Genomic DNA, 144,179 nt, shown 5'->3' on the forward strand with positions numbered 1-144,179 from the left:
AGTGTTGACTGTAAAAACAAAAGTTATTATCCTAACAAGTCAGAAGAAGAAAAAGTGCTGATAGTACCACAGAGTGACTTTACCCCAGGAACCACGAAGGACTTTCACAAGATATACCGACCAAAAAGGCGTTCACAGCAAAAAATAAAATGGCAATTTGGCATCCGTCCAGTTAATTGGATCAATGATACAAACTGCATGACGCAGCTCTGAGTGATTTTTTTTTCCATTTTGAATTATTCAACATATTTGTCTCCAGAGATCAATGAATTGAGGGTGAGATTACAATGTCACCTCCTGATTTCCAGTATGAACCATAATATATTTCCAAATGAAGATATTTTATAAAATTAGCACATAAAGGGATATCTTTAGAAAGACTGACAGTTGAAAGTAAATGCCTACTGCTCTGCCTACTTTGGAAAGAAAGGAGGTTGTGTACCTTGCTGAAAGAAAGGAAAAAAGAGTTGAAGTATACATATGTGGTGTATGATGTGTGTGTGTGTGTGTGTGTGTGTGTAGGATTACCCTGGCAACTCATGGAGAATCAAAAGTGAGAGTGTAATGGGGTGAGGGTGCTATCTGGGAGATCCTAATTCCTGCTATCCTGTTATTTCCCAACAAGATCTCAGGAATTTCTACAGTCTTCAAATACATTCTCTACCAAAACACACATCACAAAAGCAATCGTTGTTACCTTCAGTAAGTTTAAAGTCTTTGTTTTCTTTCTCATTATAGATGATTTAAGTGACCATTTTCTGGATATTGTGAAACTATTTGTTGCCATGAAATGTTAAAAGGGACTCTTTCTCTATTTAGTATATATATATATATTTTTTTATTTAGAACCTTTCAATCATTCATTTATATCCCAATAAATCCCAAAATAAATATAGAAAACAGAGACTGTGAATCAGTATAATATCATGAGTGGAAGATGAGGAATCTTGGTGACTCTAGGAGAAGGTCCATGGAAGTCAAAGAAGTGTTGGGAAAGAAATGAGTGGTTATGACAAATGGCTCATGAGCCTCTTGGTACTGGCCTATGTGCCATCTTTGGATTATGAGCTAAACAACATCATTTCTGCCACAAATGGGGCTGTCTAAATGTAATGTGTGCCAAAGGCTTTGACCTTGAATTAAAACTTTCACTTCTTTTAATGTGTAAGTGATTATGCTGAACATTAGCCAAGAAAAATTAAATACACAGAAAGACCTCATATTTAAGAAACATTTGACACTAGGGAAACAAATCATCTTAGAATTAATTGGGATGAGAACATACAATATCTTAATAGGCAGAAAATACAGCCTTTTGGAAAAAAGCAAGTGTTCTAATTAACACTTTGAAAAACAAAACAAAACAAAAAACTAGCTTAGAAAAAAAATTACTATATTTACTAGAACTGCCTTTGTAACTCAGGCTAAAAGTATGCAATGGGCAGGACTTCCATTTCAAATGTCCTTTCTGAGCTCTGCTTCAGAGTGGAATGAGTCAAGTGGAAGCCCTTCCACGAAGGGTTAAGTCAAAGCAGAGGTATTCCACTAATGAGGGCTTTGTAGATGAAGTCAGAGATTCCACAGTGGTTAAAAATACAGCCTCTAATGCTGGACTGCCCAGGTTCCAAACCAAATTGTGTCACTTACTAGCTGTGCTATCCTCAGATATATTTTTAAATTATTTAACATCTAGCCTCTTGAAGAAGGTGAAAGAGAAAAGAGAAAAGCTGGCTTAAAACCCAACAGTCAAAAATCTAAGATGATGGTATCCAGTCCCATTACTTCATGGCAAATAGATGGGGAAAAAGTAGAAATGGTTTCACACTTTATTTTCTCGGGTTCCAAAATCTCTGTGGACAGGGACTGCACCATGAAATTAAAAGATGCTTGCTCCTTGGAAGAAAAGTTATAAGAAACCTAGACAGTGTATTAAAAAGCAGAGACATCACTTTGTTGAGAAAGATCCATATAGTCAAAGCTATGGTTTTTCCAGTAGCCATGTACAGATGTGAGAGTTGGACCACAAATAAGGCTGGGCACCAAAGAACTGGTGCTTTTGAATTGTGGCACTGGAGAAGACTCTTGAGAGTCCCTTGGACTGCAAGTAGATCAAACCTATCAATCCTAAAGAAAATCAATCCTGAATATTCATTGGAAGGATTGATGCTGAAGCTGAAGCTCCAATACTTTGGCCACCTGATGTGAAGAGATGACTCATTAGAAAAGACCCTTATGCTGAGAAAGACTGAAGGCAGGAGGAGAAGGGGGTGACAGAGAATGAGATGGTTGGATGGCAACACTGACTCAATGGACATGAACTTGGGCAAACTCCAGAAGATGGTGAAGGACAGGGAAGCCTGGTGTGCTGCAGTCCATGGGGTCACAAAGAATCAGACACAACTTAGCACCTGAACAACAACAAATTGGAAAATAGAGATAAAAATGAAGTCTTTTTCATGGGGTTCTCAGGAGGATCAAGAATTTAACATATGTAAAGCACTTGGAACTGTGCCTTTCACAAGTCAATGCCGTATAGTGTTAGCTATTGCTAATAGGCAAAGAGAGAACCAAAATGGAAGCTGGAGACATCACCGTTGCATATGAGTCACTCCTATGGCAGAAGATGATGTCATCCTAGATGAAAAATCACAGGGTGTCACATGGCACAAGATAGATGATTAATAAATACATGTTGAATGAATATATTAATAAGTGAGGGTCCCACTTATAGGCCAAGAAGGTCCAAAACAAATCTGTATGTATATGAGAATAGCAAAGAAGATGAAAGCAAGCTAAGATGGCCAAACGGTTTCATTGTCAGCTCTGCAGCTTTGGAGTGAGCCAGATATCTTAAAGGAACAAGGCTGGACTTGTTTCAAAAAAAAAAAGAAAAGGATTACAAATTACCTACCTGTGTCACTCACTGTTTTAAAAAGTTGTGCTTTAAGTAATTTTTTTTCTTCCACTCCATTCTGGGTGATCTGATGCATTTAAGAAGTCTCAATAGTAATATAAAATGATGTTGCAATTCACTGGATAATTTTGGTACAATAACAAATAAGGAAATATGACTAATCTGCCTTCGTCTTATCTTTTTCCTGTAGTAATAAACCAGCTATTTTGGGATGGTTGAATACTGTCTTCCCTTCCCATACCCTCCCTTTCCTAAAACACTTTTTGAGGTTTTGTTTGTCAAAAAAAGTCTATTCCAACTACTTCATTCACAACATGCATTTTACAAGCTTCTGACAAGAATTTCTTCTTGAACTCTGAAATAGTTCAGAACCACAAAGGCTTTACCATGTAATGGTTAACATTTTCAAACTCCCATCCAGTCATTACCATGACCTGGACAAGTCAAATAAAAACTAAAAAGAATGGTAAAACCATCTAGGGACAGTCCAGAACATCCATTTTACTATGTTGGGTCTTATTCCACAGGCCACTGGTGTAGGCGGGGGTTATACTCTTCAGGTAGTCAACATGAAATCAGATAAGTTAAATTTGGGTTGGCCAGGACGTTCATTAGGGTTTTTTCATAATATCTTACAGATGTTAGAATAGAATGATAAAACATTGGGTAGTCAGGTTGTTGGCAGAACCCAGGATTCCAGGACTCAGAAGTAGTACAGAAGATGCAAATACTGTAATTGCAGATTAAGTTAAATGCAGATTTAATTGGGCTGTGGTGTCTTGGATTGTGTATGGGACAGCATAGTGGATTTCAGTCAAATGAGTCAGGAAGCAGAGCCTGGCTTGGAGGAGCTCAACAGCTCCAGGCAAGACCTGTACTGCCGCTCCAGCAGTCTCTGTTGCCTGAGCCATTCCTGTTCAATCTTCCTATTCCTGGCCAGCCTTTTGGGCACAGGGGATCTTCTGTCTATTCTGAATAGGTCTCCTCACCTTGACTATCTTTTGGCAGGTTCATTTTCTGAACAAAAGTATATGGGATTTGCAGGAGAAATTTAAACATTTGGGGAAAAACTCCTGTGTCACAGATGCTCCCTCTCCTGCTGCTACTGCAACCAGTGATATCCTAAGAAAAGTCATTAATAGCAAAATTAATTTTAAAGCTAAAAGATAAATGCATGCTTTATAATAGTTTGAGATTTTGATCAAAGGTAGAAATAATAATGTATGAAATTTTTAAAAAATGGATGTCACTATTTTAAAAATAAAATGAATGTTGGTCAAAATCGGAAGTTTGGGGTCTGATTTGGCTTAAGCCAGTGGTTCACCACCCTGGCTATGTATTAGGATTAACTGAAGGGATTCAAGAAATTTGCTCTTCAGATAAGTTAAACCAGAATCTCTGAGAGAGAAATCTCCAACATTGGTATCATTAAAAGTGCCCCCGAGTAGCTCAACATGCATCAGAAAGGAATCCCACCAGCAGAAATTATCCTGATTGGTTTGTTGCTGTGACCAGTGGTTCCCAAACATGTGTTTAAGTGCTTTTGAAAACAGATTCTTAAATACAGAAGGATTGAATCAGAGTCTTTAAGGATGGGAGTTGGTGAAGGAGGGGTTTGGTGATGTGGTGATAAGGGGCAGAAGTCTGTATTTTAAGGATACTTTATGGGAAATCTCTTCACTGTACCATCCAAACTCTGGAACAATTCTGATACTTCATGTTTTGGTTTGCTAAAATGAATCCTCTACTATGTTGTGCCATTTGGGTCAGACTATTTTCAATCGTATCGAGAATATCACCTTCACTTGCCATTGTTTAGTCACTAAGTCATGTCTGACTCTTTCGGACCCCATGGGCTGCAGCATGCCAGGCTTCCCTGTCCTTTTCTATCTCCAGGACTTTGAGTTTCTATCTCAGATTCATGTCTGTTGAGTTGGTAATGCTATCTAACCATCTCATCCTCTGCTGTCCCCTTCTCCTTTTGCCTCCAATCTATCTTAGCATCAGGGTCTTTTCCAATGAGCTGAGTTTTCAAATCAGGTAGCCAAAGTATTGGACCTTCAGCTTTAGCATCAGTCCTTCCAATAGAATATTCAGGGTTGATTTCCTTCAGAACTGGCTGGTTTGATCTCCTTGCCGTTCAAGAGTCTTCTCCAGCACCACAGTTTGAAAGCATCAGTTCTTCAGTACTTAGTCTTCTTTATTGTCCAACTCTCACATCTGTACATGACTACCAGAAAAACCATAGCTTTGACTAGATGGACTTTTGTCAGCAAAGTAATGTCTCTGCTTTTTAATACGCTGTCTAGGTTTGTCATAGCTTTTCTTCCAAGGAGCAAGTGTCTTTTAATTTCTTGGCTACAGTCACCATCTGCAGTGATTTTGGAGCCCAAGAAAATAAAGTCTGTCCCTGCTTCCACTTTTCCCCAGTCTATTTGCCATGAAGTGATGGGACCAAATGCTATGATCTTAGTTTTGTTTGTTTGTCTGTTTAATAATTTTCCTTTATTCATTTTTTATTTATTTTTGACTATCCTAGGTCTTTTTTGCTATGCAGACTTTTCTCTAGTTGCGGCAAGCGGGGAATACCCTCTAGTTGAGGTGCACAGGTTTCTCGCTGCAGTGGCTTCTTCTGCTGTGGAGCATGGGCTCTAGGCGCATGGGCTTCAGTAACTGCAGCACGTGGGCTCTCTAGTTGAGGCTTCCAGGCCCTACGGCACTGGTTTAATAGCTGTGGTGAATGGGCTTAGTTTCTCCATGGAATGTGGGATCTTCCTAGATTGGGGATCAAACCCATGTCTCTTGCATTGGCAGGTGGATTATTTACCACTGAGCCCTCGGGGAAGGCCAATCTTATATTTTTTTACATGTCGAGTTTTAAGACAACTTTTTCACTCTCCTCTTTCACTCTCATCAAGAGGCTCTTTAGTTCATTCTTTCTGCAGCTATTAGTAATTGCTCTCTTCTCTTCTGCAGTCACCTATTGGACACCTTCCTACCTGGGGGGCTTGTCTTCTGGTGTCATATCTTTTTACTTTTCATTCTGTTCATGGAGTTCTCTCAGCAAGAACACTGGAGTGGTTTCCCATTCCCTCTTCCAGTGGACTACGTTTTGACAGAACTCTCCACTATGACCCATCTGTCTTGGGTGGCCCTGCATGGCATGGCTCATAGCTCCATTGAGTTACGCAAGCCTCTCCACCACAACAAGGCTATGATCCATGAAGGGGTGACTTTGCTTGATACAACACAACTCCAGTTTAACTTTCCAGATGGTTTTTCTCTGTCAACTTTTTACGAGGTAGTAAGCCTGCTTTGATAAAGATTGACCTTATAAATCTGTGTGTTGGCTTCTTGGAATTCCTTGCTAGATATATTCTGTGAACACTCATGCATGTTTTTATGGTGAACCAGGAAGAAAAACAAAGATATCAGGTTTCTAAAAACTGAGTTTCATTATAGATCTCTACTATAATATATCACCTCACTTTTCTAGTCTCTCCCCCAGGACTGACTCTTCAGAAGTTTTCCTATTAGAAGCATTACAGACTTCCCTGCTCTCCCAAAGGACTTCCAGTGCTGGAGTGTCCTTCCCTGACACCATTGCTGGAACAGAAGGCTGGCTTCCTGGTTTCCAAATGTGTCTATTGCCACTGGCCAGCAATAGTTTATTATTTGTGGTATCCTAGGCCTCTCAATTTACTCTTTTATCTATTATGGAAAAAGTAGAAAGACATCCTCTCTGCATTTTTCCCCAGTCTTCTATAACCAAGCACACTTCTTTGCAGTGAGGAGGCTTATCCACTGGCAGAAAAGTCCACTTCCCTCTCACTGCCGACTTCCGCTCCCTGGAGCTGATGGATTTTAAACTCTGGGATTTGGGTACTCACTTATGCTGCCTTGCCCTGTCCTGAGGCTCTCTCAGAATGGAATTATAACTATGAGTCAACCTAGTACTGCTGAAAAGAGAATACCTACAAGTGCTGGGCAGAAAGTAGGTGTTTTATAAACACACTTCAGCAAATACCTTTGATTTGACCTCTGTCTTAATCAAACAGCAAAAACAGACCTTGTGGCAGACGGTCCTGAGGCCATAAATTCAAGAAAGGCTTGCCTCTTAATCCAGTAGAAAAGAAGTTTTGTTTATCCCAGAAAACTTTCCAGGTTTGAATATGCAGACTTTCTGTAGAAGATTGGGCTTAAATTAGTGATGAAGTCTGTGTCCATTGACCAAAAACACTTGAACATAGCTCAACTTTATACTTCAGTCAACCGCTGAATATAACCATAGTCATTCCAGTTTCCTCATATTAAAAAAAAGAAAGAAATGTTAGCAAATGGAACTTTTCAGGGAAAACTGAATCAGAGTGAGAAAGATCAAAGGGAAGAAGATATTGAACATGGATAATCTCCCAGGAATTCAGTTTATACCCAGAGAGCACACACACGAAAACAAGGAAGTGATGCATCTTAAAAACATTCATTTTACCACGCATCTACCACAGGGCAAATCAAAACAAAATAAGAAAACAAAGGAGCTTTAAAAACTGAATTGTTTGTTTCCTTAAAAAGTATTAATATTATAGTCTTTGTAGGAAGGGAAGACAGACACCATGAAAAGCGATATAAAAATGCAGTGTAGTATTTGACTCGATTCTAAGAAATTGGAACAGAGAGCAAATGTGGTAATGGTTCAGAGGTTCTTCTTGGTAGGGTGTTGTCTTGAACTAAGTAGCATAGAGCTGGGCTTTTCAAACATAGGTAAAATTTCAAAAGAAGGAACCAATTAAACAAACAAACAAAAAATTAAATGACTATAATAATCATCATAGTCTTACATTCACTTGAAATAAAAAATAATAAGAATTTGTTTATTTATATGTACCTGTTTTCAATTATTTTCTTTTCATACAGCACACATAAGCTGAGTCTGTCAACTCTCTCAGAGTTCATGGAGATCTGAGTCTTGGATTCCACTAGCATTGCTGTTGATTCAAAGGACCAAGTTTAACTGTAGTTAAAACCTTCTGAGTCTGTAGATCAAGTCACTCGAGAAAACTGGTCTCATCACATGATATTGACCATTATCACTTATTCACAAAGTTGAGTTCCAAACATTGGAAAAAATTAAACCTGCTCTCAAAGGAAAATGAGAAAAGCTAAACCTGCTCTCAAACCTCTGATGAGGTTATGCAAAAAACACATACAGCAGGTTACAACAATAACTGCATAAAAAGAAAGTTCAAAGTGGTTTCAGGCTGTGGCACCACTGCTGAAATGAATCCATCCCATTAATGATGAGTATGGAAATCAAATGCCCTTCTTTGGATCAATGACCTCTGACATCATTTTTTAAAAATCCAGGTCCATTTTTCTTCAGTCATACCTCATGTAAATGATGTGATTTTTAAGGCTTTCTTGGGCCCTTCAAATTTTCCATTTGAATAAAATTAAAAAAATAAATAAATAAATAAAAGTCAAAAAAAAAAATTTTCCATTTGATTTGAGGTTGAGTGAGATTAGACTGAATCACCCCTTATTGCTTATCTTGATGAGCCCGCAGTGCAGAGACTGGGAGCAGTGTGGCAGAAAGGGCCTCAGCCTTAGAGTCAGACTGACTGTTTCAGCCGAAGTTCTGCCACCTATTAACTTCGTGTCCTTGGATAAGTCATGTAATCCATCTGAGCCTCAGATACCCCATCTGAAAATAGGGGCAATATATACTATATAATACATACCTTATAATGGTTGATTCTCAATATACAAATGTAATGATCCTGGCATCTTCATTTGTGTTTACTTGCATTATTATTTCCTATGTGATTCTGGACAAATCATTAACTCTTTCCAGGCTTCAATTGTCCTGGTTGTACACGAGTGGGACCTTATGACAATCTTTTCACTTCCTTTCAGCTCTAAGATTTTATGAAGGAAATCACATCTGCCAGCAACCTAAACCACAAACACAAGCTCATAATTTCTGCTGAGAAGTAGTTCTACTTCTGCATTAATGGAAATTTCACAATTTACTTAAAGGAGACAGAGCAGTGGAGACGTTTGCTAGCAACATATTTCTTCAAAACACTTTTCAAATTCTGGGCAAAAACACAGTCTAGGGAAGGGGAAGAATACCATCTGTTGGAAACAGGAAAACAGCCCTGATGTTTTCCTTAGGACTCATTTATTTATATAGTATTCACATTATTTTTAGTGAACTTCTCATACAAAATTGTACATAAGTCAGGATGCTATGGCCAAGAAAGAGAGACGACCAGGCTTAGAAGCAAGGAGGCCTTGGTTTGATTTTCAGCTCTCCTGTCTGCTAACTGTGTGACCTGAGCATCCCATGTCTTATCACAGAGAATAAGAACTTCCACATGTAGGAGTGCATTGTGTTGGCATCGCAGCAGGCTGTCCCATAGTCAGGATTCAGTCCCCCAAATATTCTCTTCTGCATCCACAGAAGCAGGCATGTCACTGTGGTCTTCATGGTCAAGAGAACTGCCGGTACTAAATGATCAGACAAAAGATGTTCAATAACCATTTGGTGGGTGGAATTGGACACATGTTCTTTCACGAGTCAGTTGACTTCCAGAGAAAACTGCAAAAGTTCATTAATTTTAATGATAATCAAAAGAGTGATCTGCCAACATTTATCCCACATCTAGAATCATGCTGAATTAAAAGTAGCATTTCCAAAGTGTTTGAACAAGAGCTCTTGGAAAGAGGAGTCCAGTTCTCAAATGTTTTTGAAAAAGCTGGTGTTCTGAATATGTAATACTACACTCCCTCCAGCCCTTGCCACACACGCACATTTGGGAATTTACAGTACAAAATAACTGGTCTAGGACTCTATAAAATGCTGCAGCAAAAAATTTGTTCTGCTGTGTTTAAGCCAGTAGTATTTGACCATAGCACCCTTAGAACACAAATTGAGAAATATTGTTTTTGCAAGAAATGAAAGGAAGTAACAAGTATATATAATATCTTTAGATTTTGAAAGTCATTGTAAAATTTGTTTTAGAACTTCAGTCAGTATGATATGGAAGCAGTGTTTAGATATGAATAAGAAATTCTAAATAAGGCTTAAAAATAGAAAACTCAATGGGTACCCATGGTGGTGTTACTCATTTGCGTCCGACTCTTTGCAACTCCATGGATTGTAGCCTACCAGGCTCCTCTGTCCATGGAATTTCCTAGACAAGAATACTGGAGTGGATAGCCATTCCCTTCTCCACGGCATCTTCCCAAACCAGGAGTTGAACTTAAGTCTCCTGCATTGCAGATATTCTTTACCATCTGAGCCACCAGGGAAGCTCCCAATGGGTACTGCTACCCTGGAAATAAAGTTCCCAGATACTTCCACTCTCTTTCCCCAAAGATATTATCATTTAATCTCTGGGGAAATTATAGATAGAAATGACTTAGCTTTGATCAGTGAGTGATAGATAATCATTCTAAAATAAATTAATACAAAATTAAATTAATGAAATAAACAAAAATAAATTAATAAAAATGTGACTGACATAAAACCACAATTTATGAAATGACAAGACTAAGAAAAAATAAATATTTTAAGATTTAGGAAGTGTATATGTGGTAGATACATTTTAATGTGAGTATTTAGATTTACATTTCTAAAATTATTTCAACCAATATATATTCATTGAGTGCATATTATATTTCAGTTAGGGTGCTGGATTCTAGAAACAAAACAGTGGGGGAAAATTCTTGCCAGCATGGAGATTGCAGTCTACACAGGAAACAGATGCAAGCCTAATAATAAAAATAGGCATCAAATTGTGCTTGCAATAAGTCCTGTGAAAGACGACAGACTTGTGCTCTGATTTCTATTTGGACAGCAAGATTAAGAACCACACGTGCCTTGCTTACTGTTGTATTCCAGCCCTTGGCACAGAGCCTGGCACAGAGAAGTTGCTCAATAGATATTTCTTGAATTATTTGAATGAATGAAGAAACAAATGAATGAATGAATGTAGGAGGATATAACATAGTCAGAGTTGTCAAGGAAGAGGACCTTAAATAAAACTAACTTCTGAAGGATGCTCTTTGAGTAAAGAAAGGAGGGAAGATTGTACAGGGAATTCATGTGCAAGGGAGGAAGCATGACACATATGAAGAAAGGCAAGCAGGCTGGGATGGCTGTCATAAAGAGAGAATGAAGTCATCCATGCAAGATGGGATAGGAACCTAAGCAAGGTAGGGAGTTCTAAGACCAACTGAGGGGTTTCACTTTTATCTTAAGGTCAAAGGGAAACCACTGAGTACTTTAAGCCAGTGGGAATAGTAACACAATCAGATTTGTTTTTAAAATAGATATTCTGCCTGTTGAATTGGGATGGGGAGGAAGAAGGAGGAGATGTGGGTGGGCTACCTGGGAAGCTGGTTTGTGGGTAAGTGGAATGATTTAGTTCAGTTGAGTCGTTCAGTCATTTCTGACTCTTTGCAACCCCATGAATTGCAGCACACCAGGCCTCCCTCCATCACCAACTCCCGGAGTTCACTCAGACTCATGTCCATCGAGTCAGTGACGCCATCCAGCCATCTCATCCTCTGTCACCCCCTTCTCCTCCTGCCCACAATCCCTCCCAGCATCAGAGTCTTTTCCAATGAGTCAACTCTTCGCATGAGGTGGCCAACGTACAGGAGTTTCAGCTTTAGCATCATTCCTTCCAAAGAAATCCCAGGGCTGATCTCCTTCACAATGGACTGGTTGGATCTCCTTGCAGTCCAAGGGACTCTCAAGAGTCTTCTCCAACACCACGGTTCAAAAACATCAATTCTTCAGCACTCAGCTTTCTTCACAGTCCAACTCTCACATTCATATATGACCACTGGAAAAACCATAGCCTTGACTAGATAGACCTTTGTTGGCAAAGTAACGTCTCTGCTTTTGAATACGCTATCTAGGTTGGTCATAACTTTTCTTCCAAGGAGTAAGCGTCTTTTAATTTCATGGCTGCAGCCACCATCTGCAGTGATTTTGGAGCCCCAAAAAAGTAAAGTCTGACACTGTTTCCACTGTTTCCCCATCTATTTCCCATGAAGTGATGGGACCAGATGCCATGATCTTAGTTTTCTGAATGTTGAGCTTTAAGCCAACTTTTCCACTCTATTCTTTCACTTCCATCAAGAGGCATTTTAGTTCCTCTTCACTTTCTGCCATAAGGGTGGTGTCATCTGCATATCTGAGGTGATTGATATTTCTCCCAGCAATCTTGATTCCAGCTTGTGCTTCTTCCAGCCCAGCGTTTCTCATGATGTACTCTGCATAGAAGTTAAATAAGCAGGGTGACAATATACAGCCTTGACATACTCCTTTTCCTATTTGGAACCAGTCTGTTGTTCCATGTCCAGTTCTAACTGTTGCTTCCTGACCTGCATACAAATTTCTCAAGAGGCAGATCAAGTGGTCTGGCATTCCCATCTCTTTCAGAATTTTCCACAGTTTATTGTGATCCACACAGTCAAAGGCTTTGGCATAGTCAATAAAGCAGAAATAGATGTTTTTCTGGAACTCTCTTGCTTTTTCCATGATCCAATAGATATTGGCAATTTGATCTCTGGTTCCTCTGCCTTTTCTAAAACCAGCTTGAACATTTGGAAGTTCACGGTTCATGTATTGCTGAAGCCTGGCTTAGAGAATTTTGAGCATTACTTCACTAGCATGTGAGACGAGTGCAACTGTGTGGTAGTTTAAGCATTCTTTGGCATTGCCTTTCTTTGGGATTGGAATGAAAACTGACCTTTTCCAGTCCTGTGGCCACTGCTGAGTTTTCCAAATTTGCTGACATATTGAGTGCAGCACTTTCACAGCATCATCTTTCAGGATTTGAAATAGCTCAACTGGAATTCCATCACCTCCACTAGCTTTGTTCACAGTGATGCTTCCTAAATCCCACTTGACTTTGCATTCCAGCATGTCTGGCTCTAGGTCAGTGATCACACCATCGTGATTATCTGGGTCGTGAAGATCTTTTTTGTACAGTTCTTCCATGTATTCTTGCCACCTCTTAATATCTTCTGCTTCTGTTAGGTCCATACCATTTCTGTCCTTTATCGAGCCCATCTTTGCATGAAATGTTCCCTTGGTATCTCTAATTTTCTTGAAGAGATCTCTAGTCTTTCCCATTCTGTTGTTTTCCTCTATTTCTTTGTACTGATCTCTGAGGAAGGCTTTCTTATCTCTTCTTGCTATTCTTTGGAACTCTGCATTCAGATGCTTATATCTTTCCTTTTCTTCTTTGCTTTTTGCTTCTCTTCTTTTCACAGCTATTTGTAAGGCTTCCTCAGACAGCCATTTTGCCTTCTTGCATTTCTTTTCCATGGGGATGGTTTTGATACCTGTCTCCTGTACAATGTCACAAATCTCCATCCATAGTTCATCAGGCACTCTATCTATCAGATCTAGTCCCTTAAATCTATTTCTCACTTCCACTGTATAATCATAAGGATTTGATTTAGGTCATACCTGAATGGTCTAGTGGTTTTCTCTACTTTCTTCAATTTAAGTCTGAATTTGGAAATTTGACCACAGAACATGGTCCACTGGAGAAGGGAATGGCAAACCACTTCAGTATTCTTGCCTTGAGAACCCCATGAACAGTATGAAAAGGCAAAATGATAGGATACTGAAAGAGGAACTCCGCAGGTCAGTAGGTGCCCAGTATGCTACTGGAGATCAGTGGAGAAATAACTCCAGAAAGAATGAAGGGATGGAGCCAAAGCAAAAACAATACCCAGTTGTGGCTGTGACTGGTGATAGAAGCAAGGTCCGATGCTGTCAAGAGCAATATTACATAGGAACCTGGAATGTCAGGTCCATGAATCAAGGCAAATTGGAAATGGTCAAACAGGTGATGGCAAGAGTGAACATCGACATTCTAGGAATCAGCGAACTAAAATGGACTGGAATGGGTGAATTTAACTCAGATGACCATTATATCTACTACTGCGGGCAGGAATCCCTTAGAAGAAATGGAGTAGCCATCATGGTCAACAAAAGAGTCCGAAATGCAGTACTTGGATGCAGTCTCAAAAATGACAGAATGATCTCTGTTCGTTTCCAAAGCAAAGCATTCAATATCACAGTAATCCAAGTCTATGCCCCAACCAGTAACACTGAAGAAGCTGAAGTTGAACGGTTCTATGAAGACCTATAAGACCTTTTAGAACTAACACTCAAAAAAGATGTCCTTTTCATTATAGGGGACTGGAATGCAAAAGTAGGAAGTCAAGAAACACCTGGAGGAACAGGCAAATTTGGCCTTGGAATATGGAATGAAGCAGGGCAAAGACTAATAGAGTTTTGCCAAGAAAATGCACTGGTCATAGCAAACACCCTCTTCCAACAACACAAGAGAAGACTACACACGGACATCACCAGATGGTCAACACTGAAATCAGATTGATTTATATTCTTTGCAGTCAAAGATGGAGAAGCTCTATACAGTCAGCAAAAACAAGACCACGAGCTGACTGTGGCTCAGATTATGAACTCCTTATTGCCAAATTCAGACTTAAATTGAAGAAAGTAGGAAATGATTTAAGAGAAATCTAAAAGGCAAAATCATAGAAGGACAGAGACACAAAGAAAGGAGAGCTATGAAGGAAAGCCCCTGGATTTCTGGTCTGAAAAACTGAAAAGATGGTGTATCATTCACTGAGTTCAGAAATAATGTGAGGCCTGAGGGGTAGAGTCTCATGGATTCAGTTACAATTATGGAATGAGTGGTTGTGAATGAATAACATAGGGCTCAAGCAAAGGAAACAGAAAATATTTATTTACCTCATCCTTTCTTGTTTCACACATAACTAGTGAGCACTTATTTTCGACTAGGTTGTGGTAGTCATTGCTCCTTAAGGTCACTGGTAAGTGTGTGTCCCTGAATTTTTTAAAAAGCCACAAGAAAAAACAGTGTGTAACTACATGTAGTGATTGATTTAAACTTAAAGGTCCGTCTAGTCAAGGCTATGGTTTTTCCAATAGTCACGTATGGATGTGAGAGTTGGACTGTGAAGAAAGCTGAGCACTGAAGAATTGATGCTTTTGAACTGTGGTGTTGGAGAAGACTCTTGAGAGTCCCTTGGACTGCAAGGAGATCCAACTAGTCCATTCTAAAGATCAGTCCTGGGATTTCTTTGGAAGGAATGATGCTAAAGCTGAAACTCCAGTACTTTGGCCACCTCATGCCAAGAGTTGACTCATTGGAAAAGACTCTGATGCTGGAGGGCTTGTGGGAAGGAGGAGAAGGGGACGGCAGAGGATGAGATGGCTGGATGGCATCACCAACTCAACGGACGTGAGTTTGAGTGAACTCCAGAAGTTGGTGATGGACAGGGAGGCCTGACATGCTGCAATTCATAGGGTTGCAAAGTCGGACATAACGGGGCGACTGAACTGAACTGATTGATTTTTATCTGGTTTTTATTATTCCTTATAAATAATCTTCTAAAGATGTTGGGAAAAGATTGAAGGGAGGAGGAGAAGGGGATGACAGAGGATGAGATAGTTAGATGGCATCACCGACTCAATGGACATGAGTTTGCGTAAACTCCAGGAGTTGGTGATGGACAGGGAGGCCTAGTGTGCTGCAGTTCATGGGGTCACAAAGAGTCAGACATGACTGAGTGACTGAACTGAACTGAACTGAAACTTACTGTGGTGATCATGTCACAATATGTACATACGTCAAATAATTATGTTGTACATCTTAAACTAATACAAAGTTATGTCAATTTTATCTCAATAAAGCTAGAGGTTGAGGGAGCCAGCACAGTGTTGAACATGTGAAAAATAATTTTAAGAGTCCGTATACTTTCCCCATACAATGATAAACAACATCTCTCTCTAAATGTGATTTTAACATCATTCTCCTTTTAGCCTGCCTTTTTAAGAAGCACATAAAGGACTGAAAAATGACCATAGACATGCAAATGAAATAATGTATTGCTGAGGGTTAGAGATCATCTCCTAAAATTTCACTCAAAATACTGAAAACTGAGGAAAGAAAAGATAAAGTCCAAGGAATGACTAATAGAGAGTAGTAATAGTACCCTCTACACAGGGTTGTTGTAAGGATTTTAACAGAAATAATTATAGGTCTATCGTATGTCCTAAATGTTATCTGCTGGTGATATTAGTATTACTAAACATCACATCAGGAAGTGATTTAGGAGACTAAAAGAACAAATTAGTTGAAAAATGTTTTAGGTAACTGCATGGTTGATGGACTCACAAGTATTGCAGTTCTCAAAGTGGATTAGCATGTTTGAGGTTGGGAAATACCATTGTGGCCTATGATCATTGAGTTTAACCCATTGGGTAGAATTATGTTTTATGCTCATTATTTCTCATTAATCCATTCAGGCTGCCTACCCAAATACCAATGCCAATAAAACAGAATTGCACCAATTTCTGAACATAGAGGACACAAACTTTCATGACTTAAGCATTAACTCCATGTGGGAATATTCAGCTATAGAAATGTCATAAAAATATGGTTATTCTCAAATGATTGCAGGCTTCTATAATAATCAGACTGTCCCCCTCTATTTCTTTTCCAGTGAAGTGCTTTTTTGCCCAACATTATAGGTGCATAAATTACCCAGATTAAAAAGCATGTGGAAAGAAGAGGACATACTCAATTGATCTCATTGAACATGCAGTGGATTTAAAGGGAACTCTGACTCTTTTTGATATATAGCATGCCCCATAGGTCCTTCTGGAGCACAGTGGGGAAAGAGTCCTTCAAAAATACTTTACTTATTGACGTCAGTTAGTCTGAAAAAGAACAATTTAGTACTTTCAATTCATTTTATCTCCAACAATTGTGCATTGAGAGTCAGCTATGTATCTGCCATTGTCCCAGGACATGTGCAAGGGCAAGAAGTTTAGCAGTCAGTTCCTAGGTCCAATAAGTAAATGATTGATTTGTCAGACAAGTCAAACATACATGAAACAGAGCAATGTGCAGACTGCCATTTGACTGATTACCAAAGCAGCGCTCACAGGAGATACCAAAGGAGGTCAGAGATGGGAATGATTGGCATTTATAGAGAACATCACTTGAGAAATTTTGACTTGGGCCTTAAAGAGCAATTGGATTTGCATAAATCTGGAAATTGGAAGGTCATTCCTAGCCAAAACAACAAGAGCAAGCTGAAGGGGTGTAGATGACTTGGCATCATTTTGCATCTGCAGAAAATAATGGAAAAATTGTAAAATAGTATCTATTCATTATAGTGGGACAGGACCATGGGAAGAGTTTGACAATCAACTGAGGAGATAAGAATGAGAGAGGTCAGTGTGTTGGAGGAAAATGTATGGCTATATAGTGTATGGTTGTATGTATGTATGGTTATATATGTGTGTGTGGTTATATGTGTGTATGTACATGTGTGTTTATTTAATTAGTTGGGGAAATTGTTGAAACGTCCATTTCAAACTTAACACCAGGTGACAATACTAACATATTGTATATCAGTAGCAGGTAGCATGGAAACCTTGTTAACAATGAAAGAATTCTGCAGTTAGAATGTGTGTTCATTCTACCCTTCCAATCAGGAACTCATATCTAGCAATATAAAGAATGACTCTTTTGACTTGGAGCTTTTGTTAGATAGATGATGAAAAAAATTTACCTAAAATGATAGCATACACAGTCTAAAATAAGAATCTTATGGACTTTAGTTTTTTTATTATAAATGATGATGTATAGAAGGCAGTCAATGTGTTCTACTAAGCAACTAGTCATAAGACTTGTCTACATGGCTAAGGGCTATGGAAACAGATCTGATCTTGTCTGATGCTTTTCTGTGTCTATGCATTTATTTGCACAATGTGATGTCTGGTTTGGGCTGGAACGTCCATTCCTTTCTTCTGCCGGGTCCTTATTTCTTAGTCAAGGTCACTATTTATGCCACAGCGACTCTTTATTGATGAAATTCTTCATAAAGTTCTGCTCGCCCTCAAATGCTGACCATGGCTTTGCTGCACTATATTCTCTGTCTGTATGTGTCTTCTCCCCAGCAGCTGTGTTTCCTTTGGGAGAGCAGTGGTCTTCTGTCTGCTGTCGCAAGCAACAGTCACTTCTTCTTGTAGTGAGAACTGAAACCAGAACCTCCATATGCCGTTTCCTGGACACTTCCTATTAAAGTCCCCGTCCCCTCCCCCACAGAAGCTATAGTTTAGAGGTTAGGAACATGGGTTCTAGGATTTGAACATCAGCACTGCAGCTTATCGACCACATGTTCCTGGACATTTAACATTTCTGTACGTCAGCTTTCTTTTTTTAGGATAGGCTAATAATAGTGCCAAGCCACAGAGTCATTGTGAAAATTAACCAAGTTAAAATATGTAAAAGGGCTTAGAAGATTGTTTGACACATAACAAGAACTCAGTAGAGGTTAACTTTTCTTCTTCTGCTTCTTCTTCATGTTGTTATTATTGTTATTATTATATCTTCTTATGCCCCAATATCATGTGAACATCACTCAATCACTCACTTTCTCCACTCGAAGTTGATTCTAACACTACAGTCCATCAGCTAGCTGACACATCCTTGAACCTGCATCTGGGGCAAACTGAACCAATGTCAAGCACACTAATTCTTTTGATGATCTTGTTATAGAGATGAGGTTTTTGTGTATGAAAAACTTAAAAAGCCATTCAAAATTGAGAGTATTATGGGAGGTCAGGAAGGAGTGAGACCACATAGGCTTAAATTATAGTGTGAGGGATATAGAATAAATATCAGGAAACATTTATGCACAGTAAATGTTATTAAAATGGGGTCATTTACAATCTCCTTCCCCAAGAGCCCTTGCTAACAAATGAGGATTTAGATATAATCCTGTTTTAGCTCAATAATTCAATGCATACTTTAGAAGCAAAGAGAGTGGATTTGATTATCTTGGTAAGGGTCCTTTGGTCCTCTGATGCTGTAATTCTGAGAAAAATGGCTTGGTATCCCTAAATCTCACATTTCTCAAGAAAAATGGGAGAGCGGTAACTTTGTGTCTGCAGTCGCTCTGCAATCTTTGAGCTGAAGGTGTTATAAGCAGCATGGATGTACGTATTTATTATTAACTGAAGAAATAGACTTATATGCAGAGTACACCAGGAGAAATGCCAGGCTGGATGAAGCACAAGCTGGAATCAAGATTGCTGGGAGAAATATCAATAACCACAGATATGCAGATAACACCACCCTTATGGCAGAAAGTGAAGAAGAACTAAAGAGCTTCTTGATGAACGTGATAGAGGAGAGTGAAAAAGTTGACTTAAAACTCAACATTCAGAAAACTAAGTTCATACCATCTGGTCCTATCACTTCATGGCAAATAGATGGGGAAACTACGGAAACAATGAGAGACTTTATTTTGGGGGGCTCCAAAATCAGTGCAGATGGTGACCGCAGGCATGAAATCAAAAGACGCTTTTCCTTTGAAGAAAAGCTATGACAAACCTAGACAGCATATTCAAAAGCAGAGACATTACTTTGCCAACAAAGGTCCATCTAGTCAAAGCTATGGCTTTTGCAGTAGTAATCTATGGATGTGAGAGTTGAACTATAAAGAAAGCTGAGTGCTGAAGATTGATGATTTTGAACTGTGGTGTTGGAGAAGACTCTTGAGAGGCCTTTGGACTGCAAGGAGACCCAACAAGTCTATCCTAAAGGAAATCAGTCCTGAATATTCATTGGAAGGACTTATGCTGAAGCTGGAACTCCAATATTTTGGCCACCTCATGCGAAGAACTGACTCATTGAAAAAGATCCTGATGCTGGGAAAGATTGGAGGTAGGAGGAGAAGGGGACGACAGAGAATGAGATGGCTGGATGGCATCACCGACTTAATGGACATGAGTTTGAGCAGACTCCGGGAGTTAGTGATGCACAGGAAAGCCTGATGTGCTGCAGTCCATGCGGTCACAAAGAGTCAGACATGACTGAGTGATTGAACTGACTGGAGGAATTGATAATTTGAAGAAAAAGGAGGAACTCAGAAATTTTTATATTTTTAAGTCTTACAGTTTCTTGATTTTAGAAATATTTACCTGTAACCAAAAACATTCTCAAGCTGGTTTTAGAAAAGGCAGAGGAACCAGAGATCAAATTGCCAACATCTGCTGGATCATGGAAAAAGCAAGAGAGTTTCAGAAAAACATCTATTTCTGCTTTATTGACTATGCCAAAGCCTTTGACTGTGTGGATCACAATAAACTGTGGAAAATTCTGAAAGAGATGGGAATACCAGACCACCTGACCTGCCTCTTAAGAAACCTGTATGCAGGTCAGGAACCAACAGTTAGAACTGGACTTTGGAACAACAGACTGGTTCCAAATAGGAAAAGGAGTACGTCAAGGCTGTATATTGTCACCCTGTTTATTTAACTTCTATGCAGGGAATATCATGAGAAACACTGGGCTGGAAGAAACACAAGCTGGAATCAAGATTGCCGGGAGGAATGTCAATAACCTCAGATATGCAGATGACACCACCCTTATAACAGAAAGTGAGGAGGAACTAAAAAGCCTCTTGATGAAAGTGAAAGAGGAGAGTGAAAAAGTTGGCTTAAAGCTCAACATTCAGAAAACAAAGATCATGGCATCTGGTCCCGTCACTTCATGGGAAATAGATGGGGAAACAGTGGAAACAGTGTCAAACTTTACTTTTTTGGAGCTCCAAAATCACTGCAGATGGTTATTGCAGCCATAAAATGAAAAGACGCTTACTCCTTGGAAGGAAAGTTATGACCAACCTAGATAGCGTATTCAAAAGCAGAGACATTACTTTGCCAACAAAGGTCCATCTAGTCAAGGCTATGGTTTTTCCAGTGATCATGTATGGATGTGAGAGTTGGACTGTGAAGAAAGCTGAATGCCAAAGAATTGATGCTTTTGAACTGTGGTGTTGGAGAAGACTCTTGAGAGTCCCTTGGACTGCAAGGAGGTCCAACCAGTCCATTCTGAAGGAGATCAGTCCTGAGTGATATCAGGACTAAAGCTTAAACTCCCGTACTTTGGCCACCTCATGCGAAGAGTTGACTCATTGGAAAAGACTCTGATGCTGGGAGGGATTGGGGGCAGGAGGAGAAGAGGATGACAGAGGATGAGATGGCTGGATGGCGTCACCAACTCGATGGACATGAGTTTGGGTGAGCTCCGGGAGTTGGTGATGGACAGGGAGGCCTGGTGTGCTGTGATTCATGGGGTCGCAAAGAGTTGGACACGACTGAGCAACTGAACTGAACTGCACTGAACTGAAAAACATTCTACAGTATCTTAAAAGCATATTATTATACCATATAGTTTTCCTTAAAGAAGAAAGCTGATAAAAACAAAACTCTAAGAATGAATCAACAAGTATTTATTTTTTAAAGCATTATAATTATGTCCCCCGAAATGTATAGCACCATCCTTCACTATTAAGATAGAAAATCTATAAGGAATGTGTATCTACTACTGATTTAATGAAAAACCCAGCTTTGATATCTAGTTACACTGTGCACAAATTTGGAAAGTTATTAGAGGACTTCCTTATGTAACTTTCCTTTTGCAAACTTATAGAGAAAAATTCCTCCTCCCTGTATTTATTTTTGAGCACATAAAATATGCCAGATGCTGGGTTGGATGTGAACTAAAGAAAGATAAATGACAGAAAATGAACAAATAAGAAACTTTTGAGAATGAGTATATGCTCTGATGAAAAAAGAATGATGGGTTAGGATGTGTCTGGGGAAGGGTGACTACTTTAAGATGGGTGATATAACCATCTCTCATCTGATTCCATTCAGATTAATTTCTCCCCTCTGGTCTACTTTGCTCAGTACCCGGGTAGAACTGACCTTGCAGGTTACATTCTATAGGCCCCTATGTCAGCTGACATATGGCTAGGTTTAATCAATAGAATCACTTGTTCTCCCTGCCTCAGGTTATGTCTTCATCGGAGACTACATCTCCTCCCTGGCTCTTGTCAGTCATGTGGCTCCAGCCTCTCCTGTGCTCCTGGACTTCAGTAAAATGACCTCCTCTTTTTGTCCCTCCAACCCAGGGTCAGTAGTAGCTTTCTGTTGTTGCCAAGCTCTGGGTTGTTCTTCCATCTTTTATTTGTTTTCTCAGCTCTTCCACCACATATGTAAACAATACTATGTGTAAATGTCCTGTTTTAAAATATTTAAGAGCAGTTTCATTTTCCTGGGTAGACTCTGACTGTGACAGAGGATCAGGTAAGACTAAACTGAAGAAACAAGATTTAAGATAAGAACTGGAAAGCTAAAAGGATCCAGACATATGATGCTCTAGAAAGAGGACAGTCCAGGCTGATAAACATGCAAGTCTATAAAGAATGAATAACCTTGGACTTTGTGAGAAGCATAACACAATCCAGTGTAGCATCAGGTGAGCATGGACAATGATCAGTTAAAGCCAGAGAGACAAATGGATGCAGGATCACATAGGCTTTTATCCTAAGTGTGAGAGAGATAAAACAGATATAATTTGATTTGATTTGAACAAATATGATTCAAAGATTACCCTGGCTACAGTTACTCTGGATTCAGTACTGGAAGGGAAGATTGTCCAGAAAACAGCTAAGGAGATGAACAAAAGTGGGAAGAGTCACAAAGAATGTTTAGATAGAGTAAACTCAATGCATTAGTAGTGTCAATATTAAGAATGAGAGAAAAAAAAAAAAAGAACCAAAAATGACTGTAAATTTTTGAGCAACCAAGTGGATCCTGGCATTATCAATTGAGAAAAATGAGGAAGAAGCAAGTTGAAGAAGGAGAAACAGATAGAATTAAGAATTCTGCTTTGGTCCTGTTAGTTTGTGATGCCTCTTAGACCTCCCAGTAGAGATGTATAAGAGGAAGCAGGTATTTGAGTCTGGAGTTCAGGAGAGAGATTAGAGATGGAGAAATAACTTTGAGAGCTGTTGGTATATAATTGGTTTTTTAAACCACAGGTTTGGATAATGTTGCCTAAGAAGAGAGTGAAGTTGGAAATGATTTATTGCAAGCCATCAGTGATTGTTCTAAACACAGGATTTTGAAGAGAAAAAAAGTCAGTAGACATGACCATGTTTTAAAAAATAGACTTTTTAAAGAACAAAGAGAAACATTTTGTGTGTGTGTGTTTAAAAATAGTCTAAGAATCTAAAGGCTAGCCCTATATAATTAATTTGATTAATGTCGACAGCTTTTCAAATAGTTTAGGACACATGACAGATTGCCTGAATGGTCTTTGCCATGTATATGGTCTAAGTGAAACAGACCCTAATTAGAAACTCTTTTCTCTCAGATACATAAATTTCCCAGAAAACCAGTCATGTTTGATGCACTGTCTGAAATGAGTGTACAAATATCAACTGACCCTGAAAATTACAAAGCTTTAACAATTCATCCTCCATTTCCTGTACCCTACCAAAGCAAGTCATGGATTATCTTTCAAGTAATGAGAAATGTTCAGCTTCTTACTGTTTTGGGCATTCCATTTTCAGTTAGTTAACCAAACACAACATGGGCTTTCTGTAGCTCATACCTCTTCTTTAGTCCAGATGCTACACTTCTAACCCTGTGGTTCTCACCGTATCTCATCAGGATCACCTTCCTCCTTTGGGGAAACCCCTTCTCAACACCATTCCCTTCACAAGTGCTCTCACTGCCATTCCCAGAGCCACATCTCATCCTGTTATCTGAAAATCCTAGAAGGGCTTGCTAATTCATTCCCGATTACATCTTCTGGGTCTCTAGTCCTCCAGAGCAGCCACACTGCTTTACCTGAAATCTCAACCTCTCGGACATAACCAGAACATCACAAGCTGCTTATATCCATGGGATATCAGGTGATTCAGTGTAAAATGTTTGCTATACTTTGTTTAGTATGTGTTTTAAAACATTCAGAGAATAAAAGATGTAGTCTCAAAGTAAAGATCAATGTTTATTTTAAAGATATAGAATTATAAAAGACGCTGCAATGCAAATCAAGTATTGATACTGTGGGGAGAGGAAAAGTAAAAGGGATGAGTCAGGCTTGTGTTTATTGGCTGTGTGTGTGTGCTCAGTCGTGTCCCACTCTTTCTGACCCCATGGACTGTAGCCTGCCAGGCTCCTCTGTCCAGGGGATTCTCCAGGCAAGAGTACTGGGGTGGATTGCCATGCCCTCCTCCAGGGGCTCTTCCTGACCCAGGGATCAAACTCCCATCTCTTGGGTCTCCTGCATTAGCAGGCAGATTCTTTAGCACTTCACTACCTGGGAAACCCTGTTGTTTATTGGCTGCTTTCTCCTAATTGAAAAGCACCTAAGGTTTGGAGGTTGGATTTAGCAATGTAGAGAGTAAGACTTTTCCCCCATACTTTTCTGATCACGCTAAGAAAAAAGAAAAAAACTCAAGGTACTCTAAGATAAATACAAGGCTTCCCAAAGATCATAAGACAACTCTATTTCTGACAGAGAAATATAAATTTTGAGAACTGAGAAACAGTAGGAGGTGTCAAAGGACCTTCAAGAGGTCTCAAAACCAAGCATTAGATGAAAGCAAGGAAATATTAACACAACAAATAGTACAGCTGGATATACAAAAGGTGAGAAGAAATAAGAAATTCGTGGTTGTAAAGAGGAAAGTTAAGGGTAACATGATGAAAAAAAATTAAAATTATTATTTATTTTTCTTATTAAAATTATATGTACAATTGTAATTTTATTTTTTAAAGTTTTTTTAATATGAACCATTTTTTAAGTTTTTACTGAATCATTTGAAACCATCACACCATTGTTTGTTAATCAGCTATATTCCAATACAAATAAAAAGTTTTTAAGAAAAGTCTTTATTGAATTTTGTTACAATATTTTTCCTGTTTTATGTTTTTGTTTTTTGGCCCCAAGGCATGTGGGATCTTAACTCCCCAACCCAGGATCAAACCTACACCTCCATGCATTGGAGGTGAAGTCTTAACCAGTAGACCACCAGGGAACTCCTACAAATGTAATTTTAACAGTAGGTCACTTAAAGAGATCAACTAGCCTTGTCTAAGAAAATATCTTGAAAGTTTGCTTTGGGTAGAGAAAATAAGACCTCTTCCAAAACATGGTATATGAAACGAGAGTACTTTTAAAGAGTTAGATAAATTGTTCTTCATAAACAGCTAACCATTATTTAGTGATTGGAATAAGGACAAAGAGAAAAGAGGGATGAAAATTAAGAGAAGGAAAAAGGGACTCAGAAATACAACAGGCAGCAGATCCTGTAGAAGCAGGGCTCCATGAGAAAGCCCAGGGGTGGGGGACTGGAGGTCATTTGTGAACAGCAGCATTAATGCTCCATTTAAAACCGTCTGTAGTGCCGCGATGGAAATCCCCCACATTGCGCTAAACCATCAAAAAAATCTGCTCCACACGTGTGCACCAAGGCTTTAGAAAATTACCAAGTAACAGGCTTGATTCAAGCTTAGAATGGCCTGGAACAGAGAGAAAAGAGGAGCTTCACTGAATGAGACAGGAAGGGAAACCTAAGCTTTCCTCCACCACACCACCACTTCCTGGATGTATTTAGAGGAACAGTAAGAATATGGACTGAAGAGAAGAATCAGTTTGCATTTAAATCTTAAGTACAAAGAGAGATGACCCCCTTGACCTTGGGTTATGTAAACACTAATGATGGTAAAATTCATTGAGGGAAATTATTTATTTCCAATGTAGCTATTGGAAATTAAATAATTTCTCCTACTGTCTCATGTCTCATATTATGTCATGCCGGCATGTTTTTAGCTTGTAGAAACAGTAATTTACAATCATCCTTGTTGAAATCTTAATTTTTTTATGAAAAAGTTGCAATCTCTATAGAAAAAAAAAAGAACATTGACTGACTTGTGGACTAAACCTTGAGAGACAGTGGTCTGCGTCTTAGAAAGGATAACCTCTTGCTGCTGTATTTCTCGCCAAGCAGAGAATTTTAGTCAAAGTATCTAGGAGGAAATCATTATGGATGCCTAACTGTTTCCAGTTCCACTGACCTTTCAGCATCTTTTTTAAACTGTGGATCTTCCATCCAGATGAAAAACACTCACATGAATGCAAAAGTTTGCATAACATTTCAAGATTTTATTTACTGCCCTATATTTAAGAAACCCATCTGTATTGTGTTCACTTTAAAAAAAAACTGGGGAAATGTGGCTCCCTGGTCTGCCCAACCCCAAACCATGCTACTAATCCTGTCATTCTCATCAGTTGACTCCTGAAATCCTACCTCATCCACCCAACCTCACAAACTTATAAGAAAAAAAAAAAAAGCGGTGGGGGCGGGAGGGTGGGGAGGCCGTTGCTTTTCTTTATCTTTTTGCTATAGGTTCTAGATTTCTTTTTTTTCCCCCTGCTATCTCTGTTTGGATTCAGTCACTATTGGTTGGATTGGTTGGATTCAGACCTATGGTTCAGAAAAAATTGGACTTTCTCTTTCTTGAGTGCACTCAGAGTACTACCTCCACTGATAGAACCTGGAGAACATCATTTAGGCTCTCTGGGTTCTATCTTATTCGTGCAAAAAGGAAGTTTATTATTTCTTCTGGCTTTAACCTTTTATTTCTCATAATATAAAATTGTATCAGAATAGATAAACATTCTTCCTTCTGATCAGAAATTTCTGAAGTCAAAGTTGTGCCTAGTGCCTCAATAGTCCCTATTTTTAAAGTATATATGCAGAAGGACTTCCCTAGAGGTCCAGTATTAAGAGTCTGCCTGCCAGTGCTGGGGACATGGGTTTAATCCCTGGTCTGGGAAGATCCTACATGCCTCAGAGCAACTAAGCCCATGGGCCATAACAACTGAACCCACACACCTAGAACCTGTGCTCTGCAACAAGGGAAACCATTGAGATGAGAAGCCCATGCACCGCATCTGGAGAGTAGCCCCTGCTTGCCTCAACTAGATAAAGCCTATGCACTGCAATGAAGACCCAACACAGCCAAAAATAATAAATAAATAAATATTTTTAAAATATTAAAAAATAAAAACACAAATCCTAGGGGAAAGGAACAAAATTAAAAAAAAAAAAAAAAACTTGAAGTATATACTAAGAAAAAGAGACTTTCCCGTTTATAGGCCCAGAACATTGCCCATTGGGGGTAAAAGATATTCAGGTCTACTGCTTCCCAAATACTATGTATTCTTTCATCACAAACACCACATTGCAGAAAAGTAAATCAGATGAATATACTGGTAGTGGTGCCATAATTATCAGGATCACTCTTTCCATCCAAATACATTCCATACTTCTCTGTACTATGATATCAGCAGTTCAGACTGTTTTCCTGCAAGCCAAGAATCTTGAAGTCAAGAGGGTTTGGTGCTGAGCTTGCCAGAAATTAAAGCATTAAAGCCAAATAATACATCATCTTTAGTCCTGAAATGTGCAGCAGAATTCTAAGTGCCTTTTAATAGGTGGTAGAACCTATCCTGGAGAAGGCAATGGCAACCCACTCCAGTACTCTTGCCTGGAAAATTCCATGGACAGAGGAGCCTGGTAGGCTGCAGTCCATGGGGTCTCGAAGAGTCGGACACGACTGAGCGACTTCACTTTCACTTTTCACTTTCCTGCATTGGAGAAGAAAATGGCAACCCACTCCAGTGTTCTTGCCTGGAGAATCCCAGGGACTGGGGGGCCTGGTGGGCTGCCGTCTCTGGGGTCGCACAGAGTCGGACACGACTGAAGTGACTTAGCAGCAACAGAACCTATCCTCCATCAGTGGCCCTTTGGATTGATGCCAATCCTTTTCAGATAAACAATACTGCCATTGACATGTTTAGATGTGTGTTTTTGTGGATACATTTGAATATGTATATATGACACATATATGACCTTCATTTGGTGACCATATTCTCAAGATGTATGAGGTTTTTCAGTCAAATCATAAGTAATTAAACAAAGGTAGCTGAGATTCAGATGGATTGAAACCAACACTCAGCCTTCTTGTCAGCAGATTGTCCTTTGAGGTTGAGAAGGAAAGCTGTGAGATAATATACAGGTTCAGTTGATATTACTTTAATATATAAAAGAGTTATGCTTGGAAGTATATATAAAGAATGCAGGCTCCCACCAAGTTTTATAACCTATAGAGTTATAAAACAACTCTAATAGAGTTAGGTAGGAAAAATCAGTTCAGTTCAGTTGTTCAGTCACGTCTGACTCTTTGTGACCCCATGGACTGCAGCACGCCAGGCATCCCTGTCCATCACCAACTCCTGGAGCTTACTCAAACTTATGTCCATCGAGTCCGTGATGTCATCCAACTATCTCATCCTCTGATGTCCCCTTCTCCTCCTGCCTTCAATCTTTCCCAGCATCAGGGTCTTTTCCAGGGAGCCAGTTCTTCACATCAGGTGGCCAAATATTGGAGCTTCAGCTTCAGCATCAGTCCTTCCAATGAATATTCAGGACTGATTTCCTTTAGAATGGACTGGTTGGATCTCCTTGCAGTCCAAGGGACTCTCAAGAGTCTTCTCCAACACCACAGTTCAAAAGCATCAATTCTTCGGCACTCAGCATTCTTTATAGTCCAATTCTCACATCCATACATGACTAGTGGAAAAACCATAGCTTTGACAAGATGGACCTTTGTTGGCAAAGTAATGTCTCTGCTTTTTAATATGCTGTCTAGGTTTGTCATAGCTTTTTTTCCAAGGAGCAATCTTCTTTTAATTTCATGGCTGCAGTCAGCATCTGTGGTGATTTTGGAGCCCCAAACATAAAGTCTTTTACTATTTCCATTAGTTTCTATCTTAAAATCCAAAAAAATGGCTAAATTTCTCAAGTAATCAAGTGGATGAGAGATAAGGAATCCTTTCAACAGACCATAAATCTCTGCTACACAAGGTAGGATTAAAATATCAGCCTTCAAATTATGAAGTCCCTGTTATGAACTCTTAAACAGGACTCAGTATGTTCTGTCAGAATTCAGTGAATGTCCTGACCTAAATTTCTGGTTGTTAAGCAACCTCAGTCAAGCTGAGAAATCAGCTCCAAACGTGATATTAGATGACATAATTCCTTTAGTAGCTAAGCATCTTTCAACTCTCGAAAAACTTTGGATTAAGTATAGAAGTATTTAAAAGGATCAAAACAATCTTACTAATGTTTTTGATTGATATATCCATGTTTGGAAGGAATGTGGCATATTAAAATGAGAAATGAGGTGGGTAGTTGCAATTTAAAATGGGTAATGAAATAATTGATCTAGACTTGCAATTTTAACTCATATACTATATATAAAAACTTTGGAGTATGAAAAAAATTAAATTTCACTATGTTTATGTTCTTGGATTCTTTAAAACATTTTTTTTAAATATTAAGTATTTGGGAAGTTTTTTCAGATAGACAATTGAGATACTTGAAAAGGAAGTCAAGCAGATGAACTTTACAATATTAACTTTAAAATATATGAAGGAATTTGGTTAACTAAGTGCATAAATGTGATTACACACATTTAAAATTACCCTAAAAATCGTTCCTAAAATTATCCAGATTTACAGATAGAATAATAAATCTGTAAACTGAATTTAAAAGTTTAAGTAAGGGGTGGTGGCTCAGTGGTAAAGAATCTGCCTGCCAATGTAGAAGACACAGGTTCAACCCCTGGCTCAGTAAGATCCCATATGCCATGGAGCAACTAAGCCTGTGCTGTGCTGGGTTTAGTTGCTCAATTGTGTCTGACTCTTTGCCATCCCATGGACTGTAGCCCACCAGGCTTTTCTGTCCATAGAATTCTCTAGGCAAGAATACTGGAGTGGGTTGCCATGCCCTCCTCCAGGAGATCTTCCCAATCCAGGAATTGATCCCAGGTTTCCCACATTGCAGGAGGATTCTTTACCAGCTGAGCTACCAGGGAAGCCCAACTAAGTCTGTGTGCCATAATAATTGAGCCTGTGCTCTAGAGCCCCAGAGCCCCAACTACTGAGCCCATATGCTTACAGCCCATGTTCTGCAACAAGAGAAGCCATTGCAATGAGAAGCCGGACTAGAGAGTAGCCCCTGATCACTTGAAATAGAGAAAAGCCCAAATAGGAACAAAGAGGATCCAGCACAGCCAAAAATAAATAAACAAATAAAATTATATAAAAAGAAAACCCTATTTGAAAAATAAAAGGTTAAGTATGGTTTCAGATTTTTAACTTTAATAGATTAAATGCTACATTTTTAAGCAAAAGTGAATCTCTGAATAGGGCTTCCCTGATACCTCAGCTGGTAAAGAATCCACCTGCAATGCAGCAGATCCTGGTCCAATTCCTGGGTCAGGAAGATCCACTGGCAAAGGCATAGGCTACCCACTTCCATACTCTTGGGTTTCCCTGGTGACTCAAATGGTAAAAAATCCTCCTGCAATGCGGGAGACCTGAGTTTGATCCCTGGGTTGGGAAGATCCCTTGGAGAAGGGAATGGCAACCCACTCCAGTATTCTGGCCTGGAGAATTCCATGGACAGAGGGGCCAGGCAGACTACAGTCCATGGGTTCACAAAGTGTTAGACACGACTGACCGACTTTCACTTCACTTCACATACAAAAACTATTTTCAAGGCAAAAATATTCACACTTAAATAGTTGCCACCTGCATTATATCCCTTATACCAATGTAAGAGGGCTAAGAAATAAATTTTTTGAAGGGACTCCTAATCCAACCACTAGTCTTATAAATAAGAATAGCCCATTAGAAAAAAAAATAGCCAATTTTAAAGGAAAAAACTGCAAACAGCCAAAACATACGAAAACGTTCTTAATCTCACTCATCATTAAAGACAGGGAAAAAAATCAAAAGTGTGGATTCAATGAGACACAGTCACTGTCATATGTAGCTAAAATGTTAACTAATAATGTTAGCTGTTACTTTTTTGGAAGACAATTTGCCAAAAACTGTCATGTTTTAAAATACCGACTTGACATTTCCACTTCCAGGATTTTATCATATACACGTATTTGAATGAGTTCACAAAGGCATTTATCCAAGAATGTCCACTGCAGCATTGTTTGTAATTAAAGAGTTGGAATGACCATCAGTAAAGGACAAGTCAAATATATTATTAGATCCATGCAGTGGCTTAGTACACAGCCACTCAAGAGACCAGAGTAACATTGCACGTATTGATTTTGAAAAATCTTCGATTATGTTAATTTAAAACTAAGGCCAAGTATAGAGCTGTTATGATATGCTTCCAACGTATACTGGAAAGAAAAAAATGATATTTATGTGTGCTTATGCATAGGAATTTTCTGGAAGAACATAAATACATGCCTTTTATAGGTGGTTGACTATAAGGAAAATGTATTAGCTTCCTAGGGCTGCTATAACAAAGTACCATAATAAAATTTGCTTTAACAAACTAGGAGGCTTAAAAAATGACAGAAATCTATTCTCTCTGTTCTGGAGTCCAGAAGTCAGAAGTCAAGGTGCTGGCCAAGTTCATTCCTTCTGAGGATTCCTTCTGTAAAGGAGGATCTGCTCCATTCCCTGCTCCTAGCTTCTGCTGAAGGCTGACAATCCTTGGTGTTCCTTGGTCTCTAAATGTGTCAATCCAATTTCTACCTCTGTCATCACATGACTTTCTCCCCATGCCTTCATGTCTTCACGTGGTCTTCTTTTATAAGAATAATAATTGTATTAGAGTTATCCATGTTATCCAGAATGGCTTCATTTTACTTAATATCTTCAGCAATCCTATTTCCAAATAAGATCACATTCTGAGGTATTGGAGGTTAGGACTTCTTCATATCTTTCTGCTGCTGCTGCTGCTAAGTGGCTTCAGTCATGTCCGACTCTGTGTGATCCCATAGACGGCAGCCCAGCAGGCTCTGCTGTCCCTGGGATTCTCCAAGCAAGAACACTGGAGTGGGTTGCCATTTCCTTCTCCAATGCATGGAAGTGAAAAGTGAAAGGGAAGTCGCTCAGTCATGTCCGACTCTATGAGACCCCATAGACTGCAGCCCACCAGGCTCCTCTGTCCATGGGACTTTCCAGGCAAGAGTACTGGAGTGGGGTGCCATTGCCTTCTCCTATCTTTCTGGGGAGACATAATTCAACCCATAACTGAAGGATATAGCCATCCGTGCTTGGAGTGAAACCTAAAGATTTGTTAATAAGGAAAGACTACTAGTTCAGTGATGCAAGGATGATGAAGTGTAATTTGTGGTCCTTGTCCCTTCTGAGATAAACATTTGGACGACAAATACCATGCTATATAAACTGATTGTCCAAACCTCAACATTCGGCTTTCAATTAATTCTAACAATGCTTCTCTCCTCTATTTGGAAGGCTTTGTTTTGGTTGAAAAGAACAGGAAGTTAAAACTCAATTTCCATCAAAAAATATTTTTATTTCATGGAATTTCAGAAATGAAAGGGACTTTAGAAATCCTTTTGTGTATGCCTGCAGGGCTTGACAGTATCTTCAGCAAAAGGGCCAGTCTCTATGTGAACACCTCTAGGAATGAAAACGCTACTGCTCTCTTAAGCTGCCGTTTCTGTGCCATGGCAGTCCTGATGGTTAGAAAGCAGGAACTGAGTCAGATTTTGCCTTCCTAAAATGTTCACCAATCTGTCTGTGATCAGACATCTAAGCTTTGCATAAATGCATGCAGATTTAATATTTTAAAGTACATGTGTGTACATATATGTGTATATGTATGTGTGTGAATATATATTTTATACAATGTATTAAAATATATTAAAAATACATTTATATTACAACTATCAATATATCAAGGGACTCTTTGGGCTCCATCCCATGTCTTATTTGAGTGGCAGTTGCAACCACTTCTTAGAGTTAAATATTAAAATAACAAAAGCAGTAACCATATAAAGGAAAAATGCCAAAATGAAAGCATTTGATTACACAAGCAATCAGCTACCTAAAAAACAGTAGGTGATCACATTCTTATTGCCATTGATCCTTTCAAACACATTTGTGCATAGAAAAGACTCATCATGTAATTTGATTAACATGATTAAGAAAACATCCAATTTAAAAGTTCTACAGCTTTTCCTTGAAGACTCAAGTCTTATTTCCAAGATATTCCTAAAGACACATATTCTCCTGGGGAGAATGTTAAAAACAGGAAAGTTATCTCATGTATATAAGGAAGAGCTGAAAGCCTTGAAAATCAAAGGGGAAGTTTTGTGGGAATTTTGCCCAAGAAATCTTTTAGAAAACTTAAATACTTTAGGCAGCTTGAACAAAGGCATGAATTCTGTGTGTGAAAGGATTCCATAAAATCATGACAAATTGTCCCATTCGGTTACTCTGCCAGATTTTGTCACAGAGTATGAGAGACATTAATAAATATATGTCAGCTTGTCATCCCTTCACAGGATATCCCTTCACTCAAATAAATGGACTCGTTTGAGGCTACAATAGCCATCTTTGTCTAAGAAACACTGACAATTTGTAGATACATGTTGTTGGCTTGCAGCACCAATTCACACAAATCTCTTTATACCTGGGCAGAAACAACAATGATGCTTCTTTGGAAATATAAAATATCTCCAGAACGCTCAGAAATCATATAGGAAAGTGCAATCATGAGTCACTTGGACTTTTCAGAAACTGTCAGAAAATCAAACTTAATGCACTGCAAGAATGAAGTTCTGTATCAAAGGACTTTTGCCACCCAGTTGTATAGTGAGGTAGCTCAGAAAATTGAGGGTTTAAATTTACTCTTTTTCTTTAATCAGCTGTAAAGGATACCATTTCTTCATTATCTCTGTGATTTCAAGAAAATATTCCCTGATAATTAAGGTCTGGAATCATAACTTCACAGTAGGGGGGAAGAAAAAAAAGCATCAAGTAAAAGATAAACATTCTACCTTTATGATATCTATGACTGACTTGTGATAAAAGCTAATGGTTGTACGATCTGTGAGCATGTTAATGATATATCCCACTGGATAAGGAACACTCAATCATGGGCCTCTCCTGCTATACTTTAACAGAATTTTGTTACCAGTGAACAGTTGATTCAGTTCCTAGGGGTGAGCTGTTTATTGCCAAAGATCAGCGTACTCAACATTAAAAAGAGATATTATTTAGCCCTTTTAGAATTCACAATTTTTTAAAACACTCATTAACACTGAATTATTTTATTTATTTCTTTTTTACTGCCCTGGATCTTTGCTGCATTGCACAGGCTCTCTCTAGTTACGGCGAGTGGAAGCTACTCTTGGTTGCTGTGCGGAGGCTTCTTATTGGATGGCCTCTCTTGTTGGTGGAGCACTGGCTTTAGGGCGAATGGGCTTCAATAGTTGCAACACACAGGCTCAGTAATTGGGGAGCTGGGGCTCTAGAGTGCAGGCTTAGTAGTTGTGACACACGGGCTTAGCTGCTCTGTGGCATGTGGTATCTTTCTGGATCAGGAATTGAACTGTATCCCCTACATTGGCAACCAGATTGGTATCCACTGTGCTACCAGGGAAGTCTTAGAATTCATGGATTACAAAGTGTTTGTTAGTTACTTCTTTGTTTTCCACTTAACAATGATTTATTTTTTTAGAACTATTCATAGGTGTACCTCAAGAACCAAACAAAATCTAGACAAAATGTAAAAGATCAGAAACCTTAATAAAGTGATGGTGAAAGCAGTCAGAATAGCAATTAAATTCTGTCCCAAGTTAAGTAGTGTAGATTACTGTATGTCCTACATCGTTCACTGACAAAGGTTGTTGATGGAAGTGCTGCTTATCTGGAAATACATACTATTAATTTGCTCACAAATTGCCAAAATATATATTTTTTAGCTTAATCAAGTATCTAATATTATCGCAACCTGCCGTAACTAAATTTCAGTAGTGGCTCAATGGTAGGGTATTTTCCTCATGGACTGAACATTTTGCTATTCTTCTAAAAAATACTTTCTAAATATTGTCTGTCACTTGATTGTACTCAGCCAGAATTGGTTTGGGACTAGGTTTTGCAAAATCAGGGGTTTTGCCCAACAGTGGCTAATTTGGGTTTTGGTTTGGCACTGTGGCCTATAAGAACATGGAGGGTTTCCACTTTCCAAGTTTTCTTAACTGACTGATGACGCATCCTGAAACAAGAATCCTATTTTTCTTTTCAATAACTTGTTCTCCTTTCTGGGAGGGTGGCCTGTGAAATGTAGTTAAAACTTGTTATTTTAACACTACTAAACAATAAGTCAACCTAAGCTTTACAACTTACTCTATCATAGATCTAGGTGACTGTATTGAGGTAAGGAGCTTTATCAACCTGTAACATATCTTTTTTATTTAGGAAACCCGCACAACTTCTCTACACTGCTCCCATTCTTCATCTGTGACTCTATTTCCTCTTTTTTCTCTGAGCCAGGAAATGTTGATAGCTCTAAGTTCTTACAGTCCTCATTCCTCACACTCCATAAGTCCACCCCAGGACTCCTATTCTGTTCCTTCGCAGACTTCATTTACATGCCACGTGTGCGTGCTCGATCTCTTAGTCGTGTCCGACTCTTTGCAACCCCATGGACTGTAGCTCACCTAGCTTCTCTGTCCATTGAATTTCCCAGGCAAGAATACTGGAGTGGGTTGCCATTTCCTTCTCTAGGGGATCTTCCCAACCCAGGGATAGACCTCTTATCTCCTGCTTTGACAGGCAGATTCTTTACTGTCTGAGCCACCAGGGAAGCCCCATAACATGTCATACATACATATACTTAACTTATATGTGCCATGATTCATGAACTCTATGACTCCTTGATTGGAATATGCACCATTTTATCTACCACTAAAAAGATCAATAATGCTACCAATTTAAAAATCTATCCAAGCTATCAAATGTATGACATATTCCAACTTCAGAAATATTAAAACATGAAAAAAATTGTCTTGGGATCAATGAACTATATATAGTAATTTAAGGCAAGATAAAAAGGAAATAACTTTAAATGACCTTATAAAGGCAGAACTACTGTCTTTCATTTTGATTTACTGATTGTCTTCAGCCCTACCTATCTCTTTGTTCATTTTATTTTTACATTACTCAAACAAACAAACAAAAAAGTGCCTACCATATATTGCATGTCCTCAGTACCTACATACTGAGGATATGCAATAAATAAGAGATAGTCTTTGTGCTTAAGATGTTTTGGTTTGGGGAATGGATACAGAAAGCAGCTAGAAAATTATAATCGAGTGACTATCACTATACTAGCCAAAAGCATAGAACTCTATGGGAACACAGTGACAGGTGACCTTATTCAGCCTTTCAGAAGTTATGGAGAGCAATGGAGCAAGGCAGCTTCTGGGCCACACTCTCAAAGATGAATGAGAAGAGTTAGCCATTTAAACGGACAAGGCAGCAAGAGAAATTTAACATTGTGTTCTGGCAAATGCAAAGGTGTCTGTAAAACTACAGAACAGGAAGAACTGAGGTGATCTAGGACCAGCTGGTGAATGGCCTCGCCTATTGTGCAGAGGAGATGAAAATTGGTTCAGAGGACATTGGCTAGCCAATGAAGGTCTTAAGCATAAAGTGACAGATCAATTTAACCTTCTATTTTACTTTGTCTTTCACTTTGTGTTTGATAAGAATCAAATTAATCGTGAATAAGTGGGTAATCTTTCTATCCTTGGCTTCTGAAGTTTCACTGAGATTGTTTTGAATACTCAGTTTTTGTTTTTTCCTTCTGGAGATGCCTATCTATCCATTTTGATAAATTTCCTTTCTTTCTTTATCATTTTCTTCCTCTAATATTTCTTTCTGTAATTTCTACAACTTAGATTGTTGATTCCCTAAATTGATTTTCTGTGATTCTTATTTTATTCAAATTTTTCTTCTCTTCATCTTATGGTTCTACTTCAGGAAACATTTCCTAGAATTTATCCTCCAGTCCTAACACTCATTGTTTATGGAAGGGATAGAATGATCCTAGTTTTAATTTCTAAGAACGCTTTTGGTTTTCCTTTTACAGCAATCTGTTATTATTTATAAATTTAATAGCTTTTCACATTTCCCGAAGAATACAATTAAAGAGTTTTAGCATATGTATTACCCTACATTATCTCCATTTCCTTCTCTTTCTCTGTTTTCACCTTGTTTACTTTGGTTTCTCTCTCTATCCTTAAACATAATAGCAGTTCTTTATGTTCTGATGATCCAAGGTTGTTCATTCATATTTAAGAGTGGAGCTTCAAGACCTGAGTGGAAGTTCAGTGCACATGGCCAGAGTTAGCTGATTTCCCTCCAGGTGGATCTTATAGGCAGCTGACCATTCCATTAGAGCTTCCTAAGCACTAGCCTGTAGGGGGGTTTTCAGTTTTTCTAGAGACCATCTAATCTCTTGTCTTGGGGAAAGCTTCCTGATTGTGATGTTGCGTGCATAGACAGGAAAAGGGGACTCGTGGGATAAAACTATTCTATTGGTTTCCTATGAGAGTCGATTTTATTAGTTTCCTTGTGCTGAACTATGACTTTTTCCCCTTCATTCATCCTCCACTGTTCCTGGTGTCTTATGATAATGATGGACAAAATCGGGGATGTGGTAGTTATGAATTTTCTGTCCATGGTGGGCATTAGAGAGTTGGAAGGACCTGATTGTTAGTGTTCTATTCCCTGGAGAAAGGATCGACTTATATTATCTTGTCTATTTCCCTGATCCAGTCCCATGCCTCAGCCCTCCAGATATCTTACCAGCAACTGCCATGAGGTAAGTCTCTCCAGGGTTCTGCAGTGTCAACTGCAGCTTTGTGATTACCGTGCTACCTGCAATACATGAGGTCTAGATTCTTCTTCCTTAAGAAATCAATATCTACACCTTCATCCCACTATGTATCAATCAGTGGTTTGTTCAAATACCTTGCCTGCTGAAGCCTTCTCCTGTTCTTTTTGTCCTTTTGGGTTTACACCTTTTGGTGGTGGTGCTGCTGTTTAGTCCCTAAGTCGTGTCCCATCCTTTTGCGACCCCATGGACTGTAGCCCGCCAGGCTCCTCTGTCCATGGGATTTCCCAGGCAAGAATACTGCAGTAGGTTGTCATTTCCTTCTCCAGGGGATCTTCCTGACCCAGGGATTGAACTTGCATCTCCGACATTGGCAGGCAGATTCTTTAATGTATAGCCTTTTACTCATTTAATAATAGTTTAGTGGGGGTTTGGGAGGGTAACATGTGAGTTCAATTTGTCTTCCTTAACTGAATGCTATATTTGTGATTTAGATTTGCAATATTTAACTCAATTTCTTAAGCTTACATATGGAATAAACATATTTTCTGAACCATAAATTAATAAGCATGATAAGAACATTATGAGAGACAGAATGGTAGAACATTTGAAATCAGAGCTACTCTGAAAAATTAGAGGTGTACAATCATAGTTCCTAATTAACATTTTCAATTAAAAATGCTTCATTTTCATACCTTTTATGGCCTTAATTAAATTTTCTAAAGTCATAAGCCAAAATAGAACAGTAATTCATCAGAAAAATTTGAACCCAGGAAACTCTCACTCCCAATCTCAACTTTCTCACTCTCTTCCTCCAGAGTAGTTTTATCAATACTCCAAGGAATTAATACATCCAATTTCAGACTTAGATGTATTTTTAATCTAGATAAGGGCCAACTTTTCTACTCTTAGCTCAGAAGGATATGTCTTTTTACTTTTTCATATATGGCACAGCACAACTGAACCAACATCTAAGGCTTAAAAATCTGCATTTTGTAGTACGTTTAGCAAATTTATCCAGAACTCACTATTTGCTTGCTCAGTTGTTTGAGTTTTCCATCTTCCTTGTAACTTTCTCAATAAATGCACTCTAAACGGAGCAAAACCTGGAAAGAGCCTCAGACACCAAAAAAATTCAAATAAATATATGTATTCTCTGAAGTTAGGGGATAGTTTAAAATATCTTGATAAACCTTTGGGATGGATGAAAAGAACCTAAGGGCATGGAGAGGTTTGAAGTAAAAGAGAAAGCTATATCAGCATGTCACTAACAAGAATTTAGAAGTTTGCATAATACCTTCCACATCTTTCCATGTTTTGCAGATAGCAAAATTTTATTTTTTATTATGGCTAAGTGATATTCCATTCTCTTTATCCATTCATCTGTTGAGACACACTTAGGTTGCTTCTAAATCTTGGCTATTGTAAATAATGCTGCTATGACCATTAGGTTGTATGTATATTTTGGAATTAGTGTTTTCATTTTCTTCAGATATATACCCAAGAACAGAATTGCTGGATCATATGGTAGTTCTGTTTTCGTTTTGTAAGAAATCTCCACACTGTTTTCCACAGGGCTGTACCGATTTACATCCCCTCCCATAGTGTACAAGTGTTCCCTTTTCTCCGCATCCTCACCAGCATTTGTTATGTGCGGTCTTTTTGGTGATAGCCATTCTGACAGGTATGAGGTGATCCCTCATTGTGGTATTGATTCACCTTTTTCTGATGATTAAATATGTTGAGCATCTTTTCCTGTACATTTTGGCCATCTGTATGTCTTCTTTGGAAAAAATTCTATTCAGGTCTTCTGCCCATTTTTTAATTGGATTGTTTGGGTTTTTTTTTTTAATATTTTGTGTATAAGCTATTTATATACTTTGGATATTACCTCCTTATTGGTCATATCACCTGTAAATACCTTCTCTTTTTGTTTTGTGTATGGTTTCCTTTGCTGTGCAAAAGATTTTCAGTTTGATTTGATTCCAATGGTTAATTTTTGCTTTTGTTTCCTTTGCCTTAGAAGAGATCCAAAAAATACTGCCACAATTTATGTCAAAGATTGTTCTGCCTCTGCTGTCTTCTAGTTTTATGGTTGCAGAGACTCTAGGGAGAAAACGGAAAAGATTTCTGAATACTCTGCATGTGAAAAGAATAGGAATTTGGGCTTAGGAAAAAGAGTATGACTCTACAAAGGAGCAAAGAATAAGACTTTCAACAATAAGGATTCTAATATTCAAATATACATTGTATTGTATATATGTCAAAATATATATATACATTTTAATATCTATTAAGGTATATAATGGGGCTTCCCACGTGGCACTAGTGGTAAAGAACCCCACAGCTAATGCATGAGATGTGAGAGACCCAGGTTCAATTCCCGGGTGGGAAAGATCTGGAGAAGGAAGCGGCAACCCACTCCAAGATTCTTGCCTCGAGTATCCCATGGACAGAGGAGTTTGGCAGGCTACAGTCCATAGGATTGGAAGAGCTGGACATGATTGAAGGGACTTAGCACGCATGCAAGGTATATAATACATATTTAATTACTATTTGTGTGTCAGATAAAATATATATTTCAACATAAGTCAAACAGAGAAAGTTAAATTTTGTATGATTTCACTTATATGTAGACTCTAAAAAAATAAAACAACTGAACAAACATAATAAAACAGAAACAGAGTTATAGATACCTAGAATAAACAAGTGGTTGCTAGAGGGGAGAGGGGTGGGAGGAAGGAAATAAGTGAGGGAGATTAAGAGGTACAAATTTCCAGCTGCAAAGTAAATGAATCACAGACATGAAATGTACAGTGTGAAGAATATAGTCAGTAAGTATGCAATGTTTTTGTATGGTGACATATCATAATTAGACTTATTGTGGTGATCATTTTGAAATGTACAGAAATATCAAATCACTCTGTTGTATGACAAGAACTAAAATAGTGTTGTAGATAAACTATACTTTGAAAACAAACAAAAGAACTCATAGAAAAGAGATCAAATTTGTGGTTCCCAGAGGCAGGGAGGAGGGGGAGGGAGAATTGGATGAAGGTGGTCAAAAGGAAGGCATTTCCAATTATGAGTTACATTAGGGATGTAATGTACAACATGATGGCCCCCCCACTCCAGTACTCTTGCCTGGAGAATCCCATGGACGGAGGAGCCTGGTGGGCTGCAGTCCATGGGGTCACTAAGGGTCGGACATGACTGAGCGACTTCCCTTTCACTTTTCACTTTCATGCATTGGAGAAGGAAATGACAACCCACTCCAGCGTTCTTGCCTGGAGAATCCCAGGGACGGGGGAGCCTGGTGGGCTGCCAGTCTATGGGGTCGCACAGAGTTGGACATGACTGAAGCAACTTAGCAGCAGCAGCAGCAGCAGTACAACATGATAAATATAATTAACACTGCTATCTGTTATGTATGAAAGTCGTATGTATGTTATGTATGAAAGTTGTTCAGAGTAAATCTTAAGAGTTCTCATCACAAGGAAAAAAATTTTTTTAATTATTTAATTTTGTATCTGTATGAAACAATGCATGTTCACCAAATGTATGTGATGATTATTTTATGGTGCAAGTAAAATCATTCTGCTGTACAATTTAAACTTATACAGTCCTGTATGTCAATTAGATCTCAATACAACTAGGAGAACAAAAAGTAAAGAAAACCTTAAAGAAAAATAAATCCCATTTTATTTCCATACACCTTCAGAAAAGACCACTGTACTCACAAAGATCTTTATTTAAATGTATTTCATATGCTATAGTGTGAGTTGATCAAGGAAGGATGTCGAGTTTGATGTGGTACAAAACAGAGATGTCAGACAAGGAACAGCAGGGTGAACCATGAACTGAAAAAAAAAAAAAAAGTAGCAGAAAAACAAGCTCCAAGTCAGCCAAGAAAACTGTAAATAAAATCCCCTCCAGAATCCACAGAGAGATAGGAAAGAAGGTTCCCATTCTAAGTTCATAATACATCAGCTGACATCTGAGTTAGTTTTATGCAATGTCTCTGAGTCTTTAAAAAAAACAAACAAACTTGCAAAAGGAGACTGAATCTTTTATTGTATCTGCTTTTGATGAGGATCAAGCAGAAAAGGTATTTAAGCTAAGTATGAATGGTGGTGTTGGAGAAGACTCTTGAGAGTCCCTGGGACTGCAAGGAGATCCAACCAGTCCATCCTAAAGGAAATCAGTCCTGAATATTCATTGAAAGGAATGATGCCGAAGCTGAAATTCTAATACTTTGGCCACCTTATGTGAAGAACTGACTCCTTGGAAAAGACCCTGATGCTGAGAAAGATTGAGGGCAGGAGGAGAAAGGGGCGACAGAGGATGAGATGGTTGGATGGCATTATCGACTCAATGGACATGAGTTTGAGTAAACTCCAGGAGTTGGTGATGGACAAGGAGGCCTGGCATGCTGCAGTCCATGGGATCGTAAAGAGTCGGACATGACTGAGTGACTGAACTGAACTGAATACACACAACAGAGTCCTCAGGAAATCCCTTTTGCTGAAAGTGTTCTAGGGTGAGTTCTTGGGGTGAGAGGGGATGGTAGAAGAAATATAAGACTTAGATAGGAGATGGGACTGGGTGGGGTTCTTTAAGATCCTGAAAATCTGTGGTTCTGGGTACTATGCGGACTATTTCAATTTTCCCCGAACGTAGCTAAAGTTAAACTGATGTTATATTTAATGCCTCATAGTTCTCTTAGCAAAGTTCAACACCACCATATGATAGTCTTGTTCCAGCCAGTGGTGGAGAAATAAAGGTATTGCAAAAACTATTCCAATATTTCCTGTTGGATAAACTCTATCACTCTCTAAAACACCGAAAGGAGACGTGAACAGAGACAGAAGTAAAAATCTTCCCAAACCAGGAGGGCTGAGCCAGGTTGGAATAGCAGGCCCAGCCTCTTACACAGAGGTCGGAAGTAGGGTTTATTTCTTTGAAAAGGGCTGGCGTGCTAAATTATTATTTGTATTTATGAAGCTTTCTCATAAGCACCCTCTGGTGACTGGCATTTTAATTCAAGATGTGGTCTTTATTTTAGGGGTAAATCAGTAAAAAGGGTCTGCACTAACCTGTCATTTTCCTCTTCTATTTTGAAGCTCTCTGTATGGGAGTTAACTTCACCCAAAAAAAGCATTTGGAAAATTCCTAGTTAGGCCACTTGCTTGTTTTGTGAATGACGTTTGTGGTCAGCTATAACATATATAGCATGCCTTCTTCTTAATCCTGCCTTTTTCATGCATGTTTTTCTTATTTTGGCATTTTTATGGAAGTGATTAAATATTATTTGGTTTCAAGCTGGTGTAGAAATTGCAGGGATGTAGAAAATACTCTCTAGCTGAAATCCAACATACACTTACCCACACAATCATAAACACACTCACATATGCGTGCAACATTCCTCAAAAATGTCCAGATAGCTTTTGTTTGATTCAGCTTGGTTTTCTTTCTTTGCTTTTTTTTTTTCTTCTTCTTTTTTTGTCTTTTGAGTGATAGAGCAAGAAAGAACGGGGGAGGACAATGAAAGTATGATTTTTAGCTCATTTTCGGGCTGCTTTCTAATAGAAGCAGCATTGTTTGTATGCCCAAGCCTCCTGCTTTCATCTAGAGTTAAATGTAGAAATGTTTCCAGTCTTATTCAAAATAACTGAAATATTTCTGTGAGGTGTCACCTTCCAAGCTTTCATTAATGTTTGCAATTTCAAAGATAAATCCTATTGCTACAGAAACTCTTAAAGGAATATTCTTTCCCCAACCCACTCCACTCCATCCCACCACCCAAATAGCTTTAAGCTGAAGAGTAAGTAAATCCTGAAATTTAAATCAAAAATTTCTGACACACTGATTGGTATTTGGTAACTTCCAAAAAGTATCCACAGGAAGCAAAATGTTTCTTATTCTATTACATCATGTTGTGTGATTACATCATACATGTTTTATGATAAAAATCTAACAATTTTAAGAGAATCTCTGGTTTTGGTTATTACAAACTTTCATTTCTATTGACACAAAGAGGAAAGCATGAAAGAGTAAAGTTGGGAATTGAGGCAGAATAAAATATTTTTGTGAAGAATCCTACAGCTGTGAGAAGAGTTAAAAAGTCTATTCAATATTGCATATCTGCCTGTAGACTTATTAAGATAAAAAGAATCTATTTAATTTGATTACTTCCTAGAAGGATGAATTGGAATACTTGACTTCATTGCTATATAGTCCAGTATCTGGGTCTGCATCAGTCATGTCTGACTCCTTGCAACTTCATGAACTATAGTCTGCCAGGCTCCCCATCCATGGACTTCTCCAGGCAAGAATATTGGAGAAGGTAGCCATTCCCTCATATTGATTCCTGGCATATTAAAAAACAGAGACATTATTTTGCCACCAAAGATCCGTCTAGTCAAGGCTATGGTTTTTTCAGTAGTCATGTATGGATGTGAGAATTGGACTATAAAGAAAGATGAGAGCTGAAGAACTGATGCTTTTGAACTGTGGTGTTGGAGAAGACTCTTGAGAGTCCCTTGGACAGCAAGGAGATCCAACCAGTCCATCCTAAAGGAAATCAGTCTTGAATATTCATTGGAAGAACTGATGTTGAAGCTGAAACTCCAGTACTTTGGCCACCTGATGCAAAGAACTGACTCATTGGAAAAGACCCTGATGGTGGGAAAGATTGGAGGTGGGAGGAGAAGGGGATGACAGAGGATGAGATAGTTGGATGGCATCACCAACTCAATGGACATGAGTTTGAGTAAATTCTGGGAGTTGGTGATTAACAGGGAGGCCTAGCATGCTGCAGTCCATGGGATCGCAAAGAGACAGACACAACTGAGTGACTGAACTAAACTGAACTGAGCCATTCCCTCCTCTAGTAGATCTTCCCAATTCAGAGACAGAACAGGGGTGGGTCTTCTGCAGGCAAATTCTTTACCATCTGAGCCACCAGGGAGGCCCTAATGCTTATAACTGAAAAGAGATGGTATTTTGGATACATTTTTAAATACTCTATTTACATCTGTTATAATAATAATCATGCTGATTAAAGTTGTATTCAGAATTTCTCTTTACCTATCCATAGTATTTAGTTGCTAGGAGACAAATATGAATTATCTCATGTCATTATTAAAAGAGCCATAATCCACTTTCAGGGCTTTCCTGTGACTCAGTGGTAAAGAATCTGTCTGCAATCCAGGAGCCACAGGAAACTCAAGTTTGATCCCTGCGTCAGGCAGATCCCCTGGAGGAGGGCATGGCAACCCACTCTAGTATTCTTGCCTGGAGAGTCCCATGGACAGAGGAGCCTGGCAGGCTACAGTCCATGAGATTGCAAAGAGTTGGACACAACTAAAGAGGCTTAGCATGCATGCAATCCACTTTCAATTTCACTGTGCTGGTTGCTTTGGGACACGTATTTATTTAGACTCTGTAGCCATATTGCATATTCAATGCAATACCAGTATCTTTCTCTGTCTGGTCTTTCATTTGTAATTTGGAGAAAGGTTAATAAACAAAAATCTTGCCCTAAAAAGTAAGATGATCTCTTACAAGACTTGGAGTTTTGTCAAATTATCTGCAATTTAAAATTTTGATGATTTACATATATCAGTTGCAAGCAAAAGCAAACTTGATATGTTTAATTCTCCTTTCACATCAAAAATGCATAACAATAGAATAATTTTGTATAACATTTCTGTCATGATTGATTTTATCTATGTTATCGTGATATGCAGGACAGGTATTTTTTTCAAATTGAAGAATGTCACATGTAGAGATGGGTCATTTGCTATAGGACACAAAGTAGCAATTGATGCTAAGTCACTTCAGTGGTGTCCGACTCTGTGCGACCCCATAGAAGGCAGCCCACCAGGCTTCCCGTCCCTGGGATTCTCCAGGCAAGAATACTGGAGTGGGTTGCCATTTCCTTCTCCAATGCATGAAAGTGAAAAGTAAAAGTAAAGTCACACAGTAGCAATTGGGTCTATATTAATCACCACATCAGCTCTACCTCAGCCTAGTGTATCTTCTATTGATCTGAAAAGGATATCTCTTCTACTGAGAAATCTCAAACTTCATCCTTCCTTGTTACAAGTAAACTATCCTATGATTTTGTGTCCTTGTTACCATTTGTGTTCTCTAGAGTGTCTACTAATGTATTTTAAGAAGACCTATTCAGATAAATAACAAGTATTTTAACTCACTTCTTTACTTAACATCGTACTTTTATTGTTTCTTTTTTAAAAAAATCCTTGAATTTTTGTTGTGTCTGGGCTTATTAATAGTTCATCTTGGAGACTATTCAATAATAATAAAGAGTACAAATTCTTCAAAAACATGATTTCAACCCCAAAGTTTTCCCAGTCCAAACAGTAAGTTTTCCACCTGATTCATCTCAGGCTTTATTTTCTGCGTGACTAACACTTCTCTGCCGACCTCATGCTGTTTTCCTTGCTCGGATGGAAGACTCTGTCTCTTCCTATGGGCTTTGCTTAGGACTGCCATGATCAGCGAGCATTCCTCACCTAAGAAGAACCAGATGGCCATGAAGAGAAGTTAATGCTCCCCTCACATGTCCTCTGGGCAATCTTCCTTCATAAAGGACAAGTGTGCTGACTTATCACTTACTCTGAGATTTAACGTTAATCCAAATAACTAAGGACAATTTTCCTATATTGTTAGCAGGCATAAGCCACAAGGATCCTACCTTTGGGCAGCAAGAAATCAACTTTTTTGAAGACAGCCCTGAACTGTGCCATATATACAGTACCAAAATAGTGTTCTGATCCAATGAAAATATTTTAGGTGAAATAGAAAACTGATTTTACATTAAAACACCCATAGATTCTTGGAAATTAAAATGAGTATGTATCTAGCAAAAAAAAGAAAAAATAGTGATAAAATATACCTAAGTTCATAGCATCTGTGCTATGGAGACATTATAATTTTAAAACTCTAATATCTATATTCCTCTTCCTTGTTTTTCATCAAATGTTTAAGAGGTCATACAGAGTATTTGAAAGGTCACTGGATGGGGTAATAAGACTTAGAAAGATTGATTTGAATCTTGGCACCTTCACAAGCAATCTAATTGCACTTGAAGGCATTCCCTGAGTTTTCTGAGATATAATTGTATCATCTTTAAAATGGAGGCAATTATACTGGTTTAATTTGTAAGATGGCTATTAGGATCAAATAAGAATATATTTGAAAGTTTACTAAATTAGAAAGTTACATGCATAAAAATGCATAACCAGCATTATCTTCATCAAATTCAAACTAATTTCCAAGTTCTATCTCATTCCTTTTCTGCCCTTGGTAGAGGTGCCACAACTCTTGAGCAACAGAATAATAAGGAAGAGAAGCGAAGTCTCCCCTCTCCCCGCCCCAAATATCAGCAGTAACTTCATGATGTAGAAATGTTTTGGTAGCTGCATCCTGACTACCAAAGACACCCCTGAAAGCAGATCTACTTGAAGCACTGTAGAGTAATTTCCTGACTTAATGAAGTCAGAAAAAAGAAAAAAACAAACTCTGGAACATCTTATCAGACAAGCACATGACAGCAATATGGGCCTCTTTCTAGGGCTCAGAAGCCAAACAGACTTTGTTCCTATTTGTTTTCACCCCTGTGGTGTGAAGCCCACAGGACAGACGAGGTCATTTCTCAAATCATCTGACTCCAGCTTGAAATCAGTAACCAAGAGGAAAAAAATCTTGGGAGCATAGGGGCATCAAAGAGGGGCCAGGCCTGGGCCTGCTGATAAAGCCTAATATTGAGTGGAGAGTGATGCATATGATTCACTTGATCCTTGATCCCAGAAGGCACTCTTCCATCACACAGATGTCTGGGTCCCCTCTGGAGAGGAATTAGGGTAAAACAGTCACCCTTCCAGACAAGGGGTACTATTATATGCAGAGTCTGATTTCTGAGCTCAACACTGACAGAATATTCATTTTCCTATGAAATTGTTCCATGTGAAAAGCTCTCTGAGCTAAATCATGGAAATCTTAAGAGTAAGTTAAGCCTTATTTATCTACAGCTCCCATTTGTAACCCCACAGTAACTAGTACATGAAAAAGCTGAATGAATAAACTCCATGGAATACCTAATGGGAGCAGTCATTTTTAATTTTTGTATTATGGAAATTTTAAAGTATAAACTGGAACAGAGAGAATTGTAGACGGACCCCCCTATATACCCATCAGTCTTCTTCAAGAATTTTGTTTTGTCTATTCTCCCTCAGTTTGGGGAATGAAGTAGATTATTAATATTTTAAAGAAAATCCAAAATGCCACATCATTTTACCATAAACACTTAACATCTCTAGCTCATAAGGACAATACATGCACACAACTTGACAAAATTAGTAACACCTTAACATCTTCTAAAATCCCAATTTTGCTGTCTCAAAAATATTTTTTAATGTTTGTTTGCTAGAATCAGAATCTATACAAGACTCACAAAATAGCACAGTATTTTTCTTGCCTTCATAAATCTATTGTGACCTCTCCACCATCCCCCTCCATTTTATTAATACTGTTGACTGGTTGGAAAAAGCAGGCTTTTTCATAAAATGTGCCATACTCTGGATTTGGCGTACATGACTGGTTGTTGTTGTTGTTGTTGTTCAGTAGCTCAGTCATGTCCGACTCTTTGCGACCCCATGGGCTGCAGCACTCCAGGCTTCTGTCCTTCACCATCTCCCGGAGTTTGCTCAAACTCATGTCCATTGAGTTGGTGATGCCATCCAACCAGCTCATCCTCTGTCGTCCCCTTCTCCTCCTACCTTCAATCTTTCTCAGCATCAGGGTCTTTTCCAATGAGTCAGCTCTTTGCATCAAGTGGTGTCATTTAACTCGATCCCCTATATGTATATCTTCCCTAAACTGGTAGATGTAGCTAGAGGATTGTTTAGAAGCAGTCTACTTCAAATGTACTTCATAGTTAGCTGAACGCTTCCTAGAGCATCTCATGGAATCTTTGAAAAAGCACCAAATGGCAGAAATCAATTTGGCCTGACTACATGCCAAGTATGAGTGAAGTCACTCAGTTGTTTCTGACTCTTTGTGACCCCATGGACTGTAGCCTACCAGGCTCCTTTGTCCATGGGATTCTCCAGGCAAGAATACTGGAGTGGGTTGCCATTTCCTTCTCCAACATGCCAAGTATGCACACCCATATTCTATACTTACTAGAAATTCAATCCTTAAATTAAACAATATACACACTCTCTTTTTGGTCTTGTTTGTTTTATTGGATCTGTACTGGTGCAGTAACTACACACCTGGAGAATCCCATGGCCTGTACAATCCAAGGGGTAGCAAAGAGGTAGTTAGCCCATGCAAATCAGCTAACATAATAAAGCAGAGCTTTCTTCCCAGCTACTCCTTCCTCCTGAATCACTGTGCTATGCATCTGATACTCACACCACATTGTAAATTAACTATGCTTCAGTACGAAATAAAATATAAAATGTAATACAAAATAGAAACAGACTCACAGACTTAGAGAATGAACTTATTGTTGCCAGCAGAAGGATTGAGGGAAGGGATGGTTGGGAGTTTGGGACGGACATTTACACACTACTATGTTTAAAATGGATAGCTGAAAAGGACCTGCTGTCTAGCACATGGAACTCTGCTCAATGGTTACGTGGCAACCTGGATGGGAGAGGACTTTGGGGGAGAATGGAAACAGATGTATGTATGCCTGAATCCCCTCACTGTTCACCTGAAACTGTCACAACATTGTTTGTTAATCAGCTATATCCTGATGTTAATAAACTACACAAAATACAAAGGAAAAAAGCAAAAACGTTAAGTCACAAAAGAAAATCTACTATCCAAAATAAAAACAAAGCTTTCTTTTTCAGAGAACTGGTTTACCAATATACTATTACCTATAACTCAGATTCCAATCACAACTTACTATAAAAGTGTGGAGGGGGAGACAGAGAGAGAGAGGGAGTGTTATCAAATTGTTAGGTAGAGTTAATGTCTAACAGTAATTTAAAGACTGCCTAATATAAAATGAAATAACAAAGTGTCCGTTTGACAGATAAATACATTTAAAGTTTATGATTACTTGTTTCCCAGTTCACCTCAACAAAATGACTTTAGGATTTAGACATAGTCAGCTGCAGCTGCAGAGTTCTAGACCAGCTTTCCTCCTCCACCCAGACACACCTAGCCTAGCCTTGGCTGGTGGGATTTCTCCAGCAAGCTCACCTTGGTGGGCTCATTTCCTCCATGGAAAATCAAAGCCATAGCAGAGGCTGGCCTACTGCCTGGATGGCCTGGAAGAATGTCTTTCACCAAGGAGAGATTGAGGAGAGCAATCAGCCTGAGTGTTAACTAAGATAAGTATGCTTTCCTTGCCATGGAAAAAAATCAGATTGCCTCTAATCAGATGGGGTGATGACTTCTGAAAGCCAGGTACAAATTGTTTGAGGGTTACTGGTTCTTTTGAATCATCCCCATATCTTGTATCTTCTACCAGTATTTCTTGTAGATATCAGCAGCTTACATTTTGAACCAACATACACATGTGCACACACACACACACACACACACACACACACACACACATCTGCTACTACCTCTACTTCTACCCAGTCTCTCTTAAAACCTTTCTCAGATACACTCCTTGCACAGCCTTGACACTGCAGTCCTCAGCTGGAGAGCAAAACCTCCCCTTTTCTTTTCTCTTCTCCCTCTCATAACCCTTGTCCAAAGGGGCCAGACCCAGGCTTAAAGTCAAGACAGAACTTTTCATTTATAGTCAACGCCCAAACACCAGAGATGGCCTGGAAAGGATGCTAAGGTCATGATCAAAGACAGAAATTGAACCCACATGAAACCATAGATCCAAGAAGGAGAGAACAAGGTGAACTGAGGTATGAACCCAAACAGGAGCACAGAAGGACTGGAAGTCTGGAAAGCAGAGGACTCAGAGCAGACCCAGGAATGAGGAGGTGGAAGAAACGGGCACACCTTCCAGAGCCCTACTGGAGAGTAGCTTTTTCATTTCTTCATAAATTCTATGGGAAGTCAAGACTGCATAGGAGTTAAGTCACAGACCCTGGACCCACACTACCTGGCTTTGAAGCCTGGCTTTGCCATTTATTAGCTCTGTGATGTTAATCAGTTGCCTCAACTTCTTAAACTGCAAAAAAGAGATAATAATGCAAGTTCTAACCCACATAATTATTGCAAGGATTAAGTAAATTAATGTCTATAAAGTTTTTAGAAAACAGTCTATTTAAAAAAGCCATAAAATTAAAATTATAGATACCCATGTACCCTGCATTAAGTCTCAGGGAATAAAAATTACTATCATGATTGGAGCTCTCTTTTTTATTTATTCCTCTTATTTCTCTCAAAAGACACCTCAATCTTGAAATTGAGATTCATCATCCCTAAGCCCCTGCCTCCTGAGAAATCTGTATGCAAGAAGCAACTGTTAAAACTGTATATGGAACAACATACTGGTTCCAAATCAGGAAAGGAGTATGTCAAGGCTGTATATTGTCACCCTGATTATTTAACTTATATGCAGAGTACATCATGGAAAATGTTGAGCTGGATGAAGCACAAGCTGGAATCAAGATTGCCGGGAGAAATATTAATAACCTCAGATATGCAGATGACACCACCCTTATGGCAGAATGCAAAGAAAAACTAAAGAAGCTCTTGATGAATGTGAAAGAGGAGAGTGAAAAAGTTGGCTTAAAACTCAACATTCAGAAAACTAAGATCATGGCATCTGGTCCCATCACTTCATGGCAAATAGATGGGGAAACTATGGAAACAGTGAGAGACTTTATTTTCTTGGGCTCCAAAATCACTCCAAATGGTGACTGCAGCTATGAAATTAAAAGAGGCTTGCTCCTTGGAAGAAAAGCAATGACCAACCTAGACAGCATATTTAAAAGCAGAGACATTACTTTGCCAACAAAGGTCCATCTGGTCAAAGATAATGGTTTTTCCAGTAGTCATGTATGGATGTGAGAATTGGACTATAAAGAATGCTGAGCGCCGAAGAATTGATGCTTTTGAACTGTGGTGTTGGAGAAGACTCTTGAGAGTCCCTTGGACTGCAAGGAGATCCAACCAGTCCATCCTAAAGGAAATCAGTCCTGAATATTCATTAGAAGGACTTATGCTGAATCTTGAACTCCAATACTTTGGCCACCTGATGTAAAGAACTGACTCATTAGAAGAGACCCTGATGCTGGGAAGATTGAAGGCTGGAGGAGAAGGGGTTGACAGAGGATGATATGGTTGGATGGCATCACTGACTCGATGGACATGAGTTTGAGTAAACTCCTGGAGTTGGTGACGAACAGGGAAGCCTGGCATGTTGCAGTTCATGGGATCACAGAGTCAGACATAACTGAGCAACTGAACTGAAGCATTTTTATATTCCTTTATATGAATAGTTGTATCTCTTAAGTAATGCATAATTTTATTTTTTATATTTTAAATCATATGTAAAGGCTTTATGCTTTATGTATATATCTGTTCCTTGTTCTGCTTACTTAATTCATCTGTGTTGATATAAGCAGTTCTGGGTCATATATCCAAGTCATTCCTATTATTGTTCTAGTATTCCCAATGGATGCCTGCACCATGATTTATTTATCTGCTCTCCTGTCGGTAGTCACTTAAGTTGTTCTACTATTTGCTATTCTAAGCATTCTTGGACATATTTCTTAGCAAATGAGTTAGAGTTCTAAGCTGATTTAGAAGTGAAATTTCTGAGGTTTAAGGTAAGCTTATTTCATATTTACTTGATATTTTTTAATTATTATTTTAAGGTTATTGGCACTCAGTGGTTAAGACTTCATGATTTCACTGGAGGGTTTGAGCCCCAGTAGGGGAGCTAAGATCCCACATACCACACATTGAGGTCAAAAAACAAAACAAAACAAAAAACTGTTCTTTTAAGATATTTAGACAAAAATCATGTCATCATCAACACTATACTGTGCTAACTATTACTGCAAGTCCTTTGCCAGATTCACCTGTTTAATCCTTATAACAACACTGTGTGGGATATTATTTCCCTAACTTTACTGAGGGTAAGTTCAGCAATTCTCAGATCTCACAATTGGATTCACACCTAGATACACCACTTTCAGTATGTAAATAAGTAAGTGAAAGTCAGTCAGTCATGTCTGACTCTTTTCAACCCCATGGGCTATTCAATCCATGGAATTCTCCAGGCTATAATACTAGAGTGGGTAGCCTATCCCTTCTCCAGGGGGTCTTCCCAACCCAGGGATTGAACCCAGGTCTCCCACATTGCAGGCAGATTCTTTACCATCTGAGCTACCAGGGAAGCCAAAGAATACTGGAGTGGGTAGCCTATCCCTTCTCCAGTGGATCTTCCCAACCCAGGAATTGAACTGGGATCTCCTGCATCATAGGCAGATTCTTTACCAGCTGAGCTATTATGGAAGCCCCCAGTTCCAGAATTGTGCTAAATGAAAATGAGGTAAACAAAAAGCCAAGAAATTCTGACCGAAAAGTATCACAAAGCAGATAAAAAGGTTTAATTGCAGGAGATGAGACTTCATATAATCCAGTATGACCTCATCTTAACTAATCACATTTACATAGACCCTCTTTCTGAATAAGACCCAGTCTGAAGTTCCAGGGTAGACATGAATCTTACGTGGGGGAACACTATACAACCCAGCAAAGGATTCCCCTCTATCATCTGCGGCCAAAGAGAAGAATCTAACCTACTTTCCACAGAGTGAGCCTTCTGATACTCAGAAAGAGCTCTACTATACATAGATCTCCACTTCTGACCCTGGCCACATGTGCCCAATTCAGTCAGGCCATGCTCGCTGAGCACCCAGTAGTTCTATGTCACCAAGAAAATTCCCTCGCTATCCAAGCAGCCCTACTCTGGACACCCTTCCATTTGCCAATATCTTTCACATGAAGGAGTATCTACAACAGATATTGGACAGAGCAGTACCGGATCCAGTAAACCCTAAAGGAAAGAACAAGGAAAGTGAAGTCGTTCAGTCGTGTCTGACTCTTTGCAACCCTATGGACTGTAGCCTACCAGGTTCCTCCGTCCAAGGGATTTTCCAGGCAAGAATACTGGAGTGGGTTGCCATTTCCTTCTCCAATTAAACCCTAAGAGTTGTCCTAACCACTATTGTTATGACTGGGTCATGACTACATAAGCCATACATTCTAGATCATTCAAGAAAGTTGAGTAATAGTTCTAGCTCTGTCTCCAACTTTGTAAACAGAAGTAAATCAAGGTTTCTGTGCTTAAATTTCTTAACCTTTAGAAAAAGAAATGCTTGCCCTAACTTGTTTGACAATGGTGTTGTGAGAACACACATCAGATTGGTACAAAACACTCAGATAAAAATGAACAGGAAGAATGTGACTAAACAACCACAGTGCAATGGAATTTAATTTTCTCTTATGCCATGGGGTCCTTGGATTATCCAGTGAAATCTATGGTTCACCTCTTCAGAAAATGCACATAAGCATGGGCACATACATATACCTAAGTTTCAGAATAATTAGGAAAAAAATTACCCTGGAGTCCAGACACAGTTTCTCTTCATTCTTTAATTAAGAGGTGATATTGAACCTGAGCATTGGATGAGTATAACAAATAGTATTCCCCTTTGGTTCACAAGTGGTTGCTCCAGTTTAGAACTGAGGTTACTAAGCCAACCAGGAACCCCAGCACAACATGTGGTCAGAGTTGGAGCAGAGTGGAAATTTTTTTTATTGAATTGTCTACAGATCTCCAAAGTGAAAGAGTTTGGTGCCCGTTTTCATATTTTCTGCCTCCCCCTCTCCCCTTTAATATCTCCATTTCAACAGAAATTCACTCATCTCTCTCTGAGAGGATGAAACTGATCCATTAAAGTAATCCTCACTAATTTGCTAGAAAATTAGGGTCTAGCATTAGCCAAGGGGTCAGTCTTAGGAAAATTCACTGCAGTCAGAGGAGCATCAGTATCTAAACACGTGATTTACTAGTAATAGGATTTCTGATATTGGTGGTGGAAAAAATTTGGGGAAAAATTTCTTGTCCCCTCAAATAATGTATTTTTTACACAATTTTAACATAATTTTATGTCCCCCAGAAAGGCAAACTACTTCAGTATTTTTGCCTGAAAAATTCCATGGATGGAGGAGCCTGGTGGGCTACAGTCCATGGGGTCACAAAAGAGTCGGACACAACTTAGTGACTGAACTTGCATGCATAGTATTTATATAATCTCAAACTACCCAAAGGATTATATATAACTTCTTCTCTCAGGAATGTACATAACTTCTTTGTCTTCCCACCAAAAGCCAAAATGGGAAGGGAAGACAGGACATTCCCATTTTATGACATTCCCATTTTATACGTACTAAAATTGAGCCCTTTAGAAATTAAAAGACTTGCAGACATTTGCAGTTTAGTAGGAGATGGAGCCTGGACTTTAGTTCAGATCTGATCTTAAATCCCATGTTTCTTTGCTATATCAGAAAAACAATTGTATACATAAAATACAGTTTTAATTTTCAAATGGCCTCTTTGAAGGCAAGATGTAAAATGACTTCAGGGGTAGTAGAGGAGGAGTCAGAGGTCCTACAGTCTTCTCTCTTTATGGGTAACCTTAAACTGGGTGCAGGGCAGAGTTGACAATCACCTCCACTTGCTCAAAAATGGGAAAAAATTCTGTCCTTCACTATTGGATGCCTAAGATCTATTTAACACTGGCCAGTGCCTTTCACTTTCACAGTGCCAGGGTTGGAAATGCAAACACCTGGGTATAGGTGCATGGGAATGGCTAATATCAGGTCTTCCTCTGAAAACAAGTCTTCATAGGAGGCAGCAGGGAGAGAAGTCACCACCAGAACCAGGATACCACCTCAGGATTCAGAGAGTCAAGGGGAAGGAGAAAGGGCATATCTTATCCAACCAGTCCATCCTAAAGGAAATCAGTCCTGAATGTTCATTAGAAGGACTGATGCTGAAGCTGAAACTCCAGTACTTTGGCCACCTGATGCAAAGAACTGACTCATATGAAAAGACTCTGATGCTGGGAAAGACTGAAGGTGGGATGAGAAGGGGACGACTGAGAATGAGATTTGTTGGATGGCATCACCGACTCAGTGGACATGAGTTTGAGTAAACTCCAGGAGTTGGTGATGGAGAGGGAAGCCTGGCGTGCTGCAATCCATGGGGTCGCAGAGTCGGACATGACTGAGCGACTGAACTGAAATGAAAAGACCAATAACACTGGCTTCCTCTCACCCTCACTGTTTTCCCTCGACACACAGTCCTCAGGGCTCAGAGAGGAACAGAGTGTCTTCTTGACCACAGGAGAAAAACGGTGTTTCTCAAAGAGGGTCCCCAAGACCACAGCCTCCGAATGACCAGGAAGAGCTGGTTAAACATGCAGATTCGCATGTACTGCATGCCTCGCCTCCCCCACCAACCCACCCACACACCTTTCCAGGCTCTGGGGCTGGGCCCAGGAATTTTCCCTGGAGCAAGTCCCCAGGAGGCATGTGGTAAACAGTAAAGTTTGAGAACTGTTGTTCTAGAGGCCAAAGAAGAAGAAGAAAACACAGATGAGAACCCACTTCTGAAAGACCCTGAGGAAAACGCCTCAGAGAAATGCTATTTGATAGGGTTTCTATTACAACTCTCTTCTTTCCTGACCTGAAAAATTCTTGGTGTATTTTTTTCACCTTTTTTTTTTTTTAACCTTGATGGGTCTTCCTGCTTTGTGCAGGCTTTCTCTAGTTGCAGTGAGCGAGGGCTACAGCCTCTTTGTTGTGGTGCAAGAGTTTCTCATTATGGTGCCCAGGCTCCAGGCGCCTGGGCTAAGCCCTCAGTAGTGGTGACTCGCAGGCTGTAGAGCACAGGCTCAATAGCTGTGGCAGAGCGGGCTTAGTTGCTCCCCTGTTTGTGGGATCTTCCGGGACCAAGGATCAAACTTGTGTCCCCTACATTGACAGGCAGATTCTTATCCACTGCACCAACAGGGAAGTCCACCTGGAGTACATGTTTTTTAAATGTGCAAATCTAAGTATATATCCACTGTGTGTGTTAGTCGCTCAGTCACGTTGGACTCTTCGACTCCATGAGGTGTAACCTGCCAGGCTCCTCTGTCCGTGGTATTTTCTAGGCAAGAATACTGGAGTGGGTTGCCATTACCTTCTCCAGGGGATTTTCCTGAGCCAGGGATCGAACCCGGGTCTCCTGCATTGCAGGCAGACTCTTTACCATCTGAGCTACCAGGGAAGCCCATGCATATATCATTTCACTTATATGCACAAATGTGATCTATAACTATATCTGCATAAAGACTCTTTTTATTTTTATTTTTCCCTTTTAGCAGTGCTCTCCCTTTCTCCTCTCCTTGTTTATCCTCATCTCCACTGGGTCCCCAGTAATCTGTACTGCAGTCCAGTATCTGGTCTCCCTGATAACCATGTATACAGACTCACACACACACACTCAAACCTACATAGATGAATGTTGCTTTTTGTATTACTAAAGTAGAAACATATTTTACATTTTTTCTATATTTGCTTTTCTTACTCAATACTGCCTAATAGAAATCCTCCCATATTACAAGGTTCAGCTCCAATGTATTCTTTTAAGTGGTTGCATATGATTTCAGAGTGCAGATGAATCATAAATTATTCATTCATTCCCTATTGACAGACGTCATTTTTTCTTAGGTTCCAACTGCTACGGACACTGCAGCAATTAACATCTTTGTATTTTTTAGGTATGTTTTACTTCTAGGGGTTGCATTCTTGTTCACAGGATAGAGAGTTGTATAAGCATTTGCTACAATAATAATTGATATTAGCATTTTTCAGGATTACACATATTTTTAACAACTTTCTAACTTATTTTCCAAATAAGGTAGTATTTTAATGCATAATTCACATGAGAACTCTTTTTCCCTTTACAACTTCTCATTATAAAAATTTATATTATTAGCAAAATGTAGCAAGCTATGTAAATCTATCATGGAATTTTTAAATGTTCTTCACATTACATCATTCTAGCTTTTCCAGGAACAATTGCATTTCACTAGTGTTTCGCATCACAAGCAAATAACAAATACTGAGTTCTGAGGTGCTCTACAGGTGCTAGAGCAGGAAACAGCAACCCACTCCAGTATTCTTGCCTGCAAAATTACATGGACAGAGGAGCCTGGTGGGCTACAGTCCATGGGGTCACACAGAGTTGGACACAACTGAGCATGCACGCCACACACATACAGGTGTAACCAAGAAAACAAAGAAAAGCAACCAACAAAGCAAAACAGAAATAGCCTGCCTTCAGTGAGACTATCCTCCACATATTTTGGATTTTAGATAAAGAGATAGATGATACGGAAAACTCTCCAATATTTGCCCTGCCTTGCCAACAGCCAAATCTGATAGCGCCAGTTTATCTGCATCTATGAAGGTGCAGAACAAATGAAGGTCAAAGAACATTTTCTGGGAACAATAACCATTCTTTTCTTTTTTTTTAACAACACTGAGGAGGGAAGGGGAAAAAAAGTGACCTTGTTAGAGCCACAGACTTCAACCAGTCCTTGTTTGATTAGAATATCTGGAAGCATCCAGCAAGGCACCAAGGTGCACAGATGGCTTACCCATGGCCAAGTCTAAAGAACCATTTACAATTCATGGGAAATGGCAGGATTCAAAATGGAATGGTTAAGGAAGATGAGAACAGTAAGGAAGGAGATAGAAGAAGGCCAGGAGCAAGAAGAAAGAAAGCCTTAGGTCTGCGAGCTGAAGGGGGAAAAAGCCAGCTTAATTATGGAAGAAAAGACATACACATAGGAGAGCTCACACAGGCAGAGTTGCTGTGGAAGCACATTCCAGGAAAATCTTAAGAGATTACTTTAATAATAAACCATGCATTCTTCAGCAAGCCATCACGAGATTAACTACCCCTTTCCTCAGCTGGGAACAGTCGTCAGTTTAGGGTTTTGTTTTTTTTTTTTCTTCCTTCTCCCTCCCAAGCAGCTTTTGTGCAAGGAGAGTCATGCAAGGACCATAGCTTTTCAAGCACTGCACTCAAGTTTCCTCACCTTAATTTTCCAAACATTCATTTCAGGAGTGATAAGAAAAGACCACGGTTTAGGCAGGGTTACCATCTGGGTGGGCTTGGGTGTGATTCTCCAGCTGCGAGCGTGTTCATTTTAGATCCACTGAAAAGCCAACAGCTTCCATGGGACAAGGTACCCTGTCCTACCAGGGATAAAAAGGGTTATGTTTATTTTCATTCTTCTCTCTTTTTTTCTTTCTTTCTTAATGTGAGGACAGTGAATTACTGCCAGAAGCAATATCAGAGTCCTAGAAACATAAAAACACACTTCAAATCAAATCAGAGCTCTCTACTGTCAACTCAAGATTTCTGTATGAAATGATAGAGCTGTCCACTTGAAGCTGTATGTATGAGCCCACTGCTCAAAAATGAAGTGTTTTCATCAAAATCTTCTCTTGAAACTGCAACTCATGGCAGATGAAATAATTTTCTCTGGCCTCTTAGACAAATCCCTTCCATTTGGTGGAATAGAGCAAACATAAGTCAACATTTCTTGATAAGAGTCTTTCAATTAAAAAGAAAAAATAGATGTGGGTGGTCACTTCTGAGAAAGTGTTACATAGTGAGGTTAAAAGAGAGAAATTTTTTTTCCGCCTCAAATTATCAAAGCCTGTATGTGCCTGAAATCAGCTGTCATTTTTCTAACTACTTAGCTTTGGGAAATGAAACCAACCTTCTGTACTCCTGGATCTTAGAAATAAAGCACCAGGTCCTAAGATATATAAGAATTAAAGTTCTCTGCATAAAAGTTATAATAGTCCCAAGACTGAATTTTATATACCTCTTGTCATTCACACAAAATCATTTTCTTAATAATAGTAAGTTACCTCAGAGGAATATTGAAAGCTGTCAGCACCACCCTCCCTTCCCCTATCTCCCCAGATGTGAGGGGGTGAGACAGGTGGCAGAAACAATGAAGGTCCAAAGAGGTAGTGTTCTCATTGTTACCGGGTTTTGCTGCTCTGCAACCCTAGCTCCTGGGCTGTTCCAAATCTGACCTACTTGAGAGCAGGGACTGTCACTCATACTGATTTGTCCCAAATTACACAGTGGCTTTGCAGTCGGGGCTAAGCTGGAACCACAAAACACATCCTTGGTGTCCCATGAGCCCGATTTGAGCCCCCAGTTTCCAGAGATAAAATGCAAATCCAGTGTGTGTTGCTTACTCAATAAAATCAATTACCCCCTCCCATCCAAATCACAGTTTAGTATTTTCACATTTACTACACACTGGAGGCGCCAGTGGTAAAGAGTCTTCCTGCCAATGCAGGAGATGCAAGAGACATCGGTTGGGTCCCTGGGTGGGGACGATCCCCTGGAGAAGGAAATGTCAACCAACTCCAGTATTCTTGCCTGGAGGATCCCATGGACAGAGAAGCATGGTGGGCTACAGTCCATGCGGTTGCAAAGAATTGTACACAACTGAGCACGCATGCCAAACACTGTCTCAGACTTAAAAAAAGGAAGGAAACAGACACATTTTCACAAGAATAATTTCATAATTCTTAAAAAGCAGCGAAGCTTCTGGGGATGTTTTACAATTGTTTGTGATTTTAAAATATGGAAAAGATGAATCCCCAGCTTGTTAAGGTCCACTAAGTTACAACTATGGAATGCCTTCTACTGCTGAGTATTGCATATTAATATTTTCAGTTTTTTTATTCTTTTTTTTTTCTTTCTTTCTTTTGGCCAAGCCAGGAGGCTTGTGAGATCTTAGTTCCCCCACCAGGAATCTAACCTGTGAACCCTGCATTCAAAGTGGAGTCTTAACTATTGGACCGCCAGGGAAGTCCATTTTCAAATATTTTATTTCTCATATTTCAAATTTTTCTTAGAGATATAGGAAACACTATGGAAATCAGATAAAGTCATATTAAATGTCTACACAGGGATGCCCATTCTGTGGGGGAAGCCAGTAAATAATCTGTTTACATCAAATATATAGCTTACTTAGATCTAAGTTATATAGACCTGCACATTTTTGTTTGTATCAATTTCATAGAGTATTGTTCTATGTGTATATACAGGATTATATTTCACACATAAATGCAGTGTATTTTACATATACACACAGATTACCCACCAATTTACATATACACACAGATTACCTACATCTGCCCTGAAAGAGACATGAATTCCTTTAACCGGGGTGGGAGTGCGCTCACACATGCAACTGTAGAGACAGCAGATTCTGAGCTAGCATCCACAGCCTCTAGCCAGGAAAGTCAGGAGTAAAGGCAGCCCTTTGTTCCAAGGGCCCCATGGGGTTCGGATGACTTGGGACGCCACATCACTGGAAGCGGCAGTCCAGAGAAGGAATTTTTGAGATGAAGGTCGCTGGGTCCCACCCCTTTCCTGCGGGGTTTCCCTTTCCTGTCCTTAAGCGCACTCTCCCCGGTCCCTTGCCTCATCCCCGCGAGCCTGGGCTGCGGACGGCGCCCCGACTCCCTACTCCTCCCCTTAACTGGGCTCGGGGCGATCGCCCCCCGCTGGTGGGGCTCCCGGCTCCCCGGAGCCGGCTACTTTGCGCGGCCCCAGCTCGAGTTAATAAACAGTTAAGTTTGGAAGACTCAGCAGACACGTTGAGGGGGAGTTACCCAACCCAGGCAGCAAAAACATCCCGGCGCATTCCTGGGGAGTCCAAAGCTGCCAGCATCTGATTAGAACCATATCTCGCCGGGAGTGGCCCGCGGCTCCGAGGCTCCCGGGCCGGCGGCTATTTAAGCGCGGCAGCCGTGTGGGCAGCGCGGCAGCCAGGAGGCTCGGGCACCGAGGAGTCATGCTCGCATCGCAGAGGCGCTAACTAGACTGTGAGTAGCTCTGGTTCCTTCTTCCCTTTGGCCCCATTTTTGGCGACCTCCCTCCCTCCTTTGCTCTTTTCCCCTTTTGGGATGCAAAACTGGGACTGTTGGGGCGTCTTATTAAGAAGACGGCGGCGTACTTGGCCAGACGGGCGCTTTTGTGGCCTGACATCCGAGGAATGCTTCCACGGAAAGCCTTTACCTTTGGGGTCGGACTCCAGATGTCCAGCTAGTGACATGTAACAAGCGCCTCCCTTGTGTGTGTGTGTCTGTCTGTCTGTCTGCTTGTTCAAAAGCCCTTCTGGTGTGGCTGCTGACCGCCTAATTAACTCCTCCAAGAGTGTTTATTTTTGCCGTGTGACAAAGGCTGGGGACCTGGTTTGTACCCACGAGAAGCTTTTTCCCAGTGACTGACAATGTGTGGCGTTAAAATGTGAACTTTGTCTTACACCCGCATTCTTAAGAAAGTATCTGCCCAAGAGACTGAACAAACTTGTTTGAAATCCTCCGGGGATTTAAAAGGTGTTTGCCTGCTTGCTGTAATCTAGAAAGATTAAGGATGAATTTTAGGAAGGGGGGAAAAGAATGAATGGGTTAACACCGTGGAGCCGGGTTTCATAGCATGGAGCTGACTGTGTTATTTGTTCCTGCCGTCCTTCCCTCTTGACTTAATTCTTAGCAAGGAATTCAGGTCCGCAGTCAGTTTTAGCAGGGAGCCCTTTGAGTCCAAAGGGAAATCTAACTAGATTAAATAAAAATGCTTAAAGAATCTGGATGTTATCTCCACCCCCACCTTATCCTCTTTTTTTTTTTTTTTTAGTTTGTGTTTGGAAGGAAGAGAGGCGCTCTGTAAAACGAGAAGAGCAGAAATCAGCTTCCAGACACATGGAAAGACTTAAAAATTCTGGAGGGGCGACTTCATGAATAGTAAATGTTGTTATTGCACTATAAAGTGACTTAATGAAAAAATTTCTGGCTCTAATCAGACAAAGCAGGGGAGTGAGGTAGAAGGAGGTGAGACAGAAGTAACTCAAATAGAAGGAATGGCTGAGGAAAAGAAAGCAGCTGCAAAAAAAATGCCTTCGAGATGTCCAATAAGGCTCTCGAAATGGCTTTGATGGGATTTTAATTGATCTTCCTGCAGGCTTGAGGTTGGCTCCCCACACAGGAGCATCTCCTGGCTATTGGTGAGGGAAAAACTACTGGGAATAGGGGAGCTTGACGGCTACCAAAAGGCTTGTCTCCCTTGCTCTGGGTCACCTGCACCTGGCTTCTTAAACCAGCAGCCAGACCTTGATTAGGCTACTCTTCTCCAGGGCAGGTGCCCACTCTACCTCTCACCAGGTTCTGTCTCTTCTTTGAGGGGAGATGGGCCTCCATGACACTGTAAGAAAGTTTGTTGCCATGAGAATTCACCCCTTTTGGTTGAAGTGCTAGGTATGTGGCTACACCTAATACAATGTGCAATCTTGTCGGAAAAGCACAAAGGAGGCCTGGTGGATTACTTTCCAGTGTGTATTTCTGGGACAGATTACTTCTAAATCCCTCGTCAGTCTCCTCCTAAGGCAGACTGGATTCTTTCTCCTGTTGATGATGAATAACTTCATTTTCCCTTCCCTTCCCACTCCCAGCTCTCTTCCTTCTTATCCAAATGGACGCCCTAGAAATAAGTCCTTCTCAAGCTCTACCCTCCTCCATTTTAAAATAGAAGGTAGAGGACCGTCTCCCAGCTTTCAGCTCTGACACATAGGTAGCTGCCATTCTGGTGGTCTTAGACACAAGCTGATTTTCTCCTGAGGATGTGAGAGATGGAAGGGAGTCCCATTGCTTATTCAAGGCCTTGCCTCATTGTTAAGGGCAGAAATTAGGATCTGCATTTCCACTCAAGACTTTTTATAGTTGTGGATTCAACTAAACGTCCAAATTCCTGTGCCTTAGGCTTGCTCCTTGCTTTGCCTGAAAGGTCAAATGACTTTCAACCACCTTGTTTGGGTTGAACAGAATTGCTTTTGAGACGCTTGTTGGCATGAAGGGACCCCAGGAAGCGGCTGTCCAGGTGGTTGGGGTGACCTTTATTTTCCTGCTCAGCCATGCCTCTGTTACCTGAGGATTTACAGAGAGGAAGAGCGAAGCCTCGGTCATGGCTCCTGGTCAGTAGGAGGCTTTGTGGAGACATGGACTCTTGGTGGTAGAGCCAGTAAGTGCTGTTTTATTTCCCATCCTACCCTCATATGTCTGTAAACCTACACTAGCTACCGCAGATATTTTTTACCTAGGTAGTTGTTTTTTTCTGGCTGCATTATGTTTGTTGCTGTGTGCGGGCTTTCTCTAGTTTCGAAGAATGAGGGCTACTTACTGTTTGTGGTGTGTTGGCTTCTCATTGCAGTGGCTTCTCTTGTTGTGGAACAGGGACTAGAGTGTGGGCTCAGTTAGTTGTAACACGTGGGGTTAATTGCTCTGTGGCATGTGGGATCTTCCCAGACCAAGGATCGAACCTGTGTCCCCTGCATTGGTAGGCGGATTCTTAACCACTGGATCACCAGGGAAGCCCACCAGGGAAGCCGTAGTTTTGAAGGTTCCATATGTTTCCCTTCCTCAGTCTTTCCTAACTTGAGGATTTAATCAGTGTTTTTCTTAAAGACAAATCTAAGATACTTAAATACTTAAAAAGGCTACCAAAGACAGAGCTCCAGGGTGCTAAGTTGCCCTAAGGAGAAAAGACTTGAAAGTGGACCGGTTGAGGAAGTTTTGGTATTTGACCAAACGCCTAGGGCTCTTTAGGGCCCAGGAAGGTGGCTCAGAGGGTAAAGCGTCTGCCTGAAATGCGGGAGACTGGGGTTTGATCCCTGGGTCGGGAAGATCCCCTGGAGAAGGAAATGGCAACCCCCTCCAGTATTCTTGCCTGGAGAATCCCATGGATGGAGCAGCCTGGTAGGCTACACTCCACAGGGTTGCAAAGAGTCGGACACGACTAAGCGACTTCACTTTCTTTCTTTCACTTTCTAGGGCTCTCTACTCTCCAGGGGCTTCCCTGGTGGCTCAGTGCTAAAGAATCTACATGCCAATGCAGGAGACACAGTTTTGATCCCTGGGTTGGGAAGATCCTTGCAGTAGGAAATGGCAACCCACTCCAGTATTCTTGCCTGGAGAATTCCATGGACAAGAGGAGCCTGGCAGGCTACAGTCCATGGGGTCTCAAGAGTTGGACATGACTGAGCATGCACATGCCCTCCAAGCAGAACCAGGATGAGGACTGGCAGTATGAAACACCTGAGGAACAGGATGTGATATCTAAAAATTCTCTGGTGCTGCTGTGTAATTCTAAAGTTGAAGCCGTGCCACTGAATTGCACAGAGGTTGGCCAAAATCACATTTAGCTGAAATAGCTGTAACCCCAGATCTCTGTATTTAAGGGAAACCTAACTCATGGTTATGTATCCTGACTGGATTAATCCTGTGACTCAGAAGGAAAGCAGGCCTTGGAGTCCCCTTCTTCTACAAAGAACACACTGATTTCCTGTGAGGGGAACAAATATGCTGAGAGTGAACACAAAGCGCTGGCCCACAGGCCGTTTCTGCCTCCCACCTAGCTAAGCCAGGGAGTGGTGGTGAGCAAGTGGGTTCTGCAGTCCTATGGCCTCAGTTCAAATCCCAGGGACTGCACTGCTGCCTGTGTGACCTTGAGCAAATTGCATCACTTCTCTGTACTTAAGCTTTCTTATCCAAAGAGAATAATACCTACCCACAGTTTTGCTGGGAAGACTGTTAATCTAATATGCTTAGACTCCTATACTCCGTTGTTTTGTTTTCATTTTGCCTCCTGAACTGCTGAATTACATATCTTTAGTGAAAATTATAGGCAGAATGCGGAATATCTTTGTCAAAGTTGGACACTGCCCATCTACCTGAAAAATGTTAATCCCTTAAGCTCTTCATATGAACAAAGCCAGGGAATTTGCTGTGCTTACTCTAAACCAACTGGGAGTTACTCTCTGTTCTCTGCCTGGAGCTTGCAGTTTGGTTTGGTCAAGCTGATCTCTGGTCTCATTTCAGTCTTTCCCCCCACCCCCAGACTCCCTACAGAGGGGGAGCAGTCCTTCCCTAAGAAGTCAGCATTGGAGTAAAAGGAAGGGGGAAGGGAGGGACCCCTGTACTAAACTGAGGAACTAGACTAGAAATAAAAAGCCTTCTAAGTACCTAGAGCCACATACTGTCCTTGCCCATAGAGCTGGGCAGGTTGCCATGGTTACTCCCCTTCCCAAATCTTTTTCCTACCTTGGAAGGAAGCCTGCTACCTTAGGGTAAGCAAAATCTGAACAAATTGCTTCCTGGTCTAAAAATGGAAGTTACTTTTTTTTCTTTAGTGAGATGGAATGTCCTCTCGACCTACCTCATCTTTCCCTTCTAAACTTATTTTAATCCAAAACTTTACTCCTAATTGTCCAACTCCAGCTCATACTTACATCATCACAGTAAAGAAAAAACATTAAGACTTATAAAATTTCAGGAACATAAAAGCTGCTGCCTCAATGTAGAAGCAGCCCAGCAGTGTCTCTCTGCTGCTATAAGTTATAACTTAGCCTCTGGGATAGCTAGGGGCAAGTGACCTTTAACTTCTTCAAACTGGTAAGAACTTTGTGTCAACAGAGCAGCCCCAGTGAATGTTCAGCTGCAGGGAAGTTACCAGGAGGCAGAATGCATAAGGCTGTCACTTAGATATTTAGGTAACCACAAAGGAGAAGGAGCTGCTGGGTTTGAAAGTAAAAATACTGGAAAAGCTGGGTTTGAAACTTTCTCCAACCTGGAAGAGATTTGGGCAAGGAATTTATGATTGAATGTTTCCTCTGGCTAAAAAGTGACCCCATTTCTCTCTAGCAATGTGTTACTCTGAAACAGACTTAGATCTTTGTGTGACAGGTAAACTGCTGGAAGTTCTCATTTAACAGTTAAATTCATTCATTCTTTCAGTGTTGGACACTTAGCTAGAGTGTGTAGTTCACAGATAGAAAGAACTCATCTCAGACTAACTCTCAGAGTGTAGTCCCCAGATCAGCTACATCAGCATCACTTGGCAACTTGTTGGAAATGCAAATTCTTGGTTCCTATCCCAGACCCACGAAACCAAATATGAGCAGTAGGGTCCATCCAGCTGTATTCCAACAAACCCTTCACATGATCTAAGAGAAACTTTCATAACTCAGTTGTTCAATGGAAAGCATAACAAAGTAACTGAATTCCTACAATCATGGAAATAATAAAGCAAAGCATTTAAGCGGAGCTCAGTTTAACTGAATCTTAAAAAGATGAAAAAGCACAGATCCTGATTTTTTTCCCGCTATCTCAAGTACTGCTTTTTTGATTCTAGGAAAACCGATCTACTCCTTAGTTCTATATTACCACCTCGCTTCCAAATTCTTTTCCCTCTTCTGGGGTTTTAAAGGAACATAATTAATCTCCATTTATTAGAAAACTGTCCCCGTTACTTCTTTTTAAAAAAGACTTCAGTAAACTAGATCATTCTTCTTGAGCCAGATGGTTTTCTCTAACCTATAAAACGTTTTATTTTGTTTTTTCATGCCATGCCCAGAGTACAGATGAAGGCCGCTCCATCATGGTAAATGAATCTGTTGCATTTGGTTTTTATAGTGCTTTATGGTTAATGCAGTACTGTTCTTCTCCCATCTGACTTTCACGTTAAATAACTTAAGGTAGAAACAATATCTCCATTTCTTTGCTCCAGTGTGATCAATAGATATCAGCCTGCCAAAGATCATTCCAGGAAAGTGGTAGAGTCAGGATGAAAGCATGAATCTTTATGATTAAAATCTTGATGTTTATCAAAATCCTTAGTAAATACCTTTATGTGAAGTATGTGGCTAGGCTAGCAATGGAAGACCTCCCAGTGAGTAGGAATCTAGAAGAACATTTGAGTTACATGAAGGAAAGAGAGTAGACTCTAGTCCTGCAGTGGAATGACAGCATGGCTGCTTCTTAGGCATGATACTCAATGTCTCTGATCCTGAGTCGCTTCACTTACCTTGCACAACTGTCCTAAGAGTCACCGGTGTTAATCAGAGAGATTGGTGTTTAGCAGAGGTCGCTTCTTAGATTGAAAGATACAAGGGTGTGATGTAGGAGAGAATTAGAACTCTGAAGAGGCAGCAGAGGTTAGTGGTTAAGAACCTGGGCTCTGAACCACAAATGACTGTGTCCATAGTAACTAAGCTGATACAAATGGTCCTGTTTTCATTGTTTGTGGTCGTTAAGCAAACTGAAATCTAGAGATGAATGGATTCGGGCTGCAAACGAGAAGCCCATCTTTCTTACAGACCGTGAAACTATTAAACGTGAGGGTCAAGCAAGAAAATGTGGCAACTCTTCATAGACCGGTACAGGCACACAGATGTTAGCTCTTAAGGCACCTTTCAAATGTACTCTGGGCAGGGCAGTTGCGTCCTCCTGAGGTTAGCATTAATCTATGCCCAAAGAACTGGAAAGTGAAGAATAACTTCCTTAATGGATCTGTGCTGGGTGCAACTGCCCTCCTTGTTCTATTGATAAACATTTCACCCAGTGACCTCACTTATTCTTCATATTTTAAGTGTCCTATTAAGGGAATAAGACCTGTTCTAATCTTCCATAATATGTAGTGCAGATTCTAACATGCTTTTTGTCACCATTTAGTGCAGCAGAAATAAGCCACATGTGTGTGAATATTTGTCAGAGGGTTCACATAGTCCTGTGAAGACTGCTGAACCAGTCTGTCTTTGGGACACAACATTAATCCTGATGGGAAACATAGAACTTAACTTGTAGACCAAAGGATCAGAAATTGGAATGGTACAAATAGTAGGTGCTCAAATCTCCCTTCAAAGAAAATATCAGCTCTGCTTTACTACATCAGCACTGAGTGGTGGTGGTGTGATTTTGGAGTTTCATTTTGGGATTTCTTTTTTAAACCTTTGCCTCTGAAGTCAGACATCTTAAATAAAACCCCAGCTTCAAAGTAGAAAACAAATATGTAACTGATCGAACAGACTCTTTTGGCCATAGGTGGTTGACAGTATGGAGATTTAATATTGATTGCTCCCTGGACCAAGGTTTGGCTGTTAGCTGAAACTTTTCAGAAGTGTTCATGTACTTGAATTGAAATGATAGTTTTATTTAATGTCCAACCTGTCTTCTGAAGGATATATTGATGCATAGATATTTGCTTGGCTGCCTAATAACTTGTTCTTGGGGTTTTTGATTTGTCAGCTGGTCTGAAATTTTTGTTGATTGTAATTGAAACTTGGATAAAAGTATTTACATCTACTTTCTAGTGGTAACTTTAAATGGTAACTTTAAAGTTAGCATCTAAATGGTAACACCCACTAGGGAACATATAACTGTCAACAATTGCTTCCTACAAGAAATTTAGAGAAAATGACAACCGCTCAAGTAATATATTGTTTTATTATAATTAAATGGTATACAGTAGAGTCCAGAGAAAGAAAAGGACTCATGTGATGATGGACTTGGTCTTTAAATTAATGGTGGAAGTCAGATCAGCAAAGCGAGGAAGAAAAATGTGTTCTAGGCAGAAGCTCATAAATATATCATGCAGATGTATGCCCAAAGAATACTGACTGGCCAGTCTGAACAAGAGAAAGTACAAAATGGTAGAGAGGTCAGAGGTGATAGATTTGAACACAAGAGCTGTATTGCACTGAGCATTGGATGTCAGGGCAAGAACTTAGATCTTTATCTGCTAAGCAGTAGATCCCTTTATTAAATCAGGAGAACATAATGCTGACTCAGATCAATTAACCTAGCTATCTTCGCAGTAAGAGTTTGAGTGGTGATTGCTCAGCAGTTGAAGAAAAACCTGTATTTCATGAAAAATCAGAAAAGTAAAGATTTTAATATTAAGGAACAAATGGCAACCTTGTATTACCCCTAATATTTTAAGGGCACTACTGTTTACCAGACTGGGGGTGGAGGGGCAAGCGTGGGGGTCAGTTCAGTTCAGTCGCTCAGTCGTGTCCGACTCTTTGCGACCCCATGAGCCGCAGCACGCCAGGCCTCCCTGCCCATCACCAACTCCCAGAGTCCACCCAAACCCATGTCCATCGAGTCGATGATGCCATCCAACCATCTCATCCTCTGTCATCCCCTTCTCCTCCTACCCTCAGTCTTTCCCAGCATCAGGGTCTTTTCCACTGAGTCAGCTCTTCACATCAGGTGGCCAAAGTACTGGAGTTTCAGCTTCAAAATCAGTCCTACCAGTGAAAACCCAGGACTGATCTCCTTTAGGACAGACTGATTGGATCTCCTTGCAGTCCAAAGGACTCTCAAGAGTCTTCTCCAACACCACAGTTCAAAAGCATCAATTCTTTGGCACTCAGCTTTCTTTATAGTCCAACTCTCACATCCATACATGACCACTGGAAAAACCATAGCCTTGACTAGACGGACCTTTGTTGGCAAAGTAATGTCTCTGCTCTTGAATATGCTATCTAGGTTGGTCATAACTTTCTTTCCAAGGAGTAATCGTCTTTTAATTTCATGGCTGCAATTGCCACCTGCAGTGATTTTGGAGCCCAGAAAAATAAACTCAGCCACTGTTTCCAACTGTTTCCCCATCTGCTTGCCATGAAGTGATGGGGCCAGATGCCATGACCTTAGTTTTCTGAATGTTGAGCTTTAAGCTAACTTTTTCACTCTCCTCTTTCACTTTCATCAAGAGGCTTTCTACTTTCTCTTCACTTTCTGCCGTAAGGGTGGTGTCATCTGCATATCTGAGGTTATTGATATTTCTCCCGGCAATCTTGATTCCAGCTTGTGATTCTTCCAGCGCAGCATTTCTCATGATGTTCTCTGCATATAAGTTAAATAAGCAGGATGACAATATACAGCCTTGACGTATTACTTTTCCTATTTGGAATTAGTCTGTTGTTCCATGTCCAGTTCTAACTGTTGCTTCCTGACTTGCATGCAGATTTCTCAAGAGGCAGATCAGGTGGTTTGGTATTCCCATCTTTTTCAGAATTTTCCATAGTTTATTGTGATCCACACAGTCAAAGGCTTTAGTATAGTCAATAAAGCAGAAATAGATGTTTTTCTGGAACTCTCTTGCTTTTTTGATGATCCAGCGGATGTTGGCAATTTGATCTCTGGTTCCTCTGCCTTTTCTAAAACCAGCCTGAACATCAGGAAGTTCACGGTTCACATATTGCTGAAGCCTGGCTTGGAGAATTTTGAGCATTACTTTACTAGCATGTGAGATGAGTGCAATTGTGTGGTAGTTTGGGCATTCTTTGGCATTGCCTTTCTTTGGGATTGGAATGAAAACTGACCTTTTCCAGTCCTGTGGCCACTGCTGTGTTTTCCAAATTTGCTGGCATATTGAGTGGGATGGGGGTGGGGCTAGAAAAGTAGGATAAATAATTCCCTGACCTCAACATTTCATTGAATTAGGGGAAGATTTCTACATGGATCAGAGGGCAACAATAGGTCAAGTGTAGAGAAATGGTAGGGCTAATGAGAGGTCAGTGAAGACCTCAGACAATATTTCTTTTTTGTTGTTGTTATTTTTTAATTGGAGGATAATTGTTTTACAATGTTGTATTGGTTTCTGCTACACAACATGAATCAATCATAATTATATATTTATATATATATACACATATACTTACACCTTCTTCTTTTCTAGTGAGGTGGTTGTTTGCGTCAGGTGGTCAAAGTATTGAATCTTCAGCTTCAGCATCAGTCTTCCCAATGATTATTCAGGGTTGATTTCCTTTAGGATTGACTGATTTGATCTCCTTGCAGTCTAAGGAACTCTCAAGAGTCTTCTCCAGTTCCATAGTTCAAAAGCATCAATTCTTCAGTGCTTAACCTTCATTATGGTCTAACTCTCACATCTGTACATGATTACTGGAAAAACCATAGCTTTGACTATACTGACCTTTATCGGCAAAGTGATGTCTCTGCTTTTTGGGAGTAGCAGAGGGTGAGATGGTTAGATAGAATTACCGATTCAATGGACATGAATTTGAGCAAACTCTGGGAGATAGTGAAGGATGGGGAAGCCTGTGGTGCTGCAGTTCATGGGGTTGCAAAGAGTCAAATAGGACTTTTCAACTGAACAACAAACAGCCCCTTCCTCTGAGCCTCCCTCCAACCCCACCGCCATCCCATCCCTCTAAGTCATCACAGTGCCAAGCTGGGCTCCTTGTATTATATAGCAGCTTCCCACTAGTTATCTATTTTGTACATAGTAGACACATCTTGGATGGACTTTGAATGATGGGTAGGAATACAAGTAGGTAAGGCAGCCAATGCTATAGCCTAGGGAGATAATAAGAGAAGGTATTGTGTGTGTGTCCATGGTAAATGGAAGCAATCAGCCTCTCCAGGGAACAGGTGTCTATGTATATATTTAGTGTGCATTCTAATTTTGCAAGGCTTTGAATCTCAGGTTGACTTTGAATGGAGGAACTGAACAGTGATGCCTGATTAATATAAAATCAGAAAACCCTGAGGTCTGATAGGGCACCACTATAAGAATTCAACCATGAAAATAGGTCAGGGACAACTAAAGTCTCTTACAATTTAGATTCTCATTGCATCCTTTTGAGAAGATGAAAGGTAGAATTCACCCCACGAAGAGCTTCTTTACTTCAAATATTCTACTATTCTGAAATACCTGTACTGTGTGTATCAGTTCAGTTCAGTTCAGTCGCTCAATCATGTCTGACTCTTTGCAACCCCATGGAATGCAGCATGCCAGGCTTTCCTGTCCATCATCAACTTCTGGAACCTGCTCAAACTCATGTCCATTGAGTCGGTGATACCATCCAACCATCTCATCCTCTGTTTTCCCCTTCTCCTCCCACCTTCAATCTTTTCCAGCATCAGGGTCTTTTCCAATGAGTCAGTTCTTCACATCAGGTGGCCAAAGTATTGGAGTTTCAGTTTCAGCATCAGTCCTTTCAACGAATATTCAGGACTGATTTCCTTTAGGATTGACTGGTTTGATCTCCTTGCAGTCCGAGGGACTCTCAAGAGTCTTCTCTAACACCACAGTTCAAAAGCATCAATCCTTTGATGCTCAGCTTTCTTTATGGTCCAGCTCTCACATCCATACATGACTACTGGAAAAACAGTCCATTTTTGTTTATTAAAAATTATCAAAATAGCACTGTGTTAAGAGTTGGCTAATTTTGAGGAGCAAGGTATGTGCCACAAAGTAGTACAGCTTTTTTGGAAGCAGGAATTCAGGATGGTGATGAGGGAGGATTGGGAAGGAATGCCAGAAGTAAGTAGAAACAAATTCATTTTTGGTGGAGAGGGAGGAGAGATGGAAATGAAGAGCCATTATGGAAAACAGAGGGCCAGAAGTGTGCCACATTCAGCAGACATGTGAACAGTCTCAGATTCAATCTTAGCTTCATTGTGGATCTTTTAGGTATATCCATGAAGAAAAGAAAATCTGTACTTCTGATAGTGTGCAGAGACACAAATGTTCAGCTTTCCGTACGAGAACTCTGTAATACTATAATAGAAACAGTGGATGCAGCTGTGCACTGCTTTAGGATCCAGATTCTTGTATTTCATGCAGCCAGCACTTGTTGAGGGCCTTGCTATTCAGGGTGATGGGAAGCCATTTTCCTTTTAAAAAAAAAAATTATTTACTTCTAATTGAAGAATAATTGCTTTACAGTATTGTGTTCGTTTCTACCAAACATCAACATGAATCCGCTGTAGGTTTATCCATGTCCCCTCCCACTTGAACAGCCCTCTCGCTTCCCTCCCCTTTTCACTTCTCTAGGTTGTTACCAAGCCCTGGTTTGAATTCCCTGAGTCATACGAAAGCCATTTTCTTGATGAAGGCTGACCTTAACCAAATGTTACCTAATATTCTCTTGGTAATGCTTTTGTAAACGAAGTAGTGCTCTTTAAAGAACCAAAGATACTAGTAGGGACTCATGGTTATATTTTCAAAATATTGATTCATTTACATCCACAGTTCAGTTGTTTGGCCTGATCTGAAAGTGACACTGTTGTACTCTTAGAAAAATCTTGTAATTAAGAGTGCCACAGACTATTTTTGGTTGTAGAATATAGTGGTTTGTGTCATCTCTGAATTGCTTGTGCTCCTGAAGTGACAAAACTGCTGTCAAAGGAGCATGGTGTTTCTTTCCCATGTTTATGAAAACAGCATTGATGCAGGGCTCTGGTTTTAAGATACTTTGCAGGAAACATTGTTGACAGTCCTTAATGATCTAACATATCACAAGATTTCTTTCCTCCCACTGGCTCTGTCACAGAGATGCAATACTGTCTTCCAGATTGCAATATTATTATAGTGAAAAGTGTTAGTTGTTCAGTTGTGTCCCGACTCTGCTCCTCTGTCCTTGGAATTCTCTAGGCTAGAATACTGGAGTGGGTAGCCATTCTTTTCTTTCAGCTGATCTTCTTGTCCCAGGGATTGAACTTGGGTCTCCTGCATTGCTATCCAAGCCACCAAGAAAGCCCAATATTGTTATAGAATACTCCCAAATATTCAATGTAAATATCCCCCGTCTAATTAATGTTTTAAGTAAATGTCATCATTTTAAACTGTCTTGAAAAGGAAAATTATGCTCTTAGACAAAATTTTCATCTTTCCATGGTCAATATTTAAAAGCGAGCAATTTATAGAATTCCTTGAAGTAGTCTAATTTTACCTTCTTTTACTAAACGTTATTAATGGCAGTGAAACGTTATAGCCTAATTGGAAATATTTCATCTAAAATACTCAGCTTATTTTACATGCTTATTTTCTCCCCTCTGCCTACACCGTAAGCCCCTTGAGAGCTGTATCTATTTTCGTCACTGTATATATAGCATAATACAGTGTTAGTACACAGCAGGTGTTCAATAAACATTCACCAGGTGAATGACTGACTCAAGCTACTCATCTGCAACATTATTTGGAATTTATTGTAAATTGAGCAGATGGGGAGCTTCAGCTTGCCTTATCTTTGGTATAAGCAAAATAGTTTTGAGTCTTTTTTTTTTATTTTAAGGTTATTTATAATGAGCAATATCCCTAGGTTCCTCGAAGTTATATCAGCGCAGGGCCTGAGAAAGGCCAACAAGCTGTTACTGAAATTTAACAGATAGTGTAGTCTTTTCAAGTCCTTGGTTTAACCTCTACCACTGGAATGTTCATCATGGCCCTCAAATCTATCTGACCCCATGAACGCAATCACTGGCTGATAATAATCATAGTGGTGAATAGTTCTCAACCTGGTATTTCCTCCAAGGACAGCTTCTTATTCTTCTCCTGTTTCTCCTTTTAAAAGCATCCACCAAACTATTTACTAAAGAACTAATAGAAATTGAGAAAAATAAATGAAACCTTTGGCTCAGTACTGGATAATTAAGGTTATCCCTTTCACAGCACAATTTCTGCTCAAATCAGGGAAGCTGGGTTTTAATTTGTGCGTGCAACTATATTACAGGTAAATATTTTATATCCGTTAGGTTTTTTAAATGCTGACTTTGGTCTCTACAGAGACCTCACTGGATCTAAGGAAACCAATCTGGAAATTGGCATTAGGCCATACTCTGACCAACTTTAAAAATCCTAGCATAGGAGTTTTTGTCAAGCCATAGTGAGCATTTGATTCAAAACTTACTGTTCATTTGTTTTAATGTATCAGGAGCTTTCCTCAACACCTTTGGATAAGTAAACATCAGTTAATGAAGTCTAAGATGACAGTATGGAAGGCTTGCTGTGGGCAGCATTCCACATGCTTCCAGAGATGTTCAAGTTCAATTTGTAGGTTCTTTTAGCTTTTGAGTTTAATTTCAGGTGACTGATCCTAGAGTAGCTTCATGATTCTGTCTTTAGCCCAAGTTAGACTATAGATTTACCTACATTTTAAATATTTCTATATGACAAATTAGCACTTCTCTAAGGAATTTCATTTTAGAAATGCAGAAAGGCACATGTCACCCTAATCTCACTATTCTAAATCTATTAGAAGCATAAATCTGGCTCTCACCCTACTGCCACTCTTCTTAGCCAGCATTTCCTTGGTATTGATCCTTCTAGTCTCTCAGTGGTTTTATAAAGAAACATATACACGATGGGAAAATGCTATATATTCTGCTTTAAGCAAGGAGCTCTAATGACATGACTACTTTAGTCCGCAGTTGCCGTTTACAAAAGTTGTCCCTTTAGGTGCTCAAGTTGCAAATATCACTTTACTTACATAATAAAACTGGCATGAGAATTCTTCTTTTAGGTTTTAGAATGAAAGTTATAAGATGCATTGCCCCCCCTCTTTTTTTTTTTAAGCCATCTTTAGGACACACTGTTTATTTGAAGTTTGAGGGTCACCAAGCATCTTAGCTTGGTAAGATGGGATAACCTTGAATCTGACATTTAACATTGTCAGACCTTAACCTTTCAATTAAAAGGCTTTGTTTCCAAAAGATTAGCCACGTAAGTAAATGAAAGAAACCGGCAGTGTTGAATCACTCAAAATGGCAAGTTCATGCAACTCTCCTACTACAAAGCTATCTGGCTCTTTGATGCCATGGCTCCATACACAGACTTGTCACCACCTCGACCTCCACACCATTGCTCAAAATCTACAAGTCTTCTCAGTACTGTCTAGACAAAAGAGAGTTCTGTAAATCCACTCTAATCCAGTCTGACCCACTTTTCAACCTTTTTTTCATAATATAACCCAGCACGGGTCCAGTATTCTAGCCAAGATGACATAAATATCCTTTTCTCATTGCTATCACTTCCTCTTTCCCAAATGTCTTATCTGGCTAACGTTCATTCCACCTATCAGAAGAGCTACAAAAATTCTCTCTTTAGGCCTGTATTGTTCTAAAACAAAGAAATTCAGAGCATAGATATTAGATGCGTGTGACTTTCAGGGAGCTGATTGACTTCTGTACTTCAGCATCCACGCTTGTCAAATAGAGATGACAATACTTTCTTCTAGGACTAAGTAAGAGATACATAGCCTCACACCGGGCAAGTAATAAATATTCAATAAATTTAATGCTGAAAAATATGGTATTCCTTCTGTGTTTCTAAAAAACCTATTAAAGCCATCCCCAACCCTGAACTCCCAACCTACTTTACTCTGCTGTCTTTTTCCAGACCACCTGTCAGCTTCTGAAACCCATAGTCCATTTATGGGTTTCCCATGCTAGAGTGTAAACCCCATAAGGTAAAAAGGAATGAATTTGAGTCAGTTCTAATGAAGTAGATGATCTTAGAACCTATTATACAGAGTGAAGTAAGTCAAAAAAAAAAAAAAACAAATATTGGATTATTAATGCATATACATAGAATCTAGAAAGATGGTACTGATGAACCCATCTGCAGGTCAGCAATGGAGACTCAGACACAGAGAACAGACTTGTGTACACAGCAGCGGGAAGGAGAGGGTGGGACGAATTGACAGAGTAGCTCTGAAACATACATTACCACATCTAAGATAGATTGCCAGTGGGAATTTGCTATATGACTCAGGGAGCTCAGCACAGTACTCTGACAATCTAGAAGGGTGGGATGGGATGGGAGGTGAGAGGGAGGTTCAAGAGGGAGGGGACAGATGTATACCTATGGCTGATTCATGTAGATGTATGGCAGAAACCAACATAATAGAGTAAAGCAATTATCCTCCAGTTAAAAATAAATTTAATAAATAAATAAACTCTATAAGGGAATAGATCTTTATTTCACTCACTGATGTATCTCAAGTGCTAGAAGAGTGCCTGGCACATAGTAGGGATGTAGATTTATTACCTAGTTGGCACTAATCACTGGCATTCAGGGGTTAACTTTGTTTCCAGGCTCTAAAGTATAATGGCTTTGAGCAGGTATCAATCACTAAACCCTTATGCTTTCAACAATAGCAAAAAAAAAAGCTGGATGTATTTGAGGGCCTTTTGAATTTTCTAGTAGCGGCTTCGGAGCAAAATCTAGGGTAGCCAGTGATTCACCATCTGTGGGGTCACACAGACTAAGCACAACGCTCTTAAGAGTCAACAGGGGTGGCCTTTGACTCTTAAGAGAATCTCTTAGTTGACGATGAAAATGTAGAATGCAATTTCAGTTAGAGAACCTCAACTCTGGAGAGAATGGCCAGATATTTTATTCACATCCTACTTGTGATGAAAATGAAAGTGAAAGTCGCTCAGTCGTGTCCAATACTTTGCGACCACAGGAACTATACAGTCCATGGAATTCTCCAGGCCAGAATACTGGAGTGGGTAGCCTTTCCCTTCTCCAGGGGAATCTTCCCAACCCAGGGATTGAACCGGGGTCTCCCACATTGCAGGTGGATTCTTACCAACTGAGCTGACAATTAATCTTAAAAGTAAAACTTTGCTTATCTTAGAGAGACTAGGAAAGCATGTTATTGTTGTTCTTCTCACTGTTTTCTTTGGTGAAACTCATTGTCTACATGCTTCTATACATTCTGGTTTTTAAAGCGATTACAACTATATTACAAACTAATATATATAAAATAGATAAACAACAAGGTCCTACTATAGAGCACAGGGAACTATATTCAATATCCTGTAATTATCCATAATGGAAAAGAAAAAATTAAAACTATAAATATATTTCTAATTTCAAGTTTTACTGCAGTAGAAGACATCATTGGATTATAGAAAAGCTTGATCATTGCTTTTTTTAAAGAACTTGTCTTAACCTCCTTGTGTACAATATTGAGTCTTTTTAATAAAGATTGGATTAGGAACTTAATAGCGGCTTTCAAAGACTTGTCTTTGCACAGGGCTATAGAGTTCGGCTAAGGAAACAAATGATCTAATTGCATTCTCTCATGCTAAAAATGCCTACATAATGAGACTAGAAAATAGCAGATGCCACTGTGGAGTGACTCTAAAGACCAACTCTAAGGACCAACTAAAGTTCCTTTTATTTAATGACCATATATAATAAGGATCATAAAGAGAAGCTACAAATGGAGTCCCTTTCCAATCACTTAAATCCATTCATGTTTTCCTTAAGTGGTGGTGGTGGTTTAGTAGCTAAGTCATGTCCGACTCTTGCGATCCCACAGACTCTAGCCTGCCAGGCTCCTCTGTCCATGGAATTCTCCAGGCAAGAATACTGTAGTGGGTTGCCATTTCCTTCTCCATTTCCTTAAGTATTTAAATGTCAATTGCCTAGCGGACACAATTTTGCAACAGGTCATTAATTGTTCAGATGAGATTGCTCTAAATGCTAATGAAACCACTTGCTCAGTGAATCATCGATGCTGACTGTGAAGACTAATCAGAAACCTTTTTGTAGTTGAATATAAATATGATATCTCATAATGGGTCAGAAGGTTTCAGTGGAAGCCCAGCAAAGTGGCTAGTGATAAGGAACCATGTCCACTAGTTCGTGCGTGCATATTATGTCGCTTTAGTCATGTCCAACTCTTTCTGGCCCTGTGGACTGTAGCCCACTCTTCTGTCCATAGGATTCTCTAGGCAATAATATTGGAGTGGGTTACTATGCCCTCCTCCAGGGAATCTTCCTGACCCAGGGATCGAAGCCACATCTCTTACGTCTCCTGCATTGGCAGGTGGGTTCTTTACCACTAGCACCACCTGGGAAGCTCTACTAGCCCTAGTCTACTAGCTCATCTCATGCTCAATCTGTAGAGCTGTGTGGCACACCCACGATTTGTCATCTTAAGAAGGCAATGAAAACCAACAGGGATGGTGTACATGCAACAGGCCTGGGAGCAGGGAGGATTCCCATCTCATCAGCTTATTCTGAGAAAGTCTTCCCATAGCAAATTAAATTTTTGAGCAATTATTTGCCTTAAAGTCAAGGCTTGACCATGAGGTGATACTTGGTAACTATGAGTGCTAAGCAGGTTATAAATGGTAACTTAATGCAAAAGACAAATATTCAACACAATTTATTTTTTAAAAAATTTTATTGAAATATACTTAATTTACAATGTTGTGTTAATTTCTTACAATTTGTAGTCAAAGCTCTGAGAACTAGAAAACAGATACAGTTCACAGGCTTTTAGCACAACTGTTAGACAATATAGTACTCCCACTATTAAGTTAAATTCATTTAATTGGAAAGGATAGAGGGTTACCCAGTATTAGATTCACACTATCTTAAGCTGCAGATGAATAACACATTTTAACAGACACAGAGACAGATCTAATAAATGTCTTTATAGTCCAGAAAGCCAGAAAAATTATATAGATTGTCCTACTATATAAATTTATCATTTCAAATATGTTAAGCTCTTTGGGAAGTAGCGATTCCTTTGCTTCTATATTAATTGATGGTTTATTTAGTTAATGCATTTGTTGCCTTTATAAAATTTTTAAAGTAATGTATTTATTTTTTCCTGTCCTGTGTCTTCATTGCTGCAAGGGCTTTTCCCCAGTTGTGGCAAGTGAGGGCTACTCTCTAGTTGTGGTGTACAGGCTTGCCTTGTTGCCGAGCACAGGCTCTCAGGTTCGTGGGCTTCCGAAGGTGCAGCACTAGGACTCAGAAGTTGCAGGTCTCTGGCTCTAGAGCACAGGCTCAGGAGTCATGGCACATGGTGCCACAGTGGCTCAGTGCTTGCGCCACAGCATGTGGGATCTTCCTGGATCAGGGATCTAACCTGTGTCTCCTGCATTGGCAGGCAGATTCTTTACCACTGAGCCACCAGGAAAGGCCCATTAGATACCCAAACTATGCTGTTTAATCAGGCTAATAGTATAGGTTTATAGGAAACAACCGGAGAAGGCAATGGCACCCCACTCCAGTACTCTTGCCTGGAAAATCCCATGGACCGGGGAGCCTGGTGGGCTGCAGTCCATGGGGTCGCTGAGGGTCGGACACGACTGAGCGACTTCACTTTCACTTTTCACTTTCATGCGTTGGAGAAGGAAATGGCAACCCACTCCAGTATTCTTGCCTGGAAAATCCCATGGACGGGGGAGCCTGGTGGGCTGCCGTCTCTGGGGTCACACAGAGTCGGACACGACTGAAGCGACTTAGCCGCAGCAGCAGCATAGGAAACAACATACTGCATTAAATATTACTTCATGTAAATATAAAGTTAAGACACTGATTACTTCTTCAATCTTGTAGAAAAAATATCTAGATCAACAGTAAAAAAACAATCATGTTGGAACTGGACAAGAAAAGTATCATTTTTCTAGGCTCCTCACAAAGTCATTGGTTAATGCCACCTCAGGAACTTATCTTTTGAAAAAGAGAAAATAGTAAATGAAACATTCAAGACTTGGGCCTTTGAAAATGCGTATAATGACATAACCAGGACAATTTTCTTAAGTACCTTTTTTTTTTTATGCAGCTGGCACAAATTTGTCATTCCCTCCCCACCCACCGAGCTCTGGGATGATTTTAATATTAGCAGAGATGACTTAAGAAAACAATCCAGTGGACTATATGTGTTAGAAAATCTTCAAAGTCACTCTTTAAATCCCAGAGTAAACTTTTCGACATCTGTACAGATTAAGATGATACTTGAGATCTTTCCTTGTATTTCTTGATTACTACAACCAAGAAAGAAAACCAGTAACCTGTATCTTCATTTTCTAACAACTCTTAACTTCGTTCACTGAAACACCACCTCCATTTTAACTTAATTTGCAGAAATCACTTAAATGATTGCCAAACGTCTAATAGAAATTGACTTCCTGAAAACTTATTTAGATTATTAACATTTAATGTTTGGAATATATAGGAGTGGCTTTTACCTAAAGGCTTTAGTAGGTATGCTGCTGCTAAGTCGCTTCAGTCGTGTCCAACTCTGTGTGACCCCATAGACTGCAGTCCGTCTTGCCTAGAGGCTCCCCCATCCCTGGGATCCTCTAGGCAAGAACACTGGAGTGGGTTGCCATTTCCTTCTCCAATGAATGAAAGTGAAAACTGAAAGTGAAGTCACTCAGTCGTGTCTGACTCTTAGCGACCCCATGGACCCCATGGAGGAGCCCATCAGGCTCCTCTGTCCATGGGATTTTCCAGGCAAGAGTATTGGAGTGGGGTGCCATTGCCTTAGTATCCATGAATTACTCTTCCCAACTTGTGAATTATATATCAGGATTGCTAAGGTAGATGCCTAGAAGTGTTTGTGGAAGGGAGGACCAGTTAATGATGACGACTTACCTAATAGTAACAGGTTTAATTTGGCTGCTTTCATGTGGATTTATGTATAGAATTCATGAAACTAAGTGTCTCACCTATGTAGACTTTAGAAATGAAAGTCTGATATTAAGTGGTAGATTTTTTTTCTTGTAATTGGAACTTCCTGTGCTCATCTATCTCTGCAGTGAATGAACCATATATACATATTTTGATACTTGGAACACTTTACTACAGACATTGTTCAATGTAGTTGCTTCAACTGCCCAGCAATTAAAATCCCAAAACTGTTTCGTTTAGCATGAATTAGTGTGCTGCTGTTTAGAATTTTTCCACCCCTTGGTTTAAAAATGCATTGATTTATCCCTATATACTTATTTGGTCCAATACCATTTCCCAAAAGATGAGGGAATAATGATGGAGTGTGAACCTTAGTTCAAGGATGCTTGTGCATTTCCACTACTTCCTCCATCTCACTCTGCAGCAACTTCTTAGACTATCTGTGTGCTCACAAGTTCAGAGCAGGTGGTCTAGCTATTTCAGTCCATTTTTAGAACCTGTCACCTAAATTTTCAACACTTGGGTAATATTAATATATCATTGCAAGAAGCAAGAAAGCAAGTTGGTAGGTTCACCTTTCTGCTTATCTAACAGAACTTGCAATTACCTAGGGATTTCTTATCGGTTAACTTATCTAATTTTGCCAGTAACCAAGAAGTAAGCAAATGAGTGTAAATGCATATTTCTTCCAGATGAGTTCCCCTGACCTTTTAGATTTCATTCTGGTGACTTCCTAACCTTCAGCAAGGTAGATTGCTGATGTTGGGAGAGGAGAGGGCTGGTTATCAGGTTGCTGTTTCTCTGTCAACCTGAAATTCAACAAATATTAATAGATAGAAAATTCTTTTTTATTTTTAAATGACTCATTTTTCCTTTATCTTATTTAAAAGCAACCAGATCTTCCTAAAGGAAATCAGCTAAATCATGAAGCATCACTCTTAGAGTGATAACTGATATATCAAGTACACAGGTAATAGTTAACAGTAAGTTAACTTACTGAATCACTGTGCTATACACTTGATACTAACACCACATTGAAAATCAACTATACTACAATAAATAAAATAATGTAAAAGTAGTGCATACATATATGCATCAAATGATATGTAGTAGAATGTTCATAGAAGCCCAATTCATAACAGCTCCAAATTGGATAAAATTTGTGGTATATTCATATAAAGAGATATGTGGTAATGATAGTGAACAAGATACAACATAGCTGGAACTTCATAAATGTTGTGTTGAGTAAAATAAAGCAGATGCAGAAGCAAGAAAAAAATTAAATAAATAAATAAATAAAATACAGGTGCTTCTAAATAATGTATTTTTTTTTCTTGAATTCTTCTAACATTCAAAATGACTCGTCTGCCTTTCAAGGTGACTGTTGTAACGGCAATCAAGTAGAAAGTGGGACCTGTTTACCAGTTAAGATTTATGTGTACAAGAACCATAGGCAAAATCACAGAGGGGCGCAAATGTGTAAACCATGTATCCTGAAGTCCATGTGCTGCGTGTACTACATGGCTGGGCTGACTTCATTCAGGATTACTTCATTTGGGAACGAGAAAGCACAAATTGATGCTGTGTGTTCTAGGAAACAAACTGCTAAGTTTCATCTGTATGATTTATTTAAAAGCTAGCTTGAAATTAGGAAGAGGGATGAGTTTTGTTAAATGAACTTGGGAAGGATAGATATGAGAGCAATCAAGTATTTACTGGTCAATTGGGGAAAGTATACCTAGATATGAGGGAAGATTATTGAAGAAGGTGTGAATAGTGTTCAGTTCAGTTCAGTCACTCAGTCGTGTCCAACTCTTTGTGAACCCATGAATTGCAGCATGCCAGGCCTCCCTGTCCATCACCATCTCCCGGAGTTCACTCAAACTCATGTCCATTGAGTCGGTGATGCCATCCAGCCATCTCATCCTCTGTCATCCCCTTCTCCTCCTGCCCCCAATCCCTCCCAGCATCAGAGTCTTTTCCAATGAGTCAAGTCTTCACATGAGGTGGCCAAAGTACTGGAGTTTCAGCTTTAACATCATTCCTTCCAAAGAACATACACTTAGAAATCAAATGTACGACACTCCTTTTCCCTTGTTCTGATTTATTAGTATTTTGACTACATTTTCTTGAAAGGGACAAACATAATATCCACTGTGCATTTAGGTGCCAAATTCAAAGTAAAAATCATATGTTTCTGTGATTTTGTACCAGCTCCATAATGCTTCTCAAATTACTTCCCCAGAGGCCCTGCAATAGAAGAATTTCAGATGCTTCCATGTTAGTAGTTTGGTCCTTAAAGAAAAAAAAAAAAAAAAACCTTAAAAATATTTCATAGATTGCTTATTCTCTATTCTAAAGAGAGTATTCTACTCTCTTCCTTTGCCCTTAGGATGGGAGGGAAGCAGAATGAAATATAGTATCTTTTACTATCTAATAATATGAAGTAAAGTTCTTCTGAATTCAGATTTTAAAACTACAGCTCGGTGTCCCCAGCCTTACCGTGACACCGTGATGACTTTTGTCCCTGAAGCAAGGGCGCTGGTGACCGAGGCAGGGGCTGCTGTCTCTGGTCCCGCCAGACTGTCCAGGGTCAGGGGAGAAGTGCTCTGCAGGGCCCTATCGTGTCCCCACAGGCCCTCAAGTCACACAGCTCTTTCAGTGCGCTCATACGTACCACCCACCAGCCAGGGTATTGTGTGTTCAAAAGTCTATTCAGTCATAACCGTATGGACTGTAGCCCGCCGGGCTCCTCTGTCCACAGGATTCTCCAGGCAAGAATACTGGAGTGGATTGCCATGCCCTCCTCCAGGGGATCTCTCCGACCCAGGAAGATCTCTTATGTCTCTGGCATTGGGAGGTGGGTTCTTTACCACTAGCACCACCTGAACCAAGGTACTGAAGCTTGCCCAAAGTGCCAGCATGTCTTCCTGACTGGGTTAGCTGGGGACCCTGACATTGGAGCCCAGTCTTTTTTTGAAGGGTGGGGTGGAGGAGAGGGGGCGTTGCACTGGGTCTTCATTGCTGTGCTTTCTCTGGGTGTAGCGAGCATGGGCTACTCTTCATTGTGGTGCACAGGCTTCTCATTGTGGTGGCTTCCCTTGCTGTGGAGCACGGGCTCTAGGCACGAAGCCCTCAGCGCTGCAGCGTGTGGGCTCTGTGATTATGGTGTGCGGCCCCAGGACGCGTGGGCATCAGTAGCTGCAGCACAGTGACTTAGTTGCCCTGAGGCATGGGGAATCTTCCCAGAGCAGGGATCAAACCCGGGTCCCCTGCACTGGCAGGTGGATCCCCATCCATGGTGTCACCAGGAAAGTCCTGAGCCCTGGGCTTGAATCTAGCCTTCGTATTTTTTATCTGTTCCTCAGACATAAGGAGTTTTCCCTCCCCTTCTTCCCATACCTCCCCCCACATTCCCACTCCATGTTGGACCACTTCAATCCACTGGCCGTTTCCCAGACATGTCTTACCTTGATAAACAAATTTACCTACTAAGTTGCCAGCTACCTCTGAGCCTAAAGCCCAAGGTGTATGGAGAAGGGTAACCTTTGTTTCCAAGCCCCTCCTACCCCCTCAAAAGGCATAATTTCCTTTCCTCCAGAACAGTGGATTCCTAAGTGGCGCTAGTGGTAAAGAACCTACCTCCCAATGTAGGAGACATAAGAGATCTTCCTGGGTCGGGGAGATCCCCTGGAGGAGGGCATGGCAATCCACTCCAGCGTTCTTGCCTGGAGAATCCCTTTCCTTAGAATTAATGAGAATCACTCATGGCTCCTTCCATAGGTGATTCGTTCTCTCTCTAATAGAGAAGCAGCTAATAAGGTGGTTCAAGATGGTGCTTAATGACCCATCTGTGAACTTGACTCGAGGGTGCAATCATCACCTCTCTTGCCCACATAGCTCCTGAGGCATGAGTGAAAGCAGATGTTAATGTTGAGACAGTCATACTCTTTAAGGTCAATTAATCCAATCCTAAGCATCATGTATCCGTATTCACAAAAACTCTACATGGTCCATAGACCACAGAGATATTCCAAGTACCTTCTTTCCTAGAGTTTGACTAGGTGTAAGGAGAGTGTCTAGAGTCAGGTTGCTGTGTCTTTGTTTGCACAAGCATATTGACTTGTGCCCAGCTTGCACAAGTTACTCAGTGAATCTACACATTCTACCTTTTCTAATCCTAGTAAAGTCTTCAAATAAATCATTGCACTTGTAAAATTGATCATCTACAATACTTCAGTTCACCTTGTGAGTAATTTTTAGACATTTTTAGTGAACTGGTTGCATTGCACAGTCTAGGGAATAGGCCTTCATTCAGACAATAACATATCAGATATTATATATCTGTTATTATTCAGATAATAACATTAAGCCTATTTGGGGGGCTTCCCAGATGGCACTAGTGGTCAAGAACTAGCCTGCCAATGCTGGAGACATAAGAGACTCAGGTTCAACCGCTGGGTTGGGAAGATCCCCTGGAGGAGGGCACAGCCAACAGCTCCAATATTCTTGCCTGGAGAATCCTATGGACAGAGGAGCCTGGAGGGCTACAATCCTCGGGGTCACGAAGAGTCAGACACGACTGAAGTGACACATACAAGCCTGTTTTTAAAGTCTTAAACTCTCCTAAACACTTTTATTATGATGACTGTTCTTTAGGCTCAGTTAGGAAATACTCCTAATAAAAACTTATTTTAAAAACAAAATGGGTGGAGGTGGGTACAAAATTGAGAGGTCATAATGAGTCAAGAATATTGGAAGTTGCCAACTGAAGAACTCAAACTTCCTACCAGGCTTTAGAAAAAATAACTAAAAGGCCAAGTACTTAGTAGCAGAGAATGTACTGAAATAATGTGAATTCTTTGATCTGTGAGTTGCGTCTCGAGCCTAGCCAAGTACTTTCTTCCAAGCAACCAAATTAGCATTTGTGAGCTAGTTTGACCAGGTAGGACTCCAGCTACCCAGCAAAAGAGGATCTAGTGATACCCTATCATTAGACCCCATAAACTCTTTTTTCTGTTTTGGTTCAGAAAACATCGATTCAAGCTATTCTTCTAATTTATCTTCCTGTTCTTTGGTATATCTATTAATTAGTTCTTGGTTCAGTCTCAATATAATGGGACTTGTATGGACTTCTTAAAAATAATTTTTTTTTTTTTTTAAAAAACAGACTCATACACTCTAAAAATAGGACACTCTAGTCTCATTTTAGGATCTAGATTTTTCCTGGTACCAACTCTTATCTACAACCAGCTGTTTAACAGTTAGACAAGTTATATATTCTTTCTCGCCCTCAGTTTCTTAATCCTTATAATGAAAGGGTATGACGAAATTATTCCCTAGGTTTCTTGCCGTTCAGTAGTTTAACCCACTTGGTATTTATTTCTTTAAGGCAACAAAGGGATTGTGGAAGTTAGACTTATCCCTCAAACTTGTCAGTGCTTTAGAATCATCTGTGAATCTTTAAAATATATTGGTGCTTGCATCTCTTTCCACATAGATTCCAACTTAATGGATCTGGGTGTGTCACGGACTTGGACATTTTAAGAGGTCCTCATAAAAGTCTCCCAGGATGTGAGGTAGACCATTTACGCTGCGAGTGGTGATAATGGAGACCTAGATTTGACTCGGAATTCATTAGAACAGGCCTCTCTGGTAACTTAGTGTAGCTTTTATTCCCATAGTCCTACTCCTGTCAGATGTGTGTGTGTTAGTCACTCAGTCATGTCCGACTTTTTGTGACCCCATGGGCTGTATTTCACCAGGCTCCTCTGCCCATGGGATTCTCCAAGCAAGAATACCAGAATGGATACAGTTCCCTTCTCCAGGGGATCTTCCCGATCTAGGGATTGAACCCGGGTCTCCTGCATTTCAGGCAAATTCTTTACCATCAAGCCACCAGGGAAGCCCATTCCTGTCAGAACCTACCTTCTACAGTCACAAAGCCAGAGTTGGACAGGAGGTGGTTCTAACAGTGTTTCTACTTACTAGCTATTTACTTATTGGTCCCACTTGTTCTAAAATCATTTAAGCACTTGGTGTGGAAAAGCAATGTCAACTACAACACAAGACTGCATACCTGACACATAGTCCACGGCTTGCTACAGTCCATGGGGTTGCAGAGAGTTGGACATGACTGAGTGACTGAACTGAACTGTCCATGAAACCGACATGTGATTTAATCATAGTTGCCACTTGTTGAGAGCTTTCTGTATTCAAGGCACTGAGATCTCTACATCAGTTATTATTGATTTCTTATAACAATACTACAAATTATATTCCCATTTTACAGGTGAAGAAATGAATATTAGATAGATTGACTCAAACCATAGAGCTAGAAAGTAGTGAAAATGTGAAAGACTTCTTAGCCTGAACTCTGACCTGCTACACTATCTGGCCTCTTTCCCAAATTAACTGTCTGGGGAACTTTTAACTCTGGTCTGACTTGGTTTCAAAGGCTGGGAGAAGTTTTCCAGTTCAGAGCTTTCTAAGTCCTATCTTTCTGCAGCATCCTTCCCAGGGGTTACAGACAATGATATGTGCTCTCTGTAAATGCCTAACCAGTGCGTACCTCCTCGACTCAGGCACGTTTTGTTCCTGAGGCCCCTACAGCAGTGTCAGCATTTACAAGAAAATCTCCTAAGGACTCCTTTTCAATGTGTGTTAACATAGTCTCATTTCCCCAATTAAATAGTCTGCAAAAATCTTACTGTCTACTCAGCTTGGTCTTTGCAGAGTAGAATCAGTTTTCCTAAAAGCATAGGGATTCAGGCAGTTAAGGGAGACTAGTTTTGCACCAAATGTCAGAAACTTGGCTGCATCATTTCTGGCAAGGTCCCTTATTCTCAAAAGGCTACTTTGAAGATAGTGCTGAAGGCTGTTTGCTGCCCTCTTGGACCCTGAGATGTGCCCTAGAGGTTAATATTTCACATGTCCTAGTTCAGGATCTCAGCTGAGACAGCAAAAGGTTCCAAAGGACAGGGAAGCACACTTCTGACCCTTCCAAAGTGCTAGACACTAGCAAAGACATCGATGTTGCTTCGTCCTTGATTCTCCTTAACTCCCTTTCCTGTGTCTGTTTTATGTGGCTCTTTCTGGAAAGTTAACTGATATGTGAAAGTCCATGGGATTATGACTCTGAAAGCAGCTGGAAAAATACAGGTTAACATCAGTGGAATTAAAAAAAAAGATAAGAACAGCAGCATATATAAAAAGAAAGGGAACACAGATCATGTTCAATTAAAGCCCATCAGCTAATTAGTGATTGATCTTGTGTTACTCAGTCTATTTCAGTATTCATAAGATGGAGACACATTCTATTCACAGAGCTGCCAGGACAAGTGTTCGAAGGGCTTGGTAGGTCTGGGGTTTGTACTATTCCCCTTAACATTAAAAACAGGTCCTCTATCATTTGTAGAATGGGGCCACCTTTAAATAAGTTTTTAACTCAAGTTATTCCTTTTACCAGCATTGAGACTGATCAGGAAAATTCCTATCTGCTCCGAATAATAGGTAAAAAGATAGACTGGGAGGGAGGTGGCAAACTCGTGTCATGATGTTGCTTTAGAACCCCGTAGTCATTCATTAGAATCGTTGCTGATGCCAATACTGTTCCTCCTGATGGAAAAGGTGAGGAAGAAAAGGAAGCACCAGGCAAATTTGTCCCTGCACAAGTGTGTCCCTAGGCTCAGTATTGCAAGGTTCTAAATATTTGCATGAATCACTTTAAGTGCTGAATAAACTATAACAGATTGTTTTCTAGTGCAAAGGACATAGTCATCTTAAGGTGACTCACACAATCTTCTGGTATACATTTCTCAGAACTTTCTCAGAAACCAAAAAATGTTGCAAAATGTCTCCTGATCATCTGATTCTTGTGCTGTGGAAAGGGGAAGTCCCCACATGGTTTGCATGAAGTCCAAAATCCAAGTTAGAGATCTTCACTCAAATGAAGCTCATTTTTTTGACTTAACATAGTTTTCATTTACAACTTTATATTCTGTATTAGACCTTAAAAGGGGGTCAAAATATATAGTAACTTTAGATTCTCGTCTGTTTTCAGATGTATCATCTTATTTCTCTTCTCGGGCATCTAAAGAAGTAAACAGATCATTCTTAAGAACTAGACTAACAAACCAGCTAGGTTTAGATGGAGTAGGGGGAGTGGGGCAGTCCGTGTGACTTTCTAATTATGTTTTTGGACTTTATTAGTAATCCATGTTTTATGATAGCATCCTTTGTGTGTGTTTCCTGATTAACTTTTGGTCCTTAGTCAGAAGGACTATCCTTGCTGGTTGACCTACACACCCAGTGGTTCTCCTTTAAAAATAAAAGTTAAAAATCTTTTTTACCTTACTAGAGCTTTAAAATAGATGCCTTTTTTTTTTTTAAACGATACCCTAATTTGGGAAAGCAGTCACAGGAAATGGTAGGGCCTCTTCTCGTCCTCAGCTTCCTTTTTCAGGCCCAAAGCCTTCCCAAAAATCAATTCATTATAAAACCTATTAGAGATTTTATGAGCACAGTTGACAATTCTGTAACATTGTTGGAAGGAGTATGCATTTGAAATTTTAAACCCTGGATTTAAGTTGATTATTTGTACAGAGGGACCTTAGTCTGGAAGCAAGACTTCCTCTGTCTCCCCCAGGTCAAATGGTAACTTGGGCATTTGGGAGATCTGTGATGAGGGAATTTCTCTTTAAAGCTGTGGAGAAAGGTGAGTGTTTATCACTCTCTTATACACATAACTAGTTGTATGCTTTGGCTAAAAATTTTTCGGTAAACCTTTAATGTTTCTTTATAAAGAGATTTATCTTTGAGTCTTGGAGCCTGTGGGCAAAATCTACCTTCCAATCATTTCAGGGAGCACAGATAACTTTTAAATTGTATGGCCTGCAATAGAGACCTGCCCTTGGCTATTACAACCCAACAGACACATCCTTTTTCTTCAAAAAAAAATATGCTAAGATGCTAAAGGAACGTTTTATACCTTTTTTTTTTTTTTTCTCCCCTGCTCCTTGTAACTGCTCATCCCCAAACCGTGAAAGGATATAGTCAAAGAATACCAAGTACCTTAAAACAATCCTAATGCTATGAATGTTGAACTTCAGTGTCTAACAAAAGAAATTTTTGCTGTAAAACCTGGTAGCACCACTCACTGTAGACCTCTTCCATTTTGAAAGCTGTCTGCTGACACCAGATTTAATGCCTGGTCTTGAGTTATAACGTTGTTACGTCTTGTATCATTTTTATGACTAAACCACACACCACCATTCCCTCTCCCAAGCCCCCTCAAAATGCTTTGTGGCATTTCTCAAATTCCTTTAAAATACTCGCTTTTGAATAAAATTTGCCATGTTTAATGAGCTAAGACTTTTCTTGTCAGCAATAATATCCTATAGAAAAATATGATATTAGACTTCAAAGATGGGGCAACAGATTCTTATGCCAGGTTCTTTCCTGCCAGAATTGAGCAGGAAGGAGTGGAAGTCTTCAGGGACAAGCAAGTAACAGGAATGGTTAGGAAAAGAGAGAGAAGGCAGCTCTGCTAATTCAAAAAGGAAAGGAGTCAAAAAGGAAAAAATTTCTGAAAGAGATGAGAAATATTGGGGTTTCTATATAAGAATGAAAGAAAAGGATATTAAAGATATGCAGGAATATGAATTGGAACAAACTCTGGAAGATAGTGAAGGACAGGGGAACCTGGTGTACTGCAGTTCATGGGGTTGCAAAGAGTCAGACACGACTTAGCGACTGAACGACAGAAACAAATGGGGTAAAACATTTGGTATAAAATGACAACGTCTCATCTTTGTCCTAAGTGCAAGGTTAAGTGGGAAAGCTTTACTTTAAAATTAAGAATGCCATCATTAAGAAAAAATTCAGATTATCCTAATTCAATGAACATAAGCCATGGACTGGAGCTCCAAGATTGTCATGGGAGCAAAAAATGGGGGGAAAGGGGGCTCACAAAAAGGTATAGATGTGTGATGCATGCAGTCAGGTATGCTCAAAAGAATGAAAGCAAAGTAACTGGATTTGGTCAGAAGAGCCATTAGTAGTTGGAGCTGACTTTCTGAGATTAGCATTAAGATGAATAGTTCTTCAAGAGGAAGAGAGCACCAATTTTAGATGTTTAAATCATGAAGCAGTAACTGGAGGACTGTGGGGTCACATGGAAGTGTTTTCCTTATTTCTAAGATACGATGAGCAACTAAGAAAGGAAAGGGCCCAAGGGGAGAAGCTGAGGATGCAGGAGGATGGATGTTGATGTTTCTCCTTAGATCAGAGCTTGGTCTCACTGCCTGATGTTAACATGGGGAAATATCCTCTTGATTTGAAAGAAGAGCATTATTATTGGCTTCCTGAAATTAGAAGACTAGGAATATGACTAGGAGATTTATCACATTGCTGGAAAATAAATCTTGGAACCACTTGAAATCAACCAAGACACACACAAAAACAGAGGTGTTGTATTAGTTTCCAAGGGCTGCCGTAACAAATTACCAAAAACTGGGTTACTTGAAACAACAGGAATTTATTCTCTCATGGTCCTGGAAGCCAGAAGCCCCAAATCAATACGTCATCAGGGTTTATTCCTTCTGAAGGTGCTGAGAGAGTACTCATTGCACATCTGTCTCTTAGCATCTGGGGGACATTGGCCATCCTGGCATTCCTGATTTGTAGATGCATCAATCCAATATCTACCTCTGTATTCACATCACCTCTGCAGTGTGTCTCGGTACTTCTAATCTCCCCTTGCCTTTCTTTTATAATGACATTTGTTATGGAATTTAGTTCAGTTTAGTTCAGTTCAGTTCAGTAGCTCAGTCGTGTCCGACTCTTTTCGACCCCATGAATCACAGCACGCCAGGCCTCCCTGTCCATCACCAACTCCCAGAGTTCACTCAGACTCACATCCATCGAGTCAGTGATGCCATCCAGCCATCTCATCCTCTGTTGTCCCCTTCTCCTCCTGCCCCCAATCCCTCCCAGCATCAGAGTCTTTTCCAATGAGTCAACTCTTCACATGAGGTGGCCAAAGTACTGGAGTTTCAGCTTTAGCATCAGTCCTTCCAAAGAAATCCCAGGCTGATCTCCTTCAGAATGGACTGGTTGGATCTCCTTGCAGTCCAAGGGACTCTCAAGAGTCTTCTCCAACACCACAGTTCAAAAGCATCAATTCTTCGGCGCTCAGCCCTCTTCACAGTCCAACTCTCACATCCATACATGACCACTGGAAAAACCATAGCCTTGACTAGATAGACCTTTGTTGGCAAAGTAATGTCTCTGCTTTTGAACATGCTATCTAGGTTGGTCATAACTTTCCTTCCAAGGAGTAAGCATCTTTTAATTTCATGGCTGCAGTCACCATCTGCAGTGATTTTGGAATTTAGGACCCTCCCAAATCAAGGATGATCACAACTCAAGAGCCTCCACTTGATAACAGTTACAAATAACCTTTACTTAGATAAGGTCACATACAAAGGTTCAGGGGCCAGGACTTGGGTGTATCTTTTTTGCAGGGAGGTGAGGGACACGACAAGTATATAATAGAACATCTCTGTGGCCAACATGAGGTTTCCCATATGAGACTCATCAGTGTAGCATTTGAGGAACTCTGGCTTGGAGCCAGACAGCCTGGATTGGAGACCTGGTTTTAACTCAGCAGCTGCGTTGTTTAAAACCTCTGTGCCTTGGCTTTCCCTCTGGAAAAGTGAAATAATACTGCATCATACTACTCACAGGGTTACCATGAGTGTTATGGAGTTAATGCAGTTAAAGGGCTAATAGTACCTGGCCCCCAACTAAGTCATGGCTAAATAGGACTTCAAGTCCCCTAATGTTGTTACCTGTAAATAGACTGTCTCCCCAGGTACCTACCAGTCAGGTGTCTTTGAAGAAAATCAATTATTTTATGTATGTGTGTGTGTATGTGTTTCAAAAGACTGTTAAAATCGCAAAGAATGAAACTAGCTTTGGGGGTGAGACCAGTGGACGAGCCCTTAAGTGTTCTTCACAGGATTACACACTGTGAGTGGCTTTTCTCTGCCTTTTGTCTTCAGTTCACATAGAAAATTAACCTTCCCTAGCTCTCTCTGGTGCAGTATAGAAATGTTCACTCCTGAGAGGTGAAAGAACCTTTTTAAATGTTAACTCACTTCGGTGTGCTTACAATGACTTCGCTTTTTTGTTTTACCCACTCCAGTACTCTCGCCTGGAAACTCCCATGGACGGAGGAGCCTGGTAGGCTTCACTCCATGGGGTCGCTAAGAGTCGGACACAACTGAGCGACTTCGCTTTGACTTTCACTTTCATGCATTGGAGAAGGAAATGGCAACCCACTCCAGTGTTCTTGCCTGGAGAATCCCAGGGACAGGGGAGCCTGGTGGGCTGCCGTCTATGGGGTCACACAGAGTCGGACACGACTGAAGTGACTTAGCAGCAGCAGCAGCTGTGATACATGGGGGAGCTTTATGGAGAACTAAACTGTTTTGTGTGCTGAGTTGTGTCTGACTCTTTGCAACCCAATGGGCTGTAACCTGCTAGGTTCCTCTGTCCATGGAATTTTGCAGGCAAGAATACTGGAGTGGGTTACTATTCCAGGGGATCTTCCCCACCCAAGGATCAAACCTACGTCCCTCGTGTCTCCTGCATTAGTAGGTTGATTCTTTACCACTGTGCCACCTGGGAAGCTGTTTAAAGGATAATAATGCTAAATAATAGCACAAACTATGTTCACTCAGTGAGAACATTTTTTTGACAGTTAAAAAATGTTGTAATTTTTATTTATTTGGCTGTGCTGGTTCTCATTTGTGGCATGCAGCATCTTTGGTGTGGCATGCTGCAGCATGTAAGCTCTTAGCTGTGGCATGTGGGATCTAATTCCCTGACCAAATATTGAACCTGTGCCCCCTGCAGTGGGAGCCCAGAATCTTAACCACTGGACCACCAGGGAAGCCCCTACATGTGACATATTTTGATCCCTAACTTTAATACTAGCTTTTTATCCAAAGTTCCAATACAAATTTCTTAGCCAGATAATAACAGTTTTTATTTTATTGAGATATAGTTGATTTACAACATTATATGTTTAAGATGTACAGCATAGTGATTCACAATTTTTAAAGATTATACTCAGTTTATAGTTATTATAAAATATTGGCTGTATTTCCCATCTATACAATATATCCTTGTAGCTTGTTTATTTTGTACATAGGAGTCGTACCTATAGTCGCAGTTCAGTTCAGTCGCTCAGTCGTGTCCGACTCTTTGTGACCCCATGAATCGCAGCATGCCAGGCCTCCCTGTCCATCACCAACTCCCAGAGTTCATTCAGACTCACATCCATCAAGTCAGTGATGCCATCCAGCCATCTCATCCTCTGTCGTCCCCTTCTCCTCTTGCCCCCTATCCCTCCCAGCATCAGAGTCTTTTCCAATGAGTCAACTCTTCACATGAGGTGGCCAAAGTACTGGAGTTTCAGCTTTAGCATCAGTCCTTCCAAAGAAATCCCAGGGCTGATCTCCTTCAGAATGGACTGGTTGGATCTCCTTGCAATCCAAGGAACTCTCAAGAGTCTTATCCAACACCACAGTTCAAAAGCATCAACTCTTCAGCACTCAGCCTTCTTCACAGTCCAACTCTCACATCCATACATGACACTGGAAAAACCATAGCTTTGACGAGACGGACCTTTGTTGGCAAAGTAATGTCTCTGCTTTTGAATATGCTGTCTAGGTTGGTCATAACTTTCTTCCAAGGAGTGAGCGTCTTTTAATTTCATGGCTGCAGTCACCATCTGCAGTGATTTTGGAGCCCAGAAAAATAAAGTCTGACACTGTTTCCACTGTTTTCCCATCTATTTTCCATGAAGTGGTGGGACCGGATGCCATGATCTTCGTTTTCTGAATGTTAAGCTTTAAGCCAATTTTTTCACTCTCCACTTTCACTTTCATCAAGAGGCTTTTGAGTTCCTCTTCACTTTCTGCCATAATAATTACTTAAAGAAAAATCTAGTAAATACCTTCTTTCCATTTTGGAAACTACAAAGGAAACAGTCCTACCCACTCCCATGCTGTCAGAGTTCAGTTTAACAGAGAAGAACAAAATGAGTCTGAAGAACTACACTCAGCAGTCACTGGTTGTGGGCCTATTAGGACATAAAGTCTGGGTTCGCTGTGTTGTGATCTCATTGTGCCTCTAAACTCTGCCCACAGGCGTCTGTAGCAGGCTATGTTTGTTTGAGACGACTCCATCAGGGATCGCCTGCTGTCACTAACAGTCTGCTGGTGCTGGAGCTGGCCGTCTGCCTTCTTGCCATGTCTAACGAAGTAGAAACGAGCGCAACTAATGGTCAGCCTGACCAACAGGCTGCACCAAAGGCACCATCCAAGAAGGAAAAGAAGAAAGGTATGAAGGAATCTTCTTGAGCCCTATGAGGGGAGCTAGTGGTGGTTACCAGTGAAGAAGGATGACGTTCAAGGGAAAGTAAGATTTGGCCCTTGCCTTGATTCAATCTCAGCCAAGTCTCAAGTTCTCCTAAATATGAAAGTAAGACTTTGGCGGAGGAGATTGGTTCAATTCCTCTATGCTAAGACGAATATATATATGAACCCAGTAATTGCCTCAACTTGGATCCTGCTGGGAAACTTTCATAGATATTATTCAGTTAGAAAATGCAACCGTGAAGTATTACATGGTTATCTTTCAGTAACCTATGTATGATTTTGCTTTACCGAAGTAGCTGTTTTATAAAAATCAAGATCTTTTTTTTATAAGACCCTCTTCTTTCGACACAAAAGGACCACTAGAAAGTGTCAGTATCCTTAATCATTCACAGTTTGAGAATATGCCATGATTTCTTTGCCTTTCACATCCATGCTTTAGAAATGGGAATGAGAAGAGAAGCAAAAGAAGTTATATTGATGAAATAATCATCTCGATGGTTTTCAAGGGATTTTACCCACTGTTCTGTTCTGCTTTATTGACAGTTCGAAAATGTTAGTAAATTGTGCAGTGGCTTATTTTCCTTTTATAGAAAAAATATTATCCTCCTTATATTCTTTTTTAAAAATATTTTTACAACTATGATGAAGAATATCCCAGAATATCCCCCAATCCTATCTCACATATTCCCATAAGTTTCCCATAATTCAGCCCATTCTGCATCATTAAGAGTTTATTTTCTCTCCACCCCAGTGCCATACACAGTTTTACAAAGTGTGATTTTTTTTAACTCAGAGGAAATAAGGATAATGGTAAAATGTTGCATTGATCAATTGTAGTATAATCAAGATTTATGTAACTCAGATTTTTAGATTCTACAGCATTTTTGGTCATACCTGGGGCTGATATTTCAGCACATGTATGAACTTGATCCTCTAACTTTTTCTTTTCTCAGGCACTGAAAAGACAGATGAATATCTTTTGGCAAGATTCAAAGGTGATGGTGTGAAATACAAGGCCAAGCTAATTGGCATTGATGATGTGCCAGATGCAAGAGGGGATAAAATGAGCCAAGATTCTATGATGAAACTAAAGGTAACAGAGGAAAGCATAATTTGTTGCTATGTTAAGCAGATGTCCAGCAGAGGGAGTGATATTAGAAATTTGTATTTACTTATGGCTTTCCTGGTAACTCAGTGATAAAGAACCCGCTTGCCAATGCAGAAGACTGGGGTTTGATCCCTGGATTGGGAAGATTCCCTGGAGGAGGGTGTGGCAACCCACTGCATTATTCTTGCCTAGAGAATCCCCATGGACAGAGGAGCCTGGTGGGCTACAGTCCATGGAGTAGCAAAGAGCTGGACACGACTAAAGCAACTTAGCATGCAGTCATGTACAGAAGGACCCGAGATGCCTTTGCCTTTGAGCAGACCAAATTTCAGAGCCTGGAGGTATTTGGGTAAAATTCAGGACTCTTCTTTGAAACTAATGCTATTTAGTGTTAGTCCTTTAGGTTTATTTAAATTTTTAAATTCTAATACCGCCACACTATGTACCTCATTAAGGAAGTAATACTCATTAAATAAGACAAGGCCTAGAAGAAACATCTTTGAAGACATTTGAAGATCTTCTGGTTCAATCTTCTTGTCTTTGCCAGTGACTCTTCAGTGGCCAAGGGAATTAGAAGGACTTGCCCAAGTTCACATAGCTAACTAGTGATCTCCTGGCTTGCTGTCTTCCATTTAATCCTGCTGTCTCTTATAAAGGATGCTTAATCCTTTCATAGATGGTAAACCAAGCTGAAAACAAAGCTGATTGTCTTTTAAAATTTTAGAATCAGAGGCATCATAGGGTGCTTTTAACTAGAGTTTTTCTTGTTCTCCCAATCTCATCAGGGAATGGCGGCAGCTGCTCGGTCTCAGGGACAACACAAGCAGAGGATCTGGGTCAATATTTCTCTTTCTGGAATAAAAATCATTGATGAGAAAACTGGGGTAAGAATTCACTTTTGCTGGCACCTTTCTGACCATCTGAGTCTGACAAATAATTTGTGGCATAAATTTCAGCTGCCATTTTCCCTTTTCAAAATTCTGTAGGAAAAAAAAAAGTACATATTGCTGCACTTTTCCAGGAGTAACAGGCAAAAAACAGACAGGATAGGAGGTGAGGAGTCATGATACTTTACTTTGAAATTTATTTCCTGTAATAGATGTGAACCTCAAGTCAATAAGTCTAACCTCAACACTGGTATACCATAGATACCAGTATCAGTCAGGTATTTTTGTGGACTAAAAGATTAATCCTTACCCCTTGTTTGTGATTCTGTCATAGATCCGTGTATGGGTCTATTTTAATATATTGGTCATGGGTGAACTTGGTGAACAAAACATCTTCCTTTCTTTTTCCCTCTCCCCTTCCTTCTCACCCCATGGGTGTAACCTTGCTCATTTTCTGTGGTTACTGTTATTCTATCACATGAATAGTCTTTCTTAATTTCGTTTGTTTGAGTTTTATCAAAAACTATCATACTTCAAGTGTTCTGGGATTTTTTTTTTCTTCCCTCTACTCTATATAACATCAGATTCATCTATTTAAAACGGGTTTTCATTGCTACACAATAGTTTATTGTATCAGGATACTGTGCGGAGATCTCCCATTGCTATTCAACCCTTCCTAGAGATTCTCATTATTTAATATGCAAAAATCCATTGGTCAGACTTAGGGCCCTGGAATCCTGGTACAGCTTAGCCACCCTGCTACCTTCATGCACTGCTGTTTCTACTGTCCCTGATCTTTTGACTCTTGTTTTCATAAGCCTGCCAGAGAATAGTGACAGGTTTCCCTCACAAGCATTCTCTTATTCCCAAACCTCCTAATATGCCCAATACAAACTTTCAGTGGCCTTAGTTACTGAGAAACAAAAGCGAAGACACATTCTGGGCACCTAAAAATATCACTCAAGAGTTGAGGCCTACTGTCTACTTGAAAGGATCAAGAGAAAGGAGAGTAGGGAACTGAGGGGAAGGCACTGCTGAATCAATAAGCCTCCTTCGTATGACACTCCTGGATGATGACATGAACATCTAAGTGAGGTTAGTAAGTACTTGGTGACAGAATTTGGTGACTTCCAGAATGTCCCAGGGGTAATTGCCCCAATAATACTTATGGTGGTTCTCTGACGTGTCTGAGCCATTGTCAAAGGATCCTTGTGAACATTCCTCTAGCTTAGATATGCCGTTCACTTAAGTCTGAGTTGGGAAAGTCAGAAGCAGAAGCTATTAAGAGGTGGCAAGAATACACAGAAGAACTATACAAAAAAGATCTTCATGACCCAGATAACCATGATGGTGTGATCACTCACCTAGAGCCAGACATGCTGGAATGCAAAGTCAAGTGGGATTTAGGAAGCATCACTGTGAACAAAGCTAGTGGAGGTGATGGAATTCCAGTTGAGCTATTTCAAATCCTGAAAGATGATGCTGTGAAAGTGCTGCACTCAATATGCCAGCAAATTTGGAAAACTCAGCAGTGGCCATGGGACTGGAGAAGGTCAGTTTTCATTCCAGTCCCAAAGAAAGGCAATGCCAAAGAATGCTCAAACTACCGCACAATTGCACTCATCTCACATGCTAGCAAAGTAATGCTCAAAATTCTCCAAGCTAGGCTTCAACAGTACATGAACTGTGAACTTCCTGATGTTCAAGCTGGATTTAGAAAAGGCAGAGGAACCAGAGATCAAATTGCCAATATCCACTGGATCATTGAAAAAGCAAGAGAGTTCCAGAAAAACATCTATTTCTGCTTTATTGTCTATGCCAAAGCCTCTGACTGTGTGGATCACAACAAACTGTAGAAAATTCTTCAAGAGATGGGAATACCAGACCACCTGACCTGCCTCCTGAGAAATCTGTATTCAGGTCAAGAAACAACAGTTAGAACTGCATATGGAACAACAGACTGGTTCCAAATCAGGAAAGGAGTACATCAAGGCTGTATATTGTCACCCTGCTTATTTAACTTATATGCAGAGTATATCATGAGAAACGCTGGGCTGGATGAAGAACAAGCTGGAATCAAGAATTCTGGGAGAAATATCAATAACCTCAGATAAGCAGATGACACCACCCTTATGGCAGAAAGTGAATTACTAAAGAGCCTCTTGATGAACGTGAAAGAGAAGAGTGAAAAAGTTGGCTTAAAATTCAACATTCAGAAAACTAAGATCATGGCATCTGGCCCCATCACTTCATGGCAAATAGATGAGGAAACAGTGGAAATAGTGAGAGACTTTATTTTGGGGGGCTCCAAAATCACTGCAGATGGTGACTGCAGCCATAAAATTAAAAGATGCTTGCTCCTTGGAAGGAAAATTATGACCAACCTAGACAGCATATTCAAAAGCAGAGACATTACTTTGACAACAAAGGTCTGTCTAGTCAAAGCTTTGGTTTTTCCAGTATCATGTATGGATGTGAGAGTTGGCCTATAAAGAAAGCTGAGTGCCAAAGAATTGATGCTTTTGAACTGTGGTGTTGGAGAAGACTCTTGAGAGTCCCTTGAACTGCAAGGAGATCAAACCAGTCCATCCTAAAGGAAATCGGTCCTGAATACTCATTGGAAAGACTAATGCTGAAGCTGAAACTCCAATACTTTGGCCCCCTGATGGGAAGAACTGACTCATTGGAAAAGACCCTGATGCTGGGAAAGATTGAAAGTGGGAGGAAAAGGGGAGGACAGAGGATTGTTGGATGGTATCACTGACTCAATGGACATGAGTTTGAGTAGGCTCTGGCAGTTGGTGATGGACAGGGAAGCCTTGCGTGCTGCAGTCCATGGGATCGCAAAGAGTCGGACACAGCTGAGCGACTGAACTGAACTGAACTTGGAAAGTAGACCTACTTGGAATGCTTTAGAGGTTATATGCCCCATCTTTGCTTTAGAAAATCTTGGTCTTCTAATCCTCAGTTCTTCCTTGCGATTTGGTATCATGTCTTTGGGACAGAGAGACTCAAGTATAGAAGTATAAGAAGGATCATTCTTTCTATTTCTGTTTTCTACTCTTTGTTGTTAGTTTCCTTTTTTTGTTTGCTTGTTTGTTATTTGTTTGTTTCCCATTTTGAACCCTTCCTAGCAAGGATAAATATGGCCTTCAACCAGGAGGGAAAAATATTCAGATGTTTTAGCCTTTTCATATATGTCTAGGTATCTGATACTTAGTTATGCTTGCTTGAAAATAGATTGTAGTTTTCTCAATACATCATTTTTGATGTTCCTTTTTAAGGTTATAGAACATGAACATCCAGTAAATAAGATTTCTTTCATTGCCCGTGATGTGACAGACAACCGAGCGTTTGGTTACGTGTGTGGAGGAGAAGGCCAACACCAGTTTTTTGCCATAAAAACAGGGCAACAAGTAAGTTCTGCTCCTCAAGATATGCCGGAGGGGGACTTAAGCAAAAGGGTGTCTGTCTCTCAACTAGAGAACTTGCTGGAAACAGTTGGATATAGGAGGACTAAACAATGCTTCAGAGGATGACTCTTTTTAATTGGTCCAAGGGATCTTCTTTAAATGTCATTGATACCCATGTAATGTGTGGCACAAGGGCTGTCAGAATAGAATTTGTCATAAGGTCATTGCTGATTTTAGAATAATAGTGAATTATTCCCAGAAAGTTTGAAGGCACTTGGAAGATTATATTAATACTTCTTGTTTTATCTGTATACTTTATGTTTCTGGGGATAGGGGTGAGAGTGGTAGAGATCTCCCACAGCCCAGAGGAGGGTAGGAAGGAGCTTTAAGAGAAAGGAAAAAACTAATACTAATCAGAAGTGATGGGGAACAAAGGGAAGAAAATAGATTAAAATGCTGATAAAGATGCTTTGTCTCGCTTCAGGCTGAGCCGTTAGTCATTGATCTGAAAGACCTTTTCCAAGTTATCTATAATACAAAGAAAAAGGAAGAAGAAAAGAAAAAGGCAAGTACTGTCCCATACAGGCCTTATTAAACTTAATACAATATTCAAGACTGTGTCTAACATTATGTGAACATATGTCCTCTCTGGAAAGTTGGCTTCTATGTGGCTCTTCAACGTGTAGAATGTAAGGAAATGTATTTCTCTTCTTTCCAAAGGGCAATGGATGGGTGTTATAGTTAGGCCCTTCTAATTTCCAGTCCCTGACTCTTGTCTTTTATCCTTATAAGTTTCACATTGATTCCAAGGACTGTACATGAGTACCAAGTCTAATAGCTCTATTTAAATCCAGTATTGATATGAGGAGGGGCGGGGAATGTAGGGTAGAAATCAAATGCAAGACTCTCTTATGCCTTATGCCTGTGAACCCATAGGTATATTTATTCTCCTTTTGAACTCCCTTTGGGCTTCCCTGGTAGCTCAGTTGATAAAGACTCCACCTGCAGTGCAGGAGACCCATGTTCGATTCCTGAGTCTGGAAGATCCGCTGGAGAAAGGATAGGGTACTCACTGCAGTATTCTTGGGCTTCCCTTTTGGCTCAGCTGGTAAAGAATCTGCCTGCAATGCGGGAGACCTGGTTCGATCCTTGGGATGGGAAGATCCCCTGGAGAAGGGACAGACTACCCACTCCAGTATTCTGATCTGGAGAATTCCATGGACTGTATAGTCCACGGGGTCGCAAAGAGTCGGACATGACTGAACAACTGTCACTTTCACTTTGAACTCACTTTACCAATAATTTATTAAGATCATTGAATTTGTGTCTCTCTTTTTAGATGGAAGAAGCCAACAAAACAGTAGAGGTAAAAGAGCATCTTTTGTTCTTGTGAATTGCATGTGTCATATATATAAGCCCTGTTTGCCATCTACCCAAGCAGACTTCCCTCCTGGCTTATTATTGTGTGTTCATGACCCCTCATCTTAGAAGATGTACAGTTGAATGATTAGTGCCAAAATCTTAACTGCTAATAAGTTAATACACTAGGAAATTAAATTGCATAGAGAAAACTCGCCAACTGACTCTTTAATATTTGCCATCTTTTCAGAATGGGAGTGATGCTCTAATGAATCTTGATGACCCACCTTGCAAACTGAAATTGGTATGTATGTGAATTTTTATGATTCTTACTTACCTGAACACAGGTTTTACTTCCTAAAGATGTTGCTAATACCGAATATGTATGGAATCTGTATGAAGATCCAATTGTGACAACTCTTTAGCCATCAGTATAACATTTTTGTCAGTATACAAAGTAATCTTTTTAGTAAAAACTTCTGAATCTAATCCAAATACTTTTTTAAAAGTATGCATCAGGTGGATTTGTCTGGGGACCTGTCTACACTACCTGACCTAACTAACCTAATATCAAATCTATATTGGATAAGTGAAAATCCAATTGTGACAACTATTTTCCTAAACTTTAGCTTAGGAAACAATGACAACAATATACAAAATAATCATTTTTAATAGACACATCTGAATCTAATCAAAATACTTTTTTAAGGGTGTTGACCAGATGGATTTGTTTGGGGACATGTCTACACCTCCTGACCTAAGTAGTCCAACAGTAAGTGTCTGTTTTTAAATTTGCAATGTAATAGAAATGGCATCTATAACTCAAATTGGCAATTAACCAGAAATCTTGAGGATTTCACTGAAACTTGGAAGGTGACTATTGATTTTTCTGCATAAAGTGTAAATGGCTGCTAGAACAAATTTGCATCTTAAGTCACCATAGGAGCCTATCAGCACTACAACAGATACATTAATATTGCTTAGAAGTTAAATCTGAGCGATAGGTCAGCCAATGTAGTCCATCTTGGTATTACTTAGGATCAGAAGGAGGAGCTGAATATTAATCCTTGATGTAAGCCAACTTGAAGGAAATATGTTTGTTAGTTGACTGATTGTATAGACTCCTGGCCTCTTCTTTTTTTCTAATTCTTTTGTTGTAATTTGGCAGCATAAGCTTGGTATAAAGTGAGACCAGACAGTTAAGAGGCTCAGTTATGTTTAACCAAAGCTTGTCTTTGTTTAAAAAAATGCTCATTTTTTACAGGATATTATAGTATATCGAATCTTCTTATTATTGATCTGTAACAACTCTGAGAATGGAGTGATATTTTCCTTTAAAAACAAGGAATGGTGATTCAAAAAACCTCTCATCTACCCAAGCATAGGTTCAGTTTCAATGCTTAAGCCTAAGTCTCAGACCTTCCAAAACAGGCTTCAAGTGAAATTACTTGTAATTTTGAATGACTTCTTAAAACTTTTTTATTTATTTAACAATTTCTTGAGTATCAGCTGTTAGCAGGGCACAGAAATGAGATTCATAATTCAGTGACATCATGGAGTTAAATGTCTATCAGGGAGATCAATGTTAAAATAATCACAAAGCCTAATAGTTGATGTTACTTACAAGGATTTTATTTAGTTTAGAGGTTCAGATAATGCCTCTGAGTAAGTGAGTTTCTGGACTTGAACATAAATTATGAGAAACCACCTAGATATAACTCAAGAAAAAAGATGTCAGTCTAGAATGATGGGAAGAATGTTTATCTGGGAACCTCCTGTAGAACTGTCAAGCAAACCTCTGTGATCAAAAAGGTCATAGGAACTAGAGCAACAGCAGATTGGGAAGTGGTGAATGTCTTGCATGGTGGAGTACTGTAGAGAATGGCATGCTTATGAAACTTCACACAAATACCTAGGCTCAGTGAGATGGGAAGGAGGAGGGGCTGCAGATATTCATCTCTACCCCACCTTTATGAGAATCAAAATGCATAACATAGCATTTTAGCAACCCTAAAAAACCTGCAGTGGAGAAGCTCATTTACTATTCTTTCAAGTAGGAAGTCCTGACTCATTTGTCTGTGAAACCTTTCATTCTTTGTAATGTTTGTTACTATTGTAAAGATAAACTTTTTGAAATACCAGATTAGATAATCCTGAAAGGTCTGCCCTTGCTCTGAGGGTATTTGGTTGCTAGGCAACTTTGCCCCTCCTTCATGAGAAGCTCCCTTCCCAAAGTAAATTGACATCTGAACAACCTTCTTTCCAACAACATTCAAACAACTAGTATACTGGAAGAGGTCAAAACACTCAATGTATGTAAAATTCCAGTGAGATGAGATAGCCAGGGAAGCACTGAATGTTTAATGAGCTTCTGTAGACTTATAGAAAGTTCTAAAAAATGAAATGAAGAAAAACAGGAGTAATCTTAAGTCTCCTTTACATTAGACTTTGTGCATTCTAGGAATTTTGGGCTTGTAGAAATAAAATGCAAGTTTTAGTTAAACTAACAGTAAATTTAAATGATAAATAACATCAAAGTGATGATATCTGTAAAAGAATGTTAATGGTGCTAATTATGTGCTCATTAGACTTTGCCAGTGTGTTTCTACATATGACTCCATATTCATAAGTCATGAAATAGATTTATTTCTACTCGATAAAACCAACCTGTTTAAAAATTTTGAAATCTCACAGCAGTTGCTCTGAAAGAGATGAAGAGCAGCAGAAATCTAAATTACCTAGACTTTATGAGCAGTTTCTTAACCCATCTGTGCCTCCCTCCAACATTTATAAGAATAGTTTTTTGCATTTCAAGTAAAACTCATGCTGTAAGCTAAGTGACATGCCTTAAATCGTAATTTGTATCACAAAATCACTTGAACAATATTTTTCTGTACTGTGTCTCAAAAGAAGAAGAAGGAAAGGAAAAGAAAAAAACCCCAAAAAATGACCTTTAACTTTAAAAACTTCACCATTTGAAAGCCTGGTTATTAAGAAAAAAGGCATAAGATGTGGTTCCCCCATCATATCTGATATGGGGATGGGATCAGGGCACAAAACACATTGTCATGTATATATAAGATGCAGTGGGTGGGCACAAGTGAAACTGAAGTAGAAGGATCAGTGAGGGAAAGCTTTGTAAAGAATCTGAACTCGAGTTAGGTCTTTGAAGTATGTAGGAGACTAGAGAGTAGTAGTTAGGCTAAAAGCAAGTGACCCACCTCCATTGTGGGTCATTTTGAAAGTCTGGTTAATGAAGTTTATTTTGATATAGGGGAGCAGCAGGAAGTCCCCACAGGCTTTAAGCAGGGAGTCCCAGGGTTTGGTAGGCTGGAATGGTTAGGCAAGATGAGTTACCTGAATAAAAGCTAGTCTACTGAACTCAATATTTAAAATCTGCGCAGACACCTTCTTGGTTGCCTGCTTGCCCTGCCTACTGGAGCCTCTTAAGAGCAGGGGCTGTATTTCATGTTCATGTCACCAGTTCTTGTCTCTCAGGTGCCCACATGACAGCCAACTGGATGAAGTGTTTACAGTTTACAGTCCAGTGCAGAAGGAAATAAATGCTGACGGAGGAGGTAGATGAGGACTCTTACATTTTTCAGTTGTAGTCTATGAAGTGGGTTTTTAATTTTGAATTAACAACAAACGCAACCTGAGGAGAGCCTTATACATTTTACTTATAGGGTGACTATTCAGAAGTCTAACATTGTGGCTCCTGTTTCGTGTCCTCAGAACTTCTTCTGAAGTATTTGAAGGAGAACTCTACCAGCTGTGAACACCCAACTGTTCTAATCCAGAGGTGGCTCATAATAAATGAATAAATATTGAAATCACAAGCTTTTGTAATACATTTTGTCCTACCTTTTGATTGTTAAAGATCCCTACATTGAGATCTTCCCATCAATTTCTTTGATTTTTTTTAAGGTTTTTTTTTTGTTTTGTTTTGTTTTTTTAAATCACAAGCTGTCTCTTCTGACAAGTTCTTCTGGTTATCAGGAGAAAATATGGCTTTTTACAAATTGTATCTTTATCCCTAACAGTAAAGGAAGCCAAAAGATAAATACCAATTAGACCTAAAATTTTTAAAAATTTATTCTTTTCTCTTAAAGCTAAGAAAGTCTATTCAATCTCCCTTTTTATTTGCTGGTTTGAGAATTTTATATTCCCTTGAGGATGTCTTGATCATTGTCCCAATGACCAAAATATTTAATAATCTGCCCAGGCTAATGATAGAAAATTAGCTTCCATTTCAGTTGGGCAACTTTTATTGTTTATTTTCTTCTATGGCTAGCACAGTTAAGTATTTAAGTGATCAATCAGAAGGAAGGTCTATCAGTATGACAGCTGTATCCTAGGGTGAATCTTAATTAGTTGTGTCATTGACCTGAATAAAGACATGTCAGATTTATCAAATTTGCTGCTTTTATGTTGAGAAGAATGTCTTATCTGACAATTGAGAACTCAAATAATTAACATATCTGAAAAATGATAGAGAAGGAATAGAATTTGGTGTGTCTTTCAAATTAACTCTTAAACCCATGTCTCCACCTTATACATAAATTAAAGATGACTTTAAAATTAGTTGAATTTATCCATCGAGTAGATGAGATTACTTAATGGTATTATTGACAGCAATGGACATGAGTTTGAGCAAACTCCAGGAGATAGTGAAGGACAGGGAAGCCTGGTGGGCTGCAGTCCATGGGGTCCCTAAGAGTTGGACACGACTTAGCGACTGAACAAAAAGAGGTGAGATTACTGTCCCAACACAAGCAATGCTAAGCTGTATTATGACAAAAGATATAATTATTAGATTACATCAGTGTTTTGAGTATCATGTTCTGAGAAGGATGTAGACAAAAAGTTATGTCCAAAAGAGAGACTCAGATGATGAGAATGAGAGATCCAACTTGGCAGCACTTTCAAAAAGATCCTCAACTATTTAAAGAGGCATACCTAGCAGGCTGTGATGGGAGGGGACCATCTTTTTTGACCCCCTCCCAGAAGAAAACCCAATTATAGGGAAATATATTAACCTTAAACTTCATCACAGCCACAACTATAAAATATGAATATATTAGCCAGTGAATTCACTTATTGAGAAAGGTGATGGTAGGTGACTCTAGGGGTATAATAGGAGTGTACATCAGGTATGAAGTGGGTTTAGGTGTCTGAGGTCATTTCCTTCAAGCTCAATTATACTTAGTCACTTGGAATGATTTACAATCAGCTCCCTTCAAGACTTTCAAAGGCATAAATTGAAACAATGATTATGAGCTCAGTCAGTCTGAAAGGGTGAGGGGAGACGTGTAAAACAAACCCAAGTTTTCACTGAATGAAGGGTGAATGAAGTGGAAACCTAATTAAAAGGGCCTGAGAGGTGCAAGGAGGACCTATTCTATATACTCAGGGACGTGATGGGAGGAGGTAAGGGTCAACCAGTAAGACTGAAATATAATGGAAATTTTTATAATCCTGGTCATCAGTATGTAGCTTTCTCAAATGAAGTCACAACATGGACTAACCCTTTCTTTTTTTTTTTCTTTCCAAATGTGATAGGAAAGCAAAGATATCCTGTTAGTGGATCTAAACTCTGAAATCGACACCAATCAGAATTCTTTACAAGAAAATCTGTTCTTAACAAATGGCATCACCTCCTGCTCTCTTCCTCGACCAAAGCCTCAGGCATCTTTCTTGCCTGAAAATGCCTTTTCTGCCAATCTCAACTTCTTTCCCACCCCTAATCCTGATCCTTTCCGTGATGATCCTTTTGCACAGCCAGACCAATCGACACCCTCTTCGTCTGATTCTCTCAGATCTCCAGATCAGAAGAAAGAGAATTTGAGTAGCTCGTCTACCCCTCTGAGTAATGGGCCCCTGAATGGGGATGTTGATTACTTTGGTCAGCAATTTGACCAGATCTCTAACCGGACTGGCAAACAGGAAGCTCAGGCAGGCCCATGGCCCTTATCAAGTACTCAAACACAGCCAGCAGTGAGAACTCACAATGAGGTATCTGAAAGAGAACAGAACGGCTTCCATATCAAATCTTCCCCGAACCCTTTTGTGGGAAGCCCTCCCAAAGGACTGCCTGTCCCGAATGGCGTAAAGCAGGACTTGGAAAGCTCTGTCCAGTCCTCACCACATGACTCCATAGCCATTATCCCACCTCCACAAAGTACCAAACCCGGAAGAGGCAGAAGGACTGCTAAGGTGAATTGTCTTCTCCACATAGCCATTGGCAGAATGCATGTGCGGTACCAAAGGGTGGTCTGATGCAAGCTCTCTTTCCTGCTGCTCTTGTAGTTTCCTGTGTGGCTGTAAAATAGAAGGTGGGATAAGGCACATCGTTCTCCAGGAACACTTTCCTCTAATCGGCACCCTTTTTAAGCTTCTCACTCGGCCGTGTTTGTCACCCTCTGCTTTCCGTTTGCATGTCTTGTCACGTATTATTAACTAAACACAAGTTTTTCCATTTTTAATGCTGCTATGCTTCTGTACCTCTGGTAAGTTTGATCGTCATGTTATGGGAGGGGAGGACAAGGGTTCCTGTGATTCCCTTTGTACCCTCCCCATACTAACCCACACCCCCTACACACACACCCCCTTATATTGCATTCCTGTCCAGGTGGTGGTATAAAATTCTTGTCTGTCTCCTCTGACTAATGCCAGAATAATCCAATGTCTTAAAAGAAACTTATATATTTACTATTACCACTTCATTCAAAAGCAATTTAAAATGTGGTTTATGTAAGTTTCATTTAAAAAATCTCATTGGAATATGCAAGCTGGCTCAATGATTAAATGACTGTATCATCTTTATGCAGAATGATTTAAATCCAGAATGACCGAAATATTTAAGCTACTCACTTATAGTTGTCCTTTCACTGCCAGCTTCCAGCTTTTAGCTGATAAGGAGGTCAGACAGATACAAATGTGTGAACAAGCAAATTAGATTTCACTTTGAGTCTCCTCCATTATATCAGTCACCAAGATCCAATATTCTGTCCATTGCCCAGATCTGTGTCTTTTTTGTTTTGTTTTGTCTTTTGGGGGTTTTTTGTAGTAATTTATCAATAATAGGAAAAAGTTTTTCTTTTCTTTTTGTGTACCCAAAGTCTAGTTGGGTACAGACTAGGAAACCGAATAAAGCTTTATTTCACTGTTCCTGAGTAACTCCTCCATATCCCTCTCTGTCCCATCAGTCTCCAGCAAAAGACTTACTTGCAGCAGATATCTTTGCTCCTCCCATCTTAGAACCTCCAGGACAATCTCCAGGACAACCTGCAACCCTACAGACCAACCCTCTGGATCTCTTCAAAACAAGTGCTCCTGCCCCATTGGGGCCCCTCCCGGGTCTAGGTAGGTGTTTAGAGATGGAGTTAGGTTTGGCTCTGTTACTTTCATCAGATGGTAATTCATAGGAGGAAGCACTTCATATCCATAGGAGTACCTGGGGCATATAATTTGAGCATCCTAGGGAGCATTTCTTCCACTTTTACTTCTTACAATCCACCTCCATTGGGAACTCTTGACTTGTACTGGAATGGGCTCCTTGAGTTAGCATGTGAGAAGAAATCCATTTCCAAGTGTTGCACCTACCTGAACTAACTTGTCATGGCTTACTGGAGACAGTTGTAAGGGATTCTGAAGCTCAGACCAGTTTCATTGGAGAAATGGGGTTGAGATCGTCTCCATTTGAAAAAGTAATAACATGCATGTCTTCCATGTAATCTTGTCATTATTAAATCAAAGCCCTATTATCCCCTGTTAAACTAATGCCCCTCTTGGAAGGGATACGCACCTCGACGAGGATGTAAGTGAAATCTGAGTCAAGTGTAAGTCACTGAATGAAAGTGCAGGGTTCTGAGCCCAGCTCTGTTCTTCGTCATGTGGTGGGTGTGAGAAAGGCATGTATCCTGATCAGTCTCCGAATTCTTAAGCCTTAGTAGCTCCTTGCTGATATTCTGGTTAGTTGTGTGCCTTAGTAGTGTTAGAAGATAAGTCTACAGTACAGAAACCTGAAGGTGAAAAGAACACAGAAATAATGGAAGAGATGGAATTTTATCAGATACCTAAGACATGCTGCTGCTGTCAAAACCAGCAGCATTCAAAACCATGTCATTAGCTCACGTGGACCACTGAGCCCCTCTGTGGCAGGACTCTGGGAAAGGCCACGTGGCTGAGAGCTGGTCCTGCTACTTTTTGCCCACCACCTCCGGTTCTTTCCTGCCTCCATGGAACAGTTCTTTAGAAACTCTGACAATGGTTTTTGCTGTCCTACTGGGGATTCTGTTTGTTTTCCTACTTCTTTCCTACTCCTTTCCTACTCCACAAGCCCCAAATAGGCTCTGTCTCATGAGAGAGCTAAGGGGGGCTATAAATGAAGGGGCCTTTCTCCCCTATTTTATAAAAGTTGACCAGGGATCTTGGCTTTCTCTGCCTCCTGCAGAGTCTGTTATCAGGACTCTTTCTTCCTGCTGTTTTCCTGCAAAGGAAAATATTTTGATTCTGTCATATTACATCAGTTCAATCATATCTGGAGTGTGGTGGCAACAGGGAATTGGTTCCCAACTGCTGAGTGGCTGCAAGCCCTGCAGGTGTGAAAGCCAGCTCATTTCAGGTCCCTGCTTGGCATTTACACCATCAGGAAACTCTCCCCAGGCACCTCAGATTTCCTGGGGTCTTTCTGTTTCTGCAGCCCTTTCTCCTACACCCCTACGGGGAGCTGGTTGGTGCTTTCCCTGCAGAAGGGTAGAGAGCTTGCCTGCAGTGCCTGTGACGAGATCACATCACAGAGCTTTGTAGTCTGATATCAAGGCCCTGAAAAATTTTCACAGCCAATATTTAACAAATCAGCCTGAAAACACAGCTGGACCCTATAACTATTAATTTATGCAGATGAAGTAAAGCTTTTTCGCTAGGTGCCCTTGTTGAGGCCTTGGAGTATACAACTGCCGAATACTGATGATTCTTCTAAGTTTGAACCTGGGACTCAAACTGAACCCTACAGTATAGCCCCTGTCCACTCGCAGGGATCCTTAGCCAAGCCATGGAAGGTTGTAGGTCTGGCTTCTGCTGGACCAAGCTAGGGAACCGTCTCCTCTGGAGAACGGTGGTGGGGAAAGGGTATTGTAGAAAGCTTTGACTAGCTTCCCTGTGTTTTAATATAGCATCAGGAAGTTAATAAAATTAACTTTTTATACCCACACTTTCTTTTTCCTTACTTTCTCCAGCAGGGCCTTAAATATCTTGGAAACACAATGTGTGGTAGATGGGAATGAAGCTGGCCTCAGTATACACTAGGAAAGTCTTTGAAAGAAAGAAAGTGAAAGTGTTGGTTGCTTAGTTGTGTCCAACTCTTTGCGAACCCGTGGACTGCAGCTTGCCAGGCTCCTCTGTCCATAGAATTCTTTAGGCAAGAATACTGGAGTGGGTTGCCATCCCCTTCTCCAGGGGTTCTTCCCCACCCAGGGATTGAACCCAGACCTTCTACATTTCAGGCAGATTCTTTATTGTCTGAGCCGCCAGGGAAAGTCTTTAATTCCTGGCAAATATCAATATATTTTTCTCCTTTATCACCACTCCCACTAATACTATCTGTGACCAAAGCTACACATTTTCTTAAGGGAAGGCAAGTCATCCAAGCTGAAAGATGGTACAGTTTTACCCAATTTGTACATCTAACTGGAGTAAATTATTAGTGAGTGACTCTGGTTTCAGTTAATAAATTTTAAATTATTTTTTTTAAATGATAGCAATAACTTTGTTTAAACTCAACCTACTTTGAGAAACCTGTATTATCGAATCTAAGAGAACTGTTCCCTTGATTGGTTGTGAAAGGAATGCAGGCATACCTTGTTTTATTACACTTCATTTTATTGAACTTTGGAGACAGTGAATTTTTTTTTTTTTTACAAATTGGTGGTTTATGGCAACCATGAGTGAAGCAAGTGTATCAGCACCATTTTTCCAACAGCATTTGCTCAGTTCTTGTCTCTGTCAGATTTTGGTAATTTCTGCAGTATTCCAAACATTTTATTCTCAAATGGTGATCTGTGATTGATGATCATTGATGTTACTACTGCCAAGAGATTATGACTTGCTGAAGGCTCAGATGATGGTTAACATTTTTAACAATAAATTATTTTTAAGTTAAGGTATGTACTTTGTTTTTTTAGCCATAATACTATTGCATATTTACTAGACTATGGTATAATACAAGCATAACTTTTATATGTACTGGAAAACCTAAAAGCTTGCTTGACTCACTTTATTGTCATATTCCCTTTTATGACAGTCTGGAAACAAGCTTGAAATATCTCCAAGGTCTGCCTGTGTGCATATTCTTTGGTGTAAATGAAGTCTAATTTCTGTATACATGTAAATAAGTATTTGAGGGACTTCCCTGGCAGTCTAATGGTTAAGACTCTGTGCTCCCAATGCAAAGGCACAGGTTTGATCCCTGCTTGGAGAACTAAGATTCTGCATGCCACACAGTGTGGCCAAGAATAATAAATAAGCATTTTAATTAACATTCCAATAAAAAATATAGTTCTGTTCCTTGATGTCAAGGAGACAGAACAGGAGGGTAGGGACTGGAATCAGTGGTATGCCTGAGTTTTGGTCTCTATCTCAAACTGTGACCTTCCCAATTTTTTTTTTTTAATTTTATTTTATTTTTAAACTTTACAAAATTGTACTAGTTTTGCCAAATGTCAAAATGAATCCGCCACAGGTATACATGTGTTCCCCATCCTGAACCCTCCTCCTTCCTCCCTCCCCATACCATCCCTCTGGGTCTTCCCAGTGCACTAGCCCCAAGCATCCAGTATCATGCATCAAACCTGGACTGGGAACTCGTTTCATACATGATATTTTACATGTTTCAATGCCATTCTCCCAAATCTTCCCACCCTCTCCCTCTCCCACAGAGTCCATAAGACTGTCCCAATTTTAATAATTAATATTCTTCTACCCAATTTCTTCACCTCAAAAGTAAGCATATTAATTTAATAAAATGAGCCACCACTGAAAGCCACTCACTCTTCATGAGTACACCTTGTGTGTTGATGGTCAGATGGAGGGGGTTTGTGACGACAGAGCTGAATCAATTAACACCAAGCTCCAATCCTAAGAAAATTCGAGATAGAATATCCTGCTCCATCAGCCCCTGAACAGCATTTCAAAATCTCTCTCCCTCTGGAAACAAAAACATTCCTAACCCAAGTCTGAAGGCCTTTTCCTTCTTTGGTTAGAAAGTGTTCATAACTAAAGAAATGCTCTGCTCCAAAGCCCAAAGCAAGTAGGTTTTTGAGAGCAGAATATCGTTTGTGAAGCAGTATGAGGCTGAATTTAGGTTTTCTGTTAGTGGTGACAGTTTAACTGGATTATTAATACACTTGGGAAGACACAAAAGAGAAAATGTCCTATGTCTTAGAACAAGATGTCAGGAATGAGCTTCTCAAGAAGAGGAGGGCGAGCACTGAAGAGACCTAGATTTTACTGATTTAATTAATTATAGATCAACAATGGCAGGGGTCTGGTGACGGAGCCATTTCCCCACAAAGAGCAGATGCCTGGACAGGTGTAGTTACTCACATTGCAAATGTTTTTGTTTCCTGTTTGTTTGTTTGGGGTTTTTTTGTTTTGTTTTGTCTTTGTTTTTCCTTCACGTTATCTCCTCTCCCTCTTAACTTCTGGCAGAGTTTAGTGAGTGACACATGGCAGGAAGCGCTTTTATTGGAAACAGCTCTCCTGGGATAACCAGCTTTTCCTCCATTTTTGTATGTAAAAGTCTAAAACTATCTTGGCATAAACCAAATTTTACTACCCTTTTATATAGCTGTGTCAACCTTGGCAACATTTAAAAGAAAAGAAACTTTGAAATGGTTTCCTCAGGATGTCAGCATGTTAAAGCCTAATGTATATGCCTAATAGCTAGTCTCCATAAGACTCCAGACCTGAGCCATTTGCCAAATGAAAAGATTACATCAATGACTCGAGTATCCAATGGATTATCTTAATTAACTACTTCATAATAAGCATGGCTTATTTATGTCAATGTATTTACTCAACCTGTAGATTCATACTACTGACAGGCTCTGTTCTAGCCGTTTGAATTACATCAATGTATGTATGAACAGGGCTCATTTTCTTTTATGACTTGGTACTTGTGGACTGTATTACCTATCTAATGAGGAAAGTTTAAAAACATGTGGTAGAAAAAAAGGGCTTCGAAGTACAACAAACATTTGAATATGTGCTACAGCTAATTCATCTTTGAAAAGAAAGTGAAAGTGTTGCTCAGTCGAGTCTGACACTTGACTGTAGCCCACCAGGCTCTTCTGTCCCTGGAATTCTCCAGGCAAAAATACTAGAGTGGGTAGCCATTCCCTTCTCCAGGGCATCTTCCTGACCCAGGGATCAAACCTAGGTCTCCTGAATTGCAGGCAGGTTCTTTACCATCTGAGCTACCAGGGAAGCCCAATTCATCTTTAGAGTGATTTAATCTAATAAGAACCATGTCAGCCTCAAGGCTTAATAAAGGTTAGCATGTAGATGCTCTCTATAAATGCTCACCAGAGAGCTGACTTTCTGGAACTCAAGAATCCTCTTCAAGCTGGTCTTCTGATTTAAGTCCTTTATCCCGCTTCCTTCCTTCAGGTGGTGTGCCAGTTCTATCTGCTCAGGCAGCGCCATGGAGCCCAGCACCTTTAGTCTTCAGTCAGTCCCCTTCAATGGCCCCGGGAGCTATGATGACTGGTCAGCCTTCAGGATTCAGTCAGCCAATCGTCTTTACCACAAGCCCAAGTGTTCCGGGTTGGAGCCAGCCTTCCTCTTTCTCAGTCTCAGTTTCCTCTCCACCCCCTGTAGCTTGGGGCACATCAGCATCCATAACACCCAATACATGGTCAGCAAACAGCCCTCTGGGGAATCCTTTTCAGAGCAATGTTTTTCCAGCTCCTGCTGTGTCCACCCAGCCCCCTTCTATGCTCTCCTCTCTCCTGGTCACTCCTCCTCAACCACCTCCCAGAACTGGCCCTCCAAAGGATGTCCCCAGCGATGCCTTCATTGCCTTGGACCCTCTTGGGGATAGAGAAGTCAAGGAAGTGAAAGAAATGTTTAAGGACTTCCAACTGCGGCAGCCACCTACTGTGCCGGCAAGGAAGGGAGAACAGAACTCCTCTGGGACCTCGAGTGCCTTCTCCAATTATTTCAACAGCAAAGTTGGCATTCCTCAGGAGAATGCAGACCATGATGACCTGGACGCTAATCAACTGTTGAGAAAGATCAATGGTAAGCTACCTACTTCTCTGGCAACTGCACCCGCGAGGATTTCAGTCGTATGACTCCAGAGAGTCTCTCAGAACCCTCTCCAGACCCTTAATAGCTGTACTCTTGGTTTTTTCATCTATCAGGGGTTATGGAAACAACTTAACCACTTAGCTTATGGAGTTAACAGGGTACCTTAGCTATTTCTAAGGACTGGCCCAGTGCTGCCCTCTTGTGACAATTCTTAAAAGGGCAGCCGAGAGCTATTGAAATTCAATGGGTTGTGGCACCCGGAGGACTGCAGGTAGGTATGTAGGGCTGTAGGCTCATTTTTTTCATTAATAGATATGCATGGATCATACTACCCATCTAACGAGGGAAGTTAAAAGGCGTGGTAGAAAGAAAGGGCTTTGAAATGCAACCAGTATGTGAATGCTAGCTGTACTTTTATTAGTTAATCTATCAGGTAATTGAATCTCTGCTGCTGCCGCTGCTGCTAAGTCGCTTCAGTCGTGTCTGACTCTGTGCGACCCCATAGACGGACGGCAGCCCACCAGGCTCCACCATCCCTGGGATTCTCCAGGCAAGAACACTGGAGTGGGTTGCCATTGAATCTCTAGAAGCCTTTATTTCTGTGTTGGCCTCAAGGCTTAATGAAGTTTTGCCATGTAGGTGCTTTTAAGTGAGGGGATTCTGAATCTCTTCCACTTCAAGTGAATGTGCCTGGCTTCCTCTTCCAAGAAGGGATGAATTTGCTTGTAATCATCCTGGTATTTGGTGTGATAATTTTTGTTTGGTCAATATCAGTTTCAAAAATATGGAACTTAATTTCTAAGATAAGCCTGACTGGAGGACTTGTGCTTGCATTGGAGGAAAGCTTGTTTACTGACTACTTTCTCACCTTCTAGATCTACCAAAGCCAGCTCCCCGACACAGTGCCCCGCCAGTTACCAAATCTGCTGACAATGCATTTGAGAACCCCTTCTCTAAAGATTCTTTCCGCTCATCACCAGCCTCTGTAAGTACCAACTATTAGAAGCTGATATTCCAAAGTACACGCCACATAGAGTTATCACCTCCTGAATTAACCTTGCTTGTATCTTTGACGGTAAAGGACATTTGAATAAGATTTATCACTGAGAACCACTGCAGTGTAAACCTCAGCTCAAACTGGGGAAAGATTATTTTTTACAGGAACTACTCTCTTGAATTTGAGAAGCAAATATCATATAGAAAAGTCCTTTGTCTCTCACTTAATCTAGCTTGGGAAAGCACTTTGAAAGAAAACTGAGCCAAAACACTATGCTTAAAAACCTTTCCAACGTTTAATTTCCTAACGCAAAATTACTTAGCTCATAAAAATAATATTTTGCATTTTGGGGGAGCAAACATAATTCTGAATCTTGCTTTTGATGTAAATATTAAATATATATCCATCACAAGCAGGAAAACACAAATCATTGTAGACCTATACAATATCTGATTCGCCTGTGACCTAAGTGATTTTTAAAGGAATCTGAGAAGTCTTAATTATAGGTATTTTCTTATCTTTGTAATTACAGTTGTTGACTAGGTGGTTTTGTTTCCATAGATGGCTTCTCTTCAACCCACATCATCCGATATATATAGAGATCCATTTGGAAATCCTTTTGCCTAACTTCTGTAAGTAGAAGATCCTGCTAAGCTTAGGCTTTGTAAGAAAGGGTGGCACAGAGAATAAAGGTGAAATTTTAATTTTAGAATTGGAAAGAAAAAATTCTTCTGAAATGGAGAAGTAAAAGATATGGAACACTATGCTTAACTAATTCAATAATGACTAAGCTGAGCGTTTATGAATAGAGTTCTTACACATATAAAAAAAATGGTAATATACTCATGGATATAGGTTTCTGTCCTGTGTTTTTAACATTTCACTTCTGTACAGAAGTAAAACTCCATATAACACATAACAGCCTTCTAGATTTTTGATCTTCATATTGAAGTGATTGCAAAGTTTCCTAGTAACTACTCAGTTTTCTATAGAAGCTTCAAATTCTGAAGGCCTTCTGAAACCACCAAAGAGGTCAGCCAAACAAATCATGATTACACTTTTGCCATCCAATTCAATATGCATTTCTTTGTGAGAGGGCCTCACAATTGGTCTGAAATTGTCTGGTGGTATTACATCTCAAAGTGGTGACAGCTTCCTATAACCCCTTGAAAGGCAAGTTCAGATGAGTCCACTGGTGGGTTTTATCCTCAGTCAGTTACTGTGTGTTACCACCTTAGACTTGGAGAAGGAAATGGCAATGCCCTCCAGTATTCTTGCCTGGAGAATCTCATGGACAGAGGAACCTGGCAGGCTACAGTCCATGGGGTCGCAAGAGTCGGACACGACTTAGCCACTGAACCACCACCGCCACCTGAGATAGAGATCTGGGAGTGAAGATGGGAGTGTGTTTCTTTCTCACCAGTTAGTGGAAACAACTTTATCTGATCTTAAAAGATTGCAGTTTGTGGAGGAGAAGAGGCTTATCTGCATTTTAGAGGAAGTAGGGGATAGCTGGAAGAGGAGAAAAATAGGAAGAATGAAAAGAACCCAAGCCCATTTTTTTCCCCAGTTTTGCCTCCTGGCCCCCATTCACGTGGGACTACCAAACTCTCTCGACCCAAACTCTCTCTCAAGCCAGGTAGAACTTAATTATTTTAAATAGATACATATCTTAAGTCTGATACTAACAATAAGATTTGAGTTTACTTGCAATTTGGATTATCTCCCTCACTCCACTTCTATAATTACAGTCTTTCTGAAAATGCTTTTCCATAAAATAGGCTACAGAGTGAGATTATTGAAAAGGCAAATTCCTGGGCCCTAGCCCTGAGGAATCCCCCTTGGTGCTGAGGAAAAGCTTAATTTTAGCAAGCATCCAGATGAGTTACAATGTTAATAAAATGGTATGATATATTGAACCTTAACAGAGACTCACTCTTGCCTCCTCTCCCAGGGAGGCACCCATGAACCAAGCACAAGGAATAACATGCACTAAAAGTCTAGGAGGATTGTTTGCACCTAATTGAATTGACTAGAGTTCTCTCTGGAAGCCCTTCCTTCTTTAGGTCATGAAGGAAGGGTAATTCTAGTTAACCTGCTAAATGGTAGGTTCGGGAGTGAGTAGAAGAACTACCATGGGACAAAATAGCTAACATTATTGAGCACTTGTGTTAATCACTTTATTACAGATTCTACATCAGTTGTTTTATCCTCTTGAATCAGTCCTGGGAGATACTATTATTAACATAGATAATGACTTAATGTTTAACACATTAAATATTCAACCCCAAAATTCTAACCATGGGTTTTTTTCTTCTCCATACTTCTCTAGGAACTTGGCATGCTGACTGTCCAGAGAAACAAAGAGGTTGGCCTTGGTAGTCAAGGACAAAGCTAATTGGCAGACAAGTCCTGACCTTTGCCCTTGTTCTAGCTTTGACATATTATCAGTTGCCTTATTTCTTGCTGCCTCTCCCACTTGTAGAATACCTTCTACTTTCTGTTTTGCTAAACTGAATCTATGGCTTTAAATAAATTAAGAACCTAAACTCACTAGCCGAATGTAAGCGAAGTAGTTTTCCTACTTGGACCCTTGTCTATTGTGACCCTAGAACCTTCTGGAACCCATGTGACCCATGTACCCTCTGGTTGGGCGATGCAGCCACCACAACCCCTCAGATCATACTGTTTTGAATAAATTTTGAAATCCCTACTGTTCATAGTGTTTGGGGGTTCTGTTTCAGAGCATTAAACCTAAAGATTGTAGAACAAGGCACCTTCTTAAATCTTGCTTCAGACCGTCACTTACAGAGCATTTTTAAAGTAAACTAGAAGCAAGTTCAATTTCTCCTTAGGAGAATCTCCTTGGAATCTGACACACCTAAGAATGTTTTTAAAGATGCAACTTTTCTTTCTGAAGATTCATTTTCTCTCAAGGGTGAGATTGTCCTTTCTCTTATCTCTTGCTAGCTATTGCAAAGGAGGGAAGAATCATTTTTTATCTCTCCTCTTCTTTCCCCTCCAATTCTCTTTTCAGTCATTTTTGCCCCTGGGCTTCTCTCTTTCATAAACAATAGAGTTTTATGGGGCAAAAAAATCTAATGATTCACAGGTCTGAAGCCTCTATGCTCTACCTTCTCAGTAATCTCTAATCTCAGTAACTAGAGTTGCAAATGCACGCAACCTTTATCCTTTCTATGGAATAAGAGGCTATCTTCTTGAGCTGAAGTTCCAGAACAGTTCACGTTGAGGAAAAATTGCACTCGACTCAGCAATGAAGGACTGCATTCCTAAGAGAAGCACATCAAAGTTAAATGTGATTGTGCCAAACATATTAGGTGCTTATTTGGGGCCATGCCAGACCTTTATCAAGTAACTGGAAAGCTTTCTTGTTGCCACAGTCTCACAGTCAGAAGATAAATGGGGGGAGGGGGGTGGTTTCTGTAGAGCAAGTATTTGGTGTTATCATTAAAAATTTAATGTATGCAGTGTTTTTCTCCTCACAATCTTGGAAACTCTTCCAGCTCATTTTCAGACCTGTCGTTGGCACGGATCTGAAGGGTTTGTTCTTGCCATAGTGAGTTTTGTTTTATTTTGTTTATGTTGGGTTTCTAATGTTATTTCTTGACCCCTAGTGCTCAGGTTCTTGTGGGTGTTAATCAACCGCATACAATGTTATCTTTAGGTGGAAGAAGAGGATGACTGCTCAGGATCAAAACAAGATGGTGGCCTCACGAACCTCCATTGATTAGCCCCAAGTAGTCCAGGCTAAAGTCTTATGGTTTTATGTTGAATGGTAATAGCTGATCATGTATGGCAATGTCTGACTTTCTACTCAGTTATTATCAACAGACTTGAAATAATATTTTATATGTCTGAATACCTAAATGTGCTAAACTGGAGGCAATTATTTCTAGATAGTTTGAATTTTTGAAAGTAGACAAATTTTTTGAAACTGATGACCAGCCACACAATTGTTTTGTACATACTTATTTTCTTGTGCACTTTTCTGTATGCAAAGAAAGCTATAAATTTACTCATTTCAATAAACTGGAATGGCAGAATCTCATGTGTTACTGTCAGTTCATTTGACCCCTGCTCTGGGTTGATGTGATAGGGTCAAGATATAACATATACTAGTGCAAGGTGAGCAAATGTTAATTATGACATTCTGGATTGTCACCAAAATGAAAAAGTAGAAATCTGAAATAGGATCACAGGTAAATTAATATCTGATGCCTTTCAAGACTCAATTTTCCTCTCTCAGACCTATACATTCTCCTTTCCTGGGACTTTAATGGGAGTCTAGTGGATAAGACCTATGCCAGAACAATCTCAATTATGTCTAGTATAAAAATCATTCATTAGTGAACTATTGGTTCATGCCTTTTACCCTTTCCTCCCCTGTTTTCTATTCATTGATGTTTGACTTCATCAAAACACTGCTCTGTGGACTGGTTCAAGCTTCTGTAAGCTACTCAGAAGAGCTTCTAAGTTTCTAAGTGAGGTGGACAAGCTGATGGTCAAATGTCTTTAGCACTAGGACACTCTTAAACACTCTCCCTTATTAAAAAAAAAAAAAAATGCATTCAAGGCTCTCATTCATTTCAAGACCTAGAGCTACAAAACAGATGACCCCAAAGCAGACACTGCTTGAGTGTAGAAGTCTTGGTGTTAAACTTGACATCTTCAGGTAATCAGATGAACTTGATGGAATAAGTGTCATTGATTGGCATTTACTGTTCTGGGATATTTGATAGTATGGCCTTACCTTTCCTTTTAACTGAAACATTTGATCTGTTTCTGAGTAGAATATAGAGAAACAGACTCCACACGTAAGCAGCTTCCAGTAAACCACAGATGAGCTGGAAAGGGCTGCTGATAAGAATATGTTGCACAAATTACACAGCGTATCCAAATGCTCTGCAGTTTATCTAACCCATTGAACCTGTGTGATATTTTCATGTGGTTTAAGCAAGCTCTTGCCAGAGGTTTAATCCTTGCTCATGTGTACAAGGGGATGACATTCACTTCAGTGTAGTAGGAACTACTGTTAACCAAGCAGAGGGAGGTGCCTCCTGAAGTGTCCCTGTGAAGTGGAAACAGACCTCTTTAGAGTCTCTTAGTAGCAGCAGTAGCTTCCTTGGTAGCTCAGTTGGTAAAAAATCTGCCTGCAATGCCAGAGACCTGGATTCAATCCCTGTGTTGGGAAGATGCCCTAGAGGAGGGACTGGCAACCCATTCTAGTATTCTTGTCTGGAGAATCCCCATGGACAGAGCAGCCTGGTGGGCTACAGTCCATGGGGTTGCAAAGAGTCAGACACGATGGAGTGACTAAGCACAGCACAGCAAAGCACAGTAGCAGTGGTGTTTACACCTGGAAGCCTGGAATTCAGCTTTTACGGTAAAACTATTATCCTTGGGAGAGGGTTTCATTGAAGCATCACATAAATCTAAGCTAAAAGCTGAACTTTAACAGCCAATGTGCCTTCCAATCTCTCACACATAACTGATACAAAGAGAGAAGGTATTAATTTTCTCAAAATAATCTTGCATTTGTGAAGTACTTTACCATTTACACAATATGACTTCATTCTCTTGCCACTGTAATTCAGCAAGATGGGATCTATTACTGTTCCAGCTCATCTGAGAATGGCACGGTGCTTTAAAATGGCTACAATCTGCTTCAATTCTTTAAGTGAGTGGTTTCCATGGTATATTACTGTAAAACTGTGTCTTAACTGCCTTTACTATAGAAGTTGGTAAAGCTGAAAGCTTGATCTCCCAGCTTCCCTTGTTCCTAGCAGTGGTCACCTGACCATATTTTGGCTATTGAGGTCTTATTCAGCTATGTAGGGAGATCTTTTCAGTCAGTGGTTTCAAATTCCTCTAGCAAAGTATTAGCACTGTGTCTCAAGAACCAGAGTGTGATTCTGTGTCTTTCCTGTGCTGATAGCAGGGAGGGGAAAGAATAGAGGATGTAGCTAACTCAGGCATTTGGTTGACCCCGCAATAAACTGATGAGTGAGGAATCTGACCTGTATTCCTGGAATGGGTTCAATATGAAGTCTCCTAGTGAAAAAAAAGAGCTCCCCAACAGTCCTTGGTAAATATTTAAGCTATTGTAACCTTTGCAGGAGATTGCTAAATAATAAAATGTTAGATTATTGCTGGGAAATGTTATATTTTAACAAACTCCCTTCTGTTAAAAACAACTAAGTCTCGTGTTCTAAGCTGTTATGCCAAATGTGGACACACACAGGCTGTGCTGGCAGCAGCCTCTTAATGGGTCCTAATTACAGTGGTGCTGATGAGCAAGGCTCAGCCTGTATCCTCTCACTCAGTGAGGGACTTGCCCCTCATTTGCTCTTGCTTCTCTGAATGTGCTTAATTACTAGACGTCTACCATGTGCTGAAGATCATACAAGTGCCAGTCTCCAGGGGGACAACCGTGGTGGCTACTCAGTGGCAAAGAAACTGGGCTTCTGTCATGACCAAAGATGATGTGGTTATACAAGAAAAGAAAAAAAAAAAAAAAAAAACTCACCTCTGAACATCTTCATGACTGAGTTTTCCCTAACATTAGTTGTGGAGTTTTCTGTCAATTCATTTTTATTTGCTTGACTTCAGTTCAGTGCAGTCGCTCAGTCATGTCCAACTCTTTGCAACCCCATGGACTGCAGCACGCAAGGCTTCCCTGTCCATCATCAACTCCCAGAGCTTACTCAAACTCATGTCCATTGAGTCGGTGATCTCATCCAACCATCTCATCCTCTGTCGTCCCTTTCTCCTCCTGCCTTCAATCTTTCCCAGCATCAGGGTCTTTTCCAATGAATCAGTTCTTCCCATCAGGTGGCCAAAGTTCTGGAGTTTCAGCTTCAGCATTAGTCCTTCCAATAAATATTCAGGACTGATTTCCGTTAGGATGGACTGGTTGGATCTCCTTGCAGTCCAAGGGATTCTCAAGAGTCTTCTCCAACACCACAGTTCAAAAGCATCAGTTTTTACATGCTCAGCTTTCTTTATAGCCCAACTCTCACATCCATACATGACTACTGCAAAAACCATAGCTTTGACTAGATGGACATTTGTTGGCAAAGTAATATCTCTGCTTTTTAATATGCTGTCTAGGTTGGTCATAGCTTTTCTTCCAAGGAGCAAGCGTCTTTTGATTTCATGGCTGCAATCACCATCTGCAGTGATTTTGGAGCCCAGAAAAATAAAGTCTGTCACTGTTTCCATTGTTTCCTCATCTATTTGCCATGAAGTGATGGAACCAGATACTATGAACTTAGTTTTCTGAATGTTGAGTTTTAAGCCAACTTTTTCACTCTCTTCTTTCACTTTCATCAAGAGGCTCTTTAGTTATTCTTTGCTTTCAGCCATAAGGGTGGTATCATCTGCATATCTGAGGTTATTGATATTTCTCCCTGCAATCTTGATTCTAGCTTGCGCTTCATTCAGTCCAGCATTTCTCATGATGTACTCTGCATATAAGTCAAATAAGCAGGATGACAATATACAGCCTTGATGTACTCCTTTCCCGATTTGGAACCAGTCTGTTGTTCCATGTTCAGTTCTAACTGTTGCTTGACCTGCATACAGATTTCTCAGGAGACAGGTCAGGTGGTCTGGTATTCCAATCTCTTTCAGAATTTTCCACAGTTTGTTGTGATCCACACAGTCAAAGTCTTTGGCATAGTCAATAAAGCAGAAGTAGATGTTTTTCTGGAACTCTCTTGCTTTTTCAATGATCCAGTGGATGTTTGCAATTTCATCTCTGATTCTTCTGCCTTTTCTAAATCCAGCTTGAACATCTAGAAGTTCATGGTTTACATACTGTTGAAGCCTGGCTTGGAGAATTTTGAGCATTACTTTGCTAGCATGTGAGATGAGTGCAATTGTGCGGTAGTTTGAGCATTCTTCAGAGAAGGCAATGGCACCCCACTCCAGTACTCTTGCCTGGAAAATCCCATGGGCGGAGGAGCCTGGTAGACTGCAGTCCATGGGGTCACAAAGAGTCGGACATGACTGAGCAGCTTCACTTTCACTTTTCACTTTCATGCAATGCATGAAGGAAGGAAATGGCAACCCACTCCAGTGATCTTGCCTGGAGAATCCCAGGGACGGGGGAGTCTGGTGGGCTGCCATCTCAGGGGTCACACAGAGTCGGACACAACTAAAGCGACTTAATAGCAGCAGCAGCAGCAGCAGCAGTTGAGGATTCTTCAGCATTGTCTTTCTTTGGGATTGGAATGAAAACTGACCTTTTCCAGTCCTGTGGCCACTGCTGAGTTTTCCAAATTTGCTGGCATATTGAGTGCAGCACTTTCACAGCATCATCTTTTAGGATTTGAAATAGCTCAACTGGAATTCCATCACCTCCACTAGCTTTGTTTGCACTGATGCTTGCTAAGGCCCACTTGACTTTGCATTCCAGGATGTCTGGCTTTAGATGAGTGATCACACCACTGTGGTTATCTGAGTCATTAGGATACTTTTTTGTATAGTTCTTCTGTGTATTCTTGTGTATGCTTGACTTCAGTCCCTATTATCTTACTTTATCTGTAAGAAAGGAAAATGATTGCTGTTCCAAAAGTTACAGGGTCAACCAACTGGGCTGAGGCTGGATTTGGGATGTTTCTGGAATATGTCTGAGACTGCCTCCACCAGGTACTTACTTATGCTGATGGATCATCACAGAATCTGTTGTTTGAGGGCAGCTAAGAGGAGTGTTGGAGCACAGGAGCTAGCAGAGAAGGAGGAGGAAGAGAAGGAAGGGTCAGTGTGACATGTGCCTTCTTGTCTCCCTCACTGGCCAGAGAACCTGGTTCACTGAGTCTTGATGGTGGAAACAAGAGGGCTAAAAACAGGAGGAACTGCCTCTTTCTGATGAAAGACCTTGGGCAAGGCAGGCAGTTTATGGCCCATATGTCCACTCATAACGAACAGACAACAGTAATGGAAAGGCTCATAGTGGCTAAAATTAATAGGGGTTATTTTTTTCCTATAAAAGTCTAGATTGATGGCTGCTGATGCTGCCTCAGCAACTCAACAAGACCCTCAAGGACACAGACTCTTAACTTTTCACTCCAACTTTTATAGCTTTGGCTTTCTGTTCTTCAGTTTGTTTCTTAATGGTCACAAGATGGCTGTGTAGCTCTTGAGTGGGATGTTAACCATTCAAGGAGAGCAGAAGTGGAAAGGTGGTGCAGTCAATATCTGCTCCTCATACCAAGCATTTCGGTTTTCCCCAAGGCTTTCTAGTGGACTGCAACTATGGCTCATTGGTCAGAATGTGGTCACATGGTCACTCTGAGGTGCAAGGGAGGCTGGGAAACCAAGGTTTTAGCTCTACCAGAATGGCAAACCACTCCAGTATTCTTGCCTGGAGAATCTTATGGACAGAGGAGCCTGGAGGGGGCTACAGTCCATGGGGTTGCAAAGAGTCAGATATGACTGAACAACTGAGCGCAGAACATGGTAAAGGGAGTTAAGGAAGAGGCAGCACTGGCTGTTTCGTTCGTGAGCCCCAGGGCAAAATACAGATGAAGGAATCTCCATTGTTCAAAGCAGGGTAAAAGCGCTATTAAAGGCAGTAAAATATAAAGCTCTCTCCTTTCTTATGAAATCTCTCCCTTAATATGATGTATTTTGTTTGCCATTTAATGTTGTTCTAAGTAAAGAAAAATTAAAATGTTAAAATATTAGTATGAATTTTACCTATAATCTTTAATTCATATGTGGAATTACTGAAACTATACAATTTGTATTTCATAAGTCATATATGCACATGTTGCTATTCAATCCCTCAGTCACGTCCAACTCTTTGTGACCCCATGGACTGCAGCACGCCCAGCTTCCTGTCCTTCACTATCTCCTGGAGTTTGCTCAAACTCATGTCCATTGAGTCAGTGATGCCATCCAATCATCTCATCCTCTGTCGCCCCTTCTCCTCCTGCCCTCTTTTGCATGCATTTCATTCCTACCAGAACCATTAGAAACACTGCACAAAATTAGCTCGATTGTTTTTAATTCACTTCTTGATACATGTATATCTCACCAGCATATCTCGCTTATGAGTAAAACAGATAGAAGAAAAGAAACTAAGTGTTGCCCTATCTTTTTCTTTCCTTCCATGTTGTTGCTTTCAGTGTTCAGTTCAGTTCAGTCATGCAGTCGTGTCTGATTCTTTGCGACCTCATGGTCTGCAGCATGCCAGGCTTCCCTGTCCATCACCAACTCCCAGAACTTACTCAAACTCTTGTCAATAGAGTCAGTGATGCCATCCAACCATCACTTGCAGCGTTACATGGATGCTAATGCATAGAAGGAACACTAGTAATAAAGTGTTCCTTTATTGATGTTTCCTGGTCATTTGTGGAGTTTTGTGTGTGGAAAATCCCATGGACAGAGAAGTCCATAGGGTTGCAGAGTCAGACATGACTGAGCACGCATGCAGGTGTGTGTTGGAAGCAAGTGGTTCAGAGTGTGACCTCTCAGGATGTCAGTGTCACCTAGCCCCCACCCTCACTTAACCCCCCACTTACTCAGTCTTAAACATGATGTGTGTTATGTCTCACCTTATACTCACTTTTACTTTGATTCACTGAACTCCACACATCATAAATCCACTTGAATCCTTGAATCCCATGCTCACAGGGCAACATAAACACTGTGCAAATGGGGTGCCATGGAAGGAGGCACGCACAGTGCATATTTCTTCTGCTTGTGCACATGTTCCACTTTACATCAAACTTAACTTTCAAAACAAGAGTCCCAACATAAAATTCAGAATTTCAAGATGGCAGCCGCCAGAGCATTAAACCAAGCCTGAGGCCTGCCTGAGTGCTGAGCCCTGGGCTAGCTCACATGGTCTTGAAGCCAGTCCTGGCCAGAGAGCTTAGAAATGGATGATGGATTAGCTAATGTGCTTCCCACAAGCCTGGGTCATTGTTTAACCCCAAGTTGGCTGACCTCCCAAGGCAGGTGGAGGCAGTCTTTGACTCCACAACACCCTAAGGGCAGAAGAGAAGCACTTTCAGAGAGCATATTCAGCAAAGTTAATGGTGAGGCACTTTAACTAGCAACTAGAAGCTAAAGAATGCAGAGGACTAGTTTCTGTGAGTTCATACCAGGAGGTTACCAAACAGAATCAAATAGAAGGGGGCAGGGAACTACAAGTCTCTGCATGGGAGGCTTTAATGCTAATACAAACCTAATTTGAACTCAAAGGGATGTGCCATTTCAGTTGAAGGGATCCTGAGGGGAGGACTGTGAAACTCCTGAGTAATTACTTTCTAAACGGCTTTACAATTCTTCATTTTACTTCACTGCAAGCACAACACTGCCAGACTTGAAAAGCAAGAGTGGATTCAGGGATGATCCACAGAAGTCATGGAATGATAACAGCAAACACCTACCCAGCATTTATCACAGGCAGAAGCTCTTCTGAGAGTATAGCAATAAACAATTTAATTTCATATTAATTCTATGACGTGGGCTGCTGCTACTGACTGCGAACATTTCCTAGAAAAGGATACTGAGGCACAAAGAACTTGAGTCATTGCCCAAAGTCACATAGCCGGTAAGTGACTGAAGTGGAAACCCAACCCCGGACCGAGTGTCCTTGCACTGAACCTCGAGTTAACCACTCCACTCCCTCCAAAATCTGGTGTCATTGTCTTTAGACTGGTGTGTCTTATGTTTACCCAGACTGTGTTCTTTCTCCAGTATTTCTCTTCTCTTCCATGTCCTATAACCAAGATGCTTACAAAATTGAATGAAAAAAAAATTTTTTTTCATTCCATTTTTTCCTTTGGCTCTTTCAGAGCTCATTTTTGGGATAAAATAAATTATCACTTCAAAGTGTAAATTTTCTGGCTGTTACAAATGCAACAACCATCTTAACCTCATGCTCAGTTTATTCTAATTCAGATATTTCCCATCAGCATGTTGAAGTATTTTTAATCAGACTGCTCACAGTGAATGATGGGTTATGAGTAATATTCTTCCAATTTCTTCTACATTGTAAATAGCAAACTCTCCTGCATCATCTCATGGTCAGACCAGGTGCATGGTTCACAGTCAGTTAAGAAAGCTGTTCACACAAGTTCACACATTTTATAATAGGACTACCGTTATAAAATTGCACAATTGTTTTACAACCCAACGTCCAGTTAATGTATCATGTTCTTCGTGAAGTGGATCAAAGCTATGGGTTGATGACAGATGGTTTAATTATTCTTTCTTTACAGTGCTTTCTTATTCTCGCCTCCTCAGTTCTTCAGTGGTGGCGACTTTCTTCAGCTTCTAATTTGATAAACACAAACTCTAGACTTATAGAGAATGGAAACTGACCAGGTGAACTCAAAGCAGGAAGATTTCTTACAGTCCATCAACGAGTCATACAAAACCCCAAGACAAGGAAAAATTCAAGTCAGTAGAGAGGGAAAAAATGAAGACAGTGCTGGACCAGAAACAAGATGAAGTTCCTGACTTAAATCATCTATAGCTATGGACTAACCCCATCCCTAGAGAAGAAGAATTAGTAAAACATGTTTAGAGAAGACAAAATTTTGCTTACACTATATTTAGGTGCTTCCCTGGTGGCTCAGATGGTAAAGACTCTGCATGCAATGCAGAAACCTGGGTGGGATCCCTGGATTGGTAAGATCCCCTGGAGAAGGAAAAGGCAACCCACTCCAGTATTCTTGCCTGGAAAATTCCATGGACAGAGAAGCCTGGGGGGCTACAGTGCATGGGGTCGCAAAGAGTCAGACATGATTGAGGGACTAACACTTTCACACTCAAGTGCAGAAAGAAAAATGTATCCACATTCTTTTGTCTCTTCTTCCCTTCCTTTCCTTCTCCTTCCCTCCCTTCCTTTCCTCCTTCCTTTATTCCTATGAATCTGGTCTTCCTTACAAGTCTCCACTCTCCCGGATGCAGAGTCGGGTCCTAGAACCTCAATCCAGTCCTTAGGGTTTCTGTGCTAGGTAACACTATCTCTTTCTCATACGTACACAGTGTTTTAGATTTCTTCCCTTTCCTGCTCCTCTCCATGATGCTGTTAAGTTTTCTGGGAGGTGTGGAGGGAGGTGTTGAGAAAAAAGTTTAGACCCTCAGGTAGGTCCTTAAACAATCCTCCTTCCAGTATTTACAGCATTTATCTCATCTATCTGGGCACTAACATCTTGGTATCTGTAGCTAGAATTTTTGACTGAAGAATGTCGGATCTGTTCTTCTTTATGAAATTGGGGGAGTCTACAGGACCTGGTGGACCACCCTGCTGCCTGGACCCTCACCTTGGCCCTCACTGATGCTGACTCTTGAGATCTGACTGTAAATGTCTTCCTAACCCTTCTCTCAGCTCCAGAGTCACTCTGTCCTTGACACAACAAGCCTGACACTACCCACCTCATCCCTCCTCAGGACATGCACGCATGCATGTGAAGTCACTTTAATCGTGTCCGACTCTGTGTGACCCTATGGACTGACTGTAGCCCCCCAGGCTCCTCTGCCCATGGGGATTCTCCAGGCAAGAATACTGGAGTGGATTGCCATGCCCTCCTCCAGGGGCTCCTCCTCAGGACAAAGGGGAACAAATATCCACTGTGACACATGGCAGTCAAAGAAACTTAGGAAGCCAGATCAGTCTCTCCTTCTCTGCTCAAACACACAGCACAAATACTTTTATTTCAAGTTAGCTTTTTTCCCCAAACTGAGAAAGTCTGGAAGTTGTTCTCCAGAGTTCAAAATGGCAAGGACTGAAGCATCTGTCTTTGACCTCAACCTGCTTAACATATTGGCCTCATTGTGGCCTGAAATAGTGACTCAGAGCTCACATCTCCAAGCCTGCTCCTCTCACTTCTAGTTCTTTCCTTCTTATAATCTCCAAGGAACAGCATTCTCTGTACTATCAGCTGTGCTGTCCACAGTGCTTTGATATTCACACGTAATCAATTGCTTCTGTATTTCACCATCCTCCCTGGGCATGCCTCAGTGTTCAGCCCTGAAATTGTGAAGTGTCAAGAAAGCATAATTTTAAAAGATAAAATTAAAAAGATTTGCAAAGCATCATCCCTTATTCTATTTACCTGGGTTTACATACTGTTAACTAATGAGTCTGTATATAATTTGGTCCTCAAATACTAGTTCCTTTTTGTCAAAGTCTCAAGTTCCAAAGCCAAATATATAAATACCTGAAACAAATGAAATCAACTGATCATTCAGTAACTATAAAATAACTATGAAGTAGCTGCTTAACATTTCATACACTATCAGAATAGTAATGCAATAAAAGACAAAGATGACTTTGAGATACAGAAACAGAAAAGCAGGGGAATGGTGACTCATTAATGAAATAGGGAATATAAGAAGAACTTCCTTGACAGGGACAGGGCAAGAAGTATGCATTTGACTTTAGACATGACAAGTTCAACTTAACACAAATTAAAATCCATTTCTTAGAAGTACTTGAAGATTGTTAAGCTGGAAAGTAACACAATACATTTTACATCTTTTAAAATGATCGCTTCCAGATATCTATACTTTCAAAACAAGAACCCAGAAGATTTTGGTAAAGGAGCTTCAACAGACCACCTTTTGGGACTTCTGGTTCCAACAGACCACCTCTGGAGACTGCTGGTTCTAAATGATGGGTGTAACCTTAAGAGTAGATAAGAAAAGTAGGTAGAGATTGAGGAAAGAAGGAGAATCGTAGCATCTGCTGGATGGACAAGGAGCATCTGATAGTAGCATCTGAGGGAGTTGCTGTTCAGTCACTAATTCGTGTCTGACTCTTTGTGACCCCAAGGACCATAGCTCGCCAGACTTCCCTGACCTTCAAGGCAGAGGAGTTAACAAATGAAAAGTGGAAGAACAGGAAATGCTGTATCATAAAAGCCAAAGAAACAGAGAACTTTCAGGCATAAGAGCAGCCAGTAGGGTCAAATGCTTCTATGAGACAAAGACAGGGCCAATAATATGTACCTCACATTCAGCAATATGGAGGTCTTCGGTGGAGCAAAAGGCAGGCTGCAACAAATTGAAGGTAAAGGAAAACCATGTGGTAAAAAGACACGGGTTCAATCCCTGGGTCGGAAAGATCTCCTGGAGGAGGAAATGGCAACCCACTCCAGTATTCTTGCCTGGGAAATCTCATGTACCTTGAGGACCAAGAAGATCTTGGCAGGCTACAGTCCAGGGAATTGCAAAGAGCTGGACCCAACTGAGCACAAGACCAGACAAATTAGAATAGTACCAACAGAACTGATGATGTGGTAGGAAAAGCCTAAGATTCACCAAGTTCAAATTCCAGCTACTCAGCACTGAGGGTGGGTGATGTGGACAAATGAGGTTATCTCAGTGAACCTCAGCTTCCTCAACTGTAAAATGGGTTATCTTGAGGACTACATGAGATGACACATATACAACCTGGCACATTAGAGAAGTTTCATAAACATTTATTCATCCTGTTCTTTGGAAGCCACTAAATGTTACCAAATTTAAAATGTTATCATTTTCATTTCTCTGGTCCAATGCATCACGATGCATCATTTCCTTGAGATACACATGGAAACACAAATCTCATTTCAAAAAATGTCTGATACATGATAGCTGTTAAGGGCAAAGAAGAGTTAAAAATGCTACAGAAATGTAAGACACACTATATTTTTATAATTATTATTAATACAGTACATTATTATTATACTTTGCCACTCCCATTACTTTGCTTCAATACATTTTTCCTGAACCATGGGGGAAAAAATAACTTCTACAGAGCAATTCAATATTTAAACCAGTCAGCTAAGAAATACCCCTATCCATTTCCACCTCCAGTGAGTCAGTCTCCAAGGAGAGAGGTGACTTTTCAATCTCCTGTGGCTGCTTAGTCACTTCAGTCATGTCTGACTATGTGCAACCCTATGGACTGTAGCCTGCCAGGCTACTCTGTCCATGGATTCTTTAGTCAGGAGTACTGGAGTGGGTTGCTATGCTGTCCTCCAGGGGATCTTCCCAACCCAGGGATCGAACCAGCATCTCTTAGGTCTCAAGAATTGGCAGGTGGATTCTTTACCAATAGCACCACCTGGGAATCCCTTTCAATCTCCAGTTACATCTAATTGATGAGTCAATTATCACAAAGTCTAATCAATTAGCTTTAAGTCTAATTAGCATAAAGCATCATTCTACCATGCCTGCTTCCAAGACCTTCTTTCCACAAATATCCTGGGAGGGTTCAGAGAGGCCATGTAAGACAGGGGGCTCAGCACTCCTCCATTACATCTGAAAGATTTACACTATATCTAGATACAGCCCACTTGTCATTAGCAAGTATTCCCAAGCAGAGTCCTTTGGGCAAAATTTACTCATCAATGTAGTTACGAGTATCATCACACACGTTCGAATTGCTTCATTACTTGGCAATTCTACAAGATCTACATATTGACCATGTAAATTATCTACACAGCAGACTCGGGAACTGATGAAATTAATCCCATTAGAAAGCTCTTGCTCTGTATAAAAAAGAAAATAAAATTTTTAAAAGAGGGGGCAGGAAATGGTGATCAAAGTAGTTAACTCTTACTCTAGATAAGATAATAGAGAAGATGCAAAAGGTAGGCAGTACTGGAAAACCAGCTCCCCAACTCTACGCTCTGTTTCGCCGGCCTTGGTATGTACTAATGTTTGAAATTTGCCTATTTTTAATTAATGAATACTTATGAAGTCCCCTTGTTCTGTGCTGTGCTTAGTTGCTCAGTCATGTCTGACTCTTTGTAACCCCATGAACTGTAGCCCACCAGGCTCCTCTGTCCATGAAGGTTCTCCAGATAAGAATACTGGAGTGGGTTGCCACGCCCTCCTCCAGGGGATCTTCCCAACCCAGGAGTCAAACTGGGGTCTCCTGCATTGCAGGCGGATTCTTTATCAGCTGAGCTACCAGGGAAACCCATGAAGTCCCCTTAAGTGTCAGCAAAATTTTTAAACATCAATAACATATTGTACCTCTTGTGTTTTTTCTCAAGGTGATCATTCAAAATCTCAACCCTGGTCACACATTTGAATGACCCAGCAAAATTTTAAAAATACTGATGAAAGACAACCCCAGTGGTGCAGTGGATAAGAATCCACCTGTCAATGCAGAGGACATGGGTTCAATCCCTGGCCCAGGAAGATTCCACATGTCATGGAACAACTAAGCCTGCGTGCCACAACTCCTGAGCCTGTGCTCTAGAGCCTGTGCTCTTGGCAAGAGAAGCCCGAGCACCGGAATGAAGAGTAGCCCCCTCTCGCCACAACTAGAGAAAGCCCAAGCAAAGCAACAGAGACCTAGCACAGCCAAAAATAAATAAAATTTTAAAAAATACCGATGCAGGTCCCATCCTGGATCAATTATTAGTATCAGGTGGGAGTGCGCTGCCATCAGTGTTTATTCACAGGTCCCCCAAGTCATTCTCTTACGCAACCAGTGTTTTAAAAGCAACTGTGATATCCCCCTTCTCCAGTACTTCCAAAATTGCCTGCTCTTTTCACAAGTTCTGAAGAATGTGAAAATGAGGGGAAAAAATTCTTTCTGATGGGTTGGAGCAAGTAATTCCATCTTAGAATCTATCTTGCTGACAGGTGTGCTTCTTCGATAAAGACACCATGTCCTTCTGAAAGACACTGGAAAGGCCTTAGGGAACGGACCTGGATTCTTCAAAATGACTGACTTCACTTATAAAAAGATGTCGGTTTGTAAATGCATTTTACGATCTGTCCATGTGGAAATACCATACAGTTCATCCTCAGAGGGCAACAGCTATGTCTGTAACTGTTTCTAGTCAGTGCAATTCTTTTACTAATTTTGAGTTTCTGCCTCTGTAAAAATTATCCACAGACCTTTTTCCTCCAAATTACAGTCCCCCATGATCCCTCCCAGAGTCTCTGAAAATGCGAACCACTGGAGTTGTCTGTTGGGTTTTTGTTTTCAACACATCTCAGCCATTTAGCAGTCATGGGCTTCTCGCTTGAATATACAATTGATAAATATACTCTTGGCCAAAACGGTAGGCCCCAAGTTACGAAATGACTCTCCTTTGATTGGACTTTGGCATCCAGGAAGCCCAATTCTAAAGAAATCCTGGGCAAAAGCAAACAATAATTGTTCCCCAGTCCTTTGCAAATTAGTGTCTTCCAGGAACTGTCTGGGCATTCCACTCCGGGAGCTGTCTCGCTAGTGCAAATGCCTGCCTGCCAGAGGTTCGCCTTTGCAATATGCATTCTAGAAATAAGTCTCCTGAGAGCAGGGCCCACTCCCAGGTGAGTCACTTTTCTCTCTGTCTCTGGAATTTCCCTGCGGGCTTTGCCATTTCAGAGTCTGCTTCTATAGCAGCGAAGTAGGTAAAAATTTTCACTCACATTAAGGTATGGAACCAGAGAATCTAAACTTTGAAAAAGAAAGAGAAAAAGCTCAGGTATGTCTTTCAGAGTTTTTCCAGGAAACCTGCTGCCATTTCCAGGGATTTCTTTTAAACAAGGTATTTAAATGTTAAGGCTGAGATATTCTTCAAATACTGGACTTAAGAAACAAAGCTGGTTTTTACTAGGATATAATAAACCTGGGTTTATCAGTTTCTAGGAGGCTTCCCTGGTGGCTCAGCGGTAAAGAATCCGCCTGCAAAGCAGGAAATTCGGGTTTGATCCCTTGGTTGGGAAAATCCCCTTGAGGAGGGCATGGCAACCCACTCCAGTATCCTTGCCTGGAGAATTCCATGGACAGAGGAGCCTGGTGGTCTAGTCCACTGGGTCGCAAATGACTACCACATATGCACACATCAGTATCTAGGGTCTGAGAAGTTTAAGCAAATAAATCTCTCCCTCACTCTGCCTCCATGTCTGCTGCTGCTGCTGCTAAGTCGCTTCAGTTGTGTCCGACTCTGTGCGGCCCCATAGACGGCAGCCCACCAGGCTCCCCCATCCCTGGGATTCTCCAGGCAAGAATACTGGAGTGGGTTGCCGTTTCCTTCTCCAATGCATGAAAGTGAAAAGTGAAAGGGAAGTCGCTCAGTCGTGTCCGACTCTTAGCGACCCCATGGCCTACAGCCTACCAGGCTCCTCCATCCATGGGATTTTCCAGGCAAGAGTACTGGAGTGGGGTGCCATTGCCTTCTCCAGCCTCCATGTCTAACACTCTCAATAATTGGCTACATCCTGCCTTTGCCTCCACACCAGGCAGAGGTTGGCCAATTTCCTTCTCTTCCTTAACATCCCAAGAGGTATCCAGAGGCACACATTTTGTCCTTAGGTTTAGGGGACTGTTTTCTTCCATTCAGGAAGAATCACCATGGTGCAGACCTATAAGCCAGGCTTCCAGCAAAGACTTTCTCTTCTTTTGCTCTGATCCTAATTGGGAACAGGAAGCCCATTCCAAGCCAATCCAGAAAATAAACCAACCGAACAAGATGTGCTTATTGACCATCTATGTTGTAATTCAGAATGGTTAGAGAACACACAGTCCTGTGTCATCTGATACAGCATGATCCCACCTGGTGACAGTATTAAAATATCCCACCCTTTGACAATACAGCCTGGGGAAATCAACTACATTGTCCCTCTGCCCGATGTGACTGTGACCTGTTTTCAATTTCCCTTCAGTCATATGGCTCAGTGGTGGTGCTCAGTCGCTCAGTCATGTCCAACTTTTTGCCACCCCATGAACTGTAGCCCACCAGACTCCTCTCTCCATAGGAGTCTCCAGGCAAGGATACTGGAGTGGGTTGCCAGTTCCTTCTCCAGGGGATCTTCCTGGCCCTGGAGGGAATGAACTCAGGTCCCCTGCATTGGCAAGTGGATTCTTTACCACTGAGCCACCTGGGAAGCCCATTTGACTCTCAGGTTCACCAATCTGGGTGCTGGTGCCCATCTCAAGCACATCACTGCCTGTCTCCCAGCTGCCGTGGAAGCTACAGTTCTGTTTGGGCCCCATCAGACATGCAGAGTTTGCTCACACGGCTGCATCTTCCAGGAGGGGACACACAGATATGCTACACAGACCAGCCCGGGCTTGAGTGAAGTGCTTCACCAGGCTTTCCTTTATCCCATCACTACCTCTTCCCATATTATCTAAGAAACATTATTTGCATTTACTAGACATCAGGTACAAAGGGGTTTGAGGAAGTCAGTTACTGAAAGTTGTTTTAGCCCTCTTGTACTTACCCTGACCCTTTCTTAAGTTAAAAAATAATTTAAACAACCCACATTCTTAGATCATGACTCCTGCTGATCAAGAATGAGAGGCCGTTGGGAAGGCTTCCATGGCTTTGAAGTTTGGATCCCGTAGGTTCTGGTCATGCCCTGCAGTTTCAGAGAGGACCAGAAAGGTCCCTTGGCTGCCCCCCAGCTCTAAGCAGCTGCACTGGTGGGGGTTGGGCTGCATGGGTTGCCATGCCCTCAGGAGGTTGCCCTGTTCCGAACACTATGCTCAGCCCTTTGATACAGGGTTGAAGCCAAACAGAGTGTTCAGACCAGTCATGGGGTGAGACACATAGTTCAGCCAAATAAATGTGTTTGCAAACAATTTTAAAATACAAATTTGATAAGAACAGAGCAGTCCTCTGGAGCCAGACTTTTCAAACTCAAGTTGAGGCGCCATTACTTACTTACTAACAATATAACTCTGGGCAACCTTTCTGAACTGTTACTCAACCTCTCCGTACCTTGGTTCCTTCATCTGTAAGATGGGGTGTGTGTGTGTGCTTAGTTGTCCAGTCATGTCTGACTCTTTGCAACCCCATGGACTGTAGCCTGCCAGGATCCTCTGTCCATGGGGATTTCCCAGGCAAGACTATTGGAGTGGCTTGCCATGCCCTCCTCCAGGGGATCTTCCTGACCCAGGGACTGAACTCGCATCTCTTTTGTGTCTTGCATTGGCAGGCAGGTTCTTTACCACTAGCACCACCTGAGAAGCCCCAGTGAAAATAATGGTTCTTATCTAATAAGGTTCGATATAGACATTAAATCTCTAAACCTGTAACTGACTTACAATATCTGTGCCCAGCATGCTGTAAGAACTCAATAAATGTGAAGTGTTCCTTCAAGTAATAACTTTGGTATTCCTTTCACTTTGATATGCTTTCTGGTTTAGCAGAGGAAGGGAGGGACTTACCGCCAGTCTTCAGGGGAGAGACACTGCAGACACTTTATCTGAAGCAATAGCTATTGCAACTGGTGAACCATTGGGGATTTTCAATGATCATTTGTTTGCAAACACAATTGTGCCTATGAGACTAGCTCATGGCACATCATCTCTTGTGAATCCCAAGGTAGACTAGAAATATTAAAAAAAAGCAAAACAACAAAAAACACTGTACAAGTAGAATAACAGCTCATAATGTAGGTTCCAGAGCCAGGCAGCTTGAGTTTGAGGTTTACAGTTTACTAGCTATGTGACCCTCGGCAAATTCCTTCACTTCTCTAAACCTGTTCCTAGCACCTGCACAAGGGAAATGACAACGTGACCTGCTGTGAGAAAGCCGAGATAACAAATCCAATGTGCCTAGCAAAGTGACCAGCAAGCAGAGAGTGTGCTATGGGTATAGCTATTGTTAGTTTCTTCCTTTCCATTTGTAAATAACAAAATATTTACATGATTCAAAGATCAAAAAAATAACAAAGACTGAGAAGTGTTGACTTTTCATGAGATTTGTGTTACATATTAAGTACTTAGAACACACCCTGCCTCACCTCACACCTTCTCAACAGGGAACCACCTTTTCAGTTTCCTGAGTGTCCTGCCAGTATGTCTTTATGTGGATTAAAGCATAGAGCCGACTATAATCTTACTCTCTCCCTTTCTGTCATAAAAGGCATCATATCATATACACTATCTTGTACTTTGCTTTTCTTCTTTTACATTTTGCAATATATCCTGGAGACTTTTCTACATCAGTCGAAAGGAACTTCCTCCTCTCACAAATGATTAATTTTCCATTGTATGTATATACCGTTCAGAGAACTTGTCTTTTATTGACCAACACTTGGGTTGTTTCCAACATTGTATTATTAATATAAGCCATGTTGCAATGAATATCCTTATTCATAGAGCATTTTGAAAATGGATAATTGTACCTGAGGATTAATTCCCAGAAGTGATATTAATATATCACTGGGTCAAAAGGTTTTGCTTCAAGATTTGCTGAAATTGCCACACAGTCCCATGGATGGGTATTATTTTGCACTTTTGTCAGCCGAGTATAAAAGTGCTTGTTTCTCTGAAGCTTTGCTGTAGGCCAAGTTTTGTATTTGCAGAACTCATAGGTAAAAAATAGTATCTTGAATAGAATTAATTTGCCTTTCTCTTCATCAGGCTATACATCTTTTCATATGTTTAAAGGCTATACGTATGGATTGTTTTGTTTTTCATTAACTGTATTCTTTGCCCATTTTTCAATTGAGTCCCTTTGAGATTTCTATGATGACTTTATATATTAGTCGTCCTTTATTTCTGGTATGAATAATAAACATCTTTCTCAGTTTTGTCATTCATCTTTTGGCAGTATATGTGGCATGTTTCTAGTTGTCATATTTACTTTATTCCTCATTTTTCTAACAGTTAAGAAATTCTAGACTGGGAGTTAGAAATCTAGAGAGTAGTTGGATATGGCAGTTCTGGAGATGAATTGCCTGGGTTTGAATCCCAGCTCTGCCACCAAGAAGCTTCTATGTAACCTGCAAATAATGACTCATTGTTACTGTGGCTTAGTTTATTATCTTTCAAGTATGATGATACTATTAAATGAGATAATGCATATAAAACTTAGAAGAGATTCTGACATAAACTAAGCACTCACAAAAGTTAGCAATTATCATTCAATTCATTTTAATTAAACAGCAATCTGGAAAAATACCCAAACACTCATTAATAGAAAATTTAGGCCTGACTATTAAATTGAAAATATCCAGGGAATTCCCCTGTAGTCCAGTGGGTAGGACTCTGTGCTTTCACTGCAGGGGCTGTGGGGTTAATCCCTGGTTGGGAACCTAAGATCCCATAGACCATGCAGCACAGCCAAAAAAAAAAAAAAATATTTATATATATATACATATATATATATATATAATATCCAAAATCTCCTTGTTTGGCTGTATTCATCTGTGTTTTTAATATCCACATTTAATACAAGTTAATAAATATTTATTTATGAACTATTCTCGGCCAAGTATGGTCTTTTATTTATTCACTCATTTAATACAGGAGTTATTTTTTGACTTTGCAACATGGGCCGGGTGTTGCTTCGGGAGATATAGTGTAATACAGAGCCTGTTACTGAGGTCTCTGCCCTCAGTGAGCTTACAGTCTAGTGAGGAATATCAACAAGTAAATGGCAAGAGCAATTCAGCCAAATTCTCTGAGGCCCACAATGCTAAAGGCGACACGTTCCCTGAGCCTAACCAGTCACTTGGGTACTGGCTTCATCTGCTCCAGCCTCACCAAAAACTGCTCCTTTACTTCTGCCCCCTCTTTGACATCAACAGTATCTCACTTTGTACCAAATCGTTCCCATCAGCTTTCAGACATGTTGTAACATTTCCTTTAAATGTTGTCTCAGTCCTCAGCCTTACTCCAGACGCACCACTCACTTCCAGCCTCACGGTGAGAAATGTCACCTAACCTATATTCTGACAATTCTCAGGTTTATATCTAGGATACGGATCTATTTCCTGAGCCCAATCTCCAATTACTTAGTCAACATCTCTTCTTGAAAATATCACAAGCATCCCAAACCCAACATGTCCAGAAAAGACTTACTGACTTCTCCACCCATCCCCGCCCAGTCTGCAGCACTAGTCACGGAGTCATGATGTCTGTGTTGTGTGAGCTCAGTCCCTCAATCATGCCCTACTCTTTGCAACCTCACGGACTATATAGCCCACCAGGCTCCTCTGTCCATGGAATTTTCCAGGCAAGAATATTGAAGTGGGCTGCCATTTCCTACTCTAAGGGACCTTCCCAACCCAGGGATCGAACTTTCATCTCTTGTGTCTCCTGCATTGGCAAGTAGAGTCTTTACCTCTCTGCCACCAGGGAAGCCCTACTTACCGAGTTACTAAGTCAAAACCTGGGAACCATATTTGATTCCTCTATTAGTGTTATTGCTACATGCAATGTAACTGCATGTCTGGTTGGTATTACCTTTAAAATATGCCTCAAATCTGCCCAATTCTCACTGTCTCTACTGTGACTACATTAGCCCAAATCACTCTCCTTTCTGCCCTGCATCCACTCTCATCCACTCTGCAGTAGTCAATTACCTATCCAACAACCAGGGAAATCTTTTGAAAACGCAAATCTGAGTGTTGCTACTGTTCTCATATTCCTCTAAGGATTCCCATCAAGCTTAGGATCAAATGCAACCTCCTCGTCATGGGCAACAAGCCATGAGCTGCTCCTGCCTGTTTCTCCAGATGCATCTCACTCTCCTTTGTGGTCACTCTGCTCCATTTGCTGTACCTCCAACATGCCATCTCAGGCCCTTTGCACTTACTCCTTTAGCATAGAACACTCTTATTCCAGGCCCTCACATACCTTCTCTCTGAATTCATTCACGTATCGAAACAAATAGCAGCCCCTGTTCTCATCATTTTTTTTCCTTTACTGTGTAACAAATCATTACAAAACAGGAGCTTAAAACAATACCAATTATTTCTTTGACTCGAATTCGGCATTGACGTGGCTCAGTTGAGTGGTTGTCGTGGATCTCTCATATGGGTGCAGACAAATGTGGTTGGGGCTGGGGTCATCATGACAATTTCACTCATGTTTGTCACTTGAGCTGGGAAGACACAAGCAGCTGGGGGACTGGAGCAATTGATTCTCCTTAGGAATCTCTTGTGTATGTGTGTGTGTATGGGTGTGTGTGTGTACTTTCCACATGGTGGGCTTAGGATAGCTGGCTTCATACATATTGGTAAAAGGCTCCCAAGGCCAGTGTCTTTAGATAAACCAGCAGACCTTGCATGGGCTTCTCTAACCTAGCCTTAAAAGTCATACAGGCTCACTTCCCCTGTGTTCTACTCATCAAAGGCATTGACAAAGACACCACCAGCTTCAAAAGGGGTCACATAGATCCCATCTTGATGGTCTTAACATGAAAAAATTTGTGAACGCATTTGTAAAGCACGACCATGGACAGAGGAGCCTGGCAGGCTACAGTCCATGGGGTCACAAAGAGTCAGACATGACTGAGTGACTGAGCACACACACACCCCTTCTCTGAGAGGGTTCAGTCACCACCCTCTGCAAAAAACCCCACCTCCACCCCAGCCTATGGCACTTTTTGTCCTCTTACCCTGGTTTATTTTCCTTCACAGCTCGCATCTCTTAACTGATACTGCATATTGCATTTTTAGGATACTCTTTTATTGTATCTCACCCACTAGAACATAGGCTCCATGATGGTCAAGATATTATCTTGTGGCCCCAGTTACCAGGACAATTCCTGACCCAGAGCAGATCCTCCATAAATATTACTGAATGTTGGCTCATTGGGAGTACATGAGAGAAGCTCTTAACTAAGACTTGGGGAACCAGGAGATGATCTGAAATTTTCGAGTAGTGACCACAGCCATTATATTTTTTCTTCATCCTGATGAACTGCAGGAACTAAACAAGCTGGAGGATCCATGGGTTAAAAATGCAATCCTGTTAGTTTATATTTCTTCACTCAAAGGAGCCACATTGTCTTATTTATTGACAAAAGGATTCCTTGCTACAGCAGGCGTTTTCTTGCCTGGGCCCACCACAAAGTGTCCTGGGTGTGAACTACTCTCCTGAGGTTTTCGTTTTCTGAAGCTGGAAACCTCTCTTCATGGCAGAGAGATGAGACCAGGTGTACATCAGTGGCTCTTCATTTACTGCATTTCTGGTCCAGATTTAGACCCCCTGCCAAGTTGATGTACATCTCTTTGATCTAGGAAATGACTTTCAAGCTGAGACTGAAACACTTGGAAGTAGGCTTTACTTGATAAACACATTTCATCTAAGAATCCAGAAAATGCATTATAAATACTTCTCCACTCAGCCTAATAGCTCAGCAGGGTGAACGGCAGGTGGTAGATTTTGTACAGACACAGTCTCTGTGCTACAAAAGATTGTCTGTCTAGTGAATTAAAGGGTCTGGGGAGGGGGTACTGGGCACAAAAGGAGCTATCCAAGATTATTCACCTTCTTTCTTAATATTTATGGAGTGCTTTCATTTCAATAACACATTCCTCTTGCATAATCTGTTATTTCCTCCTAATAATTCCCTCAAGCCTACCTTTATTTTGCCTCTAAATATCCAGGTATCTGGTGCAGTGAAGGCAAAACATTTAGGTGTTCACACACTTTTCAGTAATTTTCAGTTTTGTTTAATTTGACAACATTTATATATTGGGTTGGCCAAAAAGTTCATTTGGGTGTGAACTTCATGGCTAACCTGAATATAAGCTTTAAAAATACATCCAGGCAAGAACTAGATTGCCTAATTGCTGACCTTTACCTGGAGCTGCTATATTTAAAAAATAAATATATCCTTATTAACTTAATGTGTCTCTAAATGTCTAACGATCATCAGACTATTACATCCATAAACTGTGGAATAAGCTATGAATCTTTAGATTATTTCAAAGAGGATTTGAGGTGGGGAGAAAAGATAGCATAAGAGAGGAAGCAAAAGTGTAGCTTTGGCTCAGTGGCAAAGAATACACTTGCCAATGCAGGAGACCAGGGTTCGATCCCTGGGTGGGAAAAATCCTCTGGAGAAGGAAATGGCAACCCACTCCAGTATTCTTGCCTGGAGAATTTCACAGACAGAGGAGCCTGGGGAGCTATAGTCCATGGGGTCACAAGAGA

The 144,179-nt window shown here is 40.4% G+C and overlaps 2 protein-coding genes and 1 long non-coding RNA gene across 5 annotated transcripts in view; all 3 read left to right on the plus strand.

Moving 5' to 3' along the window:
• The first annotated feature begins 61,164 nt into the window (after positions 1-61,164).
• DAB2 (DAB adaptor protein 2) lies at positions 61,165-121,365 on the plus strand. Of its 3 annotated transcripts, XM_025270568.3 has the most exons (16): positions 61,165-61,579; positions 62,391-62,497; positions 95,996-96,188; positions 97,180-97,319; positions 98,120-98,218; positions 101,506-101,637; positions 102,119-102,199; positions 102,974-103,000; positions 103,244-103,297; positions 103,703-103,765; positions 108,556-109,209; positions 110,202-110,358; positions 115,663-116,295; positions 117,180-117,289; positions 117,863-117,933; positions 119,634-121,365. In XM_025270568.3, exons 3-15 carry the CDS (start codon positions 96,098-96,100, stop codon positions 117,926-117,928), a joined length of 2,307 nt encoding a protein of 768 aa, XP_025126353.2. In that variant the 5' UTR covers positions 61,165-61,579; positions 62,391-62,497; positions 95,996-96,097; the 3' UTR covers positions 117,929-117,933; positions 119,634-121,365. The 3 variants fall into 3 exon arrangements, with proteins under 3 accessions (XP_025126353.2, XP_025126352.2, XP_025126355.2); XM_025270567.3 differs by lacking the exon at positions 62,391-62,497; XM_025270570.3 differs by lacking the exons at positions 62,391-62,497; positions 103,703-103,765.
• LOC112580630 lies at positions 103,772-106,832 on the plus strand. The gene is made up of 2 exons (XR_003104960.3): positions 103,772-106,571; positions 106,680-106,832. It is a non-coding gene; the product is annotated as an uncharacterized LOC112580630 (long non-coding RNA).
• A 14,147-nt stretch (positions 121,366-135,512) lies between the features above and the next one.
• C9 (complement C9) overlaps positions 135,513-144,179 on the plus strand; it is a gene marked incomplete in the record, with an annotated part of 57,908 nt that continues 49,241 nt past the window's right edge. The window contains 1 exon segment of the mRNA XM_045163656.1: positions 135,513-135,607. Within this exon segment, the coding sequence (XP_045019591.1) occupies positions 135,531-135,607 (77 nt within the window).

This window comes from Bubalus bubalis, chromosome 19, assembly GCF_019923935.1.
Source record: "Bubalus bubalis isolate 160015118507 breed Murrah chromosome 19, NDDB_SH_1, whole genome shotgun sequence".
In the NCBI taxonomy this organism is placed as follows: domain Eukaryota; kingdom Metazoa; phylum Chordata; class Mammalia; order Artiodactyla; family Bovidae; genus Bubalus; species Bubalus bubalis.

Excerpts from the sequence above, each read along its gene's own strand:
- DAB2 (XM_025270568.3), top strand. The coding sequence starts at position 96,098 with ATGTCTAACGAAGTAGAAACGAGCGCAACTAATGGTCAGCCTGACCAA. Across the intron at positions 98,219-101,505 it reads TCATTGATGAGAAAACTGGG|GTTATAGAACATGAACATCC; the intron begins GTAAGAATTCAC and ends TTCCTTTTTAAG. Across the intron at positions 103,298-103,702 it reads CACCTTGCAAACTGAAATTG|GGTGTTGACCAGATGGATTT; the intron begins GTATGTATGTGA and ends TACTTTTTTAAG.